Source organism: Cupressus sempervirens, chromosome 10 (genome assembly GCF_028749045.1).
Source record: "Cupressus sempervirens isolate cs-2001-9-10 chromosome 10, ASM2874904v1, whole genome shotgun sequence".
Taxonomy (NCBI): Eukaryota; Viridiplantae; Streptophyta; class Pinopsida; order Cupressales; family Cupressaceae; genus Cupressus; species Cupressus sempervirens.
Window position 1 is genome coordinate 420,131,412 of NC_143127.1, and position 124,527 is coordinate 420,255,938.

The window sequence follows — 124,527 nt, forward strand, 5'->3', positions numbered from 1 at the left end:
GCAACAAGTGCAACTCAAATCATAGCCTAAAGGACCTAAGTCATAGTCAAAGGCTACCAAGTTGCAGCTAGTGCAACTTGAGTCTAGATCTGAAGGACCCGAGCATGATGCAGAAGATCATGGCAAGGCAAGTGGAACAAGTTCTAAATCCAAAGTACCTATGTTAAAAAGATATTTTAGAAGGTACCATGCACCTAATCAGATCATTGGAGACAAGTTAAATGGTACAATGATAAGGAACAAACTAAAAGGTACATTTTTGGTTACTAAATTTGAACGTAGATCAGTGAAAGATGCTTTGGATAATGAAACTTGGATTGAAGTAATGAATGAAGAGATAGAAGAGATAGAAAGGAATAAAACTTGGACTCTTGTTCCTAGACCTAAGGATAAGAATGCAATTAGCACAAAGTTGGTTTTTAGAAATAAGTTTAATAAATATGGAGAAGTTCCAAGAAAAAAAGCAAGGTTAGTATGCAAAGGTTATTCTCAAGAAGAAGGTATTGATTATGGTGAAACTTTTGCTCTGTTGCAAGATTAGAAGCTGTTAGGACCTTGTTGATGCTACACATAAAGGATTTAAAGTTTATCAGATGGATGTGAAATCTGCATGCTTGAATGGAATTCTTGAAGAGAAATTCTACATAGAACAAGCTAAAGGCTTTTTAGATCCTAGCAAAAATTATATGATTTATAAACTACACAAAGAATTGTATGGTCTCAAGCAAGCTCCCAAAGCTTGGTATGAAAGACTTCATAATTATCTTATGAAGATTGGTTTTCAAAGGACAAATGATAATAGCATTCTATACATCAAAGAAGGACTAGAAAAGAAAATTGTATTGGCAGAGATCTTTATGGATGATACATTTTTTATTGGAAATGATGATTTATGAAAAGCTTTTTCAGAGGAAATGAGCAAGGAATTTGATCTATCCATGTTTAGAGAGATAAATTCTTTGTTGGGTTGCAGATTCAACAAAAGAAAGATGGTATCTACATTACTCAATCTAAGTATATCAAGGAGATACTAAAGAAATTTGAAATGGAGGATTCAAGACCAGTTGGAACACCTATGTCTACTAGGCATAATCTTTCCAAAAATAATGATTCCAAGGAGGTAGATTAGACCACATACAAATCAATAATTGGAAAATTACAATATGTAGTGCATAGAAGGCTTGATATTGCATTAGTAGTTGGTATGGTAGCAAGATTCTTAGTTAATCCTAAAGAAAATCATATGATGGAAATCAAGAGAGCTGTGAGGTATCTGAATAGTACTGAAGACTATGGATTATGGTACAATAAAGAAGGCAATTTGGATTTGTAAGCCTTTACAGATATTGATTTGGTAGGAAGTGTTGATGATAGGAAGGGCACGAATGGTGGAGCATTATTTCTTGGTAAAATACTAGTGTCTTGGACAAGTAAGAAGAAGAATTACATTTCTCAATCTACAGCAAAGGTGGAGTATGTTGCAATAGCAGTTAATTGTTCCAATGTTGTTTGGTTCAAACAACTATTGGCAGATATGAAGGTAGAGATCAAGGATCTAGTGGTTATCTTCTATGTTAACACCAATGCAATTGATATATCAAAGAATCATGTGATGCATACCAAAACCAAGAACATTGCAATAAAATATCATTGTTTGAGAGAATTAGTGCAAAACAAAGAGGTGAGACTAGAATATGTGAATACTAAAGAAAAAATTTGTAGACATATTCACTAAGACATTACCTAAGGATGCATTTATGTATCTAAAAGGTAAGTTAGGGGTCATTCCCCTATCTTAAGCTCACTAAATAAAGTTTAGTGATGTATCAACCAAAGCATGTTCAAGATCAGTCAAGTTGATGCAGTATTGAAAGGGCAGATTGCATGTGAATCTATACATGAGATACATTGGAATTCACTGAATACTTACTTTGGCATAAGATTTCAAAGAGGAAGAACTTAGTATAATATCAAAAGGACAAAGTTTGCTATTAGAAGAAGATGTTGAAGCCAAAGTTTGCTGACAGAGGGAGAAACTGAAGTCAAAGGGAGTTTACACTAATAGAGGGAGTTCTCATTGATGAGAATCAAAATGAAACTAAGGATATTATCCTTACTATTATTTTACTCTAAAAATTTCATAGTATTATGACATGTTGTGTTGCCATCAATGCAAAAGAGAGAGATTGTTTAAAATAATTGATCAATTATATATTGTCTTTGATGTTACACAAAATTTCATATCTTTACTAGTCAATGTATGTTGAGCTCACTCAAGTGATTAAGACGGTTTCCCATTTCTACTGAGCATTCTAATGTTTTCCAAGTTTAGAAGATAGTGTATGTCAAGTTCACTCATGCATTGAAGAGAATTTTACGGAAGATGAGTGTTAAGTGAGCTCACTTAATTAACGAAGGAAAGTTGGATGGAACTAGTGTTAGTCGAGCTCACTCGGTTACCAGAGGAAATTTTTGAAGATGCAATTTTAACCAATTTCACTTGGTTAACATAGGAAAATCATTTCTAAGTTAGTGCCTACCGAGTAGGGTTGGCTAAAGAAGGAATTTCTTATTTTGGCATATTGAGTTTAATAAATTTGTTTGTTAGTTCTAGCCAACTAAGGAGATGAATATTAATTATTCTAAGATGTATTCAAATGAATTGGAAATTTTTATTATATAAATATAACATTAAGTTGAGGATTGAAGAAGGAGTAAGTGGATAAAAGAATAAGAGATGCTTAGAGGAAGTAAATTAGAAGGATAAGCAAAATATCCTTGAGGAGCTGCAAAGATACATTCAAATAGGAAGGATCAAGTATTCGAGCCAAAGTTGAGATATGAAATCAGCACTATAGTTGCATCAAAAATTAGGTCATATCATTGTTACTCTCTAACCATTGTAACAGTGAACTAAACCTCTTAACAAACTTGTCTTAATAGCTATTTGTAAATCCTTTAATAAGGTGGCATTTCTAAATTGAAGTGTCTAAAGACTTCTAACAAGGGTAGTCCTAATAGGGTGATTAAATCCTCTAATAGGATCACACCTAACAATGTATTTTGTAACTTTTAATAGGATTGGATCCTAATATGGCTAACTTCAGAAGAGTGAAAATAGTAACTAGTTGCAATTGGTAGTTTTTCCCAAATTGGATTTCCATGTTAAATCTTGGTGTCACTTGTGTTCATGCTATGTCTTTCATATGTATGCAACTAAGTTAATTTTGGTCAATCATAGATAAATATCCTAAGTTCTTCATGTTCAATATTTACCAAGTAACAAATTTTTTTTTAGTGGTTACCAAGTTACAATATATTGTTAGTGTTAATCGAGTGCCTATGTGTTAATTGAGTAACAAAAGTTTCATCAAAGTTTATGTTTTGAAATCTAAGGGATCTAGGATTTATTTTTTTGGTAATCGATTCACCCCTCCCCTCTCAGTTACTCCTCTTATATTTCCAACAATATATTCAATCAAACTCAAGGTTACATGAGCATTTTTTCATCCTATATCACATCCACTATGTCGCTTCCAAATGTACAATTATTCAATAGTTCATAACTCATCATTAGGCCTTGAAACATTACCTTAATTCATTTTTATTGAAAACTTAAAATAATTCTTACAATTTTTAAAACTAATAAATATAATTAAGAAAACTCTATAATATTGTATCTTTATAATTTTTATTTTTATTTTTTGATGCATAATAAGAGTTTATTGAAAGATAAAATTGGGTTAACCTTGGTCCAAACCAATTACAAAGAGGTAAAATACATCCAATCGAAAAAAATGCAAAACAATAAGAAAGACCCATAAACTAAAACAAGGGCTAGGAACTATATCTTTCCTTTACCTCGAGACTACGACCAGAGAATCATCTCGAATGGCTCTTTTACCCCCCACCTCTCCTTTTTTCCCTTCATAACCTACCATCCATCCTCCACCTTTTTAGCTTTCTTCTACCATGCTGACTCCATCTGAGAAGGAAAAGCTCCTTCATTATCCTTTCTTAGTAATGTCTCTTGAGCAGCAGCCTTTTTATATTTCTTTTGTTTCTCCTATCTTTCTATTGTTTTCGTTCCTACATGAGCCCTTGCATGCCCATTCCTCCCTCTATTGATAGGTTTCTATTCAGTTTTGGAGGCTCCTACATGGCTGTTGTAAGTAACCTTTTCAGAGATTCTATAACAACTTGGGAAAAGCTCTTTTGAATCTCACCCCCTTCCACATTCTTCACAACCATATAGTGTTGTTCCTCGCTATCTTTCCACCAAGATGCTTCTCACTAAATTCTCACTTTTGAGAATTTTGAAGCCATATGTCCCACTTAGTGACATCTCCTACATCTAAATGGAATGCTTTCATAATCTAGGGGTTGATTCCAGCAACCCTTTGAAATTTTAACCCCAATATCTATCAGTAGCCCACTTAAAATATTCATTTCAATTAAAATCTGAGCATAGGTGGAATGTAAAAGGTTTGAGGATCCTTCATCAACCATTAAAAATTCACCTAATGTATTCCCAATAGCTTCCAAACATGAATTAAACCATAAGTGTAAAGGAAAATAGGGAAGCCTTACCCATATTGGGACTTTATCAAAACCTTTTGTATTCGGCCAGAAATTTGGGTGCCATGGTTTCAACATAAGGGCATTTTGGTCCTCCCAACACCAAAAATTCTCACATAGGACCATCTTTATATCTTGGGTGTTCTCAAACACTATAATAAAAAACCCCTTTGTGACTGGGTAAATATGAATTGTTCCTATTAACAGGGGTCCCTAGTTCTCTAAAATCCATTTGTGCAACTCACTCGGGCTTGGCCACAACCCACTGAACCTTCCTATTAATCCAAACTTAGAAAATATTGAAACGTTGTGCTCAACTTCCTCATCTCCATATTTGTCTAAAACTATAGACAAACCCCCTTCTTTTTGTTGCATAGGGGGCCTTCCATGGCAATCGTGATTTTCCACTCCAACAACTTGAAAACCACTCCTATCAGCATTAAAATCGGTCATGTTGTCACCCTTACTACCTTTGCCATTGAAAACTCTATTTTTTTTACTACTTCCACCATTAAAAACCCATGCCCATCTGTGCCCATCAATACATCTGTTGTTGTTTCTCATTTTTCTTTGACCATGGGCAATCTTTGAGCCCTGTGCAACCCATTTTCCACCATTCATTCCAAAATTTGTAACAAAAAGCCCAGGCCCTCCATTTTTTAAAGACCTATGTCCATCATTTTGAAGGAGCACCTATTTTATGGAGGTATTTGTATCCCAACCCTTCACAGAAATAAAACTAGCTCCTATCTTTGCCTGTGCAACAACCCCGCCCATAGAAGAAATGTTTCCCAACTCAATCCTTGCACTCATCCATTTCTCATTTCCCTGCATGCTCTCAGCACCACCATTAACCTAAACATTTCTATTTAAAACCAGAGGAGAGAGAACCTGTTGTTTGCGATCACCACCAAGTAGATTGCAGGGAGAAACCCTAGTCGTTGCCTCAGTCGAGAGTTCTATTCTTTTAGTATTTGGTAGAAAAATTCTAATATTTTATTTTTATTATAACTTTTAATTCTCCTTTTTCTTTAGGGAAGAGATCCAGTAATTGACAGTGGGTTCAATAACTTGATACTTTTATCATAGGTACCCTCCAATTACCACTCTTTAAACAACCCCAAAAAATGAAAAAACATGCATTAATAGTCTATCACACATGCATTAATAGTTGATCAGAAAGACTATTAGGACATTTAATCAAAACTATTGGTGTTTTAATTTTGAAATGACACTTTTTGACCACTTTGCACTACACAGTCCCTAGAAGAGATCTATGAATAATCAAAAGTAAAAAACCTTAGCTTTAAGCCCTTCATTCAACTAGAGAGATACACCAAAAAATCATCAAAATTTGGCTTATGATTTAAATGTTCTAGGTCTAATGAATGTTTTCCACTATAACTTACTATATGAAATGAAGATGTTTTCTCCTACTATATGAAATGAAGATATTTTCTCCTACTAGTGAAAAATATTGAAAGCTATGTACAATTATGGGAACTTTCCCTACTATAAATAAATTGTTTTAAACATATTTTTAAACCAAAAAAAAGTATTTTTTTGTCTTAAACAATAAATTATTATTTTACCTTTTAAACCTTAAACTTAAATTATTCTAATTGTATTAAATTAAAAAGAAAAGAAAAAAATTAAAAATTAAAAAAAAAAGAGTGGCACAACCCACCTATTTTGTCTACCACTTCTGAAACAAAGCAAATTTGATCCCCTCGGTCACTTCTCGCCATTTTGATAGTCACTGTGGTATCCAGCCGATTAGTGTGGTGACCTAACTTTTTGGGTATCTATTTATGTACCTCAAAGCTGTTAAAAAAAACCCAATTCAAGACTCTAAATATAACAATTTATTCCTAAGAAGATCTTACAAGACGCTAACATCTATAGGTACTTCAAACTTCTTTGTTTGTATCATGGAGATAAGATAGAGTTATGTTGTTATAATACCATGAAAAGTGTTTTTGTCTTCTCTATAAATTTTGCATGAACTCCAATTCATTTTTCAAAATCATGTCTCTCTTTCTCTATATACTCTTGGCCATTTGGGGCTTTATAAGGTGGAAAACCCTTCAAATTTCACCCTTTGGACATAATGATACATTATTTACCTTATTCTTGAGAATTTCAAGCCTATATTGTAGGTTGCCACAACTTATGGTATTCTGTGTGATTTTGAAAACTTGTTTGAAACACCTTACATATGCTTTAATTTTAATTTTGAACAAATGTACTTCTATGGTTTTCTCCTTATTATATAGGTCATAACTCATATGTTCTTTGTATCTGCTTCATATTGTTTGGCTAGCAACAAAAACAAACATGAGGGTCTTTGTATTTTCCAAAAATGTATTTTATCCTTTTTGTTCATCAAACACTTGATGAGGGTTTCATTTGTACTTTGTAGTATGTCATAAGTTAATTTCTCAAACTATTGTTGTAATGAGTTTATTTCATTGTTGAAATTAGTTTATTTTAAGGGAGGGGTTTTGGCTTGCTGAAAATCTTTCACCCCAATAGTAGACTAATCACCATAATTAGATATAATTTGAATACTAATAATATCAAGCTTGTATATTGATGAATTAATTGAGTCACTATCACTATCACCATTCAACTAAAAGATGACTTATCCATAATCATCAATTGCATATTCCAAATTATTCAAGGAAGTATCCTGACATACCTCATGATGAATCATTCCTAGATGTATCGGTATTGTCTTATGATTTACCTCAACAATGCTCCTAGCCATTTCAACATAAGAGACTCTTGACTCTCCACTCTTAGTATTTTTACTATCACTTATTCTTCAATTGTATGGGAACCTAATTCACTATGGTAGTGAAAAGAAGTAGACGTTGAGTCTAAGTAATCTATAGCAACTTGAATTTTTTCATGTTAAAGCTTTTCTACTCTAGAGACTATAACAATCTGATAGTCCAATACAATGATTCCCATGAAAGATACACTAACCATTACCATGTTGTCTTGGTCCAAACTAATTCATCTTCCCTTTATGCTTCAGTGGCTTCTAGCCAAATATGGGATGAGAGAAAAAGTCAAATAGTTATGGAGTTTTACTTTTACATTAGTTGACTACAATTCTTGAAATTGTAACTCTTTTTCACACATTCAACTCATTAGATCATCATATCCCAATGCGAATGACTGATATTTAAAACTTTTAATCAATTCTACTTCTTTTCACCACCATGGTGAATTAGGATACCATCCACTTGATGAAATAAGTGATAGTAGAAATAGAGGGAAATGGAATGCAAATTCCTACTGGGCATCTTTACACAACTCATGCCCAAATTGGATGGATGAAAAGTTGCAAGCAATTTCCAATGGTACAATTTTTTTCAAACAAAAGACCAACATCATACAATTGTCACAAGGGAAATTACACACAATAGAATCATATCTACCATACACCAAGAAATTACCAATGGTACATATTTTTCCAAATAAAAGACCAAGATTTTGTAATTGTAACAAGGAAAATTATATTGTAGAATCTTTTCTACCATACACCAAGTACTAATGCACAAGAATAAAAAAATTCTACTATTAATCATAATGGCTAGAAAATATCAATTTTAGGATGTTTTAACAATATCATAAAATATAACCACCCTAATTATGGGAGATGGGTAGAATTATGTATTAGAAGATTTGGTCTAAAAGTTAGTGACTACAAAGCTGGTCAAGGATGGCAAGACCTGTCCCTAGTTTCCCACAACCTCAAACCTTTAATGATTAATCTAAATGCTATGATTCTTAATAACAAGAGGGATGAAGTCATTTGGGGAGACAACTCAAATGGGTAATACTCTATTGCATCAGGTTACTTCTCGTTGTGGGATAGAATGGAGAAACCCATTTGGGCTAAGGCATGGATTCCTGGTGTTACCCAAAAAATTAACATATTCTTTTGGCTTCTTCTCCAAGATAAAGTTCTTACCTTGGATAACTTGGAAAAGAAAGGTCAAATTATCCCTAATAGGTGTAGCCTTTGCAAGCAAGATATGGAAACAGTTAACCACCTATTTATTCATTGTCCCTACTCGTCCGAGGTTTGGAATCTTTTGAATAGGGACTATTAGGTTAGTTGGTGTATCCCAGCAAACATCCAAGAGTTCTTTAGACAATGGAATAGTGTGCACATCATAATGAAGACTCAGATATTATGCTCCTAGTCTCTTCCACACTTCTATTAGGCAATATGGAAAGAGAGAAATAATCATATCTTCAGAGATAGGGAATCCCTTGTTTTTTTTATTACAGAGAAAATTGAAGTTTCAATGAAGAATAATTTTTCCATCAGAAAGGAAGGAGACATAGAAGAAGGAGGAAATAGCAAAAGAAAAAGGACAGGGATAGGAAAAGATAGGAGGCAAGGTGAATTTTTCCCCTTGAAGACTGGCATAAAGCCAACTTGGACAGGGTAGCCAAAGGGAATTTTGGTTCTGATGGCTATGGAGGAATTATCAAAAATAGTCATGGGGGTGGTGTTACAGCTTTTTCTTACTCTCTTGGGTATCAGTCAAACCATTTTGCTGAGGCTAGTGCAACTTATCACATTGTTAAATTGGCCTTAGCTTTTGGGATTGAGAACCTTTGGTTGGAGGGGGATTCTTTAAATATTATTAATTGTTTAAATGGTCAATCTTTGCCCTCTTGGACCATTGTGAATGTGATGGAATAGATTAAATCTAACCTAGGAAAATTTAATAAGGTCCACATTAGCCATGTGTATAGGGAGGAAAACTCAACTGTGGACTGGTTTGCAAACAAAGCGGTAGTCAAAAACATGGTGATGACATGGCATAATGGTGACAGCTTTTTGAGGGATGTGAAAGATTTAATTTTACTGGATCATATCTAGGGAAGTATGAAGACAATCCAGTATTAATTATGGAAAGATTTGTTAGATTGCACGTTAGATAAGGCATAAATGAAAATGATATGAAGGCTTTAACTATCCATCATATTGAGTATGTGTGGCAAATTTTATGGGTCAATTTGCCTTATATCATTATAACTACCATATGTAAAAAATAAAATTGGGGTTTGAAATTGGAAGGAAGCTTAAGTCTGTGAGAGAACAATGAGCAGATGCAAGATTTTCAAACCAGAGGACACAATGGTAGGGGAGAGAAGTAGGAAGGATCCGATGGGGGAGACGAAAAATTGGAGGAAAAACTCAAAGGTCTAGCATAAGTTGGAGAAGGGTGGTATTATGAGATTCATAGAAAAACTCCATAGATTTGATAAGGAGATCACCAAGATTATGGTGAAATCATGGAAGGATGCGAGTGTAAAAAATGACGGGGTCACTCATCAGGTTACCATGGAACTGATTGCCTAGGTCATGGAGATCCCCTTAGAGGGGATAAACTTTTTTAGAGACAAGAAAATGTTAGCTAACACAATCAAAGACTTTGTGAAGGACGAGGATGAAAGGAAGAAACTCATGAAGACTAAGACATAGTACCACATGGAGTAGATTAAAAAGCTTTGGAGGTATGTCTTAAGGGTTATTATCAAATGTATATCTCTGGATACTAGGTTTGATAGGATCATAACACATCACTTCATCCTGCTAAATTATTTTAGGAAATGCATAAAGATTTCCTTTCCTTTTTATCTTTTGATTTCAATGAGCAAGGGCATAGAGGGTTTTAAAAAGAAACCTACTATGAGGGTTTGCTCCTTCTAGTCTATGAGTATCTTAAGACTCAAACCAGGGGAAAATCCCTCAATGAAACTGGGGATGTATCTAAGGAAATTGAGAGCTAAGACTCTAAGGAAGTTCAAATCATAAATTTGGAAGATGAGGACAATACGCCCTCTATAGGCAAGAAGTCAAAGGAAGGGGAGAAAATTTCTCCCTCTGCCAGCATTGCTCCTAGTAGAAAGAGCCCTCAAGGCTTAACCCCCAATCCCCCCAAGTCTAAGGAACAAGAGGAGGAGGAGCATAATATTGAAGAAGAAGAAACACAATTAGAGGAAGAGATGAAAGGGGAGGATAGTGAGAAGGTTGAGGAGGATATGACAATTATGGTGGGGAACCCCAAGAAAAGGAAGGTTGAGGAGGCTTTGCTGTTGGAAGAAACAAATGACCAAACTCCTACAATTTCAAGCCCTGTCCCTTCTATTTCTTTGCCACAGGGGAAAATAGAATTATAGGTGGAAGATAGTGGGGAAATTCTTTTGAAAGATAGGAGGGGGTCATGGAGAAATTTCAACACTAAAACGGAAAAGATGGGGATTGTCAAGCAGACAATGAACCCCTAAGTGATGGAGGATAAAGAAGAAAAAGTCCATTTTGATGAACTTATCGACCCAGCTCTGGTTACAATTTCTGACAATGTGAGAGAATATGAGCTCAATCTACTCAATAATGCTAAAAATAGTATGATAGATAACTTTTGATGTATCAAGTGGTTGTTTCATGAGATAGAACAGCTCAAGGAGAAAAGGAGCCAAGAGGATGGCCATATGAGAAGCAGCGACAAGGGATACCATGCTGACCAGGAGGATCAAATCTCAAACGTTGAAAAAAGAGTTCTAAGGATGGAGACCTCTAATCAGAACCTAGCTAACAAGATGATTGCAACTTTGAGCACCCTGAATGAGAATATCAATAGTCTGGGTGAATCACTGGAGGATGCTAGATTTTCTAGGGAAAAAGAAGATAAGACCAATATGGACTTTGGGCAAGCTCAGGGAGAAATGAAAGAGACCAATGGATTAGCTAATGATCTGAACAGGACCAGGTGGGAGTGGACAACCGGAGGGCCAATAAAGTTGTAAAGACTCTGCAGGTTCTAGATAGGGAGAACTAATAGTTACAGTTTTCATTTTGTGTTTTGTCCTTATCTAGGGTTACTAGCTTTTGTTTCTTGTCCATGGGCCTATCTTTTGGTTTTGGCTTTTTATAAGTAGATGCATAGTAGCTAGACTTTACTTTTTATTTCTATTTTAGTTATTTTGTAAAAATTTTGGGTTTCAGGATCCCTATAAAACCTATTTTACTTAATCAAAAACAATATCCTAAAATATAATTAACATACTTTGGTTGAATTTCATGCAAAATCTTGGCAACATCAAACATATTTATATTGAAATGGGACTGATTTGGAATATAAATCATGGAAATGTAATGCACATATCAACAAATATAATAGCTTAATTGAATATGCAATCATTCATTTTTAACAATATGAAAATATATGCTTAACAACGTGTTAAGATTCCATACCTAAAATTTCAAATGATAGAAAATCAAATGCAACCAAAATTGAGATGAATATATCAAGTATGAAACATCTTTCTATGTTAAACAACTCTTAAAAATAGAGTAGTTGCTAAGGATGTAGGGAAATATATCACATATAGATTCAATACCCATGTAATTTAACTAATTTGTATATTACAAATTGGTAAGAAGATTATTTAGAAGAGGAAGACAATTTTGAATAGAACTAGGGATTCTAATTAGCTACAAGTCATTGAGGATAAACATTTAGGTAGCATAATTTATTGCTTGTACTTCTAGCAACATAGAATGTATGGAAACATAGATTCAACCAACAAAACTTAACTAATATATATTATAGAAACTGATAAGTATTAGAAACCAATAGGTAGATTACCAAGTATTAGAAAGTTGTAATATTACCTGGAAGAATAAGAGTTATTTCCGTTTTCAGTGGTCTATTTTTGTCACCTTTCTCCATCTCTTTTTTCTAGCAATTGTATTTTTTCAAAGATGTTCTTTCTTGGTCACTTTGAGACAATAAACATATGCTCTAATTTTGTACCCCTACACAAGCTATGTGGTCTCAGATACATAATTTTTTTAAACCCTTCAGATCAAAGTCTTTATCTAACACAATGTTCTCTTAGGGGATGGGACATGTTTCCTAGCTAAATTTGCTTAGTTGTGTAATGCTTTCAGATTAAAGATATTGTTTTATATTTGTAATGATATGAATTGAGTTTTTTTCACCAAGGTTTGTTGATATTAGCTTTTCTACTTGCATGAGATCTACTAAGGATCTTGAATTTTTTAGATGCAATTTCCAATCCAAACCAATAAAAAAGTGACCCTAGGGGTGACACATTTATAGACTCTTCTCTCATTGGAGAAATGCTCCATGTACCATAGGATGTGCCTCTAGCTTTTCCACCTTACTATCAATTTCCTAATGGGACCAAAGGCATTGTTGCTCTGGTTCCTCTCACACAATTCTTAGAGTCACCAATGGTGGTCCTCCTTCATTGATTGGCTGATGCAAAGGTTGGTCTTCTCCCCATGGAGATCAAATTGATTGGCCTCTTTCCCATGCTGAAAATCTCTCCTTAGCATTCTCTGATAGGCTTTGCAAAAGGGAAATGACAAATTTCATAATTAAATCTAACTACTTTACCTTGATACTAGAATGTTCAAAAGCTAATTGTAATCAATATGTAGAATGTTTAAGTAGTCAGTTGCAAGAGAACCAATAAAATTCTCTAATTATATGGATCCCATTGATGATAAAAAAAAATCTTCCAATAATGGTTGGGTTTTCCCTAACAATAGAGTCTTGTTGCGTACAGATTTTATAACTCACGCAACTTAGGTTCTTAGGTTATTGTGTTGTTTTGACATTGTTATGTGACTTCTTGTTTCATTTTGTGGTTTAGTTGATTTATATGGTTGCTTTATTTTTTTTTATATCATGGGCTCTTGTCTTTAGTTTGTAGGGTTTAGGCTCACAAGATTTTCCACTCTATCTGATAGTTGTGGATGATAGACTTGTAATATTTTTTTAATCAATATACATGCTCTATATTATTGAGTTTCAAATTAATTTTTGAAGAAATCTAGAAAAATAAAAATAAACAAGATCAAGTGTAATAGTTCAATTGACAATTGGTTGGCAAGTTTACTTATTTAAGCAGTAAGGGTCAGACTAAATATCTTGAACTCTTGTATGCTTTACTTTGGACTTCATAACTAGTGCTCTGGTATCTTTATTAACACTACAATAAAGGACTTAGAACATGTAATATGGTAATATTTACAACTTTCACAACTGAAAGTCCAATTATTAGCACTCTTTCTAGCCTGTGATGTTAAGATTACTCAATTTTGATCTCATTTTGGTTTTAACATATGAGTGATAATATACTTAAGTCATTACTTAATAGTACTTAATGCATGTCGATTAAGTATTGTATGCTAAGCATAACATGTCGAGCAAGATATATAGTATGTGTTGAGCACCAGTATGTGTCAAGCAGACAATTAGTGCCGAGTCACTCTAATGATGAGAAAGTTAATGCATGTCAATTGAACAGTGGATGTTGAGTCATTTAGAGGTCATATTATAGCATTGAATATATAGTAGATGTCAAGCATTAGAGGCTTCAAGTGTCAAGTAGATAAAATCCTATGTAAAACATTTTTGGGTCAACTTAAGGATTGTTTTACAATTATAGATAATAAGAATGAATCTATATTAGAGATCCCTATGCAATACATGTAACCAATCAGATTAAGGGATGGATTAACTAAAAAAATGGGTGAATCACAATCATTGTTTCCTACCTAACCTTAGGTCACCTAGGTCTTCTTAAGGAGGATAAACCCTAAATATTTTAATGAGTGAAGAGAGAAGTTTGCATGTGTAGACAGAGAATTTATGGTGACAAAGGGGTTGTGATTGAGATATGAATTACAAAATCAATTAGAGAGAATAGGGGAAAGCAGAGAGAGAATAGAAGTGATACATCTAATCAGAGAGTATCAAGTATACATCTAGAAAGAGGTGATCTAATATCTAGTAGAGAGGTGTTAATCAAAGGATCAAGGCTGAGACATTCTAACACATGAATTAGTAAAATCTCTTAACTGAGTAGTCCTAGTAGGTTTTTGGAGATCCTATAACAACATGCTTACTTCATTGTAACTTGAAGTCCTTTAACCAGGAACACTTCTAATAGGGTGTTGAAATCCCTTAACAAGGTAAGATCTAACAATCTTTGTAAGCCTTTAATAGGGTAGACCTTTCACAGGGTAGATCATAGTTTATGATCAAATATTGTAACCTTGATTGGATACACTTTACAACTGTAGTAGTGAAGATTTGTGGGTGTCATCCTCACCCCAGTTTTACCTTCTTACTAGAGGGTTTCTAGGTAACAAAATATCTTGTGTCATATGTGTGGGATGTTTATTTGTTTCCATGCTATGGATGAATATGTCTAATTTGGTATTTTAGTTTACATACAAATTGTGAGATAGATATGTGGTGAATGTTTTAATGGACAAATTTTTGATGTATTGATTCACCACACCCCCACCCCCCCCCCACCCTAGAGTTTACTTTCCCTATTTTATTTCCAACAATTGGTATCAGAGCCTTGTTCTCTAGAAAGGAAAGCTTTGTAGCTTTGAGGAAAGATCTTGAAGATGCAAGTCTACAAGTTGGGAAAAGTCATTTAGAACCAAAAAATAAAAATCTAGCTTGCCCTACATTAGCTGAATGAAGCAATAGATGAGTTGAAGCACTCATAAAGAGAATAAGAGATAGTTGTTGAGGAGAATGACACATATTACCAAGAGGAAGACACTATTGAATTGTTTGTAGATGGAAACTCAAGTGAATTTGATGCACTAGTTGTAAAACTGATGGAAAAGAATGGTGTCCTAACTAAAGAGGTTAGAAATCTTAAGATAGAACAAGAAGTCCAATCAGTATTGCTATGAGTGATCAAGTAGAAAAAGAAAGTTGAGGAAGACAAAGTCATGATTGAAGATGAAAAAATGATATAGACCAATATGCTAGAAGAGAAGACATTAGAGGTACAAAGGATTGCTAGCATGCAACTGGAAACAATGAATCAAGTGATGATTTCTAATCATGAATTAAATGGTAAGGACATTGAGATCACAATCCTGAAATTACATAATGAACAACTAGGAAATTATCTATGAAGCGAAAAAGAATTTGTTGAAAGTTTCAATAGACCAAGTGAAACCATCAAGTACTTTGAGAAATTGATGAGATCTCCTAGATTTAATAATGATACTGCTAGATTGGGACAAAGAAGCAACAAAGGTAAGAACTGCAAACCCACTTGTCATAATTGTGGAAAGTTGGGTCATACAACAAATTTTTGTGGGAGCAACAATGAAAATCAGAACCCCAAGTAGAAATTCATGGGTTACTATCATAAGAAGGACATCAAGCACATGAATGCAGGACCAAAACTACAAGCACACAAAGATTTGAAGTATATTGCCACAATTGTTAAAATTATGGACATAAAGCATATGAATGCAAATATGATGCCAAGTGGACATCTAACAAGTAAACAAAGGGACAACACAATGGAAAACCCTACAATTGGGATTAGAATACAAGGAACTGTCCAACAATGTCAGAGGCACCTAGTAATGAATTCAACAAAGGAAAATAGAAGGTTGATGCTGAGAAAGTCAAGGTGCAAATGAACAAGATATGGAAGAAAAAGGAATATTTTAGCACATCAAGTTTAGATGAGGTCACTTCATCCAATGGATCAGGTGATCACATCACCCCCAACTAGGCAATCAAAAGCTATGTGAAACTAATATTTCATTGATATATTTTATATTAGTTCCAAGAATCTATGTTCTAAAAATATTATATATACATGAATTAAGATGCAATGTGTTGGTTAGAACCTGGATGAAATCTATAAGTTTTGTTAGTTTTAATGTTGTTGTTGAGTCAAAATGAAATTTTAGTTGATGCTAAACTATTAAAGGTAATAGTATTGGCTAAGCTTGTTGTGGTTTCTAAGCATAAAATAAATCATGTGTAAGCCAAGTGAGTTGAAATTGCTATGATAGTCGAGCTTATAGTTGTGTAAGCACTAAGCATTTATTGCCAAGTTTTAAGGGTTATATGGTCAATTTTTGACTCATTTGCATTCATTCAAGATCAAAGAGTGCATGAAGAGAATAAGGAAAATTGAGGTGAAGGATTCAAGAATTTTTGAATTGGACTTAGCTACTACTCATCACCAGTCATCATATTCATAACATATTTATCATGTGTCGAGTTACATTGTCTAGATTATTGCAAACCCTAGTTACTTGATATGGTGTCTAGTTCTTCTAATATTTTTGGAAAGGAAGGAAAAGAGGTTTTGAATGTTAAATTAACAAGAAATGAAGTTTAAAAACCACCCTTTCAATTTATTCCCATGATTTCATATAAGGGAGATCCAACTAGTGTGTTATCAATGATACCACCATAGGTTTTAATGATAGAAGATGTAAGATGTTGCTACACTTGTAAGGTTGGAAGTATTAGAGACATGGGAATCATAGATTTGTATGGAAAACTATGTGTTGATGGAGTTTTGAAGGAGGAAAATAAAATTGTTGAGAGAAAAGGGTTAACCCGTGCCCTAGATTCTCCAAATGTATTCAAAACATAATGGATTAAGATAGTACTGATCAAAATACATAATCACTTTGTATGGTTGGAAAATGGCCCTACCAAGATCACAAAAAGGACCATTCAATGTGTAACAAGGTACCCTACCCTAGATAGACTCAAGACCATGTGAAGTGATGTTAAGGATGTAATTGAGAAGAATACAGGGATTGTATGGAACAAAAGAGGGATGACAATTGACACAATTTTAGATCCTCTAATTGCATTTGCAATGAGAATAATTGCTTGCAACTTCTTTCAATCTAGAAAATTGAACATTTTTTCTTATATGGTTGTGGATTTAGGATACAAGATAGTGAAGAAGGATCACTCTTATGACCTTGCTAAGTTACAACTCCAACAGTTATCAAAAAACATGGGATCCATAGGAAAGGCAAAGAGTGCACAATGCAAATTTGGTTCACTACTAGTTTGCATATTTTTCTATGTGCAGAATATATTTCCTTCATTTAGCAAGATTTCTTGGAAGACCAACAAGTCTATTGCAATTCAAATTAAAGAGTTCATAGAACAACTTGGGGACAACTTTGAGTCAGTCATGACAAGTTATTTTTAAGAAGTCTATGAAGTAGAGACTAAGGATACCAGTGTCACTAGTAGAGAAATATTATGATGATGTTTTTTTTCTAGTTGATGTTTATTATACTTATGTACAAGCAATTGTTCCTAGGGTCAGATGGCTCAGATCATTTCCCTATGAAATCAATGTGCATGGGACATCAGCAACTCCATCACAACACTATTATCAAAGGAAGTTGATAAGAGTACAACCTCATTTGGGAATGAGGAAGCCAAATCAAGAATTATAATAGATTTGAAGATAGCTTCTATGATGAGAAAGGAAAAAAAAAATTGTGAAGAAGCTAAAGGAATTATTTTGTGAGGGGGGGGGGGGGGGGGGGGGGAAGGAAGAAGATGATGATGATGATGAGGATGAGGATGAGGATATGAAGATGAACAACCTGCACAAGCCCCACTTGGACTAACACAAGGTCAAGGAGAGGACCAAGAAGAAGAGGAAGTGGAACATGATGGAGGTGTCGAGGGAGAAGAAGCCAATGAAACACCTAAACTTGTAGAAAAGAAGAAAAGAAAAGCTAAGGAGCCTACAGTGAGGAAACCAAAGAAGGTTGTGAAGCCAACACAAAAAAAGCTAGTAGTACCTATTACCAAAGCTAGCACAAGGGAAACTGCAAAGAAGAAATAAGACGATAAAAAATCCAAAGGCAAAAGAACTATTGCTACTGTAGAGCAAAGCCAACAATATCAACCAAAGAGGGGGAAATATATAGCTCTAGATGAATCAAATGAGGAGAGGACTAAATTAGATGACAATAATCAATTCCAAGTGATAAGCCACAATCCCTCTTCTGATTTAGACAACTTGTGAGATAATATCAAGAATAATGTAGATTTGTCAGGGTTCACACATGTTGAGTTTGACAAACTTGGAAAGGTAGAAATGAATAAGGTGGAGGAATTTGTATACAAAATGGTGTCCACATTTAAGAATACTCCTATTGAGCTTGCTAACTCTTTACCCAAAATTCTATATGACAGAGTTGAGCAAAGATGGCAATACAATTTAAGTACTAAAAGGAATATAAGGGAGACTACTCTAGCCAAAGTAATGCCAAATTTGGACAAATCATCTATGACTAAGGCCAACAAAAAATAAAAGGGGAGATTCACTCCCAAATACAAAGCTTTCAACATTTTACAGAATAATATTGAGGAAGTTGTCAAACAGAGCACTCAAATATGGAAATTTATCTATGGGTTGCAAATAAAAAATGCAATTGAGAAAGCACCTAAGGAGGTAAGTGAGGAAAAAAAATGAAAAAGAGGTAGTAGAGAGACCAAGGATGGATATGTCAAAGATGGACATGAAGGAGGCATAGAGAAGGAAGCAAATGCAAAGGCTACAACTGAAGAAGAGTAGTAGCAAGATTAGAATGTACCTGAGGTACATATGCCAAGTGTCAGCCCCCCTCATGTGGTCCTAGCAAGTCAACAAGAAACTATCAAGATAAAGGATGTTTCTAACAACACAATGTAGAACATCAATCCTTTGATAGAGGATGATTTGAAAAGGATACTAAAGGATTCAAATTTAGTTGTTGAACTATGCACTAATCCTGTATTAATTAGTATAATGAAATTGACAAAGTGTCAATAGGGGATAACCAAAACATCGACACATGTAGTGTACCCCTTACTTCTAAAGAGACAAGAGGTCTAGAAGCACAACAGGGTGTCATCACTGAAATACATGTTTCAATGCCCATTGTGGTATATCAAAGAAAGGACATGGTGACATCAAATGTTAGCACATTAGTGCCAAATGCTTCAATGCAAGCATTATTGACAATTGAGTAGGATGAGACACAAGTCTATATAGGTCAGGAAGGCAATCCCACACCTAACTCATAGATACAAGGTGAAGAAGACCAAATAGAGAAGGAGAAGGATAGGAATGAAGAGTTAGTTTTAACTATGAAACTAGAGGAAGAAATAGCAATTCAGATGTTGGTTAGCCTATCAATCTATGCATCTCCTATTCCTAGTAAAACACTTCATAGGCCAAGTGTAGATGCTACACCATTGTAGTCATCATGGCCTAGTCCTGATACATCTAAGGTTGGAGAAGGCACATCTTATGGAGATGTCAACTTAGATGAGGTGATCGAACTTCCAAAGTTTGATCTAGAAACTATCACCATATAGGACATAAGCATATTGCAAGAAGCTCTAGCAAGGAAAAGAACCAAGAGTTACTCAGAAGGGAGCACAAGCAAAGACAAGTGCTATATGACATCAAAGACATATTTCTTGATGCATTTAGCCTCCCAGCACCTAATAAAGACAAACCTATTATTGAACAACTAGTGAATATAGTGGATAAAATTAGTAATGCAAACCTGGACACAAACACTAAATTTTTAGAATGGTCTAAGAAGAGATTTCAAACAAAGGTTGATGAAAATATTTCTAGTGTCATTGCACTAAGACAGGTTGACTTATTAACCAAGATGGAAGATGTAAATAAGGTGTTAGAGAATATATTTTCTCTATACATAAAGCTTTGTGATGTGAAGTAATTCACACAAGAAGCATAGAGGGCTATTGACTAGCTATAGGGAGACTTAAAGACAATAGGTAATATTCTTAAGTTATCTCTTGGTCATATTCAAACTCATTTTCAAAGATTTTTATCTACTCAAGGTTAGCTAGCTGCATTACAAGCATAAGATGCAAATACTAGGGCTACCTTGATAAATATTCAAGCCATGTTGACCCCACACATGGAGGTGTTGCACAAGGAACTAGCCTTTGTAGAAACATTGATGAAGAGAGATTCCCATCTTTCTACTCATGAGGGCCTAGTAGACCTTGCTATCAAGCTAGATGTTCAAATTCAATCTCTAGAGGTAGTGTGTAACAATTAGGATGCAACACTCAAAATTATACTAGAGGTCCATCAAATATTTTTGGACAAGCACACTATTTGTGTACCACCATGACATAAGTGTCAAAAAAGGGGCATATTGTGTAATAAGGGGGATATTGAAGAAAAGAAGAGGTTACTCAAAGGGTGAGAATATGCAAAAATAGACTGAGCCAGCTATTGAAGCAAATTTATTTAATAGGAGTATCAAATTCAGATATAGCACAGAATAATCAACTCAAGGGGAGTTATGACATTTTGAGGTATGACTAATAAGTCATTAGTTTTGCAAAATTTTAATATTTTGAAATTTTGTATGTGAGTCAAGTAAAGATTATAGATTATCTAAGTTATTCTCAAGTTGAGGTTATATATGTATGGCAAAGTGTTTTTTCCACTCATGTCAAAGGGGATATTGTTGATCTCATTTTGGTTTTGACGTTTGAGTGACAATATACTTAAGTCATTACTTAATGGTACTTAGTGCATGTTGAGTGAGTAGTGTATGTTGAGCATAAGTTGTTAGATAATGCATGTCAAGCAAAATATATAGTATGGGTCGAGCACCAATATGTGTCAATTAGAAAGTTAGCACCGAGTCACTCTAGTGATGAGCAAGTTAATACATGTCGATTGATTCAGATGTTGACTGAATAGTGGATGTCGATTCATTCAAAGGCCATGTTATAGCATTGAAGATATAGTGGATGTTGAGCATCAGAGGCTTCAAGTGTTGAGTAAATAGTTTTGGACATAGTTGTTTGTAATGGCACAAACTCCTATGTAAACCATTTTTGGCCTAACTTAAGGATTTTTTGTGATTCTAGATGATAAGAATGAATCTATATTGAGAATCCCTATGCAGTACCTACAACTAATCAAATTAAGGGATGAATTAAGTGGAAAAATGGGTGAATCACAATCATTGATTCCTACCTAACCTTAGGTCACCTAGGTCTTCTTAAGGAGGATAAACCCTAAAGAGTTTAAGGAGTGAAGAGAGAACTTTGCATGCACAGACAAAGCATTGATGGTGACTAAGGAGTTTTGATTGAGTTATGAATTATGAAATCAATTAGAGAGAATAGAGGAAAGTAGAGAGAGGACAAAAGTGATACTTCTAATTAGAGAGGATCAAGTATACATCTAGAAAGAGGTGCTCTAATATCTAGTAGAGAGGTGGTAACTGAAGGATCAAGGCTAAGACATTCTAATAGGTGAATTAGTAAAATTTCTTAACTAAGTAGTCTTAGTAAGCTTTTGTAAATCCTTTAACAGGGTGTTTACTTCATTGTAAGTTGAATTCCTTTAACCAGGCACACTTCTAATAGGGTATTGAAATCCTTTAACAAGGTAACATCTAACAATATTTTTAAGCCTTTAACAGGGCAGACCTTTCATAGGGTATAATAGTTTATGATCAAACATTGTAAGCTTCATTGGATATACTTTACAACTGTAGTAGTGAAGATTTGTGGGTGTCATCCCCAACCTAGTTTTACCTTCTCATTAGAGGGTTTTTGGGTAACCAAATATCTTGTGTCATATTTGTCGATTTTTTATTTGTGTTTATGCTATGGATGAATATGCTTAGTTTGGTATTTCAATTGACATGCAAATTTTGAGATGGATGTGTGGTGAATGTTTTAATGGATAAAGTTTTGAATATTGATTTACCCCCCCCCCCCCCCCCCCCCCGAGTTTACTTTCCCTATTATATTTCCAACACTCAAGGTCAAATTGGGTGCCACTAAAGATAGAAAACCAAAGAGCAGACCAATCGCCTTAGAGTGGATCGATGGATTCAATCCAAAATGTTGTATGTTTGACTACTATAATCAATGGAGAGATAGTTGGTCAAAAAAATTTCTACTTAAATGGATCCTACTTTTCCTTTTTTCCTAATTAGCCCATAATAATAGTACTAACAATGGGTATGCACTGTCGTATGTGTTGGAATTATAATAGGAAAGGTAAACTTCTGAGGGGGGGTGAATCAGCAGTTTAAACTTGGACCCATAAAACTTTCACCACCACATCCATCTCATACATTCAATGTATAAACTAAAATAACTTGTAAAGCATGTACATCTAAAACATGTAAGAAAGTAAACATTCACACACAAATACAACACTAGATATGATTACCCAGAAACCCTCCAAGTGAGAAGGTAAAATTGGGGTGGGGATGAAACCCATAAATCTTCACTACTACAGTAATGAAGTGTATCCCATGAAAGTTACAATGTTTTAACCATGAAGCATGATCTACCATGTGAAAGGTCTACCCTATTAAAGGCTTACAAAGACTGTTAGGTCTCACCTTGTTAGAGGATTTCAACACCCTATTAGAAGTGTGCCTTGCTAAAGGACTTTAACTTACAACTAAGTAAGCACCCTGTTAAAGGATTTCAATATAGCCTATTAGGACTACTCTATTAAGAGATTTTGACTGAAATCACCTATTAAAATGTCTCAGCATTGATCTTGTGGTTAGCACTTGATTGCTTGATAACAGGTCACCTCTAAACTAATGTCTTCTTGATCTTTCTTGACCAGATATCTCTTTGTTGTATGTTATCTTCTTTCCTTTGTTCTGCTCTAACTAATTCTATAATGTAGTCTCACTTCATAACTCCTTAGCCACCATGAATGCTTTGTTTACGCATGCAAACTACTCTCTTTGCTCCTCCAACATTCATAGAAGACTTAGGGTTTGTCCTTTTTAAGAAGACTTTGGTGACTTAGGGTTAGGTATGAATCTATGGCTGAGATTCATCCATTTTTTTGCTTAATCCTTTCCATTTTCTAATTGGTTGCATGTAATTGCATTGGGAATCCAACTTAATATTTGTTCTTATCTCCAAAATATTGCAATTCATCCTTAAATCATCTCAAAAATGGTTTACATAGTTGTTTGTGCCATTACAAACAATTATGTCAAAACTACCTTACTTGACACCTAAGTCTTTAATGCTTAGCATACACTAACCTTTCTATTTTGATTCGACATATGTATCACTCGGCATCCACTATTTACTTGGTTCCTATGTCGCTTGACATACACTATCTTCTCGGTAATTGAGTGACTCAACACTCACTATGGACTTGGCATGCTCTATAATATACATGTTGTGCTCGATGTGTACTAGTAAATAACTTAAGTGTGCTGACACTCACTTGCCAAAACCAATATGAGATCAATAGTATGTATATTATTCTTTAGTAAACTTAGAAAGGGGAACAAGTATATTATCAAACATATTTTTCCCTACCCTAAATAGAAATAATGCCAATAGAACCTTGGAAAGATAGTTCTTCAGTTAATATGGAATTTGTTAATGAATTCATAAAACTATCTACTTTACCCTAGCAATGGCTAGGGAAAACAACCACAAGGCAAGCAAGAGTCCATTCAATTTTTGTATTGGCTAACATCTACTTTAAGAAAAATCCTTTATTAAAATACATATTTTCATATTCCCTCAAACAATCTGAGACAAATACAAATTTTATTGCCTAAGTATTCCCATCCAAAACTTAGATAGAAATTTGGTATTACCCACATATTTGGGTAATCTAGGACCTCATAAGACTGCAAGACCTCTACACAGTGGTCAATAATTTTATATACAAAGTAAGAAACCTTAAACAATAATCAGTAGGATTATCAAGCCAAGGCAAGATTGGATTTTTGTAATAGTATCTGATTATGAAAATTGAATAAAAATACCAGAGATGCAAATTGGTTTTTAGCTTCTTACAATAATACAATAGTTAAAATCAGCTCTCACCAATGTCTTAAATTCCAAATTTAGCATTGGGATCTTGCCTAGAATGATGATTTTTAAATTCACTAAACTTGTCGAGACCTAAGAAAAAATGTGTGAATTCTAGGATTTTTGCATAGAAAAATGGTATTTAATTCCCAATAGCAGACAGAAAGTAATGCCTTCCATCAACAATATGGTCATTCTATAGTAGAAAACTTCTAATTTGTTAGTTTCTATATGATACAAGAATCATTTCAAAAGCCAATAGTTCTCTCTAAAATAATGAGTAGAGGTTGTATCAAAACTAGAAAGGAAAAATTTTAGAGGAGTATTATTAATAAGTCAACTTATCCAGACATGTTGATTTCCCTACAAGTTGATCCTAGCTAGTTCCATTTCCATCCTAACCAATCTTTAGCTTCCCATTAGACTGGTAGTTATAGAAATCCTCTTCTGACCCATTTTTGACAACATTTGCTAGAGGAATGAAGTAATCCAATGAAATCCCAAGAACATTGAAAGACACATCATCAGTCATCCATGTTTCTTCCATTCAGGTTTTGGTGTGGTCCATTGCAATCTCTCCAAATTTGAAGAGGGTAACAATAGATTGACCTAAGTGAGCAATCATGACACCATCTGCTACTTTGTAATCATTAATGGTTGTTTCTATGGTAGTTTCCCAATAAACAGTGTGTATCCCAATAGCTTGAATTTGATTAAGTTGAGAGTCCTTGATATATACAAGAAGACATGTTTTTTGACTAAAATATCCAAAAAGCACATGCCTGATAATTTCTATAAGACTATCACTTCTATCTTGTAGAACTGATGGATCAATAGAAAGCTTCAAGGTAAAGCAATCTTCATCTCCAAATGATTTTTCTCCTATAGAAAGAGCATTTATGAACATGATTGTTGTCATTCTAGGATCTAAACCCTGAGAAGAGAGAATTGAAAGGGCATGAGAGAATGCATTGTTATTAACTAGATCACATGTAAGCAATTAAATGAAATTTGATGCAGCAACTAACTTGTGTCAGTCTATATTTATACATGTCCCTCTACCTTCCCCATTAGAAATATATCCTAACAATCCTATAACTATGCAACTCTGTGTTTAAACACTACCTCACCAAAATTTCATACTAATACCTTATGAACACTAGTGAAGGCAATAAATTTGCTCTTCAAAATGAGAATCTATATTGTACTTGCCTACTTATGGAACACCAAACTAAGACTATTTTTGACATGCTCCATAAAAAATTGTAAAAAATATTATATAACTTAGCCAACCTAATCATGCAAATAGTGATTTTCAAAATTATTTTAATAGACCATTATTTGGGTTTAAATGTACTCTGCATACAGACACATTAAAATGAGAAATCTATTGAACCATGACTTGTTATTGGGTCCACCTCAGTATAAGCTGTAATAAAACAAATAGCTTTTGAGAATTTCTACGTACGGGCCATGTCTGATAATGGTCAAAATAAAAGTAGAGTGAAAGATGTTGAATCAATTGAATGAAATACCTGAAGAGCATGACAAAGGGGCTCAGCAGGACCCTTCGTAGCATGTGAACCTAGCCATGGTGTATGATGCCAGACAATCTTTCCATTGCTTCCAACATGCACTTTAATTTCACCCAAAACTAACTCCATCGACCACATATCTGACATGATTTGCCACAAAACATAGCACCCATTTTCCATAGCCTTGATGCTTTGAGAAAATTTTACAACTATTTCAGATTCTATAGATACCATTTTGACTCATACTACCATATATGAACTCTTAATTGAGTTCAAAAATTTTATATAGCCCATTGCTACCATGTATTGCTACACAATGTACTATGGTGATGATGCTTCCTACCCAAATGTACCAATCAAAGTACATTAGTATAAAAGAACATTCATTTCTGCCTAAACATAGATCAATATATGTCAGAATCAACAACTAGTAACTATTAATTCTCTACAAGTTGACTTAAGAAAAATCCCCAGCTTAATCTGCACCTAATGTTTTCCCCTCTAACCTTATCAAACATTTTGCTGATCACACACTTTCTAGATTCTAGGTATCTAAACTTTTGATTTCATTAGTGATCACACGATCTATACTATGTTGAGAATGAATTCAGACTGCTTCCTTTTTTTATTGATAGGAATCCCATCTATTCAATGCAGACTTGTGTCTAACACTATTTATGTTTTTCTTGGTAATGTGAGGAGAATCTATAGGCATAAGTCCTTAATTGAACATTTATTTTGAATTTTCATCTCAATATGAAATAATATTTTCAATTGTCTAAAGAAATGATCATAAAGTATATGTGATGACAAGTTTGTGTTGATTCTCTAAAGTGTCATGAATGTAATTTTTTTTCTCTTTTGCAAGTGAGATTTCATTAAGCATTTATTGAATTTTTGTCATATTTTAAATATGATTGTTGTTGTTTTAGTGTTTTTATATGTTTTCTTTCCTCAATAAGCTAACTTGGTATGGTATTCATATTGATTTTGATAACTTGTTGGGTTTGAAATGATTATTGGATTAGGAACTAAAATTGTAGATTGGAAATATCTAGTTGATATTTTATTTGTTTTTGGAAAATAGATGATTGGGTTTGATCCACTATTGATATTGTTGAACACTTTCTATATAGTGATAAGCATCTAAACTATGATATATTTCTTGATTGCCACTTTCTTTTTTATTCTAATCATTACCTATTCTCAATGACCAAAATGTTAATATGTCTTATTGAGTTTTTTTTCCATGGTGATTTTAATATGAGAATAAGTTGTAGCTATAAGTTATTAGTTGAGCAGATGAAATAATAGTTGATGTTGTAAAGTTATTATTAAAATCTTGCTGAAAAATCTCTAGGGTTTCCAAAATCATGTTGTATATTGTATTTTGAATTAGTTTATACAGTTACTCAATTTTCTTTTAAATTGCTTTCTATGAGAAATAAATTATTTTTAGTTCATTTATTACTTTATTTTCATTGCTTTTTTGCATTCTTTTTTTTTTTTTTGGTTCATTGAGTTTGAAGAATCAATAAAGCTACATCTTTATCTAGTAAAATATGCCCCTTTAGGTTACAAAAATTCTTCTTAATACACAATTTGTTGTTGGTTCCATCTGAAAGCTTGCAGAGGAGAATTTAAAGCAGTTCCAAGAGAAGAATTTTCCAGCCTTTCTCATATCTTTCCCATTAAGCTAGAAAATAATTATTAACCCATGGATAGTTGTAAACTTGTAGGTTTGATTTTCAAGAATATTCTAGATGTGAAGGAGCCACATAGAAATGCTATATTTATACAGGGATGGATTCCCCTAAACGGGAGTGTTATAAGCCAGATCAAAGGCTACTTATTGTAAACCCTTTCTTTACCTATTTCAAAAGTGTGATCTACATCTCCATAGATTATTGTAAAAATTGTTGGTATTGAACTACCGCAAGGTCACTAGCCAAAGCTCATCAAAGCTCTATTTCTTAACATGGGTAACCCACAAATAGAATTGCCTCCTCATCTCAAGCAGGTTATTTTGGAAACTCTAGGTTATGTTTGTGAGGAGGTTGTTGCAAATGTTTTTATTGAGGATCAGGTGAATTCTATCATTATAGCTATTATTTAGGGAATGAATTCACCTTATGTTAATAGTGATATTAGGTATGTTGCTGCTACTACAACATTCTCCAATGGTTTTTACTTTTCTAAGACAAATATTGATAATGAAGTAGACAAGAATTATGTAATGGAGGTAGTAAGTGAAGTAACTTTATCTCATGAACGGAGCATTCAACAAGCACATTTGAATGCTTAATGCAAATATCTTCAACATATTATGATAAGATATCTTCATATATGCAACATATATTTTCCATTATAATAAATGTTGTCAGAACAGATGAAGAACCCATTTCTCTCTGAGAAATTGAGTTTTGGAGTTATATTTGTGATAAGGAAATTGATATCACACATAATATGGAAGGAATTTAAGTGGAGATTATAATTTTCACTATTTTTATTTCATCAAGAAGACACTTCCAACACTTGTGCCAATGTTATTAGAGACACTCTTGAAATACAAAGATGACCAAGATCAGGATGAAGGGGCTTGGAACCTATCCATGGATGGAGGAACTTGTCTAAGACTTGTTGCAAAAACTTTTGAATATTATATTGTTCCCCTTGTTATACAAAATAGCTAGCTCTAAAATCTGAAAATGCCAAAAACCAGTTGATTTTGAGATGTGAAAATGCCACGAAATAAAATATAGACAAAAGAAAAACTATTTTTCCACTTTTTTTTATAGGAAATCAGCTTCTTTGGAGCTTTGGATGGTGACTTCTCTTCTTGTTGATGCATTGGCTCTTACTAGAGAGGTAAGACATTAAGAAAATTAACCATGTCACACAACATGTTGTTGAATATATAAATCATTTAGGTGTGGGTCATTGGTACAAAAACAATAATATATGGCTAAATAAACTACTAGAAATTGTAGATATATGACTATTTTTATCACGTGACCATTAGTAGTTTATTGCCAGACATTTATCTCATGACCAAATTCATGACTAAACAATTTTAGTCATTTATTTGGTAGTTCATTTAATCATTTATTTGGTAGTTGATTTGGTGGTGTATTTGATAATTTATTTGGTAGTTTATTTGATAGTTCATTTAATCATTTATTGGGTATTTTTTGGTGGTTTATTTAGTAATAAATTTGGTAGTTTATTTAATTATTGATTTAGTAGTTTATTTAGAAGTTTATTTTTTAGTTTATTTGATTGTTTATTTAATCATTTATTTAGTTGCATGAGGGCACGATGGAATTGAACCACCATCCTCCTACTTATAAATTAGGTGCTCTTCCATTAAGCTAATAGCCTTTTAAAAAAATCATACTATATCTGCTAATAATTATTATTAAACATAGATTCAAATTTTGCCATATATAGTTCAAGAATTAGAAAATTCTAAGCGAATTATGACTATTAATACTTTAATCTCAATGATCATATATATAAACAAATCAAATCTTTGAAATTATAAAGAAATTATTGATGTGCGAACATTTGTCATATCAATATATTATATTAATAACATGCCTAATTTAAAAAAAAATTAAAAAAACACAAATCATTTTGTAAACATTTCTAAAAAATAAAAGCATAAATAATTTTGTATATATTTCTTACTAATTGAATTGTCTCACAAAGAAGGAAAGAAAAGGTAAACTAATTTGTTATTTCTTCATTCTATTTTTTCAAGTAAAAGCTAACCATAAAAAAATCAAAACACAAATCATTTTGTAAGAATTTCATTCCAATTGAAGTGTCTCACAAAGAAAGAAAGAAAGAGTAAACCATATTATTCAATATGTCATTTTAACTTAAGTAATTAATTTTTTCATTAAAAAATAAAAAGTTTACTTTTTCCTCAACTCACACATAAAAAATCACATTAAATTAGAATTTTATTATTTTGTACTATGCATTAAATCTAAACAAAATTATAATTAGCATATAAAAATTTACATAAAAGTTCAATTTCGCATCATCATTATAAGTGAATATGTTTCTTAATGTGTTCTTTGATTTCCAGTTTTGATTAAGTAATACAATAACTGATGGTAATATGTTTTCTCCAGGCTTCATGGTACATACATTTAAACTAGCTTAAAGAATGCAGTGAACTTCTTCAAAATGCTCAAAATACCTTGGAAGAAAATGTCGAATCTCTCTATGTCATTGAAGAAAATCATGAAATCTCAAAACTCTTGAGAAAAGATTGATACAAGTATGAGGATATCTTTTAATCATTATTTTGTAACTTATGTCAAACCTACTACTTGTTGGTAAGACAATTGCTTAGTTGATTTGAGTATTATCATTTGATTGATTGATGAAGAGGATTTGATCAAATGAGATAGCAAGATTGCCTAGAGGAAAGGTTGAGTTATGGTATGAAAAAGGAGTACAAAGATCAGTTGAGATAGTGATGATATAGTGTATTGTTTATCTACTTAAGGCTGTAAAGGTTGGATATACTAATTAAGTATAGAAGAACAAGTAAGAAGAATTGTGTCTGCCAAGCTTGATTGAGTGCATAGTAGGTACTGAGCAAAGTGAAGATTCAGTGTATGTTGAGTGAACATAGTGTAAGTTGAGTAAAGTTTAGTTGGTACTGAGTATCAGTAAACTTTACTATTTGCTAATTTAACTAGTCTTGACCGAGTGGAAGAATGGTATGGAAGCTTAGTGATAGCATATTGATGTTGAGTGCTAGTATTCATGTTAAATTGTGGATTTGATGAATCTGAGCTAACTATTTTGTTTTCTTGAATTAATTGGAGCATGTGGAAGATAACTATGATGAGCTAGTGGCACAGAATTCAAGGTAAACCATTTTGTGGAAAATTCAAGGAAGAATGAGGAAGAAGTTTCTACAGGAACTAAATAGAAAAGTGGGTACATTCATTGTATCCTACCTAACCCTAAAATGGATGATTATGGTTAAATAGAAAAAGATCTTAAATCTTTATTTATAGAGAGAGTTGGTCAGAAGCAAAGGTTTTCATGTGTGAGAACCTAAGGAAGACAAGGAGTCTAGGGTATTGCTTCATTCAATGGCCAGATAGAAGAAATTACAATTGGCATGCAAAGCAAGAAGGCTTAAGAGTATGAATGCTTGAAGGTTGAACAAGCTATTAGAGCTGAGGTTTGTGAAAGCCAAGTAGAATGGAGGATTGAAACAAAGATCTATAATCTCCAAGTGAGTTGTAATTTGTTATCAGATCAAGCCTTACTATTACTTTTTAATCATTGTATCAATTGAGAATAATTCCTCTAGATTAAGGTTGACCTAAAAATTATTAGTAAATCCTTTAACCAAGTGACATTCCAAGTGAATGATCTAAAGTCCTCTAACAAGGCTCACTCCTAATAGGGTGATTGAAATCCTCTAACCAAGTCACATTTAATAATATGTATTGTAACCTTTAACAGGGTTGGCCTTTCACAGGGCATCACTTTAGAAGAGTGAGAATTAGTAGCATGTTATGCATGGTTTTTCCCAAATTGGGTTTCCACGTAAAATCCTTATGTCAAATGTGTTATTGAATCTTTTATGTTTTATGTTTACATTTCTACAAAGTTGTTTTGACCTAGGATAGTAACCTACAAAGTTTAAGTGTTGTATGATCTAATGGATGCATGCATAATAAAGTTTTATGGATATGGGTCTACTAAGCATTGGTAAGTTTTATTTGTACATCTAGACCTTGGATAACTAATTCAACCCACACAACCCCCCCCCCCCCCCCACCAAAAAAGTTATTCTAAAGAATTCCAACAAAAACAATAGCATACCAAGTTTAGTTATATGCTAAGATGTAGCAGTTTGTCAATAGTTGCCCTATCAACTAGACAATTATTTCCACCCTTTGAAGACCTCTACAGCAGATTGGAAAAAAGTGATGCACATCATATTATATTCACAAACAACTTTTCCAAATGCATAGTGTTCATTAGTACTTTTAATCCCAACACATAATTTTCATTTCCTACCCAAAATATTCAAAGATAGTAGATTACAAAGAAGGCTACAAATCTCTAGCTAAAGGACATGGAGAGGCATCACCACATGCAAAATATTGGAAGATTTTATTTCCAAATGGAAGCAACATGTAATTCAAAATACTATACAAATTAATAATTATTTGTAAGGTTTCTCAATAGTTCTTCAAGATATTCTTTGATTTTGTTACAAGAAGTGTAATCTTAATTTTCTATGGGGGCCATTTTACTTCTATTTTTTTCCAAAAAAGTTCTAGTAGCACCCTCAATAATAAGATACATTCTATTTGACCATTAATATTAAGTGGTTATATTTTACCCCTATAAATTAAATTTGGCTGAACAGATATAATAGACCTTCATTTTAAATATAGAGGTATCAACATAGTCTTAGGCTCTCATATCAAGTAGATAAAAAAACTATGAGTGATATCAAACCTTACAACCTATTGATCATCATTTTCTTGACTTATTTATAACATCAAGCACTCTAAATCCAACTCTTAGTGAGCAGTGATCTTTTAAACATAGCACTTTCTAAAGTCTTCATGTTCTAAGATTACAACCATGAACTATTTCATTGTTAAAGATACTATAGAAAGGTTGTTACCTAATTTTTAATATTCCTAGTTGATGCCTGATTTTTTTCTAAAGACCAAGCTATACCTTAGTTGGAATCAATTTGTAGAATTTAAACAAGTGACAATAGCAATAGTGATCAATAACTGATAGATCGTCTAAATAGAAGCAACATCTAAATACAAGATAAAAATTTTGAAATTAGAGTATTTAAGTAAAAATAATTTATGAGAATGATATTTCAACACATCTCTAAGAGTTTTCAAATTTTAAACCACAACCATAAGAATATTACAAAGAAATCATACCTAAAATGATAGAGGAAATGATACATTTGATAGATATTGGAAATAGTTTAAACTTTAGAAGAAGCTTGACTATTGAGTTGATTTATAACAGATTTAAGTTGTGAGTTAAAAAGTGAAGTACCTTGTTGAACTTCCACAACACAATCTCAATTGTGAGACCTAGTGGCCTTCACTCTTGGAGCACACCCCAATGGACCTCTTGATTTTATTAGAAATCTTATTCTTCCCAACAAATATATTCATTGCATAAAAATTGTAACAACTACCATTTAATCAAAGATTTCAAACATACCCATTAAATCAATTATGAAAACATGTAAATAATAAGAAATGAGAAAATATAATTTTAGATGTTTCTGGTGTTTTTAGAAAATTTGGTCACACAACACATTTCAAATTTTGATTTGTTTATAATGTTTATATCATTAAGTTAAAAAAATAGGAAGGATCAAAGAAAAATCCAAATAGGAAGGGTCATTTTGAAAAATCTAAATATGATTTTTTAATTTTTCTATCCCAACCTATAGTCTAAACTCTAGTTTTTTTGTTGTTTCATCTGAGCTGCAATCTAAGTCTCATCCAATATAGTTCTTCATGTTACAAGCACAAGGAAGCTAGAAACTTGTGATGCTAGGAAGTGAAAGTTTCTTAAACTCACATGAGACTTTGTCTTTGATAAGGTGCAAGGTAAGGCATAGGGGATTGCAATTTTCATTCAGCGTCCAAGGAGGTTGAGAAGTGGAGGGTAGACCTTCAACATATTATTGATACAATTATTGGAGACAAAAGATCTTAGAATTATAAACTGTTAATGATTCAGAGATTCCATGATTGCATCTTCCAACACAAATAGTAAAGCATATCTACCAAGAATAGTGATTGATAAATTTAAGAATGAGTAGTGACTATTTGACTCTAAGGAAACCAACATATCAACTTTCAAAAGGTGTAGGTTAGTCTGATTTGTAAGTCTCTAATGTAAGCTCGTAGTCCAACCTCTAGATCTATGCACAAGTAGGATCAATATAATGGACATAAATATTATAGTAAATTCCATTCCTTCAAATTCATAGATATTTTAAGCTATTTTTTTATCCTATACTTGTGAAAAAGACATTATTATGAAGTGTTGGCAAAGAAAGTTTGATGTTACATATCTAGAATCTTTCTATGGTATTAGAGCTAAAAATCCTACTAGCTATAGGTTTATTTGATGAGTGAAAAAAGAGAATAGGTACCAACATGGGTAATAATCATGAGGAAGTAAAGGCTTTGTTTAGGAGATTTGAGAAGTTGCATCTCGGTATGACCAAGAAATTAAAGGAAGTGGTCCAATTGTTGAAGGGAATCCACTAAAATCCTAGTGGTAATAAGTCTAAAAATATATAAGTGAAGGAAGAAAAATTCTCAGTCAAGACATTTAGATCTATGTTTTTTACTAACATAGAAGTTGGTGAGGACCAATTAGGTTAAATTAATAAAATGAATTGCCTTCTTGTTGAATGTCATGCCCTAAGTAAAGCTATTAAAAATGACATGAGTTTTACCAGATAGTTTGGACTAAGATCAAAAGGAGTGCATAGGAGTAAAGGGTATGAGAGGAAGGATATTGAGTATTGTTTGGGGAAAATTACAATGCCCAACTTTGATGGAACAAGTAGCACCACAACCAGATCATGGTTAAAAAAACTTGACACTTACCACTCATTAAATCCAATGATGTAGTTAGAGGCCATCAAATTCACAACCTTATATTTGGAATGAATATCTCATGAATAATGTAACCATTGGCTAGCAACTTAGGGATGTGACTCAATTTTAACAACAGAGAAATTCTATCAATGATTGATTCAGAGATTTTATAAGATAGACCCAGATATACATTTTAGGAATGTAGACCAATTTAAGAAAAGAGCATGGTAGAAGACTTTGTAGCTGAGTTTGAAATATCATTGTAATGGAGTCTAATGTGACAAAAAAAAAGGTTGAGAGTGCTCTTTGTTAAAGGCTTAGTTGAGCTTTGAACTTGGCAAGATACAAATTCTATAGTAAGATGAAAACTCCACCTAGATAGACCAAAAATTATTTTTCAAATAATCTCAATACCCCCAAGGATGCCTATAGAAAAGAAAAGAAAATGGACATAACTAGGAAATAATTAAGGAGAAGGAAGTTGTATTTCACATGCAAGGAACCGTGGCAGCCAAGACATCATTTCTTGGAAATAGGATAGGTACATTATATTGAATTTATCTCTGATGAAGATCCTGAAGGTGATGAGGTTGGTTCTAAAAATGAAGTCAAAAATGTTGAAGAATCTACAAGAGGCACTCTTGTTGCCCTCATGTAATGTCCCCTCTCTTAGGTGGGGATTAAAAATAAATAACACTAATGAAATTGAAATAATAATTAGTATTAGTATTGTAATACAATAAAAAAAATCATGATTATAATCAAATGATAAAATTAATTTAAAATAAATATAATATAAAAGAATAAACCATGATATACTATAGTCTACAATATAAGAGAAAAACACTATCAAGCAAAGTTGTCAATTACCTCTACCGTTGAAAAGTAAAAGTCAGTACATATCATTTGTGACTTGTCCATCCCAAACTATATTCTAATAATATGTTTTTTTACAAGAACTAAAATTTTGAATACAAATTAATCAATGCATCTTACTATAAAGTATTGTATAATATCAAGTAAACCAATTGTCTACTCTTTTTATATAGATTATTGGAAGAGTGCAACTCATAATCCATTGATTATAAAAAGATAAATTTAATGACAATTATTATGACAATTATTATGACAACTAAAATTTCAAATATTTGAAATGAACTAACAATATTGTATCTAAGACTAACCTAACTCTTACAAATAATAGTAGGTGAAGATAGCTTGAGGAGAGGGTGAGATTGTATTTTAATTTAAAACAAAAACCAAAATTAATGTATCGCTAAATAAGATATATTTTTAATCAGCTTTGTCTTAACTCTGTAAACTGGAACAACTCTAAATTCAAATCACAATTTGAACCAATAAGACAAAACATAATTGTCACATATGGTTACAATAGCAAGTGGACTGAATTCTTGTTGGCCATGTTCCATTGATGATACACCTAGAAAAAAAGACACCCTAGTAGAATCCCAAATTTTATTTTTGCTAGTATAAAACCTCCCTATGTGCTCACTGACTTTACTTACTTTTGGACATGTAAAGCATGTTTCTAAGTACTAAAACCTCTTCTCTTTTTGGGCTACTCAAAGGAAATAGTTGGATGCGAAGAACTAGAGCTGGGCATAAATAACTGAGGGGTGTTAATTCATCCTATCACCATGTACTTTTTTTCGTTATTGTTCGTGTGAGAGGAGCTACAAATTTAGACATTGTAGTGTTAGTTTTCAGATTGCTTTGTTTAACTTCATAAATAATCTATAACCACACTCATGAGTTTATCTCTATTCAATCTATAAGGTGGAAATTCAATGAGGGGATCACCTTGTCATCAAAGTTGTAGAAAGCCCCTGCAATTTTGTTGGTACTCTAATACTTTCTCGAGTCAATCACTTAATTTGTATTTGTTCAAAACAACCATTCATAGATATCAAATGTATGTATTGAATATTCAAACTGCTTTATTCCCTCAAAAGAACAACACTTGGCCAATATTTAATATATGTAGTACATCATCAAAAAAAAAGATAAGAGGCAAAGAAACAACATGGGAATGTATGTTGAAAATAACCATTCATCATTTCAATGAATTAATTTTGATATTTGATTTTCTCATGACTTGATACTTGATTTCTTTATATCAGTTTCGGCTCAAAAGGCCATACAATTTTATTTTTTTCAATCAATTTCCAATGCTTGTGAAACTTGATGCAGTTAAATTCATATATGTTTCTAATACTTCAGCATAAAAATTTGTAAGTTTGGTGATACATTACTAGCTAAGTGTTGACTAACACTTATTAGTCCCACCTATTTATAGGCGAGACTATTGTTTTCACCTCAAATATGAGGATTTGTTTGCCTCAAAAATTTTGGTGTCCTCAAAAATATTTTACACAAATCCTAATGTCTGCTCGTGTCTGCGGGAAAATGAAGATTATTTTTTTCCTAAAAATGTGAAAAACTAAAATTCTCATTGGCCAACACAATTTCTCCCAGTTGAAAAAGGAATTTTCCATTTATAAAATTGAAGGAAAAAAATGTAGGAATCATCCGTGCATATAAATTAAAATTTTGAATGAAGCATGACAATAAATGATTTAATCAACTGCTACATTCATCAATTTCTATCTGGGCATTGGGGATCGTGTTGATGCAAATGTTAAACCAAAACTATAAAAATTATAAGAATTTTCCATTTATAAAATTGAAGGAAAAAAATGTAGGAATCATCCGTGCATATAAATTAAAATTTTGAATGAAGCACGACAATAAATGATTTAATCAACTGCTACATTCATCAATTTCTATCTGGGCATTGGGGATCGTGTTGATGCAAATGTTAAACCAAAACTATAAAAATTATAAAGTTTGTACTGCGCAATTATCATCATTTCTGGTACACAAACAATGATAAACACATTTGCTAAGATATGTAAAATATATATTTTATTTAATTTTTTAAGTAATTTTATATTATATTTTAATTTTCAATTAAATAATATTTTAGAATTAATTTAGAAATGAATTTTTAATTTATATAAAAATTATTAAATTTAAATAAAATAATAATAATTAAATGAAAATATTAAATAAATATATGTGTTTCAATTAGAAAATTAAATATATTTGTTTTATAATTTTTTATTTTAAATAATTATCAAAAAAAATTACTTTAATTATTTTCAAAAATTAATATTTTTAAATAATTTTAATAATTATTTTATGTTAAAATCATCAAATTTGAAGAAAGATAATAAAAATTAATTTAAATATTTTATTAAAATTGATTTCAATTTTCAAATGCAAGAATACTTTCTTTGCTTAGTATTTTAGTTTGAAATCTTTTCTTTCAATTAAATTATAAATTTGATAATAATATAGATAGTTATAATTACATTAATAATTATATTTTTATATTACACTTTTAAAAATTTAATATAATCTTCAACATATATTATAATTTAATAATTTTGATAATCTTCAATAATGAATATTAAAAATAAAAGAATATAATCTTCAATAAGTCCTATTAAAAATAAAAGAATAACAAGAGAGAGGGTGATTTTGTACCATGATATAAGATCATTCCAATATAAGATAGAGAAAAATCTAAAATATATACTTTAAACATATATGTATATATTCCATCTTCTATATGTACTTTTAATGTTAAATTTTAATAATAGAAGTAAGATAACATAATACTCAACCTTTATCTTTCATACTCCTATAATAAATCTCTTCATATTAAACAAATATTTGTAATAATATAAAGAACTTTATAATATTCTAAAGTTAATTCTTCCCTTTAGATTACTCTTTTATGATTGTATATATAAATATAAATATTAAATACCAACTAATATTGCTTTTAAGTATAATCACTTATGGCTGACACCACTAATCATTAAAATGACATGATTATGTACCTTATTTATTATGTTATTATAAACATACAAAATGGTCCATACCTTCCATTGGAATCCCTAAAATAAAACATATAGGAATGTTAATCGTACATCATGAAAATAGAACTCATTTGTTTCTTGGAAAGTGCATCTACATATTAGGTGTTAATATTCATAACTATAGTCCTATATAATCTGCCTACTCATAAGACTATTCTAATTTCCAGTGACCATAATATTTAATATTTCTTTCTTTGGTAACATCAATATTATGAAGTGCATTCATAGTCATCCCAAAGACTAATTCATATTCCACCATTGGTCATCAACTATCTTAGGAAACATGCATGGTTTGAGTGGTATCCTTCATTCTCGATAGGATAATAGAAATTTATTTGAATAAATTTTAAGCATACTCATGCATGTAGTGATAACATGTCAATACTTTATAGAGATCAAACATTATTCAGTTATCCAGATCTCAGAGAGATTCGTCCTGCTCTGATACCATGTTGATTTTCAGAGGAACATTGCAAATGTAATAGCACTACCATTGTTGTGGAATGTGTGTTTCAAATGTAACATCCTCTTAGATTTATTTTGAGAATAAGCAATGAACAAACATGTCCCATGAAGGGACATGTCTATTTGTTAATCAAATAATAAATATAATAAAATAATTAATCATTTATTATTATATTAGTATATTATTTCACATATGTAAATGTGTGCGTGCGTGCGTGCGTGCGTGCGTGCGTGCGTGCGTGCGTGCGTGCGTGCGTGCGTGCGTGCGTGTGTGTGTGTGTGTGTGTGTGTGTGTGTGTGTGTGTGTGTGTGTGTGTGTGTGTGTGTGTGTGTGTGTGTAACTCAATTATATAATCATACATATGTTCATCCGATAGAAGCTATCTAACATTAACAAATTACTCCTAGTATTTTATTATTCTAGGTATATCAATATTTACATGTTGCATATCAAAATTGACCAAGGTAGTTATTTTTTATATTAATTGTTACAACAGATTTCAATAGGTTTCTTATAGCTTAAGGACATCCATACAATTTTTAATCCCAACCATAATTTTATATATTATCATTTATCATCTATTTCTAGTGTGTGAGTAATTTTTGCCTACTATTTCAAGGTTTTTTGTTAATATTCTAGTGTGAGGTCAATATTGTGTATGAAACTTTCTAATAGAATTTGAATGGGGATGTTGGTGGACGTAGATGTTTGCAATACATTTATATTGATCATTGTAATATACTAACTTTTATGGAATAATTTGAATACAGGGATATTTATGACTACAAATTTAATTCAAAAGTCTATGCACTTCATGAATAGAAGCTCTACTACTAACTCTTACATTAGCAATTTTATTTTTTTTAAATAAAAACTATTTCATAAACCAACTTCAAAAATATAATCTTTAATAGAACCCCAATATCATGGATTGATTTCTTTGAAACTTTGATTGCATGTCTATTAAACTTCACTTACTAAATGACAATTGTCCATCTTGAGAATAGAGAGATGAATTGAACTAGTAGAAATGTTATTTACAAATAATAGGGGTGAATCAATTTACTTCATTTCATTCATTTAATTCAAGTTCTAAGAAAGATCTTTTGACACAAATGTCTATATATGTGTAGGTGGTCAGCAATACATGTACAGTTGCCTGGTTGGACAGATGATCAAGTTAAGAATATTTGGAATATGTGTTTGAAGAAAAGATTACTACAAATGAGTATCAATCCTATCATACACCACTTATGTTTAGATATTATTCTTGCACCCTAATTTTCTTCCTATTTGGCTTTCCTTGGTTGTAGGGTAAGTTCCCAAGAACAACTTCCCAATATAATATGGTAATCTCATGAGTTATAATATGATAATATCCCAATACAAACTTGATGAGACAACAACAAAGTTTTGGGCATAACAACATCTTGGAGATTCTCTAATCTACAATGCTCAAAATTTGGATTGCCATTTTTTCCAACAAAGATTTACCTTGACAGGTTGGAATAAAGATATGGATAGGACCCAATAGTAAGACTCTGTAATACACTTTACATCTCCAAGTTACCCTAATTACTCAATCATGGATCAAGTTTTCATTTCAATATTTCACAAGCTTCATGTTTAGCAAAGGACAACACAACCCTAATATATCATTTCTTTAGATGAGAATTATTAGAGGGGGATTGAAATGAGAATTGAATCCAAGACATGAAATGAGCTTACCTAAGGCATTTTGTAGAGATTTGTATAATACAAAAAAATAAAATGTAATGTGGTTGGGCATAAAGATTTCATTTGTAGGTTGAAAGTGTGACCTACCTCAAAGGGATTATGAGAGGAGTGTAGAGGAATAGCTTATACAACACCAATAGCAAAGTCATTGCCCTTCCCATTTCTCATGCTAACATACTAATAACATTTTCCTTCCCACAGATCATAACAAAATGCATGCTCCCACTTGCACTTGTCATCAGCCTGTGCTAGTCCTTATTGTTTCCCTTGTCCCTTCACATTGTGAGTTGGGATGCCAATTCCATGCTTTAGGTGAATGGATTCTTACATAAGACTTCTGGAGGAGGATTCACTTAAGGGCCCATGATTCAAAGCCATCTCTAAAAGCAAAAGTACTTTTTTCCTAAAAAATAATTTGTGAAACTATGTCGATGGACAGATGAAAAGTAAAATGGAAACTAGGAATCACACTAAGTGTGCAATAGGTGTCCTAACAAAGTTGGGAAGTTCTATTAAAAGATTTATTTCTTAATTATTCAATAAATTAGATTTCTTTATATACAAACATAATAATATAGAGGTTGTTATTATTAATTGGTATTTTAATTAGTGAATTAAGTTGTTTATATATAAAAAAATATTAAATGTGTTATAATTGAGGTTTTTTGCTATGCTAAATTGTGTTAAATTAGAAAAAGATAAATGTTGTGTTTCATATAATATAAAGTCAATAATATGATTATAGTTTATGTAATTTTAAGGATGCATTCACAACTATCATGAGTGGTTATTTATGGAGTATTTTGATGATTAAAAAGTGGTGATGCATGTTTATGGTTAAAAAGTTCAGATGTCAATAAAAACATGTCATATATAATGATTGAGTTAGTTAAAGGTATCATTTTAGGTTAGTAAATTAATGAATTTTACAATCATACTACCCAAGATTTATTTTATTACATCTTTCTCACACAAAAAATGGTAAGGAAAAAATTTTTATCCCCACTTGTAATGTAAATCAAAGATACCAATTTATATAGCCATTGAAGATCATTACATAAATAATTCTTAGCACAAAAAGATTTATTTTAATTATATATTTAAAACATATCATCTAGATGTCTCTTGATGTGTCAATTTTTCACAATTATATTTAGTTTTAACTGTAAATTTATAACAAGACCAATGATGCCTAATCCCTGAGGTATATTAGTTCTTCAATTTTTCATAGATATACATGCATATATAATGTATCTAATCATCCCACACATTCAAGTAATGTTGGTGGAAAAGAGAAACTATAAACCTACTAATAATGAAGGTCACAAAACATAATAGTTTTATGAATATTAATTCTAAAGTTCTCCATCTACACAAGGTTTGAGGATGATATGATAAAAAAAAATCTCTATCTTTGGTATTTATTTTTTACATTAGTTAGTAATACATGGCTCTCAATGTTATGACCTTTCAACGCTTTGTCCCTTGGAAGTAAGGTTAATAACCAATGCTCTTTGCGCACAATCCCATAAATAATCAACACTTTTTCACTCACCCAAACTTATTGTCATTGGAAGTTGATAAGGTTGGTCTCTATGTCAAATTTATAGATAGATCATATAAACTGAAGAAAAATAGCTTGGGTTATAAGATTTTTGTACAGATTTTTAGTACATAATGTTAATGTAAATAAGATAAATTATATGTTGAGATTATTAAATATTCAATGATAATTAATATTTTTGATATCCATAGATAGAATTCAACTTTTCTTTTGACTATATGGAGGGTTTTAATTATTTTCTTTAGGAGTTTACAGATAGATTTTGAGGAGTTTGAGTGCAGATTGGGGGATTTTGAGTGCATTACTAGTTCAATATTTGTTGAGAGTAAATTCAAGGAACTTAACTAATAATGATGTATTGATATGACAAAAAATTCATGAGTGAGTAATAAAAGTTATAAAAAAAGTTAAAGAATGTATTACTATGATAAAAAAAAGAAATCATCAATCATTCATTTTAGTCATTTTTTAGGTGACAAATTATTAGTGATCAATTGTTTATTCATTTATTTAGTCACTTATCGTTGTCAACCTTGTGATTTTACCTAATGACAAAATTAGTCATTTATTTAGTAACTTATACTTACAAATGGAAAAACATTACTAGAATTTGATCACTTTTAGTCACATAGTCATTTATTTGTCAAAATTCTACTAGTGGATGGAGTGGTTGTTTAAATATGACAATAAAGCTAATCAATAATTGACATTAGAACAAACCATATTTCCCATTGGCCTTGATGGAGTGTTTATTAGTTTTTTGTATTTAAGAATGGTAGAAGATATGATCTGATTTAATAAATGGGTTGAAACACAATATCTAGTGAGAATCAAGTCCCTGTGATATCAATGTTCAATTTCTAGAAAAAATTGCAAAAAACACTCGAAAGAGTTGTATGCAAACCAAAAGCCATCATATTATTCAAAAATGTTAGAATATATACAATGATGGAACATGAAAAGTCACCATAGCCATGAATTTGAAATGTTTATGTGGCTATAATAAAAAAAACAATATTCAACTAAAACTATTCAAAACTAAGTGTTTCTTTACCCCAATTTGTCGAGGTCATAACTTTTGACCTAGAGCTCAAAATTCAAAATTGTTTACACTGTTGGAAAAAAGAACTAAAAATCTAATTTCAGTCCCTAAAACAATGAGCCTTTGGCAACCCAATTTTAAGGACTGATGAAATTTTAAAGTTAAAATTTTGAGCAAAAGAACTCTAAAAAAGTCATTTAAAAAGACCTGGAAAAGGTTTTTTTTTAATATGAAAAAGTTCCAAAATTTTGATTAGTATGGATAATCTAGATCAAGATAGGTCAATCAGTTATGGACTTATTTTTTGGTTTTTTGTGGCTTCATTGTGTAATAAAATAAAATTAAATGTGTAATTTATGATTGGGAAGTTAATTTTAAGTTTGTGTAGGCTTCCTAAATGTTCAAGATTCCTTTTGCAAGGATGACAAAGCATTTTGTAGTATCAAATGTCATTATGAATAGACTAATCTAAATGAGAATGTTGGGAGGCATTGAGTAAAAGTCATGACAACATGTTTTGTTCCTTCAATTCACCAACACAATATTAACAAGAATTTCCAATCAAACAAAGTCAAGAATATCCAATCTAGGAGGCTTGTAGTAGCTTGTAGGTCTCTCTCTTGAATTAAGACCTATAATTAAGTTCCATATATGAATAACTAAAAGCTCAATTTTTAGTAGAGTTATCACTTGAGCATATTCAGTTTTATGCCATAATATGATGTGCTATAATTTTACTAAGAATGTTTGTAACCTATGTGGGAAGCTATGATTTGTATATAGATTTCAGAGAAAAATAATAGATTGTCTATGTCACATGCTATAATTTTACTTAGGATGTCTGCAGCCTATGTGACAAGTTATTTTTTCCCCTTCATTTCTAACTACACATATATATGTTATGTGTTCCAATTCCACTATTTTTATATTTGAGCATTATTTATAGCTATTAATTCATAATCTCTTTGTAATATAGTTTGTAGTTATTAATTCAGAACACCTTTGTAATAGGAATCCATAAAGGTTATGTGAAATAACTCTGCAGTTAGTTGGAATTGTTGAAGTATCTAGCTTGAGGACCAAGGGATTTGTTTATCTTGTGAAAGAGGACATTTCGAAGGGTTTTCAAGGGTTTTTTGAAAAGAAATTCATTTTCCCACTGAAGAGATTTGCAGAAGCAATTGAGATTGAAGACTAGATAGATTACGCATAGTTCAACTCAAGGAGGTTGTAATCAGACTTGAAACATGGGAGAGATGCTCAAGGTCCATGGAACTAAAGAACATGATGTTAGATCTTGTTGTAGGTGGTTAAATTGGCAAGATCAAAGATGGGGTATGGTTGATAGAAGTAGCTCATGTAAGGTTTACATTACATACAGATGAGATCGCTTCCTATGTCAACGATGCCAATCATTTTTCATGATGGGGTTCTGAAGCTCATTGTCATCATGAATTCTCCTATGGTGTCCCCAATCTTTAAAAGTGCACTCAAGTTGAGGGCATTAGACAAATCTCTTATAACTACAATTTCTAATCTTTTGGGCCTAGCGTTACTTATGTGTACAACATGTGTCATGTTTATGCTCCACACACATTGTATATCTACATGCCTCTAAGAGAATGATAGTAATATAATGGGAGAGGTCTGCAGTAAGTGACTGAAACATTAGGGTACACTTGAAATGGATGAAATAGCTGGAAAAAATAATGGTTGTGAAAGACTAAAATGAGAAATGTAATAGAAGTTCCTCCACATCACAAGTTGGAGCTTTTTTGTTGAGCTTTCCAGAAAGAAAGTAGAAAAGTCCACTAGAAAGTTCTAGAAGTATCCTACACAAGAAGTATCTAGAAAGTTTTTTTAGTTTCTGGTTGAGAAATTTTGTATTTTCTACAGAATAATGATTTTTTTCCTTGCTCTAACCAATAAGAATTCTACAAAATCATATTTTTAAATTACTGGAAATTAATATCAATAGATAAGTATAATGTTCTTATGCTAAAATATTTTAATATTTCATTCTGATTGGTTTTTTGACTGATCAAATAAAGATTTATGGGACTAGATGAAAGCATTACTATCATGCCACATGTAGGAACTAATAATGACTATGCTCATGATACTTACTTTTGTATGCAATGATCTCAAATAGTCTGATGCCAATTATATTTTACAACTCCAAATTCTTAACCAAAACCTTCAAGTTGGATGCTTATTCAATTTGAAATGTGAACTCTGCAATTTGTGGCTTAGTTGGCTGAACTTAACTCTCTCAATATATTTAGATTAGGGTGTGTTTTTTTGGATTATAGGAATCTAATTATTACTAATAATGGCAATAGCTATTTTATTTTTATGATTTCATTTGATTCAAGGTGACTTATTATTATGTGCAACATAACACGGGAAAACAAACATTATGAAATTCTAACAAACCTAGTTATACCTTTGCAAATATTGGGGGGATTCTTAAGTGGTTCTATTGTAGTTGTTGTAACTCTGAAATTTGTGGCTTAGTTGGCTAAACTTAACTCTCTCAATATATTTGGATTAGGGTGTGTTTTTTTGGATTATAGGAATCTAATTATTACTAATAATGGCAATAGCTATTTTATTTTTATGATTTCATTTGATTCAAGGTGACTTATTATCATGTGTAACATAACATGGGAAAAAAAACATTATGAAACTCTAACAAACCTAGTTATACCTTTACAAATCCTGGGGGGATCCTCAAGTGGTTCTATTGTAGTTGTTGTAGCTGAGCTTGCGGACTCTATTCTTGATGAGATTTTTAGAATAAATTATTATTTTTAGAAAATTTAAATTCACTATTCATTATTTCTAAGATACTTTTGCATTCTAAATCACCTCTTTTAATTGATAGAAAAAGTTTTAGATCTCTTCTTAGTAGATTTGAAATTTCTTTTAGTTGAATATTATGCATTTCTCAAATTCATACCATGACATTTTTGAGCCTCAAGCTATAACATTTAGTTTACATTTGTTATGTATTTTTTACATGAAAAGGACTTTGCTAAAAGGAAATGAGCATTGACAATTTTTTTCAAGAGAAGCCTCAGGTACATTACAATTGATGGTTCATGAAGTTCATATTGTATAATTGGACTTCAAATCTCTTCTTTTTGTTACTAGAACATATTATAGATATTTTTTCTTATATATTATATTACACAGGAATGTTATATAAATTTGAGTTACCTTGAAATTATGACTATTAAAATTTAACAATAAGGTACATTTCTTATAGATTTTACAATAATTAAAGTATTTACACAAAACAATTTATGCATTAGAGTTTGTTTCTCTACTTGAGAGAAGCATCATGATGATTACAAACTATGTCACAAAAATGTATTTTTAGTTTCATTGTCTTCTTTTGTTGATAGAATAAATTACAAATCTTTCGAATTCTACTAGAGATTCATGTTGATACTATACAATTAAACCAATAATTTTATTAGAAAAATTAGCCAAAAACCATTCTTTTTAGTTTTCTGTGATACCATCAAGTCACTAGAAGTTCATTTTAACATGATAGGAAGGTTCTTGTCAAGTTGAAAGATCATTTTTTAGTAGTGAGAGTTGTTCCAAAATTGAATAATACAACTTTTGAAAATTGGCAACAAATTAAAGTGGTCAAATGGTCAATGGTAATTGATTACGATGAAAAATATTATAGAATGTATAATATTGGTTATTATTTGGATAGTTCTCCAAAGATGTTAAGATTAAACATTGTTATGGAAATGTTTTTCTTATCTAGAATCAAATTTTGTAGTTTCAAATCTCTATAATAAACTCCCCTACTATGAAAAAAGTTAACTACAACAATAAGTTGTTGGAAGTACTTCCTTTCCACATCCTCCTTTAGCTTTCCTTTGACAACTTTTCTAAAGAGTTATCCTCTAACACATTCCATAAAAAAATAGATTTTGGTATTTATCTCTATGACTTAAAATAGTTGTACAATTTTGGGATGCTTGAACTATCTCATCATATAGATATTTGCTATGTCATGCTCACTTGAAAGATATTAGTGACACAATTCATGGATAATAGAAAGGGTTTGATATTATATGAAAAAAAAATCAATGATATTACTAATCAAAATAAATAAATAATAATTTATTATGTATTCTTTAAAGGGTGCTAGCTCAATGGTACAGAGCACCTGCTTTACAAGCAGGAGGATGGTGGTTCCTATTATGATCAAATACACTCCCAAATATGACTAAATATGCTACTAAACATACTACTAAATATGTGACCAAATATACTATTAAATATGCTACTACATATACCACTAAATATATGACTAAATCAACTATCAAATATATGGCTAAATATATGATTAAATATACTACTAAAAATGTGACTAAATCAATGATCAAATAAGTGACTAGAATCATTTAGTAGTGTTATAAATGACTATATATTAACTACTATTAGTCACTTGACTAAATTTAGTCACATATATACAATTTTTAGTAGTTTTTTTAATCACATATTGCTATTTTTGTACTAGTGGATGTGAAGATCATATATGTTAAAGGATGATGGAAGTATGTAGGATAATTTGTGGATAATGAGAAAGGAGATATGGTACATGATCATATGGATGGATGGAAGGAAAATGATAGTCAAAATCAAATATGGTAAAGGACAAATGAACCTAGATAGGATGATGGATAGTGGAAGGGGATATAGGATATGGAAGATATGTAATGTGGCATAGTATGGATGGAGTTTGCCCCCAAGTGTAGAGTGCAAGTGGAAGAGGACAAGTGAATCACTGGATATATGAATTAAAAAGATGATGGATACATGATAAGGAAATAGAGGGAGGACTCAAGTATCTAGTTATATGGATGGTATCTCTTGATATTTATTCTTTTCCTCTCTTTTTTTCAAGGAATTTTGGATATTTTCTCATAGATGTTGTAGGATGGTGAAAGAAGGATGAGATGGATTGGAAATGGAGGATGATGGCTTATGAAGAAGTTTGGATTAAGGGGGTGGAATGGTTGGGAATGAAACATGGGTGATGGAGGCTAGGTTGAAAGACTTGTGAATGAGAGGGGAGGGAGGTGGAAATATTGTCATTGGAACACACCTTGAAGGGTGATGGAAGGGAGGAGATTTTGGAGGATATGGAGGAGAAACTTTGAATTTTGGGATATAAGGACCCAAAACGGATGATGGTTTTAGAATAGCAAATTTTGGAACCCAAAATAGAGTTAGAATATAGAAGCTTTGAGGATTTATGGATGAAGGAAGCCTTTGGATTAGCCAAATCAGATGCCATTTTGTACTTTTCTTTGAGAATCATTACTTCATTGAGTAGCTTTGGAAGCCACATGATTTTTGAATTTTTTATTTTGAGCCTTTGTGGCCTTTGGATTTTTTCTTTCTTTTGGATCATATTTCTCTTTCCTTTAACATGTCTTTTAGAGGGGACATGTTGATCCTTGTATTTTTGTGGATTTTTGGCTTGATTCACTTTATCTTTGGCATCCAATCTACTTCCATTGGCCATGCTACTGGTGCATAAGGAAAAATGATATGGAAATATGGTGGACGAAATTATGGACAGTGAACATTAGAATTAATTCAAGAATGTGTCTTTATTGATCTTTATGATGGATTTGAGGTAATGGAGTGGGAAACATGGATATGGTGGATGGATGTATGTGAGGACCTAAAATTTATGGAAGGAGTGAAGGGGTTGGAGTTGGGACATAAGGACCCAAAATGGATGGAGGTGAGAAAGGAATTGGAATATGGATATAAAAGCCCAAAATGGATTTGGAATATAGATGTTGGGAACATTTAGGTTTTGATGGGTGAATTTTGGATTTGGAAGGAGTGGAAGGTATACCAACATCTTGAGATATTCTTTCTTCAATAAGATACTTATTATTTTCAACACAAGATGTAAGTAAGTCCATGTATATGGGGTTCATGAATGGATTGGATATGTGTGATGGGGTCTTGTTGAGAATTAGGATCATGAGAGGAATTATGAAGAATAATAGGAGCTTGAGATGGTTTGGGATCATGAAATGCAAATGAATGGGTATTTTGATCTTGACTTATAAGAGTATTATGTGGTGGAATGGAAGGAATGATTGTACCATATAATGAAGTGGAGAGAATGGAACCATGAGTTGGAGCGATTTGATCTTGAGATGGACAAGTATTAGCAGATGGGGTGGAAGGAGCATCTTTATAAATTGGAGGATCAATGGACATTAACTCTTGAGGTAGAATGGAATCACTAATGGACACGGTAGAGGAATGTCTTGACCTTGATTAGGAATGGGACCATGAGATGGATTAAGAGGGATAAATGGATCTTGAGGGATAAGGGAATTATGGGATGGAGGAAAGCTTGGATATAGAGGAGAAGAGGAATCCATAAAGATATTCTTTGGAACAAGGTCTTGACATGGTAGTGGATGTATGACTTTGGGTGATTCGATCACTTTATTTTTGGTTTTAGATTTAGACAACCTTTCTACCAATGATTGTGGGACAAAGACATACTTATTAAAATGTGGGGATGATGATGATTTTGGAGGATTAGGATTGTGTGGCAATTGAGGATTAGTTGTGGGATTGGGATAATGTTTTTGGACATTAAGATCAAAGTATGGGGAATTGCATGAAGGATTTTGGTTAGATAGGACATGGGGAATAGGGACTTGGGAAAATTAGGGAGGAGGAAATAGGTTTTGAAAGGTATATGTTTTCTTTTGACCCTCATTTGGTAAGCTAAGGAAATAATTTTTAAGTTTCTCAAATTCTTGGGCAATGACATTTATGTTTGAGGAATTGTGTGGACTATGAATGGAATCATATGCGATGCAATGCAAGGCAAGAGAATCCCTAAAGGAGATTTCCAAATCCCCAAAATACAACCACACAACAAAAACACAAAAACAAGCAACAATAATACAAGATCTGATACCAAATCACAACTCTTATTCATAAAATAACTAATTACATGCAACATGCTCAGTTGTAAGGCTTTTCAGGTTAGGGCCAAATACAAACAAAAATTACAATATTAGTTCTGCAAGATGCCACAAGATCCAACTTACAATCCCAATCTCAACTAGTCCAAAACCACAACTAGATAAGAACACAAAGAAGAATCCACACTTGTACCCTTAGGTCCACCAAGTAATCCTCTGGTTCTCAAGTTGCAGCTACTAGATCTTCAAATTCCACATCTAGCCTTCATCCTCTTCTCCAAGTTGGATGATAATACTTAAAGACTCCACAAAACCCCCTACTTATACCCAGCCAAGCCACAAGTCGGCCTAATTCATAATAAATTAAAATAAATCCCTCACATTAAATATATGTTGAGCCATAAGTCAGCTACAATGCAAATTAAATACCCAAAGTCATCTCATAGACAACTAAGCACCAACAGGAACCAAGACCAAGCCAAGCATCAGAAAGACCAAGTCGAGCATCAATAATTTTCCAAGAATTTTTTATCTCCCAATGCATGTTGAGCACTATAGTGTATGCCAAGCCCCTAGTGCATGTCGAGCACCACAACATATGTCAAGCTCTTAGTATCTTTCAAGCTCCCTTCAATGACCAAGCTAACTCAGGCAACATTGTTGGCAAGCTCCCATAGCAAATTGAGCTCCCAGTATCTATTGAGTGCCCTAAGATTTTCTAAATGTCTTCATTAACTGAGTCACTTGATTAACACAACAACCAAACCAACCCAATATCGGTCGAGTCACACTTCATTCTTTGACCGAGTTCCCAAACTCCAAAGCCAAACCATAACATCCTGCAGGATTGCAAGCCAACTAGTGATGCTCTTACATCAATATGTGGATGAAGAATAATGAAGTGGATTTCCCTTGTCAAATATAGAAGAAGTATATGACATGTGAGATGAATAAGGATTGGACATGCAATTTTGCGGATTGAATGGGTACATGGGTTGAGTTGGAGATCTAATTCCATATTGCCTTTCAAGATACTTTAAAATTTGGTTAATCCAATCATGATCCATGAAGCTTAGATGAAGAGTGATGAAAGGTTTGATGATGGATGAAATATGAACTTAGGACTAGGAGGAAGTTTGGACTTTGTTTTGGTTTCATTTGGATTTGATATTGGATGAAGGTTTGAGATAACCTTGATATAGATAAAGACCTTATGATATTGCAAACAAGTTGGATGTCAGGTTTGGATGATGACATCTTCTTCCACTTGGAGATGGATAAATGATCTGAAGTTGGAATAGGATACAAAATAGATGACTCAATACTTGGTGGTGGACAAATGATTCCAAGTGAGAGAGTACAACTATGCCAATGGTTGCTAAGGATGAAGGTCTAATGTCACACTTTAGATAAATCTTTCTACCGAAAGATTTGAATCTTGACAAAGGAGAAAGATAATTGATGAGTTTGATTTGAGTTAATCTTGACTATGATTGGATGTGGGTTAATCAATATAACTAGGATTAAAGAGCATGGATTATGATGGTGCTGCTAAGTCCAAAGTAGAATTTTTTTTATTTTTTTATTTTTATGAACACTTGAATTAGAATAAGATTTGAATCGATAAAGTTTGAAAGATAGATTTTGGATGAAAATGGAAAATGGATTGAATTAGGACTTGATTAGAAAGATATGAATTTTACAAGGGATTGGATAAGAATGATGATTGAAAGATTGGATTAAGGATGAATAATGAGGTTGGATGAGGAAATTGGATCTTGATGTAGACCATGAAAGATTAAGACCTTGATTGGATGATTAGGAAGATGAGAAACTAATTAGGATGATTAAGAGGGTGATTAAGATGAGAGAGGAATGATGATGAAGATGAAGAAATGGATAGATAGAAGAAGTGATGTGGAAATTATGTGAACAACTTGACTAATTGGACTTAAAGAAAGTTTTTTTTTTTTAATGTTTTGATTTTTTTGAATTTTAAGCTTTTATGGTGTTTTTGGATTTTTGAAACAATATTTTTTGGATTTTTTTAATATGAAATGTAAAGAAAACAAAGAAATATATACAAGAAAATTTACTAATGTTTGATTTGGATGGTGTGCCTCCTTTTGGTTGCAATTGGAGAAGGTTTTAAACACTCAAGTACATCAAACATACCAATGGTCCTATAAGTCTTCAACTAGGATATACAAGCTCAACTAGGGGTGTCCTCAATATACACAAGGTACATGAGGCCCAAATTCACAGATGAAAAAGAATAATGCCACATAGCCGGGAGGAGACAGTAACCCAAATATCCACCTTCACTTCCCAAAGGTATAAATTTTTTTGGGGCTTAGCCAAGAGTGACAAGATTCTACTTCCAAGAGAGGTGTCTTTAGACTCACCTCCCACTATTTATACTCTGGAAAAACATAGGATTTGAGGTTGTTCCTTGAGGTGATGAAATCCCCAAGAAGACCTTTAAAAAAAAAACAATACCACTTATTTCTTATGCACTCAAGATCACCCGAAGGTGTGAGAGGAGAGAATACATAAGTGGCCTTGGGGTTTAGAAGACAATTATTCATTCCAAATTGAAGCTTTATAGTTTTCTATCTATGCTTGAAGACACTCATGATTAGAATGCAATTTTATTTCCAACTTGACAACACACATGTGCTTGAAAATAAATTGTCAAATATTTGAAATAGGAGGAGATAAGAACAAGTTCCTTAAGTCATTCAAGATTGTGTGTGTTAATTTTAAGCACCAAATCCAAATGTTTTTTTTGCAATTTTATTTGTCCCTTATGCATTCAAGATTTGATGAAATTCATTTTAAGCCCAAATTGAAGTGTAATAGCATTGCTCTTTTAACCTTTATGCATTCAAAATTGTATCTAACTTCTATGCATTCATTCTAATGAAATGTTTGTCAATTTCTTTAAGGAATTCAAAAATGAATTCAAATTTTTTTAGCTTCAAGACATTCAAGAGTGTGTTTGATTTATAAAGTTAATTGAAACATTCATTCCAAGACAAGTGTTTAAGCAATCAAGTTCATTCCCAAAAATAATAAAAACTTTAAGAAAAAACTGCAAGACACATTATTAGTTGTTTCTAGAATGCTACAATCTACAATGTTGCAAAAAAACAACTTGATTAGTATCACAAAATGTACAAAATGAAAGTTTCATCATGACCAAGAGAAGTTACAATCAATAGACTAGAGTGATGTTTGAGGCAATGTGTCAATTTCCTGAAATTTGAATAAGTCTAAAATTTTCTAAAAACTAGAATGTTTATTTTAACTCCCATGAAGTTGAAACCACTCTCAAATATCCTACAATATATATACATAAAATGTATCTTAAAGTATAAGAAAGAAAGACTTAAATGTTACATTTTATGTAGAGTACTAATGTTGAAATTGGTCTGTCAGGACTTGAAATGTTATAAGAAAGACTAAAGATCGGGTAATATCTCTAATAGGTCACAAATGACAAAATGCAAAGATGCCAAAATATTAAAACACCAAACTACAGAGATGCCAAAATGTGGAGATGACAAAACATGAAGACGACATTTTAGAAGCACAGATCACATATTAGAACCAAAAGACAGTTAGATGAGACTATTAATATGCATAGGTGACAGTTTAGAAAGTGTAAACACCAAAATGCGAAGATGACGGTTCATCTATGTAGATGACACTGCATGTAAATACAGATAACAGTCTGCATGTTTTTCTAGAAAGATGTGAACTTTAACAGTTTTTAGGTGTAAAAAATGACATGGATCCCATCGGACGTGCCAAAATGTGTATGTGAAAAACCTACCTATTGGGAGCATGCTTAAACAAGGAAAACATTGGTTGTAAAAACACATTCTCATATATAGAATTAAGAACTAACAAACTTGAGTTTTACAAAGTAAATACAACCAAGAAATATAATCACGCACGACCTCGAAGCAACTCAACAAGGGTACCCAAATGAATCTTGTTGGTGTGCTTGAGATTGAGGAATGTGTATATGCTTTCCTTAAACACAACTATTGAATCCCCAAGTGATTAAAATTATATGTAATGTATATGAACCTATGCTAAATGAGTGAAGAATACCTTAAGAGATGACTATGAAAGTAACCATTCTTGAGAACATTCAAAGGATGTGAGATGGATGCAAGATAATCAAACTAACAGTGCAAATCTATAATTAATATGCAAGAGAAATCAAAGAAACAATGCAACAACTACCAAATGGTTAGTTATAAGCATAAATCTCTAGCACTAAACTAGCATGATAACAAAGAAAATGAGGAGATGAGAAATGCTTGAGATAAGGGCTGTATTAATCGGCTTGAGGGAGACCTTAAGGAGGTAACATCTATGTGACATCCACATAGGTGACACAAGGGAGACACATGAGCTAAAGGACAATCCATGCAGAAGTCAAAAAGAGCCTTTAAGATTGATTGGCTCAATGTGTGCTCACACATGTGTGAGCAACCTTAGCGAAAGGAGTGGGGGACAAAGGTGTAAGATTACCTTTTGGAGAAGTTGATGAAAGAGGGGCTCCTTAGGATTGAGTTGCTCACACATGTATGAAAAACACTTAGGGGATAAAAAGGAATTAAAAGGGGATTTAGGCTAAATAAATGGGATTAACTAGTGGATAGGCTTAGAAGGATGATCTAGTGATGGGTGGTAGGATAGGCTTTAGGTAGGATTTAGGAGTAGACAAAAGGATTTAATTTATTAGTGGGTTTAAGAAATTTAATCATGTGGAGGGATTTAAATAAATTGAATTTATTTAAAAGGGGATTTATGGAACACTTTGTATTAAATAAATTTAACACATTAGGGGATGTATTTGAATTAAATTCGAATACTTTAGGGAAGGTGAACATATTTAATTAAATAAGTAGAAGAATGTGACAATAATAATTAATGAATAAATATTCAATAATAGTGTCACATGAAATATTAAATAAATTAATATAGTGTGGGATGATTTTGAGCTTCTAGAGTTGTCACCCACAATGGATAAGCCTATTTACACATCACATTCACATGCTAGGGTATTGTGGGAACACTTCACGATAATTTTTAGCTTACATATAATGTTTTGACATCAAGGTGAAGGTATATCAAAAATTCAATTTTGACAAATACCATAGGATATGCAAAATGTAGAGCCATATCAAGAAGACTGGCAACTCTTGATGAATCACATAGAGAAACATGTTATATTGAATGAAAATTAAGAATTTGACAAAGCAGCACACATTTTTTCTACTAATGATTCAGTCAAAGTACAAAATAGAAGAATGTTGAAATTGCTAAACTGTCTAGTTGAAATAAGTATCGTGGCCAACACAAGCAAGACATTAGACAATGTAACTAATGATGAATAATTAGAAATATAGGGATTGATTTGCAAAGGTCAACACATCATGCTTACAACAAACATATGGATTGTAATGCCTACCCCTAGTTTGCTTTTCATGTTGTATTGTCAGATTCTTTTAGGCTAGTTTTATGATTGTGGTACTTGGTTACCAGATTTGATTAGATGTTATTTCATATTCAATTGATATATATGATAAGGTACTTAGTTATTTCATGTGTTCATGATTATTTCAATGATGACATATGTATGTTCATATAGTTATTTCAATTTTTTTAATGATGATAGTTAGATGGATGATTTATATGTAGTTTCTATGGTTACTTACCCCAAACTTGCATGTGTGTGGTGTACTGGTATGTTTTACTTTATGTCTGATGTTTCTGATGTGGTTGAGGGAGGGAGTCCTAGTCACCTACTAGTCAGGATCTACACGATGCACCACTTCCTACCATTGCCTATTTAGTTTAGAATTATATGTGTATGTACATGCTTAGATTTTATGCAGATTGCAGGTACCAGGCATTGACTTCCCTAAATTGCCAAGATGAGTGTGCCCTATCACAATATCTCAATGGTAAAAGAGGGGAGATAATTCTTGAGTCTGAATCCTAACGCTAAGCCAATTGTCCTAGAAAGTAAGATAAGTATTTGAGTTAGTTTTACCCTTCTAAATTCGTCAGGTGACGTGAATTCATGATTTTGACCCTTGAGTTTGTTTTAGTATTATGTACTTTATACTAGGTTTTTGTATTTAGTCTTGTGGGTTTGTTGTGATTTTCAGCTATAATTAAATCAAATTAAAAGATAATTTAGTAAAAAATATATAAAGAAAAATAATTATTTAATTATATTAAATTAATTGAGAATTTATTAAAATAAAATAATTAAATTTAAAAAATTTTATTAAAGTTTTAATATTGGCATAATCATATTTATTTAATTTAATAATAATATATTTAGGAGTATAAACGCTAAATATTATTATTAGTTAAATTAATAAATATTTTATAAAAATCATCTCGTGATTTAATAAAGGAGAGAAAGGAATTGATATAATAAAGTTTATTTTAATTAAATTGCTTAAAGGTTGCACATGAAAATTAAAATATAATAAATTAATTAAGAAAAAGGTTTCGCGTGATTGCAAAATTGAAGCCCAAATTAGAAAAGCTCTGTATTAGGAAATTAGAGCTCATTTCTCCACACACATGTTTGGAGGAGCCAATTTCCAAGAAGAGGGTTTCGAAACAAAGGAAATTTGCTTGTGAGTTTCCTATGTTCGATCATTAACATCAGATCCAGGTAGGATCTTGTTGAAGTTTTGTGCAGTAATTCTTCTTTTGAAATCTCTATCTTCTTCATGTTTGTGGATTTGTATTCATATTTTAGTTTGGGTTGAAACCCTTGTTTGTGAATTTATTGTTTTTCATTTAAAAAATGACTATAAACAAATTTGAGACTGGAAACCTTGTTTGATGAATTTGGGGATCTGTAATTTGATTGCTTGGTTTCAAGATGGGGTCTGAGAAAGAATACCAAAAATAGAATTATTAAATTTGATTATTTCTATTCCGTTTCCCTATCAAATCTATGGTGAAATTTTGTTTTATATATATATATATATATAACTACCACAGTAAATAAATTATTGTGGCAATATTTATATTTAAAATGGTAATTTTATTTTGGTTTTTACTGTTCTTCCTTTGAAAAAGAATATATTATAAAATATAAAATATGATAATATTGGAAGGGGGCTTTTATGTTGGTTGTTCATTTTTTTTAAATATATAATATATTTTTTGGTGGGCGGGGGCCAACCCCCCACCCACCTTTTCCTCCATCCTCCATCGTTGGTTGCAATGGCAGCCAAGGCTGTCGTATAGTCCTTGACTACCGCAACAACCAGTCGTACACAGGCCTAGGGCCGTGAATGGCTACCCCACTTTGGGGTTTGTAAAATTTGCATTTTTAATATAGTTTTATTAAATATTTTACTAAATGTGATTTTTAAAATTGTTTTTATTTTATGTTAAATTTTAATAATTATTGAATGATTTTGTTAATAATTAGTATATGTCATAAATATTATTAGTAATAATAATAATAGTATTTTGTTGATAGATTTGTAATTATGTTATTAATGATTTAACATAAATTATTAATAAGTAAATAATTATGATCATTAATAAATTTTTTGATTATTGTTTGTTTTTTTAATAATATTTAAATGGAAGATTGTTATTAATAAAATGTATTTGAAAAGTAATTTTGAGAATTTCAATTGGGAAAATGAATATTTTAGTAAACTTGGGTTTTACTTGATGGTTTAATTTTTATACAAAAATAATTTCTATTATTAGAGGAAATTGATTACATCTTTTGATAATTTGAAAACCTTAGTAGTTTTGATATTTTGGTAATGAAAACATGAACCCTAGATTGTAATTGAAAACCCTATCAACTATAATACTTAAAAACAAAAATGAAAACTTGAAAACCTATAGTAAACAAGGGACACGTAGTGTCATAGTTCCTGCCATATGTGTGATAGTTGTATTGTTGTGGAGGAGGGAAGGAAGGGGTTGGGATTAGGTAATAGTCAATTAATTGTAAATTGAACATGAGAAAATTACTACTAATTTATAAATTGATGGACAAATGTTAACAATTAATAAATGTAAGTGGCCCATGCAGAACTAATCATCACGAATTACTCAAAATTTATGGATTAGCACTTTTTGCATCAAAGTGATAGTCATAAATGAAATACTTAGTAATCATTACATGTAGTTTAAAAAACACATAATACATCAGTAGTTTAATTAAGAAAACTTGAGCAGTCATAATAGCAACTGTAAGCAGATAAACAATTAAACATTTATGTTCTAGAAATAAAAGGCTACGAAACCCTACAATTTTATGGGCCGACAATCAATCTATAATAACCGTGCTTGGGGTTGCGCCTAGATATGCACCTCGATCCTTTATTGGGTCTTTGTCTCGCTCAATTTTTGTACTTGATAATAGCAGCCAAAAAAGAAAATAATCATGATAAGCCATAGTTGGGCAAAGGAAAATATCTGATACATATTTGAAGTCCCTTGTGCCTGTGTATCTTGGTCGCTCCTTACAACATGAGGCTATTCAACAGTGTGTTTGAACTGATGGTGTGAAATTCTAATTAGGATTGCCAAAGCTTATATTCAAGCAGTGGGTTTACTTGTGTGCCAATGTTTGATCTAATATCTATGTAGCCTAAATATTTAACTCTATATGAGATATTGAGACTTGTAAGCCAAAAGTCCATTCCAACATAGATTGTAAAGTGCAGGTGAGATCTAAATTGTGATCAGCAATTGGAATTTTGGAAGTTCAAATAGTTTCATGTTGAAACATTCATTTCAAAACCGTTGATAGTCAAGTCCCAAATTCTGGGGGGAAAATTCAGTTAGACTTGATCAGGGGTACCATTTGACAAAATTCTTGAATCTTGAAGTTAATGGATCTGCTTAAATCACATTCATAAAACTTCTTTAAAACTAAGATCCATTTACAACTTAAACTATTCATCCATAATTTGAGATTTACCTAGTTGTTTGTTGGAATCCACATACAATTAGAATTTAAGATTTTCTAGTTGCCTAACCGGTTGATCAATTCAACAGACGATTGCTTTCAAATTTGAGAATTTACCTTACTAAATTCAACAGAAGATTACTTATGCATTTGAGATTTTCATAGACCTTTATTGAATTCAATAAACGATTGATGTCTCTATTTTGAGGTTTCTATGAATAATTTAGCTCCGTTAGAAACAGTTTCTTTAGTCAAAGAATTTTAGGCAATCTTGTTTTTAAAAGAAAAGCCCTGGCAACGGAGGATTTTTGTACCTAGATTTTGCGTGGAGGTCTTTGTTTTAAGCACCCAGTGAATTTAGCTCAGTTGAAGAAGTTTCTTTCATCAAATAATTTTAGGTAATCTTGGTTTCCAAAGAAAAGCCTTAGTTACAGTAGATTTTCGTGCTTAGATTTTGAGGCGGGGGTCCTTTTTTAAAGCTCCTAGTGGAGAATTTAACTATGTTTGAAGCAGTTTCTTTTTTCATAGGAATTTGAAGCAATTCTATTATTTTTTAAAGAAACACCCTAGCTTATAAAGGATTTCGATGCCTAGATTTTTTGTGGGAATGTCTCTAGTTTAATGTTCTAATTAAGAATTTGGCTCTGTTTGAAGCATTTTCTTTCTCTAAAGTAATTAATTCAGTTGAGGTAGTTTGAAGAAAATCCCTAGCTGCAAAGAATTTTTAGGCGTAAATTTTGCATGGGGGTCTCTATTAAGCTTCTGGTTAAGGATTCATCTCCGTCTAGAGCAGTGTCTTTCTTCAAAGGAATCTGATGCAATTTTGTTTTTCGAGAAAAGCCCTAGCTATAGAGGATATAAGCTCAAATTTTGCAGAAATATATCTAAATTAGCTTGTGCTTAACCATTGAACTTCGTTTGAAGCAAATTCCTTCTTCAAGGGAAATAATTTGTTTGATGCAATTTTGATTTCCAAGAGAGAATCTTAGTTACAGAGGAGTTTTATGCTTAAATTCACACAAAGAAGAACCTTAAAGTTACGAATTCTATTGACAAAGTACTTGTTGCAGGTTTCAAGTGAAATGCACCAAAACACTAAACGGAAATAGCTCCAGATCAATGTCAAACGCAGAAGGAAAACATGATGTTTTTAATTTAATATATCATATCCAGATGAATGCCACCAACTACAAGTGTTTAATCAATTCCCACAAGCATTAATGAATGCTTAATCACTTCCCACCGACTAAAGACAAATGAAAAGATTTCAGTGGCCCAGATATGCATCCAGTATATATGTCAAAGATATATATGTCAGGGATATTTATTATTTGTTCATAACTATCAATATGCCTTTTATTTTACTCCTAATTTTCTTTTTGGGAAACTAATTTATTCCTTGCCTAAATTGACCATAGCCAATGAAACATGAAATAAACAAAAATTTCTACATTTGAAAAATAGTTTTTAAAAAAGAAACTTTAAAATAGATTATAGAAGTGGTAAAATATTTTAATTTCATTGGTCAGATTGAAAAACTAAAAGCCCCTGCATGAATGCATTAGTATTCCTGCCATAGGTAGGAACTTTGGTGTTTTCAAAACCTAATGAGTTATGAAAGTTACATTATTTTGTATTTTATGTGATGTGTGGTTTACTAGTGTTGGGATCAAGTTTGACTTAGTTGTAATGCCCTGCCAAGGGATCCAAAGAATTAACCTAGAATTTCAATAAGTTTGGTAACATTTTGTTTTTTTTTTTTTTTTATCACGTGAAAGTAAATACCACATATAACTTGTACATAATAACGAAAGCAATAGCAATGTCCATCTAAAAGTAAACATAACATACATAACCGATTTCATTCTTTAAGAATCTCTTAACATTGAGTTACATCTAAACTAACTAACATACATGAATCCATCTAGTACAACATCCACACGAATAATAATGATAAGTCCAATGTTCATACATTACATTTCCAAATGCTCAATCATCCACTATACATGTCACAGGGTATGAAGGCTTAAAAGAATATACATATGTGAAATAAGGTACATCATCCTATTCCAATCCATGATACATCAAAGTAGAGATAATCACATGATACATCATCATAGAAGACATATACATCCATCATAAAGATCAAACAAAGTAAACTAAGTGCACGGTTCCTCCCAACTGTTAATAGCATCATTAGACCATCGTGAGCCCTAGCCATCCCTCCGTGCGTAACATCCCAAATCACTGAAGAGATCATCGGTATTAACATAGTAGGAATGTCACTCCTAACATATACAACATCATATGTAGAAAGTAATCTAACATGAAAATATAAGCATAAGATAACATCATCTAACATATGCTAATCATCAATGAAAGGATACATATCCACCATCACGAAGGATGCATCAGCCACGATGTTTCAATGAATCTCAAATGATAAGAGTGGAAAATACACTACCACCCGATTGCGTGGAACCTAAGTGGTCCACTCCCACCGTACTAAGGAGATAATCTCAAGTCCCAAAAAGGCTATCAAAATCACATAGCATAAATCTCTATAAGTCTAGGAATCCTAAAAGCATACTAACTCAAAGGTTCCAACACACACAAAACTGACATCTAATTCCCAGAGGCACACAATGACATGTAGGAAACCTACTCTGCAAGCGAAAAAGTGTCATCGCAATTATCACGTAAAAGTTACCCTGGTAGTTAGCTAAACTCCATGGGTCCATACTGATCTCATGCGGCCACTAGTATCCTCTCATACTGACAAGGCATACTACGGAATGCAAGGTCGCAACCATGCGTTCTCACTACTCCCATCCTAGCCTATACAAGTGCTCAAGGCATAGGCGAGAACATCAAAACAATTATCTTTTTAGGTTCATTTAATCCCCATTTAGTGTGTAAATGTTATCACTTATTAACCAAACTTACAATGAGTTACCCTGGCAGCCACTTAGGGCCCCGGCCCCCATTGCAAGCCACTTCCCGACACTACAAGTAGATTACCTACCCTAAGCTCATGGAATCATAAATTTCAAAATCACAAAAGATAATCCATAATAAAATCATCAAATTTGCATAAAAGCATCAAATATCCATAATAAAAATCATCAAACCTCCAAGATAAGAATCATCAAATCTCCATGAGCATCCGAAAAGCATCCATAGAAAATCATGACCACAACAGTTCTCTATTGGCAACTGAAGGCATCACTGATAATCATAAGTATCCATTGGTTCTCAATAACCAATATATATCTCAAAATAAATCACAATATCCATTAGTTCCTAGCAAGCAACCAAGAATATCTCAAAATCATACTGATCGAAGACTCCAAAATGGTTGAGTCAAACATGTCACAACATGACATCATCAAAGAAATAAATCCACATTTCAGTCTCATCATGGTGACTAGAAAATAATCCAAGGATAACTGATTGATGACTCAAAAATGATTAGCTCAAGTGTCTCATACGCATACATCTCAGCTTCACACATGAAAACTGATGAACAATAACAATCAGTAAATACAAACATTTCATAGAGCACATGATCACATAACCATAGTTGGGCTTATAAAGATCGAGACCAAATAAGATCAACATGCCATCATATCTCATAACCCCCAAGCCTCTAGTAACAACCTAGGACTGGTCAACACTAGTCAACCCAAAACTCAAAACAAGAAGCATATAGAATACACGATGCAAACACATATTTTGGTTTTGCTATCTTACATAGTTGAATCAAGTGTAGAGGTTTTCAGTTTTCTATTTGCACGTATATTTTCAAGTGTCTTAAGTTTCATCATTTGACCTACAAGTCAACCCATTTGTTCCCTGATAGCATTATCCTTCCATTAATTAAAAATAATACTTTAAGAATAACTTAGAAATAAATATTCATTAAACTGATTATCATTGACTTTTAATTGTTCTCTTGATTTAACTATGATCTATATTCTAATTGATTAACTCTTCTTTAAGGTTACTTCAACTTTTCGAGATAATCAAAGATCATTATTCGTTCATAAAAGAACCAATTATCAATCTTCGAATAAGAAGATTATAACTTAATTAAAATGATCAATCTAATCCACTAATTAACTTAGGTGCACAATTCCATGATCCATTAACATTTTAATGGTTAAAACTCAATTAAGTATCTCTAACACTTAAGCTTCTTAATTATAATCATTATTAAATTTTCACTAATAACCGTTAAAATATCTAAGTCATTATTCAAGTTATTAGAATAAGACTTATCAACTTTGATATCAATATTTTACAACCTCGTTAAAAGAATCATATCAATTAAATCTTCATTACATAACTTAATTATTAATTAAATCCAATTAACTCTAGTTAATTGATTTAATTAATAATTTCACAATCAAACCATCAACCCAATGATTATTAGTTGACTAATAATTAAAAGTCGACCATACACAAATATTCATGTTCATAGTTCAATAATAACAACTTGCTAATATTTAATGACAAGCTATATTGAAAATCTTATTAATAGATCACATTCATCATTCTTTATGAATACTAATGTTTCCTTAATTAATTCGTTTTAATGATATTCATTTCAAGATAAATCTCAATCGCATAATATAATTATATTGACAACTCAATGAATGTGAATTGATTAAAAATAATCATACTTCAAATCTAAAACTAATATCTTTTACCAAATTATAATCATCAAAAAATCTCCTCTAGATTAACTCTAATCGAATTTATTGATAATTATTTAACCATTATTTATTAATAGTTTGTTAGACCCAACAAACATTAATAAATAATAAACTCATCAAATTATTATTTTCATAAATCTCATTAGTTAATATTTGACTAACTCTTAACACCATAAGGTATTCAAACGTATTAACATAACAATTCAATCTTAATCCAATATCATTTAGAGTTTCTAAATTTTAAATCAACATAATATTAATTATCATTTTATAATTATTTAATCAATATTAAAATCAACCATTAGACTCCATTTTCTAATTGTTCTAATAATATTTTGTCTATATAAAGATCCCTATCACAAACCAATAAGACTCATTGTAAATTTTAACATGAATAATCTCCAAATTCTTAACATTATCATCTTCATTAAACAACTTCAAAATTGTTTAATATATATTAAATAGTATTCAATATACATTATAAAAAGTCCACTATATAAACTATATTAAAATCTCTTTTCTTTTAGTTTTCTCTCATTTAAAAATCCATTTACTTAGATTGACTAATAATTAATTACACTTCTTCGACTATTAACTAATCTTAATTAAATTTGATTTAATTAGATTAGATAATAAACCATATAAAACTAATGCATTTTAATAAGATTCTACTAAGAAAAAATTATAATAATATCTTTAATTCATTCCATGCTTTGATATATTATTTTTGTGAAGTTTAAGCATAAAGAACTCTTAGTTATGGGAAATGGAGAAATATCTGTTCTTGAATAAAATAGTCCCAGTACGACGGTCATATCTCCCTAATGAACCGTTGGATCGGGCTGAAATTAAAATATGTTGGAGAGGGCCAAGTTGCGCCAATTTTGACTACAGCGATCGAATAAATTTGATCACGATAAAAAGTTATGAATGACTGAGTTCGGGTCTATCCAAGGGGCAGCGATAGGACAATCTATGATAAATTAAAAATTTTCTCTTAAAATAATTGTTCTCTAAATTTAACCATAAAAAGGTTTGTTCATATGCATCTAAAAATATGATTGATAGAAAGATTACATCCAATCATTCAAATTTTCACCATAAAATTTTTATTTTAATTTCAAATCTTGTCTATCTAATTTCACAATATAAATTCGAACCCAAACTCGATTAAGATCTAATTATTTCTCCTTAATTGGATCTAGGATTTTCTATTGTTTTCTTTTCAACCAAATAGCATATCTAGATTCATATTTCAATTATAGATTTAATCACAGAGAGTATTCAGATACATATAACAAACATGACGAAGACAGAAAGAAAAATAGTGCAAATAGAATATGTGATTATCACGAGTGCACCTAAACACTGATGTTAATTCGCCATGCCTCAGAAGTCTATAGAAAATCCCTTCCTTCTCCATCATTGCAATTCCTCCAAGATCCAAGCCAATCGAGAATCTCCAAACAACTAGAAGTGCTAGATGAAGTATAGAAGTATGTAGAAAATATATGAGCATATGAACTTCTCCCATGCATGTAAGCTTTGAAGCTTCCATTTTAAGCTTGTAGCTTGTAGCTTCCATTTAGCTTCCATTAAGCTTCTATGAATGCTTGAATATAAAGAGCTCTCAAGAAACCTTTGGAATGCTTCTTGAAACAGTTGAAAGGTGTCACCAACTAAGCATGGGTCTTTTCCAACCTTTTTGATGAGTCATAGAGTTGTAGACACCTTGTGTTTAATTGATGCACTAACCCCCGTGTTGTTGACACATGTTAATTCTCATGCAAGCTTATAACTCCAATTTACTTTTTAAATAATTTTTATTTAAATTTGATAACTTTCATTTTAATTTTTATAACTTTTATTATTATTATTTTATTTTATAATTATTATTAATTTTAATTTTTAGTTTTCTTTTATTTAATTCCTTTTCCCCAATAATTCACATTTAATTAATTACAACCAAAATATCAAAAATCATGATATTTTATTAAGTTTCTCAAATAAATAATTTATTAATTAAATCTATTTATTAAGACTTAATTAATGAAAAATTCACCATAGACCTCCAAGATAAAATATGAAAATCCATCATAGAACAAATCATACAAAATAAATCTAAAGGGTTAAAAATCATGAAATATGTCATCTGACACATTCGGTGGGTATTCAACTTTGATACTTGTCCTAACTCACTAGGACAAATGGTTTTTAGATTTGGGATTTGGACTTGAGAATTTATCTCCCTTTTCTTATCATTAAGATAATGTGATAGGGTACGCTCATCCTGGCAATTCAGGAAAGTCGATACCCGGTACTTGCAACTTGCATAAAAACCATGCATGTACAAGCACAATATATACTAAACTAAACAGGCAATGGCAGAAAGTGGTGCATCGTATAGATCCCGACTAGCAGGTGACTACAACTCCCTTCCTTAACCACATCAGACACACCATACAAAAGAAAACACACAAAGCAAACACGCACACCATACACATGCAAGTATGGGGTAAGTATCCATAAGAAAACACATATGATAATAAATCATTTTACTAATCATCATTAATAACTGCAAACACTGAAAATAATCATCATACATGCATGAAATGTAGAGTCTAAGTAATCTCATTATATATCAACTGAATCCATAGCACAATATCTGATAATCTCATAATAATGTTACTAACCATCGACATGAAACTAGCTCTAAAAGAGTTCAGCAATGATAATAAAATGCGAACCAGGGGTAGGTACTACATCCACCCCCCTTGGGATTAGGCTTACTCCTGGAAGCCTACAAGAATGAAAAGCTAAAATACTCACTATGCGGGTCCCATTGAACCCTTTTCCTCCCTACAGGAGAATATGATTCCACTGAGAATTTTACAACACACTTAGAGCAATATGATTCTGGTTTAATAGTAAACCAAAAATCATATCGATCCAACATCATTCTTTTAACAACTACTAAAATATATCTCTTAATACATTCTAAACAAGAGCAACTTAATGCTTGCAAAGATAAACAAAGGTATACTACCTTGAAACTTAGATAAAAGATACATGTTTTGCAACTAGAATAAGTTTTCAATTTTTAGTTTTGCCTTCATTTAAGTTTTCAGTAGAATTTTTAATTTTGAAAGCTAAGTGTTGAAGTATGAAAAATATGCAAGTAATAGTTTTAAGTTTTGTTTCAGTTCACCTAGTTTTCAAGTTTTCAGTTTGAAAGAGATACACATGATAGTTCAAAGTTTTCATTTTGTTTAACTAGTTAACAACTAGTGACATTCCAATATACCCAAAGCTCTCAATGTTAAAACTCGGGCTTTGATACCAAATGTAATGCCCCGCCAAGGGATCCAAAGAATTAACCTAGAATTTCAATAAGTTTGGTAACATTTTTTTTATTTATTTTTTATAACATGAAAGTAAATAGCAAATATAACTTGTACATAATAACGAAAGCAATAACAATGTCCATCTAAAATTAAACATAGCATACATAACCGATTTCATTTTTTAAGAATCCCTTAACGTTGAGTTACATCTAAACTAACTAACATACATGAATCCATCTAGTACAACATCCACATGAATAATAATGATAAATCCAATGTTCATACATTACATTTCCAAATGCTCAATCATCCACTGTACATGTCACAGGGTATGAAGGCTTAAAAGAATATACATATGTGAAATAAGGTACATCATCCTATTCCAATCTATGATACATCAAAGTAGAGATAATCACATGATACATCATCATAGAAGACATATACATCCATCATAAAGATCAAACAAAATAAACTAAGTGCACGGTTCCTCCCAACCGTTAATAGCATCATTAGACCATCGTGGGCCCTAGCCATCCCTCCGTGCGTAACATCCCATATCACCGAAGAGATCATCTATAGTTCCTACCCTTGTTCACATCTTTTCTAGACTTATTGTTGCTATTATTATCAAACTATGTAGACTAGTTTTATGTTGATGGTTTAGTGGTGTTGTTTTGACACTATCAGATATTATGATAGGGATTTAGTTGATATATGATGAGGTCATTTAGACTTTACATTTCATGTATGATGATGATCATTACATTGTTTTTAGTCATTAATGATGATTAGTTAGATGGTTTATTATCTCATGTGTTTTATTATGGTTACTTACCCCATACTTGCATGTGTATGGTGTGCGTGTTTTCTTATTGTATGGCGTTTCTGATGTGGTTAAGGAAGGGAGTCGTAGTCACCTGCTTAGTCGAGATCTACACGATGCACCACTTCCTGTCATTGTCTGTTTAGCTTAGCATTATATATTGTATGTACATGCATAGTTTTTCTACAGGTTGCAAGTACCGGGTATCGACTTTCCTGAATTGTCAAAATGAGCGTACCCTATTATACTATCTCAATGATAAGAGAAGAGAGATAAATTCTCAAGTCCAAATCTCAAACCTAAAAACCATTTGTCCTAGTGAGTTAGGACAAGTATCAAAGTTGAATACCCATCGAATGTGTCGGATGACATATTTCGTGATTTTTAACCCTTTAGATTTATTTTGTATGATGTGTTCTATGATGGGTTTTCATATTTTATCTTGAAAGTCTATGGTGAATTTTCCATTAATTAAGTCTTAATAAATAGATTTAATTAATAAATTATTTATTTGAAAAAATTAATAAAATATCATGATCTTTGATATTTTGATTGTAATTAATTAAATGTGAATTATTGGAAAAAAGAAATTTTAAAAAAAAAAACTAAAAATTAAAATTAATAATAATTATAAAATAATAATAAAGTAATAAATAAAATAATAATAATAAAAGTTATAAAAAATTAAAATAAAAGTTATAAAATTTAAATAGAAATTATTTAAAAAGTAAATTGGAGTTATAAGTTTGCATAAGAATTAACATATGTCAACAACACGGAGGTTAGTGCATCAATTAAGCACAAGGTGTCTACAACTCTATGACTTATCAAAAAGGTTGGAAAAGACCCATGCTTAGTTGGTGACACCTTTTAGCGGTTTCAAGAAGCATTCCAAAAGTTTCTTGGGAGCTCTTTGTATTCAGGCATTCATAGAAGCTTAGAGAGGGTGGAGAGCAATTGGAGCATTGGAGGACTCAAGAACTCTGAAGAAGGGAGCTTGCTCTACGGATTTTTTGAGGAAGAGCGAATTAGCATCAGAAATTCGGGTAGATTCTTGTGATTTTACTTATGCTATTTTCGCACCATGCATTTTTGTCTTCATCATGTCTGTTATATGTGTCTGAATCTTCTCTATGATTGAATCTGTAATTTGAAATTGGAATCTAGATATGCTATTTGGTTGAGAAGAAAACAATAGAAAAATCTTAGATCCAATTAAGGAGAAATAATTAGATATGAATCGGGTTTGGGTTCGAATTTATATTAAATTAGAAAGACAAGATTTGGAATTAAAATAGAAATTTTATTGTGAAAATTCAAATGATTAGATGTAATCTTTCTATCAATTATATTTTTAGATGCGTATGAATAAACCCTTTTATGGTTAAATTTAGAGAACAATTATTTTAAGAGGAAATTCTTAATTCATCACAAACTGCCCTGTCACTACCCCTTGGATAGACCCGAATTCAGTCATTCATAACTTTTGTCGTGATCAAATTTATTCGATCGCTCCAGTCAAAATTAGCGTGACTTGGCCCTCTCCAACATATTTCAATTTTAGCCCGATCCAACGGTTCATTAGGGAGATATGGCCGTCATACTGAGACTATTTTATTTAAGGACAGATATTTCTCCATTTCCCATAACCAAGAGTTCTTTATGCTAAACTTCACAAAAAAAATAATATACCAAAGCATGGAATGGATTAAAGATATTGTTGCAATCTTCCCTTATTAGAATCTTATTAATATGCATTAGTTTTATATGGTTTATTATCTAATCTAATTAAATCAAATTTAATTAAGATTAGTTAATAGTAGAAGAAGTGTAATTAAATATTAGTCAATCTAAGTAAATGAATTTTTAAATGAGAGAAAATTAAAAGAAAAAAAAAATTAATAGTGCAATTTTTATAATGTATATTGAATACTATTTAATATATATTAAACAATTTTAGAGTTGTTTAATGAAGATGATAATATTAAAAATTTGGAAATTATTCATGTTAAAATCTACAATGAGTCTTATTGGTTTGTGATAGGGATCTTTTTCAAACAACATTTATATAGACAAAATATCATTAGTACAATCAGCAAATGGAGTCTAATAGTTTTGAGGAGAAACAAATACATGGGTTAGAAAAAACGTGAAATTTCTCCACTTAATATAATTTGGGAATACGTAAACTCAGACTTTTAAATTCAAATTTGAAAACTTAGCAAAATCAAAACATGTGTTTGCATCGTGTATTCTATATACTTCTTATTTTGAGTTTTGGGTTAACTAGTGTTGACCAGTCCTAGGTTGTTACCAGAGGCTCGAGGGTTATGAGATGTGTTGGCATGTTGATCTTATTTGGTCTCGATCTTTATAAGCCCAACCATGGTAATGTGATTGTATGCTCTATGAAATGTTTGTATTTACTGTTTGTATTTATTCATCAGTCTTCATGTGTGAAGCTGAGATGTATGTGTATGAGACACTTGAGCTAATTATTTTTGAGTTATCGATCAGTTATCCTTGATTATTTTCTAGTCGCCATGATGGGACTGAGATGTGGATTTATTCTTGATGATGTCATGTTGTGACATGTTTGACTCAACCATTTTTGGAGCCTTTGATTAATATGATTGAAATATATATTTTGGTTATTGAGAATCATTGGATACTTTGATTATCAGTGATACTTCAGTTGCCAATAAAGAGCTGTTGTGTTCATGATTTTCTATGGATGTTTGCTCATGGAGATTTGATATTTTTATGCATATTTGATGATTTTATAGATTATCTTTTGTGATTTTGAGATTTATGAGTCCATGAGCATTAGGGTAGGATATCTGCATGTAGTGACAGGAAGTGGCTTGCAATGGGGGTCGGGGCCCTAAGAGGCTGCCAAGGTAACTCATTGTAAGTTGGATTAATAAGTGATAACATTCACATCTAATACTAACAAAATGAACCTAAAAAGTGTTTTGTTCTCGCCCATGCCTTGAGTGCTTGTACAGGCTAGGATAGGAGTAGTGAGACGCATGGTTGCGACCTTGCATTCCATAATATGCCTCGTCAGTATGAGAGGATACTAGTGGCCGCATGAAATCAGTATGGACCCATGGAGTTTAGCTAACTACCAGGATAACTTGTATGTGATAATTGCGATGACACTTTCCCGCTTGCATAGTAGGTTCCTACATGTCATTGTGTGCCTCTGGGAAGTAGATGTCAGTTTTGTGATTGGAACCTTTGAGTTAGTATACTTTTAGGATTCCTGAACTTATGAAGATTTTTGCTATATGATTTTGATAGCCTGTTTGGGACTTGAGATTATCTCCTTAGTACGGTGGGAGTGGACCACTTTGGTACCACACGGTCGGGTGGTAGTGTATTTTTCATTCTTATCATTTGAGATTCATTGAGACATCGTGGCTGATGCGTCCTTCGTGATGGTGGATATGTATCCTTTCATTGATAATTAGCATATGTTAGATGATGTTATCTTATGCTTATATTTGCATGTTAGATTACTTTCTACATATGATGTTGTATATGTTAGGAGTGACATTCCTACTATGTTAATACCGATGATCTCTTTGGTGATTTGGGATGTTACGCATGGAGGGATGGCTAGGGCCCACGATGGTCTAATGATGCTATTAACGATTGGGAGGAACCGTGCACTTAGTTTATTTTGTTTGATCTTTATGTATATGTCTTCTATGATGATGTATCATGTGATTGTCTTTGATGTATCATTGATTAGAATAGGATGATGTACCTTATTTCACATATGTATATTCTTTTAAGCCTTCATACCCTGTGACATGTACAGTGGATGATTGAGCATTTGGAAATGTAATATATGAACATTGGACCTATTATTATTATTTCATGTGGTTGTTGTACTAGATGGATTCATGTATGAAATTCAATATTAAGGGATCTTAAAGAATGTAATCTGTTATGTATGTTATGTTTACTTTTTAGATGGACATTGCTATTGCTTCCATTATTGTGAATAAGTTATGTATGGTATTTACTTTCATGTAAAAAAAAATGTTACCAAACTTAGTGAAATTCTAGGTTAATTCTTTGGATCTCTTGGCGGGGCATTACATCATTGGTATTAACATAGTAGGAATGTCACTCCTAACATATACAACATCATATGTAGAAAGTAATCTAACATGCAAATATAAGCATAAGATAACATCATCTAACATATGCTAATCATCAATGAAAGGATACATATCTACCATCACGAAGGACGCATCAACCACGATGTCTCAATGAATCTCAAATGATAAGAGTGGAAAATACACTACCACCCGACCGCGTGGAACCTAAGTGGTCCACTCCCACCGTGCTAAGGAGATAATCTCAAATCCCAAAAAGGCTATCAAAATCACATAGCATAAATCTCTATAAGTCCAGGAATCTTAAAAGCATACTAACTCAAAGGTTCCAACACACAAAATCGACATCTAATTCCCAGAGGCACACAATGACATGTAGGAAACCTACTCTGCAAGCGGAAAAGTGTCATCGCAATTATCACGTACAAGTTACCGTGGCAGTTAGCTAAACTCCACGAGTCCATACTGATCTCATGCGGCCACTAGTATCCTCTCATACTGATGAGGCAAACTACGGAATGCAAGGTCGCAACCATGCGTTCTCACTACTCTCATCCTAGCCTATACAACCGCTCAATGCATGGGCAAGAACATCAAAACAATTATCTTTTTAGGTTCATTTAATCCTCATTTAGTGTGTAAATGTTATCACTTATTAACCAAACTTACAATGAGTTACCCTGGCAGCCACTTAGGGCCCCGGCCCCCATTGCAAGCCACTTCCCGACACTACAAGTAGATTACCTACCCTAAGCTCATGGAATCATAAATTTCAAAATCACAAAAGATAATCCATAATAAAATCATCAAATATGCATAAAAGCATCAAATATCCATAATAAAAATCATCAAACCTCCAAGATAAGAATCATCAAATCTCCATTAGCATCCGAAAAGCATCCATAGAAAATCATGACCACAACAGTTCTCTATTGGAAACTGAAGGCATGACTGATAATCATAAGTATCCATTGGTTCTCAATAACCAATATATATCTCAAAATAAATCACAATATCCATTGGTTCCCAGCAAGCAACCAAGAATATCTCAAAATCATACTGATCGAAGACTCCAAAATGGTTGAGTCAAACATGTCACAACATGACATCATCAAAGAAATAAATCCACATTTCAGTCCCATCATGGCGACTAGAAAATAATCCAAGGATAACTGATCAATGACTCAAAAATGATTAGCTCAAGTTTCTCATACGCATACATCTCAGCTTCACACATGAAGACTGATGAACAATAACAATTAGTAAATACAAACATTTCATAGAGCACACGATCACATAATCATGGTTGGGCTTATAAAGATCGAGACCAAATAAGATCAACATGTCATCATATCTCATAACCCCCGAGCCTCTAGTAACAACCTAGGACTGGTCAACACTAGTCAACCCAAAACTCAAAACAAAGAGCATATAGAAAACACGATGCAAACACATGTTTTGATTTTGCTATCTTACATAGTTGAATCAAGTGTAGAGGTTTCTAGTTTTCTATTTGCAAGTATATTTTCAAGTGTCTTAAGTTTCATCATTTGACCTACAAGTCAACCCATTTGTTCCCCGATAGCATTATCCTTCCACTAATTAAAAATAATACTTTAAGAATAACTTAAAGATAAATATTCACTAAACTGATTATCATTGACCTTTAATTGTTCTCTTGATTTAAATATGATCTATATTCTAATTGATTAACTCTTCTTTAAGGTTACTTCAACTTTTCGAGATAATCAAAGATCATTATTCGTTCATAAAAGAACCAATTATCAATCTTCGAATAAGAAGATTATAACTTAATTAAAATGATCAATCTAATCCACTAATTAACTTAGGTGCACAATTCTATGATCCATTAACATTTTAATGGTTAAGACTCAATTAAGTATCTCTAACACTTAAGTCTCTTAATTATAATCATTATTAAATTGTCACTAATAACCGTTAAAATATCTAAGTCATTATTCAAGTTATTAGAATAAGACTTATCAACTTTGATATCAATATTTTACAACCTCGTTAAAAGAATCATATCAATTAAATCTTCATTACATAACTTAATTATTAATTAAATCCAATTAACTCTAGTTAATTGATTTAATTAATAATTTCACAATCAAACCATCAACCCAATGATTATTAGTTGACTAATAACTAAAAGTCAGCCATACACAAATGTTCATGTTCATAGTTCAATAATAACAACTTACTAATATTTAATGACAAGCTATATTGAAAATCTTATTAATAGATCACATTCATCATTCTTTATGAATACTAATATTTCCTTAATTAATTCGTATTAATGATAGTCATTTCAAGATAAATTTCAATCGCATAATATAATTATATTGACAACTCAATGAATGTGAATTGATTAAAAATCAATCATACTTCAAATCTAAAACTAATATCTTTTACCAAACTTTAATCATCAAATAATCTCCTCTAGATTAACTCTAATCGAATTTATTGATAATTATTTAAACCATTATTTATTAATAGTTTGTTAGACCCAACAAACATTAATAAATCATAAACTCATCAAACTATTATTTTCATAAATTCCATTAGTTAATATTTGACTAACTCTTAACACCATAAGGTATTCAAATGTATTAACATAACAATTCAATCTTAATCCAATATCATTTAGAGTTTCTAAATTTTAAATCAACATAATATAAATTATCATCTTACAATTATTTAATCAATATTAAAATCAACCATTAGACTCCATTTTCTAATTGTTCTAATAATATTTTGTCTATATAAAGATCCCTATCACAAACCAATAAGACTCATTGTAGATTTTAACATGAATAATTTTCAAATTCTTAACATTATCATCTTCATTAAACAACTCTAAAATTGTTTAATATATATTAAATAGTATTCAATATACATTATAAAAAGTTCACTATATAAACTATATTAAAATATCTGTTCTTTTAGTTTTCTCTCATTTAAAAATCCATTTATTTAGATTGACTAATAATTAATTACACTTCTTCAACTATTAACTAATGCATATTAATAAGATTCTACTAAGAAAAAATTGCAATAATATCTTTAATTCATTCCATGCTTTGATATATTATTTTTGTGAAGTTTAAGCATAAACAACTCTTGGTTATGGAAAATGGAGAAATATCTGTTCTTGAATAAAACAGTCCCAGTACAACGGTCATATCTCCTTAATGAACTGTTGGATCGGGCTGAAATTAAAATATGTTGGAGAAGGCCAAGTTGCGCCAATACTGACTGGAGCGATCGAATAAATTCGATCACGATAAAAAGTTATGAATGACTGAGTTCGGGTCTATCCAAGGGGCAGCGATAGGACAATTTGTGATGAATTAAAAAATTTCTCTTAAAATAATTGTTCTCTAAATTTAACCATAAAAGGGTTTGTTCATATGCATCTAAAAATATAATTGATAGAAAGATTACATCCAATCATTCGAATTCTCACCATAAGATGTAGTGCCTACCCCTAAGTCGCATTTCTATCATCCTTGCCAACTCTTTTAGGCCAATTTATGTTTGATGATTAGTATTATTATTCTAGAGATTATCAGATGTTGTTTTACACTCAGTTTATTATATGATGAGATTACTTGGTACTCTATATTTCATGCATGTATGATGATTATTCAATGTTTTCAGTTATCAATGATGATTAGTTAGATGGTTTATTATCACACGTGCTTTCTTATGGATACTTACCACATACTGCATGTGTATGGTGTGTGTGTTTGTTTTTATTTATGTATGGTGTTTCTGATGTGGTTAAGGAAGGGAGTCATAGTCACTTGCTAGTCGGGATCTATACGATGCACCACTTCCTGCCATTATTTGTTTAGCTTAGAATATTGTGTTTGTACATGCGTGGATTTTATGCAGGTTGCAGGTACCGGGTATCAACTTCCCTGAATTGCCAATATGAGCGTACCTATCGCATTGTCTCAATGGTAAGAGAGGGGAGATAAACTCTTAAGTCCAATTTCTAAACCCTTTAGCCAATTGTCCTAATTGATAATTAGGACAAGTATCTGAGTTAAGTACCCTCCGAATGCATCAAATGATGTAATTTCAGGATTATAACTTTTTTATTTTGATTTAGTATGTGTTTTTCTATGTAGGGTTTTCGTATGTTGTTATATGAGTCCTTGATGTATTTTCTATTAATTAAGTCTAATTAAAAAGATTAATTAATGATTTAATTTAATAGAGAATTAATATGATATCTTTAATATTTAATTAATTGAGAAATTAATTAAATAAAAGAACTAAATTTGGAGATTAAAGTTCAAAGATAAATTTAGAACAGGATAATATTTATTTAATTTAATAATAATATATTGGAGTCCATTTTTAAATAAATGCTAAATATTATTGTTAATTAAATTAATTAAATATGTTATCAATTAAGTTTCTAAAATTAATTTAAAAAGTTGAAAGACATTAAATTATTAAAGGATTTTAGATCGCATGATCTAAGCATGAGTTTAAATTTGAGTAATAAATTAAAAGATTAAATTATAGAAATTAATAATGTTATTTTAATTTCATAAAGTGCATATGAGATTAAAGTAATAAATTAATTTAAAATAGAAGTCAAGTAGAATTTTAAATAAAGTTATTTAATAAATCAACTTAATGTGCATAAAAGATGAATGCAAATTAAAAGAAAAGATAAGAAAGGGTAATTGGAGTTAACTCAGTTGTGCAAAGAGTCTTCTCGGGTGAACGCACAATTAAGTGCCCCAGTTTGAGGAGAAAATTTGCTTATCACAATGTTGGGGGTTCATTCTTCGGAGACACGAATTGGGACACGTTTTTGGACGGAAATTTTTGGGAGACTACTTTTGGAAGCGAATTTTAGAAGGTTGATACTAAGAAAGTTTTCCAGAAGAAGGTTACTGACAGGAGCGAATTCTTTTACAATTCCTGGAGATTGCATGATAACATCAGGATCGGGTAGGGTCTTGTGTTTTTTATTATCGAATAAATATGCAATTTTCCTTTCCTATCTTCTTCGTGTCTGGGGTTTGTAAATCTGAAATTCTCTGCGAGGAATATTTAAACATTACGATATTGGAATTTATCAGATGCTTGTTTATAAACTTCTATATACATGAGATTTAAATGGAAAGGGTTGAATCTAATACCGAAATTTTAGATTAGAAGTTTGGATGGTTGACTATATTTCTATACCAATATAAAAAAAGAGGCAATTCTTTAATATATTTATATGTTTATATATTAAAGAGGAATTGAGTTAGTATATTTATAAATCTATATATATATTTATATATTTAAACAAAATTAAATTTCAAATAAATAAAAAAGGGAAATTGTTAAAAAAACAAATTCATGGTTGTTGTTTTTTTTAAATAATATATAAAACAAAAAATATGATTAAGTGGGAGGGAGGGAATTACCCCGTGCCCACCCCCACTGTCGGCGGAGCCGACAGTACCTACGTCGCAGGTACTGCGACGACAGGTACAGAGTACTTGCCACCGCAGGCCCTGCGACCGCAGGACTGCAACAGACCACATGGGTCTTGCAAGCCGACGAGCTTTAAACGTGTATTTTTAAATGTTTTTTTTTAATTTTAGTTTTTATATAATTTTTATTATTTCTAAAAATAAATTTTATTATTATTTAAAAATTTTAATTAATAAATTTTTAATATATTTTAATTAATAATATTTTAATCTTTATTAATATTTAATAATTAAATAATAATGCATTTAGCATAGTTTTTGTAAATATTAATTTATTAATAATTTTGGTTAAATATTAATAAATTAACAATTAATAAATAGATTAAAATAAGTAATTAGAACAAGTAATTATTGATTAATTTAATTAAAATTAGTTTAATTAAATTTAATTAATAATGAATATTATTTGATTAAATTGTAGATTCGGATTATTGACTTAATGGAAGTTATTATAGAAATGGGTTAATCGTAAGGGGTAGTTGTGAAAACTTAGTTACCTGAATTCGACATTAAATGGAAACATAAACCTTACCTTAACTCAATAATAATATACTTTCAAATCCAATCTCTGAAACTTTGATGTTTTCTATGTGTTCTCTGTGTTTTGGGGTTGGTTTAGTGTTGACCAGTTTAGGTTGTTACCAGAGGCTCGAGGTTGTAAATGTGATGTCAGGATGATTTGGTCTCGATCTTTCTTAACCCGACCATGGTAATGTGATGAAGTGCTCTATGACATGATTGTGTTTACTATTTGTTATTGCTTTCCAGTTTCCTTGTGTGAAGCTGAGATGTATGTATTTGAGATACCTAACTTAACCATTTTCGAGTCTCGATCAGTTATATTTGATAACCATTTTTGAGTCTCGATTAGTTATACTTGGATTGCTTTTTGGTCGCTTGAGAGGACTGAAGTGTTTGTTATGTTCTTGATGATGTCATGTTTTGACTTGACCATTTTGGAGTCTTCGATCAGTATTGTAATTTACTATTGGGATACTTTCTGGTTGCTCATTGGAGAACCATTGGATTTTGTGATTTATCATTGATGCCTTCAGTTTCTGATAGAGAACTGTCGTGATCATATGATTATTATTGGATGCTTATCGGTTGCTCATGAAGAATGATGTAATTTTGTGGCTTATCTTTTATGATGTTTTTCAGTTGCTTGTATAGGACTGAGGTGATTTTATTATGATTCTTGATTTGTGATTTCATAAGCCTAGGGTAGGTTATCTATGTGTAGTGTCGGGAAGTGGCTTGCAATGGGGATCGGGGCCCTAAGAGGCTGCCTGGAGTAACCCATTGTAAGTTGTTTTAATAAGTGAAAACATTTACACTAAATGAGAGAAAATGAACCTAACAAGATAATTGTATGTTCTCTCCCATGCCTTGAGTGCTAGTACAGACTAGGATGGGGTAGAGAGAACGCTTGGTTACGACTTTGCATTCCATAGTATGCCTCGTCAATAAGAGAGGATACTAGTGGCCGCAGGGATCAGTAGGGACCCGAGATTCCTAAGGGATTGCTCAGGTAACTTCTACGTGACTTTTGCGATGACACTTTCCCGCTTGCATATTAGGTTTCCTACATGTCTTGTGGTACCTCTGGGTTTAGATGTCGATCTTTTTAGGAACCCTTGAGTTAGCATACTTATAGGATTTCTTGGACTTAGAAAGTATATATGATTATAGGTTTTGTTATCCTATTTGGGACTTGAGACTATCTCCTCAGCGCGGTGGGAGTGGACCATTTAGGTTCCACGCGGTCGGGTGGTAGTGCTTTTTACTCTTACCATTGAGATTCGTTCCGTGGTCACCGTGGCTAGTGTTTTTGTGATTGGCATTTACCTTCATTATGTTCTTGGATTATTATGATGGATGGTTAGATTTTATGATAGATGTTTTATCATTATGGATGTATGGATGTATCATGTATAGTGAATAGTTTCATATATTTTTATTGTACTTTGTATCATGGATTTGAGGATGTTGTATCTTTATCTTTACATATGTATATTCTTTTAAGCCTTTCATACCCTGTGACTTGTACAGTGGATGATTGAGCATTCCGAATTAATCTGCCAAGAGGCATTCAGAACAAATGTATTATATGGACATGGGACTTCTGATTATTCTTTCATATGTATGTGATAGTTGTTAGACTTAGAATTAATTAAATTTAAATGTGACTCAACGTCTTGGGATCCTTAAGAAATGTAACTTGCAAAGTATGGTTATCGATGATTACATGTTATTGCTTCCGCTACTATGTGTTTGATGTGTATGTTATACATTCTTACTTTAAAATAAAATAAAATGTTTAGCAAACTTAGTGAAACTTTAGGTTAATTCTTTTGGGTCCCTTGGCAGGGCGTTACATCTGGTATCAGAGCCCGAGTTTCTACATTGGGAGCTCTGGGTATATTGGAACGCCACTAGTGTTAACTAGTTGAACAAAAATGCAAACCTTAAACTGAAACTTGAAACTAGTTGAACTGAAACATTACGTAAACTATTAGTTACATTTTTTTTTTACTTCAACACTTAGACTTCAAAACTGAAATTATACTTAAACTAAAATTATAGATAAACTGAAAATTGAAACTATCCTGTTTGCAAAACATGTGTCTTTTATCTATGTGTTTCAATAGTATGTTTCATGGTTATTTTAGCAGCTTGTGTCTTGGATATTATTGTAGGATGGTATCTGGGACGAGATCTTCTGTTAGAGGCCATAGCCTTGGCCGTGGCAGAGGTCGTGGACGAGGCAGAGGTATTAGTGTTCATGAGTCTATCCACGAGAGCCCCATTCAGGAAGAGAATAGGGAAGAGCATGTCAGTGAGCATCAAGAAGAGAACCATAGAGAGGAGCATGTTGACTCGGAGGAGGTTGACATGAGGCAAATGATGCGAACCATCATTGATCGCCTACCTCATGTTCATAATCAGGATAGAGCACATCAGGTAGGACATGAGCATAGACCTAGGTCTAGGAGCCCTCTGAGGGATCGACATAGATCCATTGTATCTTCACAGATGAAGGACCTTCAGAGGTCCAAGGTCAAGCCCTTTAATGGGCAGGGTTCTGGATATGTAGCTGAGCAATGGCTTATTGCCCTTGACGGGATTTTTTCTATGCAGGACTTTGACAGTAATGTCAAAGCGAGGTTTGCTATCACCAACCTAGAGTTCTGTGGGGCCACTTGGTGGACAATCGAGGAAAAGAAGTTGGGCATTAACATGGGTAGTGTCACTTGGGAGATTTTCTTGGAGAGTTTTCATGAGCGATTCCTACCAGAGGAATGGAAGCAGCATAGAGCAGATGAGTTCCATAACCTGAGACAGTTCACTATGACCATTGTAGAGTATGAGCGCAAGTTCTATGAGCTCATGCCTTTTTCAGGATTCAGTGACAACCCAGCATAGTTGGCACAACATTTCATTAGAGGTTTGAACAACCATTTAATTGGGGGTGTTAAGGTGTTTGAACCTAAAACCCTCAAGGATGCGGTACATCGAGTCGTCCTTGTAGAGCAGAGTGTGAACCTAGGACATGGGGGTTTTGTAGGAGTACCTTCAGCATCAGGATCGAAGGGTGGTCAGGGAGCAGGTGGCAATAGGAAACCTCCTTCTAGGGGTAATCAGCGGCAGGAAGGTACTTATCCTCCAGCACAGAGTGGTGGCGGTGGTTCCAATACTAGGAACTATCATAACGCTCAGTGCAACAAGCACATCCAGTATGACCAACCATCTCAGAGTGTTCAGTCTTATCCTAGTGGGGGTAGTTTCCAGTAGTCTAGTGCACCTAGAGTTCAGAGGAGCTTCAATGGAGAGTCTTTCTCATGTGGACAACGCGGACACAAGTCATCTCGTTGCCCTCAAGGGAAACCACAATTCTCAGGCCAGAGACCCACAGCTTCAGAACCTATAGTTGGTGGCATGGATAGAGCCCAGAGAGTGTACTTAGTGGAGTCTTATCCTCCTATAGGGGGAAAGGGTCCAATGGGACCCGCACAGTGAGTCCTTAGCTTTTCTTTTGTTGTAGTCTTCCAGAAGTAAGCCTAAGTCTAGGGGGGGTGGATGTAGTGCCTGCCCCTAAGTCGCATTTCTATCATCCTTGCCAACTCTTTTAGGCCAATTTATGTTTGATGATTAGTATTATTATTCTAGAGATTATCAGATATTGTTTTACACTCAGTTTATTATATGATGAGATTACTTGGTACTCTATATTTCATGCATGTATGATGATTATTCAATGTTTTCAGTTATCGATGATGATTAGTTAGATGGTTTATTATCACACGTGCTTTCTTATGGATACTTACCCCATACTGCATGTGTATGGTGTGCGTGTTTGTTTTTATTTATGTATGGTGTTTCTGATGTGGTTAAGGAAGGGAGTCGTAGTCACCTGCTAGTCGGGATCTACACGATGCACCACTTCCTGCCATTGTCTATTTAGCTTAGAATATTGTGTTTGTACATGCGTGGATTTTATGCAGGTTGCAGGTACCGGGTATCGACTTCCCTGAATTGCCAGGATGAGCGTACCCTATCGCATTGTCTCAATGGTAAGAGAGGGGAGATAAACTCTTAAGTCCAATTCCTAAACCCTTTAGCCAATTGTCCTAATTGATAATTAGGACAAGTATCTGAGTTAAGTACCCTCTGAATGCATCAAATGATGTAATTTCAGGATTATAACCTTTTTGTTTTGATTTAATATGTGTTTTTCTATGTAGGGTTTTCGTATGTTGTTATATGAGTCCTTGATGTATTTTCTATTAATTAAGTCTAATTAAAAAGATTAATTAATGATTTAATTTAATAGAGAATTAATATGACATCTTTAATATTTAATTTATTGAGAAATTAATTAAATAAGAGAACTAAATTTGGAGATTAAAGTTCAAAGATAAATTTAGAACAGGATAATATTTATTTAATTTAATAATAATATATTGGAGTCCATTTTTAAATAAATGCTAAATATTATTGTTAATTAAATTAATTAAATATGTTATCAATTAAGTTTCTAAAATTAATTTAAAAAGTTGAAAGACATTAAATTATTAAAGGATTTTAGATCGCATGATCTAAGCATGAGTTTAAATTTGAATAATAAATTAAAAGATTAAATTATAGAAATTAATAATGTTATTTTAATTTCATAAAGTGCATATGAGATTAAAGTAATAAATTAATTTAAAATAGAAGTCAAGTAGAATTTTAAATAAAGTTATTTAATAAATCAACTTAATGTGCATAAAAGATGAATGCAAATTAAAAGAAAAGATAAGAAAGGGTAATTGGAGTTAACTCAGTTCTGCAAAGAGTCTTCTCGGGTGAACGCACAATTAAGTGCCTCAGTTTGAGGAGAAAATTTGCTTATCACAACGTTGGGGGTTCATTCTTGGGAGACACAAATTGGGACACGTTTTTGGACGGAAATTTTTGGGAGACTACTTTTGGAAGTGAATTTCAGAAGGCTGATACCAAGAAAGTTTTTCAGAAGAAGGTTACTGACAGGAGCGAATTCTTTTACAATTCCTGGAGATTGCATGATAGCATCAGGATCAGGTAGGGTCTTGTGTTTTTGATTATCGAATAAATACGCAATTTTCCTTTCCTGTCTTCTTCGTGTCTGGGGTTTGTAAATCTGAAATTCTCTGTGAGGAATATTTAAACATTACGATATTGGAATTTATCAGATGCTTGTTTATAAACTTCTATATACATGAGATTTAAATGGGAAGGGTTGAATCTAATACCAAAATTCTAGATTAGAAGTTTGGATGGTTGACTATATTTTTATACCAATATAAAAAAAGAGGCAATTCTTTAATATATTTATATGTTTATATATTAAAGAGGAATTGAGTTAGTATATTTATAAATCTATATATTTATATATATATATATATATTTAAACAAAATTAAATTTCAAATAAATAAAAAAATGAATATGTTAAAAAAAACAAATTCATGATTGTTGTTTTTTTTTTTTAAATAATATATAAAACAAAAAAATATGATTAAGTGGGGGGGGGAGGGAATTACCCTGTGCCCACCCCCACTATCAGCGAAGCTGACAGTACCTGCGTTGCAGGTACTGCGACGATAGGTACAGAGTACCTGCCGCCGCAGGCCCTACGACCGCAGGACTGCGGCAGACCACATGGGTCTTGCAAGCCGACGGGCTTTAAACGTGTATTTTTAAATGTTTTTTTTTAATTTCAGTTTTTATATAATTTTTATTATTTATAAAAATAAATTTTATTATTATTTAAAATTTTTAATTAATAATATTTTAATCTTTATTAATATTTAATAATTAAATAATAATGCATTTAGCATAGTTTTTGTAAATATTAATTTACTAATAATTTTGGTTAAATATTAATAAATTAACAATTAATAAATAGATTAAAATAAGTAATTAGAACAAGTAATTATTGATTAATTTAATTAAAATTAGTTTAATTAAAGTTAATTAATAATGAATATTATTTGATTAAATTGTAGATTCGGATTATTGACTTAATGGAAGTTATTATAGAAATGGGTTAATCGTAAGGGGTAGTTGTGAAAACTTAGTTACCTGAATTCGACATTAAATGGAAACATAAACCTTAACTCAATAATAATATACTTTCAAATCCAATCTCTGAGACTTTGATGTTTTCTATGTGTTCTCTGTGTTTTGGGGTTGGTTTAGCATTGACCAATTTAGGTTGTTACCAGAGGCTCGGGGTTGTGAATGTGATGTCATGATGATTTGGTCTCGATCTTTCTTAACCTGACCATGGTAATGTGATGAAGTGCTCTATGACATGATTGTGTTTACTATTTTTTATTGCTTTCCAGTTTCCTTGTGTGAAGCTGAGATGTATGTATTTGAGATACCTGACTTAACCATTTTTGAGTCTCGATCAGTTATATTTGATAACCATTTTTGAGTCTCGATCAGTTATACTTGGATTGCTTTTCGGTCGCTTGAGAGGACTGAAGTGTTTGTTATGTTCTTGATGATGTCATGTTTTGACTTGACCATTTTGGAGTCTTCGATCAGTATTGTAATTTACTATTGGGATACTTTCTGGTTGCTCATTGGAGAACCATTGGATTTTGTGATTTATCATTGATGTCTTCAGTTGCTGATAGAGAACTGTTGTGATCATATGATTATTATTGGATGCTTATCGGTTGCTCATGAAGAAATGATGTAATTTTGTGGCTTATCTTTTATGATGTTTTTCAGTTGCTTGTATAGGACTGAGGTGATTTTATTATGATTCTTGATTTGCGATTTCATGAGCCTAGGGTAGGTTATCTATGTGTAGTGTCGGGAAGTGGCTTGCAATGGGGATCGGAGCCCTAAGAGGCTGCCTGGAGTAACCCATTGTAAGTTGTTTTAATAAGTGAAAACATTTACACTAAATGAGAGAAAATGAACGTAACAAGATAATTGTATGTTTTCTCTCATGCCTTGAGTGCTAGTACAGACTAGGATGGGGTAGAGAGAATGCTTGGTTACGACCTTGCATTCCATAGTATGCCTCGTCAGTAAGAGAGGATACTAGTGGCCGCAGGGATCAGTAGGGACCCGAGATTCCTAAGGGATTGCTCGGGTAACTTCTACGTGACTTTTGCGATGACACTTTCCCGCTTGCATATTAGGTTTCCTACGTGTCTTGTGGTACCTCTGGGTTTAGATGTCGATCTTTTTAGGAACCCTTGAGTTAGCATACTTATAGGATTTCCTGGACTTAGAAAGTATATATGATTATAGGTTTTGTTATCCTATTTGGGACTTGAGACTATCTCCTCAGCGCGGTGGGAGTGGACCATTTAGGTTCCACGCGGTCGAGTGGTAGTGCTTTTTACTCTTACCATTGAGATCCATTTCGTGGTCATTGTGGCTGGAGTTTTCGTGATTCGCATTTACCTTCATTATGTTCTTGGATTATTATGATGGATGGTTAGATTTTATGATAGATGTTTTATCATTATGGATGTATGGATGTATCATGTATAGTGAATAGTTTCATATATTTTTACTGCACTTTGTATCATGGATTTGAGGATGTTGTATCTTTATCTTTATATATATATATATTCTTTTAAGCCTTTCATACCCTGTGACTTGTACAGTGGATGATTGAGCATTCCGAATTAATTTGCCAAGAGGCATTCGGAACAAATGTATTATATGGACATGGGACTTCTGATTATTCTTTCATATGTATGTGATAGTTGTTAGACTTAGAATTAATTAAATTTAAACATGACTCAACATCTTGGGATCCTTAAGAAATGTAACTTGCAAAGTATGGTTATCGATGATTACATGTTATTGCTTCCGCTACTATGTGTTTGATGTGTATGTTATACATTCTTACTTTAAAATAATAATAAAATGTTTAGAAAACTTAGTGAAACTTTAGGTTAATTCTTTTGGGTCCCTTGGCGGGGCGTTACATAAAATTTCTATTTTAATTTCAAATCTTATCTATCTAATTTCACAATATAAATTCGAACCCAAACCCGATTAAGATCTAATTATTTCTCCTTAATTGGATATAAGATTTTATATTGTTTTCTTCTCAACCAAATAGCATATCTAGATTCCTATTTCAATTATAGATTTAATCACAAAGAGTATTCAGATACATATAACAAACATGACGAAGACAGAAAGAGAAATAGTGCAAATAGAATATGTGATTATCACGAGTGCACCTGGACACTGATGCTAATTCGCTATGCCTCAAAAGTTCATAGAAAATTCCTTCCTTCTCCATCATTGCAATTCCTCGAAGATCCAAGCCAACCGAGAATCTCCAAGCGACTAGAAGTGCTAGATGAAGCATCGAAACATGTAGAAAATATATGAGCATATGAACTTCTTCCATGCATGTAAGCTTTGAAGCTTCCATTTTAAGCTTGTAGCTTGTAGCTTCCATTCAGCTTCCATTAAACTTCTACGAATGCCTGAATATAAAGAGCTCTCAAGAAACTTTTGGAATGTTTCTTGAAACAGCTGGAAGGTGTCACCAACTAAGCATGGGTCTTTTCCAACCTTTTTGATGAGTCATAGAGTTGTAGACACCTTATGCTTAATTGATGCACTAACCCCCGTGTTGTTGACACATGTTAATTCCCATGCAAGCTTATAATTCCAATTTACTTTTTAAATAATTTGTATTTAAATTTTATAACTTTCATTTTAATTTTTATAACTTTTATTATTTTATTTTATTTTATAGTTATTATTAATTTTAATTTCTAGTTTTCTTTTATTTAATTCCTTTTCCCCAATAATTCACATTTAATTAATTACAATCAAAATATCAAAGATCATGATATTTTATTAAGTTTTTCAAATAAATAATTTATTAATTAGATCTATCTATTAAGACTTAATTAATGGAAAATTCACCATAGACCTCCAAGATAAAATATGAAAACCCATCATAGAACAAATTATACAAAATAAATCTAAAGGGTTAAAAATCACGAAATATGTCATCCAACACATTCAATGGGTATTCAACTTTGATACTTGTCCTAACTCACTAGGACAAATGGTTTTTAGGTTTGGGATTTGGACATGAGAATTTATCTCCCTTCTCTTATCATTGAGATAATGTGATAGGGTACGCTCATCCTGGCAATTCAGGAAAGTCGATACTCGATACCTGCAACCTGCATAAAAACCATGCATGTACAAGCACAATATATACTAAACTAAACAGGCAATGGCAGGAAGTGGTGCATCGTGTAGATCCCGACTAGCAGGTGACTACGACTCCCTTCCTTAACCACATCAAACACACCATACAAAAGCAAACATGCACACAATACACATGCAAGTATGGGGTAAGTATCCATAAGAAAACACATATGATAATAAATCATTTTACTAATCATCATTAATAATTGCAAACACTGAAAATAATCATCATACATACATGAAATGTAGAGTCTAAGTAATCTCATCATATATCAACTGAATCCATAGCACAATATCTGATAATCTCATAATAATGTTACTAACCATCAACATGAAACTAGCTCTAAAAGAGTTCAGCAATAATAACAAAATGCGAACCAGGGGCAGGCACTACATTAGTACTTTGACCAATTAGGATGTAGTACCAGAGGCTTGGAGGTTTATGTTCTATAATGATGTTATGGTTAGTATTTGGTCACAATCTTCTATACCCGACCATTGTGATATAGTCATGTATTTCTATGATGAGTTCTAATGCTTTCCAGTTGCTTGTACATGATTAAGGTCATTATTGTGATTTTCTTGGTGTAACCTTTGAGTTTCGATCAGTTATCTTTTTATGATTTCTAGTTGCTTGTATAGGACTAAGGTGATTATTGTGATTGGTTTTAGGTGTTTTCTAGTTGCTTGTAAAGGACTGAGGTGAATATTGTATTTTATCTATAGGTGCTTTCTAGTTGTTTGTAAAGGACTGAGATGAAAATTGTGATTTAATGAGTTGTACTTCTTAGGAGCCTAGGTAGGAAATATGTGTGTACATTGGGAAGTGGCTTGCAATGGAGACTAGAGCCCTAAGAGGTTGCCTAAGTAACCTATTGTAAGTTATTTTAATAAGTGATAACATTTCATTACATGGGTTTACAATGAACAAATAAGAGTAAGTTTTTTTCCTCATCCATGCCTCGAGTGCAAGTACAGGCTAGGATGAGAGTAGAGAGGATGCTTGGTTGTGACCTTGCTTTGTCAGTATGCCTTATTTGTACAAAAGGATATTGGTGTTGCATAGAGACACTAAGGGGCCAAAGTCCAAAGAAGTTACCAGGATAACCTTAGAGTTGGCTCATGCGATGACACTTACCCACTTACATAGTAGATTTCCTATGTGTCTTTGTTGCCTCTGGGATTAGATGATACTTGTGTATTGGTACCCTTTGAGATAGTTTTCTAGTAGATATTTCCTTGACCTAGATATTGTTTATGACTTGTGGATTGATTTGCGTATGGACTTGAGACTATCTCCTCAACATGGTGGGAGTGGGCCATTTAGGTTCCATGAGGTCAGGTGGTAGTGTTTTTTACTTACACCATTGAGATCTGACAACTAGATGTTGTTGCTTTATGTGCTTGTGTAGTTGTACCTTTTTTTTTTATCTTGTATTTTTGTTGGATGGTTATACTTTGTTATATTGTACTTGATTGATCAAAGATCTTATAAGATGATGTATTTTATTTATGATGTATATTCTTTGAGCTTTTCATACCCTGTGACTTGTACACTAGATGATTATGCATATTAGTTACATGCCAAGTGATGTCTTATGTAATTGTATATTATTTAATTGGATTTGTACTTGTGATTTTTCGATGATGTGGATTTTAGTTTTATGTTACATTTAATATTAATAAACATATATATGTGATCAAACATCATGGAACCCATAAGAGATTTAATCTATTTATGATGATTGTATGTATGTGAGTTATTGCTTCTGCTATCTTATCTCTTGTTGTTATTACCTTTTCAAAAAAATTTGTTTGACAAACTTAGTAGAAACTTTAGGTTAATTTATTTTGGGTTCCTTGGTGGGCCATTACATCTAGTATTGAAGTCAAGGTTTCTACCTTGGGAGCTCTAGGTATATTGGAATGCCACTAGTTGTCAACCAATTAACTAAAACAAAACTTAAATAATTTTATGTATCTATTGCAACTTAAACACTTGAAAACTTCAAACATGATTTCTTGAAACATAGAAAAAGGCAAAACTTGAAAAACTCTTGAGTTGGATTTCAGACATATTTTCTTACGATTGTGCTTTAAAGTGGTATGCCTTTGTTGATTTTGTGAGCATTTTTGTTGTTCTTGTGAGGGTTTTTTCAGTGGAATCTTATTCTCCTACAGGGGAAAAGGGTCTAATGGGACTCACATAGTGAATAGTAGAGTTTTATCTTTCTTGCAGGCTTCCAGGAGTAAGCCTAAGTTTAGGGGGTGGATGTAATACCTACCCCTAGTTTGCTTTTCATGTTGTATAGCTAGATTCTTTTAGGCTAGTTTTATGATCATGTTTTATGACTGTGGTACTTGGTTACTAGATTTGATTAGATGTTATTTCATATTCAGTTGATATATGTGATGAGATAAATAATTACTACATGTGTTCATGATTATTTTGATGATGATATATGTATGTTCATATAGTGATTTCAATTATTTCATGATGATAGTTAGATGGATGATTTATATGTAGTTTATATGGTTACTTACCCCATACTTGCATGTGTATTGTGTACTTATATGTTTTCCTTTATGTTTGACATTTCTGATGTGGTTAAGGGAGGGAGTCGTAGTCACCTGCTAGTCAAAATCTATATGATGCACTAGTTCCTGCCATTATCTATTTAGTTTAGAATTATATGTGTATGTACATGCTCAGATTTTATGCAGATTGCAAGTACCAGGCATCAACTTCCCTGAATTGCCAGAATGAGTGTACCCTATCACAATATCTCAATGGTAAAAGAGGGGAGATAATTCTTGAGTCCAAATCCTAACTCTAAGCTAATTGTCCTAGAAAGTAGGACAAGTATTTAAGTTAGTTTTACCCTTGGAAATTCATCAAGTTACGTGAATTTGTGATTTTGACACTTGAGTTTGTTTTAGTATTCTGTACTTTATACTAGGTTTTTGCATTTAGTCGGGTCTGTTGTGATTTTCAGTTTTAATTAGATCAAATTAAAAGATAATTTAATGATTTAATTTGATGAATGTTTTATAAAGAAAAATCATTATTTAATTATATTTAATTAATTGAGAAATTAATTAAATTAAATCATTAAATTTAAAATATTTAATTAAAGTTCTAATTTTGTCATAATCATATTTATTTTATTTAATAATAATATATTTAGGAGTTTCAATTTTATAATAAACTCTAAATATTATTTTAATTTTTTTATCAATAAACGACTGAAGCCTTCAATTATATTATGATAATAATAAAATTAAATACATCAGAGTATCTTCATTCAAATGGGCACTGGTAGGAAAGAATGGAGAAGAAAACCTCTAGTCTAGCCCGGGACCATAGTCCTATTTTATTACAAATTTAAAAGGGGCATACCCCAGTTGAAAATCACAGATCTATTAATAATAAATACAAAAGGATATTGATCCTTTCTTGCTATTGTTATTATTCCCATTTAACTCAATGAACAATTGAGTATATCTCTGAAGCTTTAGTGATTTCATATGATCCTTTCCTAATCCATTTTGATTGAGAGGTTTTCCTTTTCTAAACCTGCTACTCAATTTACAACTTGATATAGATATTAGTTTTAATAATAAAACCATAGTAAAACAATAGCATCTTCTAGGATGAAATTTGAAACACTTCAGCCAACTCAGAGGGGTTGAGCTGAAGGGAACTACTAAGAAAAGCTAAACCTCGATTTAGAAATTAGATCACAACAAATCAATTGTATAGCTAATGTTAACTATAACATTGATTTTTCATATTGAGTTAGGTTAATTTTCTTTAAGAGTCCCTAATATGCAGTTTAAATGTATACATAGCAATTCCTGACTATACTAAATTAAACTACCAATATAGCTAATCAAACTAACGGAGAGTAGGTAATAATAGCAGCTTTGGTAATGAAGTTCAAATACCTTTTTTATGATACAAAGTGAAAAACTAGTGCTCCAATCACCATTAATTAGCCTTTGATATTTAATTGGATCCTAAAAATAATAATCAAAATACCATATTCCTAAACAAATTCGCTACCTTAAGCTATAGACTTAATTAAATTGATAAAAATTTGTCTCGATTTGATTTTGTTCATTGATTGCTACAAAAAATTCTGCGAATGCCTTTGATATTTCTATACTTTATACAAAAAATTCTGTGAATGCCATTAAAGGAAGCTCAAAACGAGAATACCATATACTAAAATGAAAGAAATGAAATTTGAACCGAAAACAAGAATGCCAAGAAAAGATTAAGGACAAATAAACCTTAGAAAATATAAACTTTTATTTCATAAAACTAGTAATTACAGAGCCACTATACAGTATGAGAAATTCAACTAGTTGGCCTCTAGAATGGCTATTAGTTGAGGAAAACTGCCACCCAAAAAGCACTAAATAGCTAAACTAGTGCTCTCCATAACATCCTTCCCTAACTAAGCTGTCCATACAAGATATATAACAAAACCTTGCTGGCAACGAACTGAACAAGAAAATCTTAAACCAAACTATCAGAGAAACAGAAGTAAAGCACCCTATCATATACCGTCATTGAAAGAAAATGGGGAGAAAAAATAGGGGACACCCCCTAGCCAACTAGCCAGGCCTAGATGTCTATTTCCAATAAACCATTATGATCTTAGATATGTCATTTGGCTTCTCAAGCTAGAAATTGGGAGGAAATTCAAAAGCATTTTTCTCCCTACTATTTTTCTCCATGTTGGGGGTGCAGGACTTCAAGGCCTCAAGGTTGTCCAAAACCACTCTTGGATGGATGTAAGCATTAAAAATGTCTAAGTAGTTTTTCAGCTAGTCTGTACTTTCATCTTCCACAATTCCTCCCCACCGAAGGAGGAATTGGATACTTTTCTCCATTTTCGGCCACTCCTTGTAAAAGGCCAAATTCTCTCGAATGACAAGGGACAGACACCGAGTTCCTACAGCCAAGTCAGGGCTGCCAGGTGGGAGTGCCATGTATTTTTCTAGGAGGGGAACCCTAAATTTCTCATTGATACTCTTAATAGCTTCTTCTAACCCCATATGCCAAACTAGGTCGAAAATATTGCAGCAGAGCCTAAACATAGCCCATTTCTCCACCCTAGCTCTGGCTAAACAACCAATGAATGCCCCAATTATATCATTGTTGGTCCACCAAGTGAACTCGTAGTTGAATGTGCTTTCACCGATGGCCCAACTAACTATGATTCTAGTCATATCATTGACCAACTTCAAGACCCTACTCTATCTCTCCGATTTAATGTTACCTTGGAAAGCCATCGTCCATACCTTTGAGGTATGAAAGAGACAGATATTTGAATCCATCAAAAAGGTTAAAACACTTTGTAGATTGAGGTGGAAAAGACAGATGAAGATATAAAGGGAAAAAATCATTTGAGGAAAGACCTAGAAGAACCTGGAAACAAAGACGTCATCATAAAATGACACTAGCTAGAACAGAGGCACGATGGAAGCCAGAGTAAATCTAATGATGGAAATCGGGGAGATCTCCATTGAAATTATCATGAAATGATGACAAGTACCAATTTGATGGAAAGGTTAAACCAAACCATCAAATTGGAGTAAGGATAAAACACTTAATAAATATATAAAAGAGGCTAAAAAATAACTATAATATGTACCTAAATGCTAAATCTCCACACCCCCCCAGAATATGAACCTAGCTATAATATGTACTTAAAAGCCTACGTACCTTATGATAGTTTATAAGATACCAATGGTTACCTAGGTTGAGTAATACAATCATAAACAAGAAAAATTAAGTCAAAGTAAGAACTAGGAGAAAGAAAATAATAATATTAGATAAATATGGGGAGTATTAGATAACATATTATAAATTATACACTTGAGAGAGGGTAAAAAATTTACCAATACTAAGCACCTAAGGAAGATATTAGATGATGGAAAATAGAACTTCACCAATGGCACCCTTGTTAGCCAGCTAGACTGCTTTTGCATTTCCTATCTCTAAATTCCAAGAAAGTTTTACCATTAGCCCCCTCATTCGCCAATAGATCAGCCTTCTTGCTACCTTTCCAAAAGATATGATGTATCTGAGTATCTTCAAGCTTATCTAGAATATTAAGAACCTCTTCTAATTTTGAGTTCAGAACCTAGTTAGGTGTTGCTCGCCTTCTTATAGCATTTAAAACAATTTGGGAGTCTCCTTCAATGACAATTTTGGATAGATCTAGATCTTGACAGAGTTTGAGCCCTTCTTGAAGAGCTTCCAGCTCTACTAAGTTATTAATAGTAGGTTTAATAGATTTGGCCCTTTTAGCTATCCAATTACTTGAATCATTAGTAATGATGTAGCAGATGCTTGCTAAGCCCGAGTTGCCTCCGGAGGCATTGTCGAAATTTAACTTGGACCATCCGATAGGAGAAGGAGACCATCTACAATTTTCCCTAGCCTCCTTATTCCTCTTTTTGTAAATGAGCGGGGGATTAATGAGATTAGACCAGTTTTTCTTAATGAGGCCATCCCAGCAAGAGAAAGATCCTTCTTCTTTCTAGGATTTCCTAATGTGGGAGTTTAGTGTCTTGACTATGCTTGCTTCTATCTTTTTAACAATCTCTTATGGTTGGATAGCTTGGTCTCGAAACAATCTTCTATTTCTTTCTTTCCATACCTCCCATATGAGGATAGATGGACTATTATTCCAAATGTTATTATAAATACCTTTGTAGATATTAGTAGGCCAACCTTTAAGAAGGTCCACTAGAGAGTTTGGCAAAGGGGCATGTCACCCCAACATATGTCTGAGCCAATCCCAGCAATGTTGGGTGTAAAGGCAACTGAGTAAGATGTGATTAGTATCTTCACTGTTTTGAATACATAACACATATCTAGAAGGACCTTCATACCCTAGTTTGTGGAATCTATCAACCGTAAGGATCCTGTTTTGGTATGCCAACCATAAAAAGAACCCAACCTTAGGTAGACAGGACGGGTCCCAACACAGATTGAGTGGGAGGTCCACTTCATCCCAGTTTTGGGAGTTAATAAGTACTTTATATCCATTTTTCACACTATACTTTCCATCTTTGGATGCTGCCCAAACTAGTTTGTCATTCCTTTCTACTTGTTTGATTTCTCTACTTTTGAAATTCTTTCCATATTTCTCTTTTGCCAAAGGATCCAAATCTATATTTTCCACAGATTTCCATACCCAGCTAGTAGTTCCATTTGTAGAGATCTTGGTTTTATAGTTGCTAACCTTGCAGCCCCATAATGAGATTAACTTCTCTTTTAGCTCTGTAGGAATCTCCAAGTTGTTTATAGGAGGGATTCCATCCCATGAGTCCTCCCAAAATAAGGCTTTGTCTCCTTTACCAGTATCCCATGTGAGATATCTACTAATTAGGGGTCTGCATTGGCAATAAAATTCTAGCTCTCTGATCCTTTAGGGAGAGTCTTCATCCTTAAGATGGAAAAGGTGTCCATCGCATTAAGATACTTATAATATATAATTTTATCCTATTTGCTACTGTTATCCATGAAGAGACACCATATAAGTTTTGCCCCAAATGCTTCATTTTGCCAAAGTAAATTTTTAATGCCAAGGCCTCTAAATTCCTTGGGTTTCCAAATACTGTCCCACCTTATGAGTGCTAGATTATTGAAGTCCTCATTGTTATTCCAAAGAAAGCTTCTAAGAGTTGTTTCCATCTTCTTATTGATATACTTAGATAGTGGCAGATATGATAAATAATAACTAGGGATGGCAAATAGGACAAATTTAATCTTAGTAATTTTGCCTACTTTTGTGAGCCATTTATCCTTCCAACCACCTATCTTAGTCTCCAATTTGTCCAAAATGTTTTTCCATACCTTCCTAGATTTTCTTGCTTTTCCAAATCTATTCCCAAATACTTGCAAGGAAATTCACCCTTCTTGTAGCCCATGATATGACAGATCTGCTTTTCTAATTTTGGGCTAGTGTTAATGAAGAAGATTTTGGATTTCCCTGCATTTACTTTTTGATTGAGGCTACCATATATAATTTAATGATAGATCTAATGTTTCGAGCCTCCTCTGGTGTGCTTTCACTTGGCAGAATAGTGTCATCTGCAAATTGTTGATGAGTTATATTATGGATATTATCTATTACAGTAATACCCTTGATAACCCCTTTATTGTAAGCATTGGTGATTGCTCTCCCGAAGGCTTCTACCATAATGATAAATAGGAATGGGGAGAGGCGGTCTCCCTATCTAATCCCTCTAGAGGTTTTGAAAAAGCCTTCTAGGGTATCATTTACAAGGATGAAGAACTCGATGGTAGAGATACATTGATAAATGAGGTTGATCCATTGGCAAGAAAAACCAAAAGCTTCAAGGGTCTTACATAGGAATCTCCAATCCACCACGTCATATACCTTTTGGATGTCTAACTTCATGAACATGCTTTCCCTTTTATTCTTATATGTTGAATGGATTGTTTCTTGAATAATAAGAATATCATCTAGGATTAACCTACCTAGAGCAAACCCAGTTTGTTCTTCAGAAATAATTTTTGGAAGAAATTGTTTTAATTCTATTTGCTAAAATTTTAGCTAAAATTTTATATATAATATTAAATAATATGATAGGTCTAAAATCCCTAGGACCTTCTAGGTCCTCTTTCTTGGGAATCAGAGTAAGAAAGGTGTGATTTATTTCAGATAGTAGCAAGCTGCTATTTCTAGAAGCTTCAATAGCTTTCCAGAGGTCTCCACCCAGGATATCCCAACATTTTTGATAGAAGAATGTGTAGAAACCATTAGGACCTGTTGATTTTTCCAAGTTCATGTTAAAAACTACTACTCTGACTTCTTCCAGGGTGATGGGTTTGTTTAAAAGTTTGTTGTCTTCAGAAAATAATACTTTCGGAATGCCTTCCAACATTTTGGATTGAGCTATTTTGTTGGAGTGGTCAATATTTAATATGTTTTTAAGATCTCTGATATTTTGCCTGGATCTTCAATAGAAGTACCCATATGATCTTTAATTTTAACTATTTTGCCTTTAGCTCTATTAAGGAGAGTAGAGTTGTGGAAGAACTCAGTATTCTGATCCCCTTCATCTAGCCATTTTTCTCTTGACTTTTGTCTCCAGAAAACCTCCTCTTTAGCTAATATATTTTCTTATTTAGCAAGTAGTTCTTTTTCCAACAGAACATTTAAGAATATTTTCCTTGTTCCATTTAAGAATATTTTCTTTCAGCATTTTCATATTTGAGACAAAGATGTACATTTTAGATCCTTTGAAGCTACCTAAGTTCCACCAATCTTTAATGTGTTTCAGAAAGTTTTAGTCTGAAAACTACATTTTTTCACACTTGAATGGGTTTCTAGCTAGTTTGGAAGGTTCTAAAAGAAACAATCTATGTAGAAAGTGGTCGGATCCAGCTATTAGCAGGATTGAGCATTGGATGTTAGCATTAATTCGACTTAATTCACCTTTGAGGAGAAACTTGTCCAACTTTTCAGCAATATACGTAAAGTCCTTCCTTCTATTGTTCCAAGTATAATTTCCATTATTAAGCGAGATATCAATTAGATTGTTGGTATCACACCAAAGTTTGAAGTCTTTAGATGCTTGAGAGGCTCTTTGAATACTACCTACTTTCTCATCGATGTTTGAAATCGTATTAAAGTCTCCTCCTAGAAGGATAAGATCATTCTTATGATTACTAGTGAATAAAATAATTTCTTCCCATAATCATTTCTTGTCTATATTATAGGTTGGACTATATACGTTCACCAGAATAAACTGAAGGTTAGATTTAGTACTTTTAACTCTACTACCTAACCAATTATTATTAGAGTTTAAAATTTCTAAAGTGACCATCCTAGGGTTCCATAAACCTCTGGAAGCCCCTTTAGATTCATGAAAGAGAGAATTCCAGCTCCCTATTTTCTTTTCTAACTTAGTTCCTTCTTCCTTATTTAACTTAGTTTCCTGAATTAGAATGGTTTCAAATTCAAATAGTTTTAAATTTTGTTTTAGTATTCTTTTAAATGCCCCTAGCATTCCAAGTAGTGATTTTCACAGTTCCTTGGCAAGGATCTTCCCCTTCCCTGAGCTAAATAAATGACTAATCTTTTGTTGTTCTCTGGCCTGACCATTTTCTTCTTTGAGTTCCTTGAGGAATTTTCTACCTCTTTTAGATTTCACCTTACTGTAGTTTGGGGATTTTAGTCCTTCCTGATTCATTTGGATACCCAACTGTTCTATATTATTTTATGCACATAAAGAAATTTCAGATTGATTATCTTCTTTCCCATCATTTACTTCACTTTCCATTTCCTGCATTAACTGCTCTACTATTTTTAGGTGGTCATTTGTGGCTTTGTTCTTTGTAGGTGTATACCTCCTGAGCTCAATTTCCTCAAAATCCTTATCTTGCATAATCTCTGGAAGTACCTCAATTGGTTGCAGAATTTCTTCATTTCTATCTTCACCTTCAATTTTTAATAAGTCTCTTTTTAGATCTTCGTAGGTATAATTATCTCCTCCTAATTTTAGAACTTTCTAAATCAAACTTGCCTTTTGGGCTTCACTACTCCTATCAATGTTCTTAAAGCTGAAGACTTCAATTAATTCCTCTGTTAACGCTTCTAGATTGGCTTCTTCTTCTTTGTCTAGATACAAATTCTCCTGCTCTTCCTCCCTAACTTAATCTCTATGTAAGAAATTTTGGAAATCTTATGTTAACCATCTTTTTATTTTAGATTGATCATTGCTATTCTCCTTCGAATTGCTATCAAAGTGAGCTACTAAATCTGATTTGGCTAGTGGAGTTTGCCAAAATTTGGATTGCCCTTTGATTGGTTCTTCTTTTGTAGTTGTTGAATCTTCCCCATTTTTTAATGTATTGTTCTGGGGAGATTCCATATCTTGGTCTAATTTCATCATCATCCCTTTTTTTGGTTCTGCCCCACCAAATAGAAGGATGTTTTATGTTTCTTCTATACTTCTAATTTCCCAACCCAACAACTTCTTAGAGGGTTGTTTCTCTAGTTTCTTTAGTGTTTCCACCTCTTTAATTGAAGTATTACTTTTCATATTCTTCTTAACTTCCTTTGATTTCCTAACTTTCCTATTGATAACTATTGATCCATATGATTTTGAGATAATCATATCTTTATGGCAATTTCTATCATCTATGTTGAAATCTTTGTCACTCTGTTTCTCACTAATCCTCTACTGATTTAGAAGGGAATTTTCACCTTTGCTTTCCTCAATACTTGCTTTTCCTTTATCGGGTCCTGGTGCTGTACAAATTCATTTTTTTTGCATGTTGACTGCTAGTTGTTTTATTTCCTTGTTTTTCCTCTAACACTTTCTTTTGTATATCTTTGAGAGCTGGGGGTAGACTCTACCTAAGATCTGATAATGAAGATGCCCTTGTAGGTATTTTAGTGCTTGTTATCCCTTGTTCTTGGATCTTATCCATGATTTTTATGATATCCTAGTAAGACTGGATTGAATCCTTCTTTTGCATAGATTCCTTTAACTACCATTTTTGGTTTCTAAAGTTCATAATTGGGAATGTGCTTTTGAGATCTGTAGTTAGTTGTAATGTTTTGAAAGTAATTTTATTATCATTATCTAATCTAATGATCTCTACTATTTTTCCTTCATATTTGTGTAGTTTTAATTTATAAATTGTTCTTTTGGTTTTGATTTCAACCTTATCAGTTTCCAGATTATAAGCTTTGCATTTGATTAGTAGTTTGATATTATTACAAAATTGAAAGGAGGAATCCAAGCCTATCAATTCACCTAGAGACGATCCTATTTCCTTAATAATATTTATGTGAAGGAGTTCTGGAGGAAGGGATTGGATACTAAACCAAGTTGGGATAACAAAGTCTACCATCCCTTCCTTGCAATCTAGAGACCAATCAAAAAATCTTAGTGTGTAACCTCTAAAAAAGCAATAAGAGACATAGAGAAAGTCCTTTTTAACGAATTCATCACTACAATGTATATATATTAATCTATTGGGGTGGTGAAAAATACTTACCTGATACTTGCAATAATCTTCTAACCATTTTTTGAGGTCAAGCAGTTCACATTTTGGACCGTTCCAATATGCAAAAATACCCACTCTTTGACATTCTTACCATCACTCTTCACATTTTTAGGGTTTGGAGAAAGTGCAACAGGTGGAGGTCTAGATGCTATATAAATGGCCCCTAAAGGGCTAGCATTAGGGGATCTACGATGGGGAGGGACATAGGAGCCAGGTGAGCCACTGGGGATGTCAAAATTGACGGATCTTTCCTCCTAGAATGGATTTTACTAAAATGATTCAGAGTTTTAATAAGATAAAGCTCTATGTGTTGCAAAGGTGAATAATACTTTTTGTTTCTTGAATATTTGGTCAGATTAAAAACTCTAATTTGGTTATCCAGGTTAGTTGTAGAAAATATAATGGGGCAAGGGAGTAAAGACCTGAGGTAAGAATTATCAATTAGATTGAGATTTGATCTCTGATGGGTTTGTGTCTATGGATACTAAAAATGGGGCATCAATTGCTTACTACCCACCCCATTCTTGATCTGAGCAGGTTCGACTCCTTTTCTGGCAAGAGAAACTAGAGATGCCTTTGAATAATTTTGACTCACTTAAATTTATTTGAGGTGCTCATGATCATTCTGCTCACTGAGGACCTCAAAATGATTTGAGGTCTCTACCGAATATTTGTTGGGCAATTTGGGTTTTGGAGGCGGAACATTGCTTGTAGTACTCCATGGTTGAATCTTCTTCCTAAGGGAGCATCAGAGATTTTGAGAAGGGTTTATCTTTGTGCATGCTTTGGAGGAGGGAACTATCTTAGGGTTTCTTGATTTGATCTACTTATAATTACTTTGATGATTTCCTTTTGTCGCTTGTTTAAAAAAAATCGCTGGATTTATGCCTGCATTTTTTGCATTTTCACTCGACATTTTCATTTTTTATTTATTTATTTTTTAATATTATTTAGTATAGTTGTAAACTCTATCCCGGGAAAAATGGTTGGATGAAGGAGACAGGAACACAAAATTCTTTCATAAGTCAACTATTTATAATAGAGCTCAGAATAAAATTACCAGCCTTATCAATTATAGGGGTGAATGTACAGACAATCCTACAAAAATAGTAGATATTTTAGTTGAACATTTTCAAAAACTGCTAAATAACTATGAAGGTTCTAACAAAAAGGCTCAATCGAAGATGCTTAGTTATATACCTAAACTGATCACCGCTGAAGACAATAACTCTCTAAATAAACCTATCACGTTGGAAGAGGTATGTTTGGCTATTTTTGGTATGAATCTTGATAAATCTCCAGGTCTTGATGGATTTTAGGCGTACTTCTTCCAAAAATGCTAGGACATTGTAGGAGAAGATTTATGGAAAGCTATCGAAGGATCAAGAAAGGAAGGTGCTTTGTTAGCTGAGATCAATTACACCTTTTTGACTTTGATCCCTAAAAAGGAAGAACTGGAACATTCGGGGGACTTCCACCCTATTGCATTATGTAATACGATTAATAAAATCTATTCCAAAATTTTAGCTAAGAGACTCAAAGGACTTTTACCTAAAGTGATCTCTGAAGAGAAAACAAGTTTTGTCTTGGGAAGATCTATATTGGATGGTATTTTAACAATCCAAGAAACTATTCACACAGCCTCCAAAGATAAAGTCCTTTGTATGTTTATGAAACTTGATATTCAAAAGGCTTATGATATGGTGGATTGGAGATTCCTGTGCAAGGTCCTAGAAGTGTTTGGATTTTCCAAACAATGGATCAACCTGATTTTCAAATTTATCTCAACACTCAAAATTTCAATCCTAATTAATGGTATGCCTGAAGGATTTTTTAATATATCAAGAGGCATTAGACAAGGAGATCCGTTATCCCCATCCCTCTTTATTATCATGGCAGAGGCATTTGGTAGAGCGGTCTCTGAAGCTTATCAACAAAAGGAAATCTTTGGTATCTCAGTGACTAGGAATTTCCCCAACATCACGCACCAACAATATGCAGATGATACGATCTTTCCTGGCAAGAGTTCAATACAAGAAGCTTTAGGATTTAAGAATATCATTGAGTCATATATGGATGCCTCTGGGCAAAAAGTCAATAAAGATAAATTAGAGATTTTCTTCATGCATACAAAGCAAAGTATGGAAGACCAGATCTGTGAAATTATGTAGTATAGGAAAGCAAAATTCCAGTGTAAATATTTGGGTATCTCCTTGGAAAAGGACCTGAGATTTAAAAAGATATGGATAGATACACTAGGGAAGATGGATGGATGAATAAGTAGTTGGAAAGATAAATGGTTGTCAAAGGCTGAGAAAATTACTTAAGATTAGAGCAGTCCTATCAGCTATCCGTATTTTCCCTTTGGCCTGTCTCCCACTATCTAAATGTATATCTTCAAAATTTGAATCCAAACTCAGAAACTTCTTATGGAATGCCAAAAATGATAAAAAGAAGCAAGCACTCATCAAGTGGGATGAGTTATGTAAACCAAAGGAGTTAGGAGGTTTAGGAATCAAGAAACCACAATGGCAGAATGAAGCTTTGGGGGCTAAACTTATTTGGCGGTTATATACGGAACACAGTCATAAATAGGCTAAGATCTTCTATAATAAATATCTTGATCCGTCTGATCCTTTGTCAATTTTCAGGATGGATAAACTTCCCAAAGGTTCCGAAAGTTGGAATTTCATGGTCAATTGCAGAGGGTTGATTAGGAAATTCTTAACATGGGATGTAGGGTGAGGGGATAGAGCATTGTTCTAGGAAGACTCTTGGGATGGGCTCCCCCCAATCTCGTCAACCCCATGTCATGATAGACTCAAAAGGATCTTAATATCAGTATGGGGTGATAAAGTAACATATTACAAAGTTAAAGATGGCTCTGATGGAATCCAAAAATGGAGATGCGTCAGGTGGAAGGTTTAGGTTTGGATCCTGAATTAGTGAAGGCTTTCAAGAAGATTATTTCAGAAAGATGTATCAAACAGTCAGAGAGAACGAATTCCCTGATTTGGGCAGGATCTAAAGATGGTCAATACAGTGTGAAGAAAGGATACAAGGTATTGGTGAATTCTCAAAGTTGGAAGAAAGTGGAGATGCCACTCAAACTATGTTGGGATACTGCATGCCTGCCTAAAGCTGGGTTTTACTTTATGGTTATCCATACAGAATAGAGTTTTGACAGTAGACAGACTATCTAGATTTGGATTCATAGGCCCCTCTTGGTGTACTCTATGTAAAAATAGCAATGAAGACGCAAAACATTTATTCTACAATTGTACATTTGCACAATCTTGTTGGGAGTGGCTCAAATCTAGGTTTTCATGGTCATCTCCTTCATCGAAGTCTTTCCAAGATTTTATTCTTTCATGGATTACTCACTTGGAGTATGGGATTTACTCTAAATTGTGGAATATCAGTCCCACAATCATTGTGTGGGAATTATGGAAGGAAAGAAATAGACAGGTTTTTCAAGACAAGGCTTTAAGTATTGAAAGATTTCTGTTAAAATTAGAAGGTGTGGTTGTGAAGGTTTTAAACTCACATCTTTGAAAATCCATCAAAGAAGAAGGTTTCTTTTCCTGTTGGGATGGGTTAATGAAAAAGAATTGGCCAAATATAATTAACCCTCCTTGCATTTATAAAAAAAAGAATAAAGAGGCTCGGGCTAATTGCAAATGGAAGCCCCTACCAAGTGGTTGGTACAAATTAAATTTTGATGGTGCGGCAAGGGGCAATCTTGGAGTAGCAAGCATTGGATGCATAATAAATGACGATTGTGGCAAATGGATAGGCAAATTAGCATCTCCCCTACCTTCCTCCACCAACAATTTGGTGGAATTGGAAGCTGTAGATAAAGGATTATAGTTATGCATCTCTTTAGGAGTTTCCAAAGTCATCATTGAAGGAGATTCACAGATAATTCTGAATGCCTTAAGGAAACAAGAAACACCGAATTGGACTTTGAATGCCAAACTTAAGGATGTGTTGATTCATCTAGATAAATTGGAAGAGTACCAAATTTGTCATATTTTCTGAGAAGGCAATAGGATAGCAGATAGTTTAGCTAATATGGGAGCAGATGGTGAATCTTTATTAGTATTTAACAAGCATTAAGGTGCATGGATTTGTAAATGTTTAAATTGCTTATAGAAATCATAGCCTAACTAACATGAAGAAATAGTTGTATTTAAGATATAAACACATGCCATATTTAAGATATAAATATATGTGAGGTAGCCTCCTAGAGGTTAATCAAGAATTGATTTGGAAACTCATTCTTTATTAGTTTAAGAATTGAGCATAATAGTTGTCTGACTCGGTCCTATGTTTTTTCCTTCGTGGTTAAGGAGCCAGTTTTAAAAATATGAAATGCCTTTTGGGTTGCTTAGATCATATCGGTTTATTAATTAATTTTTTTCATATATCTCATGACTCATTTCAGTATGTAAGGATTTTCAGTACAGAGTCATCACTTGGGATGATGTTTTAATTAATATCCAGAAGGTAGTATGATTTTACTCAGTTTTCCAATCTGATTATTATGTCTCTGCCTTGACAGCTTCAACGAAAATCTTGTGAACTAATATTGATGATCTTCTCATTACTTTATTCTACATTTATCTTCCCTTTTGATAGGTGAAATATCTTCAAAGTTTTGAATGTCAAGGATATAGATTAGATTGCGAAAGATTATTAGCCAGTTTGGAAATTAGATGCCTCCACATGAGTGTTAGGATTATAATTTTGATGGATGCCCTTAGACAGAGTATCAAATGTCCTATCTCAATGCCTAAAGGGCAGAGTGTTGTTAAAATCTCTAGAGGGTCCATCCCTAGAGACGGCGGATTGTAACAATAGATTTGAAATCAATGCCTAAAACTTAAAGAGAACCCTTTTTCATTCTTATGAGGATTTTAATGCTTTCTATGGGCTAAATAGAGTATAATAATGAAGGAGTTTTGCAGTAGTTTCTCATACTAGTATTAGTCATAATTGGTAAGGATTTCTTACAGAGAAATCTGGGCCTTAGTATTTATGTTAATTACATATTTGTTGGATCTCATTCTTCTATCTTGATTGATGGGGTTAGGGCAAAAGGTTGGGGATTGAGGATATTTAATGGTCTGAGGCAGTAGATTAGCAGATGAGTGTAAGTGTTCCCTCATAGGAAAATACCGAGCTTTAGACTAGAGAAAGCTCAGGATGGTTTTTTGACTTTAATGCCAAGAGTCTTCTACAGATATGTTTTAATTTGTTCTAAGTTTAGTTGGTTTTATGATGATGATAACACATATGCATAGTGCTTATGGCATCCTCCTATTTACTCCATTTTGATCTGTCTATTTTTTATGTGGTCTATTGGACCTTTGCTGGCTAAACTTCTGGCTATTTTGGTTTGTTATTTTGTTTTGCATAAATTATCTTAGTATTATCCTAGATTTCATAAATGGATTAATTGAAAAGATTATGCTAGAAGTTTAAGTAGGCTTTTTAGGATATTCCTCTATCATCATATTTGTTTAGATTTAATTTCTCTAAATTTCATATATATGGTTAAAAATTTTCCCTTATTTATTGATTTCTTTATATGGTTAAGGCTTTTAAAGGATGGGTTAATTTACTAATTCAATCAAGACTTGGGTCAAATTTGAATTTTTTTTTAGATCTTTTCCGGTAAGAGCTTTTTATGAGTTAACTCTGATATAATATACTAGCTGAGATATCAGGTTTAACAACCTATTTTCATAATGCATGGGTAAATGTTTCTCTCTCTATATGGGAATAGTTTTTTTGTGGTGATAAAGTCTTGCAGGAAATTATACTCTGATATCGACACCAGAAGATGAGAGACATTTGTAATATACCAAGGGTATGCCCCTACATTAATTGTAATTTTAATTAAGATGATTGTAGTTATTACCACATTGGGGAATGCCCCTTTTAAATTTTGTAATAATATAGGACTTTGTCCCGGGCAAGACTGGAGGTTTTCTTCTCCATTCTTTCCTACCAATGCCCGTGTGAATGGAGATAACTATTGTAATCTTTCTTTATTTAATAAAATTATCAAGGCCTTGACCGTTTACCGATTTTTTCTAAAAAAACTTGTAAACTCTAAATATTATTATTAGTTAAATTAATAAATATTTTATTAAAAACGTCTTGTGATTTAATAAAAGAGAGAAAGGAATTGATTTAATAAAGTTTATTTTAATTAAATTGAAGAAAGATTGCACATGAAAATTAAAATATAATAAATTAATTAAGGAAAAGGTTTTGCGTGATTGAAAAATCGAAGCCCTAATTGGAGAAAGCTCTTTATTAGGAAATTATAGCTCATTTCTCCATACACAAGTTTGGAGGAGCCAATTTCTGAGAAGAGGGTTTCAAAAGAAAGGAAATTTGTTTGCGAGTTATGTGCATTCAATTGTTAGCATTAGATCTAGGTAGGATCTTCTTGAAGTTTTGCATAGTAATCCTTCTTTTGAAATCTTTGTCTTCTCTGTGTTTGTGGATCTGTATTCATATTTTAATTTGGGTTGAAACCCTTGTTTGTGAATTTATTGTTTTTCGTTTTAAAAATGACTATAAACAAATTTGAGATTGGAAACCTTGTTTGATGAATTTGAGGATTTGTGTTTGATTGGTTAGATTAGGGATGGAGTTTGAGAAAGAATACCAAAAGTAGAATTATTAAATTTGATTGTTTTTATTTCGTTGCCCTATCAAATCTATGGTGAAAATTTGATAAAAAAATTATATTCCTTCAAATGTTGTGTCCATTTTTCTTTCAAATGCCATGGACTTGTTACAGTCGGTCCAATTGTTGGAAATTATGGTGACAGAAGTTGTTCTTCCCCAATTTTGGAACGAAAATAAACTCATAATTGCCATGCAGTAGTATGATTTATGGTCTGGCAATGCATTAGTGGGTGGTCTCTTTCAAAGATCTCATTTACTACGGCGACATGAACACATGGTCATGTTCGTTGCTATTTAGAAAACTTTTGAAAAACATAATCCTCGCATTATGAAATCTGCCCTACAAACCATTGCAAGGGCTCTCAGTTACCAGTTGGAAGAAAAAGTTAAGCGCACTAGTTATGTTATCTTGGATATGTTGAGCTTGTCCAACATTGATTATCATATTCATGAAAGGCCTCCCTCAAGTGTATTGCAAGATTTATGCCTTGATTTGCATGATTATTTGGTGATCACTAACTAGGTGCATTGGCATGGTACATCAACCGAGACTTGGGGGGAGGCTTCTGGTGGGGAGATGGCCACAGACCCAGGTTGTGAACAAAGGGATATCGATGTTGTTGGTCAGTCCCTTCCTGCTTCAAACTTTGAGAGAAAATCAGGGTGGGCAAATTCTCCCATTATTCCTTCCTCTGTTGAATGGAGATGTACATCAAAGGAATTGGGCTATGCATAAGAGGAGGCATGCGTAACTTTGGAGGAAATGGAGGAGTAAGGTTGGAAAACAAAAAAAATTGAATTTTTGATGCATGATTAAACTATGCTCAAATCTGATGTATTTGCATTTTATTTTCTCAAAATTGTATTTCGAATGAGCAACTTTTCATTGATATAAAAAGTTGTAATATTGATGATTTATATTTTGCACGAGGAGGCTGAGTTTTCTTCCTTATTCTTTCCCGACTGAGCTTTTTTGAATCAATTTTTTATAATAAAATAAAATTATATTCAGCGGCTTGTCCACTTTTGCCAAAAATAATAATAAATAAATTATTGTGGTAATATCTATATTAAAAATGGTAATTGTATTTTAGTTTTTATTGTTCTTCTTTTGAAAAAGAGTAAATTATAAAATACAAAATATGATATTATTGGAAGGGGGCTTTTATGTTGGTTGTCTTTTTTAAATATATAATATAATTTTTGGTGGACAGGGGCCACTACCCCCCTTCTCCTCCATCCTCCACCATGGGCTGTGATGGCAACCAAGGCTGCTATGCAGTCCTTAACTGCCACGGCATCTGAGGCTACCAAGGCAGCCAACTGCACGCAGGCTTAGAGCCGAGCGAGGCTACCCCACTTTGGGGTTTGTAAAAATTATTTTTTAATATTTAAAAAAATTAGAGATTTTAATAAATGTGATTTTAAAATAGTGTTTTGTTTATGTTAAATTTTAATAATTATTAAATAATTTTGTTAATAAATAGTTTATGTTATAAATATTATTAGTACTAATAGTATCTTGTTAATAGATTCACAATTATGTTATTAATGATTTAATATAAATTATTAATAAGTAAATAATTACAATCATTAATAATAAAAAAATTATTATTGTTACTTTTTTTTAATAATATTTAAATGGAATATTGTTATTAATTAAATATATTTGAGATTAATTTTGAGAATTACAATTGGGAAAATGAATATTTTAGTAAACTCGGGTTTTACTTGACGATTTAATTTTTATACAAAAATAATTTCTATTATTAGGGGAAATTGATTACATCTTTTGATAATTTGAAAACCTTAGTAGTTTTGATGCTTTGGTAATGAAAATGTGAACCCTAGATTGTAATAAAAAGCCCTATCAACTGTAATACTTGAAAACGAAAATGAAAACTTGAAAACCTATAGTGGAAATTGAACTTTAGTGTTTTCAAAACCTAATGAGTTATGAAAGTTACATTGTTTAGTACTTTATGTGATGTGTGGTTTATTGGTGTTGGGTTCGGGTTTGACTTAGTACTTTTATCAAGACGTAATACCAGAGGTTTGGGGGTTTATGTTCTATGATGATGTTATGCTTAGTATTTGGTCACGATCTTCTATACTCGACCATTGTGATATAGTCATGTATTTTTGTGATGTCTTTTGATGCTTTCCAGTTGCTTGTACAATATTGAGGTGATTATTGTGATTTTCCTAGTGTAACCTTTGAGTTTTGATCAAATGTCTTTTGATGCTTTCCAGTTGCTTATATAGGATAGAGGTGATTATTGTGATTGGTTTCAGGTGCTTTCTAGTTGCTTGTAAAGGACTAAGGTGAATACTATGTTTTATCTGTAGGTGATTTCCAGTTGCTTGTAAAAGATTGAGGTGAAAAGTGTGATTTTATGAGTTGTACTTTATATGAGCCTAGGGTAGTAAATATGTGTGTATGTTGGGAAGTGGCTTGCAATGGAGGTTGGAGCCCTAAGTGGTTGCTTGGGTAACACATTAAGTTGTTTTAATAAGTGATAGCATTTTATTAAATGGGTTTAAAATGGACTAATAAGAGTCAGTATTTTTCCTTGCCCATGCCTTGAGTGTTAGTATAGGCTAGGAAGGGAGTAGAGAGGATGCTTGGTTGTGACCTTGCTTTGTCAGAATGCCTTGTTTGTATGAAAGGATATTTGCGCCGCACAGAGACACTGGGGGGCTAGAGTCCAAAGAGGCTACCAGAATAACCTTAGAGGTTGCTCATGAGATGAAACTTACCCACTTATATAGTAGATTTCATATGTTTCTTTGTTGCCTCTGGGATTAGATGATACTTGTATCTTGGAACCCTTTGAGATAGTTTGCTACCAAGTGTTTCCTTGACCTAGATGTTGGTTACGACTTGTGGATTGATTTCTGTATGGGACTTGAGACTATCTCCTCGGCATGGTGAGAGTGGACCATTTAGGTTCGACGAGGTTGGATTGTAGTGCTTTTTTTACTTATATCATTGAGACCCGACAATCAAATGTCATTGTTGGATGTGCTTGTGCAGTTGTACCTTTCTTTCTGATCTTGTATTTCTATTGGATGGTTATACTTTGTTATACTATACTTGATTGATCAGAGATCTTATGAGATGATGTATTTTATTTATGATGTATATTCTTTGAGTTTTTCATACCTTGTGACTTGTACACTAGATGATTATTCATATTGGTTATGCCAGTGATGTCTTTTGTAATTGTATATTATTTAATTAGGTTTGTACTTGTGATTTTCCATGATGTAGATTTTGGTTTTGTGTTATATTTAATATTAATAAACTTATATATGTGATTCAATGTCATGGAACCCTTAAGAGATGTAATATGTTTATGATGATTGTATGCATGTGAGTTATTGCTTCTGCTATACTATCTCTTGTTGTTATTACCTTTTCAAAAAAAAATGTTTAACAAACTTCATAGAAAGTTTAGGTTAATTTCTTGAGGCGTTACATGGACACAAGCAGTCCTTGTAAATGGAGCTCTTGGCAAAGTAATGGACATTGTCTATAGTCCTAGATCCAAGCCCCCAAATCTTCCAATATATGGTGTAGCAAGGATTGAAAGTTACAATGGGCCATCATAGGACCAAAGTGACCCCAAAATTGTACAATAGTTCTTGTAGGGTAGTCAAAGACAAATACCACTCACAATGGCATGGGCTATAGCCACACACAAACCTCAAGGACTAACATTAAAGAAAGCAATGATAAACATTGGTAAATAGAGACACAATCTCACATTAACAAACATGTCTAGAGTTAGGTCATTACATGACCTTCACATTCAACCAAAATTCTCCTTTGAATGATACTATAAATTTTAGAACAACCCATATGCAATTATAAGGAAGAAAGAAGAGGCTCAATTGCAACAACTCTTTCTATAAAGGTACAAAATATTTTATCATATTTTTCTCCATTACATAGCTTACAATTTTCCTCCCAAAGTTTATTAGACAAAACTTCTTCTCTTGTGTAACAAATTTCAAAGACATGATGTACACTACTCAACAAAATTTCACTTGCATTGCAAAAGCATTTTCATCATTTTGACAATGTACGAATAAAATTTATTTTAATAATAAATACAATTTTTAGTTGTATGTTCTTTTAGATCAACTACATTCAAAATAGTTTTTCATAGTAAAAGTAGTTATAAATACCTAAAATGTTTTTTCAATTATAGACATAAATAATCTATCAGCATAAACTTCGCACCTATCCAATTATTACGGGCCTGGAGTTGCTCGTGTGACACCAATTATATTGTGTGGAATTTATAAGTGGCTACCTTACAAAATAGTATCCCAGATCACACCTATCCCACATAAATGCTTGCGGAAGCTAAATGATACCAATCTCCCAAGAATGCATAGACTTAAATAATACTTAGTACATATATATGTGTTAAGAGTATCCTACCATGAAAATACACAATATGAAATGCAATGTGAAAATAACATAGATCAAGAATGTATGGTAGGTGATATCCCCTTGAATCTCTTTATCACAAGTTACCAAAATACAAGTACAAAGTAGATCTGATGTTGTATTAAAATAAACATCGCCCTAGTATGAAAGAGTTAATCTATCTTGGCCTTACACTTATTACAAAGAAGTGAGCACCTAGGCTCATACAAACTAGACAAGAATTAAGATGTCTGCTTCAGAATGTGCCACAATGATCCTTCACGCCCATCTTCAATTATGTTGTTGGCTTGTGCTTGTTACCTCAAAGCACAATCTGCTACCAAAGCTTGATCACCAAGATGATACCTCCAAATGTATCGAAGTCAAGTTCCCAACTTAGGTGCACCGAGGAGCAACAACACTACAACCAAGTTTTCTATAGAAAGAGCTTACCTCTTCCAAAGTCAAACTTCTACACTACACTTCGTTACTCTCCAAACTCACACTGCTTGAACTCCAAACTTCTCTTGATCTCAAAATGATCTCCCATCCAAACTAATGCCAAGGAAATGAGCCAAGGCCTCCTTTTATAGATGCACCTCGGGTAATTCCTAGTCCTATTTGTTGTGTAAAATAGGTCCAGACCCATTGTACATCGCCTCCTTAATTAATGCAATGACTAGTCACATTAATCATGTGCTCCAATAGTTAACTTGGTTGGCTCATCATAACATCCTATGCAACACCACTACATGACACAAGTTGGTTGCCTAGTGCAACATCCAAGGAAGACTTAAGACCCCCAACCCTGGGTCCTATTTTACTTAGCTTAGATATCAACAATGTTGTGTCAGCCTAATCCAACACTTCACCAAATAAATGAGACCATGTCACCTAGTCTTGACAAAACACCCTATCGGCCTAATTTGAAATCACCCAGCCTTTGTTAGCCTCAAAACACCTTCTCAAGCTACCAAGTCAAATCACCTTGCCAAACTACCTTCACAATTTCATAAACACATCGCCAAAATGATGCCAAATCCTAATGCAAGTTCTAGTTAATAAATTTGTAACTTATTTTAACTAATATTGAAATATGTTAATATGAAATAAATTCATCAAATTTGATTGGTTAAAATTGTATATTTTGATCATTAGATAAGAACTAAAACAACAAGTGCCACATAGAGGCTTAGTACTTGCCTTTAATAGTATTAGTTTTAATTTTATATGTAAATTTAGTTATAATTTTATTAAATATTTATTATATGTACGAGATATATTAATGTTTACTTTTATAATTTTTAATAATTATAGTCAATGTTTTTCAAACATGAAATGATGTAGTTGTGGATAAATGGTTCAAATTAAGAAGCTATCTGTGTAACCAACATTTTTTTTTGGATTGGTAAATAGCCTAAGCCTTATATTATATTAGATTAAAATATAAGATTACAAAATTCTTCATTCTAATGGGCACTGGTAGGAAAGAATGGAGTAAGAAAACCTCCAGTCTAGCCCAGGACTTGAGTCCTTTGTTATACATGAAATAAAAGGGGTATACCCCAGTAAGATAATGCATCGAAGAGTCCTTGTACAATTTAGCATAAAAGTATTACAACAAGTTCTTTTTGAGGAAATAATCCAAGAGCACCTGGAAAAATGCTACCTTAGGGTAGGAGGAGGAGACCTGCTCAAAAAGTGAAAAAATAACAATATAGGCTAAACACTACACAATGTTAATCGTTAATCAAATAAAATGGTAGAGGCTAGGACTTGATTAGATTAGACTTAATGTGAAGATGCTTCCTAAAAGCTCAATTTAATAAGTGATAAGATTTAGAAACCAGTGGGTGAGAGCAAACTAAAGTAAAAGGAATCCTCTCTCAGAGTTTAAGTATTAATCTGTTAATAATTAGAATTGAAGTTAATGTGTCATTTATGCTCTATAGTTTAGAGTAATATTTTATTAAATGTTTATATTTCTAGTAGCTATTTTTTTATAGTGTTTTTAGAGATACCATAAAATCTTCTAAAATCTTTAAATATTTACTAAATGGATCTATGTGACAGTATCAGTTTCATCCTTGTCATTTGTAGTTTAATGATTCTTAATTGTAATTAATTAGCCCACAAAGGATGAGGAAAGGGCATGAATCAAACTTTAAATAAATTAGATTTAAAGACTAAGAACAGGTCGATAGACAGAACCGGCTAAGATCCATACCCAATCTTGATGAATTCGAAACTAGACTATCTAAATACGATTCATATATTAATATGAATAGAATTTACATAAAAGCTTGTCATACTATGTCAAGTATTATGAGGGCCCTAGACTATGTTTAATCTATTGGCTGCCTTAGTAAAATGCAACACATCAACATCTACCCTAATATTTAACTTCAAAGATACATTGAGCTGCCTATGGAAAATGTAGCAGTACCAAACCTAAAATACCTTAAACTATAAACAGTAATACCAACCCATAACTATAAAGGGTTAGAAGAAAACACCATAGCCAAGAAAACAAGAGATCATCTCGAGATCCAGACCATGCTTCTTGATTCTACTTCATAAAGACCATAATGATTTATGTGGCAACTTGGAGATTTTTCGCCCTAGAGCCAGGTGGGAATTCGTAGGCATTCCTCATTCTACTAGATTTTTCATAGTTGGAGAGGCAAAACTCCATCACTTCCAAGTCAAAGAGATCCACATCTAGGTGGACATAGGCATCAAAGGCATGCAGATAATTTGTGAGCCAATATCTTGCTAGGTCCTCTTTAATGCCTTTGCATCGCAGTAAGAATTACATGCTAGCCTCCATCATCGACCATTTTTGGAAGAAGATAATGTTGTCTTTGATTACCAAGTAGGGGCGTTTAGGGCTTTTGGTGAGTTCAGGGCTGCCTAATTGGTGCTCCATGTAAGCTTTAGGCAGCAGGATTTTGAGTTTTCTGTCAATGTTAAAAACTACTTCCTCTAAACCTATCAGCCAACTCGAGTTAAATAGGTAATAACTTAGTCTAATAATGTCCCATTTCTCTACTCCAGCCTTAGCTAGACATCATATCCATAATCCCAAAATGTCGTTGTTAGTGTGCCACAAGTAGTCATAGTTAAAGAGGCCTTCCCCGAGAACCCTACTGACTGCTACTCTACTCATGTTGCCTATGGGGTAAAGTAGCCAATTCCATCTTTCTAGTTTAATTGAACCACAAAAGGCCATGGTTTGGTTTTCAAAGGTATTATACAAGCAATGTTGGTATCCATAGTGGGGGGTGACACAAAGCCAAATTCAGGTGAAAAGTAGTGATAACGATGGGAGGTGACGCTCTAGAATAATGGGAGGCGATGCAATCTTCATTCACTTGAATGATTATTCTCCTCTTGAGATCATAATTAAAGTGATGCTTTTATTCGTGATATCCCTAAGAGGCAGATTTTAAGTTTGCGGAGAAACGTGAGCCAATATTTGCGACATTTTGGAAAATCATGAATCCAAGTGTCGAAGGGGATGAAAATAGTCGATAAAACTTTGCATAATAGTCTTTAGCTAGTTTTGATTATATGTTGATATGTTTTCTCCATCTATACCTTGGTTTGCTAAATTGTTTGCTTCAGTATTGCCTTCTTTATATACGAGAAAATCTAACTTCTTCAAATTATTCCATTAGTTTTAAGGTTACATCTAGTCTAGAGTTTAATATCCAATTTGGTGTCTTCCCTTTCCTAAGTGCATTTAGGAAAATTTGTGAGTCTCCTTCGATTATAATTTTTTTGATTCTTAGATTGATACAAATATTCAGTCCTTCTTCTATTGCTTCAAGTTATGCCATGTTATTAAAGGTTACACCTAGTGGCTTTGCTCTTTTTGCAATCCAATTCCCCATTTCTTCCTTGACTATGCATCCTATTCTCGCCTTTCCACAATTGCCTCTAGAGGCCCTATCAAAATTCAATTTCTTCCAACCTTTCAGTGGTGGTTCCCATTTGCATTCTTTTCTGGCTACACTATTATTCCTCTTATATGTGAGGGGTGGGTTGATTAGATGTTTCTAGTGTTTTTTTTAATTTCAACATCCCACTCTGTGAATGATCCTTCTTCTTTCAAATTTTTCCTTGGATTGCTATTTATTACCTCCACAATGTTAGCCTTGATCTTGTTACAGAGTGATGGTATATTAAGTTATACATCTTGAAAGATATGTTTGTTTCTCTCTTTCCATATCTTCCAAACTAGAATTGTTGGATTAATATTCCAAAGTTTAGCATAAACTTTCTTGTTTGCTTTTTTTGGCCATTCTGTCAAGTGATCTATCTGATTTTCCGGTAGAGGGGCATTCCAATTTAGATTTGAATTTGAACCATATCTAGCATTCCTTTGCAAATTTGCATTGATATAAAAGATGCTCTATTGTTTCAGATTCTTCTTTACAGAGGGTACATCTTGACGGGCCTTCAAATCCCATTTTTCTAACTCTATCCGCTGTTAGGATTCTTTTTTGGATGACTGCCCATAAGAAGATTCCTACTTTTAGAAGCCCTATTGGATCCCAACAAAGGTTCATCCAGATGTTTATAGCTTCCCATCTCTGTAAATTAGTAATTTGTTTATATCCTTCTTTTACTTTATACCTTCCATCTTTCGATGCTACCTAGATAAGTCTATCCTCCCTATTTTTAACTTTGATTGGTCGATCTTTAAGTATATTTTATAGGATTTCTTGATTTGCCTGATTAAGACCTCAATTGACTAAGGATTTCCATACCCAAGAGATTTCTTCATTGGTTTGGATTTTTTGGATAAAATCTTCAACTTTAGATCCCCAGATTGTCTATAAGTGTATTTTGGCATTACGAGTTACATCAGAGTGTTCAAGGGGGGATACGCATTCCAAGAGTCTTCCCAGAATAACACTTTATCTCCTTTCTCGATATCCCATGTCGTATGTTTGGTTATGAGGCGATGACACTTCATTAAGAAGTTCCATACTGCCAAACCTCTAAGAGGGTTCCTGATTCTAAAAAATGAAGTGTTGTCTGATGCATTAAGATATTTATTAGATAGAATTCTGGCCCATTTGTTGTCTCTTTCTTGATACACGTTGCATGCTTGTTTTGCTCCTAGGGCTTAATTCTACCAATCTAGGTTTTTAATTCCTAGTCCTCCTGCTTCTTTAGGCCTACATATTTTTTCCCATCTGACCAATGTTGCCCTCTTTTTGTCTTTTAGGTCATTTGAAAATAAATCTCTTAATTTCCTTTCAATTTTTTGATTTGTGTTCTTAGGTAGTTGTAAACACAAGAGTTGGTAAGTAGGTATAGCCAATAATACAACTTTGAATTTTGTTGCTCTCTCGACCTTAGTTAGCCATTTCACTTTCCAAGCTTCTATTTGGTTGTCTATTTTTTTCCAAAGTTTGTTCCTATCCTTGGTTATTTTTATTTCCTTTTTCTAGATATATTCCTAGATATTTAAATGGAAAGGTGCCCTTTTTAAATCCTAGTTTGTTGCATATATAGTCTTCTCTATCTATGGTTGTGTTTAAGAAAAAGATTCAAATTTTTCTACGTTGATTTTTTGACTAAAGACCTTCATATAATTGTTCATAATAGATTCAAACTATTTCGTTTGTTTCTTAGTACTTGTTCTAGCTAAAATTGCATCATCAACAAATCGTTGGTGTGTAGTATTTTCCACATTTTTAGTGACCTTTACTTCTTTGATTTTATTTTGGAGTTGAGTTGGTTTAATTTCTCTTTCGAAGGATTTGGCCATAATGATGAAGAGAAAAGGGGAAATCGGGTCTCCTTGTCGGAGCCCCCTAGATATACTAACGAATCCTTCTGGGGTTCCATTAATGAGGAGTGAGATTTTTGGGGTGGAAATGCATTGAAAAATGATGTTTATCCATTGATTTGAAAAACTGAAAGCTTCGAGTGTTTTACATAGGAATCTCCAATCTGCTTTATCATAAGCTTTTTGTATATCTAATTTTAATAACATGCATGCTTCGTTATTTTTGTTTGTTGAATGAATCGTTTCTTGAATGATAGAGATGACATCTAGAATTGATCTCCCAGGTACAAATCTTGTTTGTTCTTCTGATATTAATTTTGGGAGGATATTTTTGAGATGGCTAGCTAAGGCTTTTGAAAAAACTTTATAGATAGTGTTGCATAGTGCAATAGGTTTGAAGTCTCTTAGTTCTTTAGTCCTATTTTTCTTGGGTATGAGTGTTAGGAAGGTGTGATTGATTTCTGCTAAAAGGGTTCCTCCGTTCCTAGAAGCTTCCAATGCTTTCCATAAGTCTACAACTATTATTTCCTAGTATTTTTGGAAGAAAAATGCTTGAAATCCATCAAGCCCTAGTGATTTGTCTGGGTTATTATTAAAGAGAGTCTTTTTGATTTCTTGCAATGTGAATGGTTTATTGAGGACTTTGTTATCGTTAGATGAAATCACCTTAGGTATTGTTTTCAACATTTCTTCTTATTCTATTCTATTAGAAGTATCATAATTATTAAGGATATATTTAAAATACTCCACAAAAACATTTACTATTTTATTTGGATTATTTGTTGATTCTCCTTACATATTTTTTTATTTTTGTTATGTCATTACGAGCTCTATGATGAAGAGTGCTATTGTGAAAGAATTTTGTGTTGCGATCTCCTTCTGCCAGCCATTTCTCTCTAGATTTTTGCTTCCAGTGCACCTCTTCTCTAGCTAAAATTTCTTCTTGTTTTAGTAGATATTCTTTTTCTAGTTGGTAGGTTTCATTATTCATTCCTTTTTTAATAACTTTTTTGTTTAATTTTTCTAATTTCTTGTCTATCTCTAACTTTTCTTTAAATATGTTTTTGAATTGTGCTTTATTCCATTTTAGTATCTTGTCAACTAGAACATTTTAGAGCCTTGAAATTGTTCTTTTTGCCACTAGTTTTTTATATTATTCATAAAGTTTTTTTCCATGAACCACATCTTTTTGCATTTGAATGGGTTCCTACTGGGTTTAGCGTGTTCCTTGATTTCAATTTTAACTGGATAGTGATATGATCTTGCCATTGGTAGAATTTCTGCACTAATTTCTCTGTCCAACTTACTTATTTCTCCTTTAAAGGAAAACCTATCTAATCTTTCTGCTATATAGCTAAAATCTTTTCTTCTATTATTCCATGTGTACACTCCATTTTTTGTAGGAATGTCTATGAGAGTGTTCCTTTTTGTCCATTCTCTAAAATCTTTTGTAGCTCTAGATATTGTCCTTGTCCCATTATATTTTGCATCTCTATTTAATATAGCATTAAAGTCTCCACCAATAATAATGTTCTCATTTTGTAGTGTGTTGAGAAAGATGTTGATCTCGCTTCAAACTGCTAGTTAATCTGTTGTTTGTGTGGGCTTACAGATGTTTATTACTATCATTTGGAGGTTGGTTTTTGTGCTGGAAACTTTGCTTCCCATCTAAATAGAATAAGAGCTTATGCCTTCTATATTGACTTTTTGGTTATTCCAGATTATTCCCAATCCTCCCAAGGCTCCTTGTGATGGTTTAAACTCTGATTTCTAGGCTCTTAGTTTCTATCCTAACTTTAAGCCTTCTTCTTCGTTTAATTTTGTTTCTTGAATTAATAGAATCTCTATGTCAAATAATCTTAGATTACGCTTCAGTAATTATTTCTTGCTAGGGGCATTTAGATCCCTACCATTCCATGTAGTGATTTTCATTGGTCCTTCTAAAGGTTCTTCCCTTTCCCACCTTGTAGAATTTCTATGATCTTAGTTCCTTTGGTTGTCCTGCTGCCTCCCTTAATTCTTTTAATGATTTTTGTCCTCGTTTCTGTTTTAGTTTTTCATAGTTGGGTGTCTTTAACCCTTCCTGATTCATGGACATACCCAAATTTTTCAAATTTAGTTGATTGTTTACTCTAACTGCAATTTTTGATTCTTTTATTACTTGGTTATCCTCTGCTAAAATTTCTTTAATTAGTTGGTTATTTATTTGATAATCTTTTGCTTCTAAATTTTGCCCTTCTTCCTCCATTTTTTTCATTCTCCGTTCCATGCTCCCAGTTGGAGTTTTCCACCATAGTTCCACATTCTTCCATATTGGATGTTCTTTTCTTTGTTTTTCCTGTTCTTCTTCTTGCGTGCTTATTTTCTTATTGATCTGTTCTATCTCTAAGGATGTTTTTCCTATATCTATCTCCCTTCTATTTTCTTCTCTATCTTGATCAAACATGTCCTTTCCATTGCTTGGTGTTTGCCAGAATTTATAACTCTTCTTTCTTGCTTTTTTCCTAATAGTTACATTACTCCATTGGGCTGATTATGTTGTGGGATATTTGGACTCTGTTCATTTTTTTCCACTATTTGATCTTGTTCTTGATTCACTTCTTGCTCTAATTCTATTTCTCTATAAATCTTTGTTTCTATTTGATTATTGTAGTTCTTCCCTTCTTGTTCCGCTGTTATCTCTTCTTCTAATGATTTGAATTGTATATTACCTCTGTTTTCTAGTTCCTTCTCTATGTGCTTCAAGATCTTCTTGCCTTTGTGTTCTGTATGATTAGCTTTTGCTATGATACATTGGTCTTCCAGATCATTCAATATCTCATGGGAAAACATCTTTAATTTTTTAACATTAGTCTCCATCTCTTCTATCGTGTCCTTCTCTGTTCTACAACCGTTACAATTTTTGTATTTTTCTATATGATGTTGATATTTTGTGTTTGTCATCCATCCATATTCTGCCTCTTCTTTTCTTTCCAAATTTTCCTTTTGAGTCTCTTGGACTATCTCTATTTTCTCCATGGCTTGATTTCTTTTCTTTTCTGATGTTCTTCTTACCTTGTTTTCCTCTTCTTTTTTTAATCCTTTTTCCTACTTGTCCTTTGTATTTTCTTTAGGTTGTTCTTGATGTTTATGTTGTTAAAGTCTATTCCTGTAATTTTATTTACTTCTCCTATGTATTCAATAAAAAATAATTTGTATATTGATTTGTTTGTTATAATTTTCCTATTTATGGATTTGCTTTCTTCTATTTTTACTAAGAATCTTATCTTACTGGTTTTAGATTTACTAACTTCAAATCCTATTAGAGTTCCTAGAGATTGTCCTGTTCTTTTAATAATATGGATATCATTTAATTCAGATGGTATGTTTGCACATTCCATCCATTTAACTACCTGTTTTTGTTTATTATAGCTTTCATTGAAGTTGGGCTACCATATTGTAAAAATTATATGATGCCATTTGTAAAAATAATTTGATAATTCTAATAGTTCATTTCTAAATTCTATATCTTAACATTGCAGAAACCAGTATTGATTTGCATAAGGAATTATGTTACTTGCCTTTGCTCCCCAAATTTTAGCTAGGTTCCGTTCTAGATTGTTTCTAAATTTTTTCGGACCATTCCAATATTCATGAATGCCTTTCTCAACGCATTCTTGCCATTTTGCTTCACTGTATATGTTGCTGATGATTATAGTATCGTTGTTGTCTATTTCAGCTAAATTGCTTAGAATAGGGTTTGTTCCTTCGCTTAGTTTATTTGACACCTATTGCTTCTTCCGATGTGGAGGAATGTATACTGATGATGAGGATGTCTTAAATCCCTTCTGAGTAAGTTTTTATGGATGGTATTTCAGTATAGAAGCATACGTTTCATGTCTTTCCACTGGAGCTCGTGTTTGAGACAGAGAAGGGCCTAGGGGTATGTTGTTGGGCTTAGAAATCAAGGTGGGCCGATATGCTTGCTTTGCCTCGACTCAAATTTCTGATCTTCTCCACTAGTATATTTGGTTTTTTTGAAGAAGACATCATGATTCTTCAATCGCTGGTCCATACCTTCATTCCTAATATTTGGATTTGTGATCTGATTTTTACCTTCTTGTCTATCCTTCTTCCTGTTTTGAATGATCTTCCATCCATTCTCATTTTTGTTGTTCTGATTTTTATGAATGACTGTGTTTCGTTCTTTGTGAAGTCAGATTAGGGTTTCAAAGCCTTTCAACTTTCCTGATGGTTTCCAAAATTGTTGTTCATCCTGAATCGTAGAGAGGACTACAAATTGATTTTTAACTTGGAGAGGGATGCCCCCCATTGTTTAATGTTTATTCGCATAGTAGTTTGGAGAGAGGCTTTTGTCTAGGCATGATCATTTTTCTTGCTTTCTTTGGGAATTTCGTCATTTTTGTCATTTTTGTAGAGCAGAGAAGTCAATTATAGTACTATGTGTATAACCAACATATTAACTCACATAAGTTTTACACATTATGGATTTCTAATAGTAGTTATCTTTTAGTTTAAAAGTAAATAATCATTATAACCTTAAATATAACAATTGAACAAATAATATTTGTGGACTAAAATGCAAAAAAAAATATGTATTCAATTTAGTTTTATGATATTTTATGTTTAAAATTTTAGAATATAATATTAAAATTTAAACAAAGAAAATGGAAAGAACTATTTAATAAATTAATTTTATATCAGTATTGGATGAATGAAAATAATATATTTATCAATTCGAATATTAAACAAATAAGTATTTTTGGTATTAAAGTTTCTATTAAAAAATAAATAAATTCTATTCGTTCAAATACAATTTTAATCACTAATAAATAAAAATTGATGAAATAACACTCATCTAATGTCAAATTATTGATTAAATCAAAATTAATGCACTTTAAACAAACTTATAACAAATGTGCTCAAAATTTGGATAATAGAAATCAATTCAAATATTTTATTAAAAACCATATCTCACACACTCACAAATTCTCATATAAGAGTCCAATTCATTCATCCAATTAAAAGTTAGAAAATTAATATTTATATGAAAAATCAAATGAAACAAGGGCTCTGTTGGAGCTAGAGTCCCTACCTCTTGATTTGATAATGAAATAGTAAGTGATTGATTTGAAGTTAGCAGTTATGAAAAAATGAAATAAATGAGTATTAAATTTTTAAAGAAAATAAAGAATGTAAAAAATTATATTTAAATATTATAAATTAAAAGATAAAAGTTCTTTTAACAGTAATATTTAGCTTAATATCAAAATTTATTAAATAACATTAAATATTTTATTTTAATTTTGATCTATTTATTTTATTTTCATATATAGTAGTTTTAAGAAAAAATAAAATTAATTAAGTTCAAATTATTAGAAAAAAATTACTTATAAATAATTACGTATGTTGAAAAAAAAAGTGGTCACAATTTAATGCAAAAAATTATTATATAAAATTTATGAATAAAATCACTTTAAATAAATTTTTATAAAAATTAAGAATATTATATTTTGTACTAGTTTATTCTATTAAAACAATTTATCAATTTTTTAGGTTCATGGTATATATAATTTGGTTTGTTAAGGTAAAATAAAGATGTAGAATACAAATAGATGAGTATAGTAAGTTAATAACAAAGTTTTAAAAGAAAGATGAAAGAATATGACCATTATATGACATAACACTTTTAGAATCTTACTTTCAATTTTTGTTCTTAAATATGAAATATTTGTTTACAATCTTATTACTTTCATACAATTTCGCTTGTTGCATTTGCTCATTGTACTATAATAGATCGTATTAAAAGAAGATACAATTTTTTTTTTTTGAATTGTTGATTGATTGGTCATGCTAGGTAAAGTTTGTAATTGCATTTTGGTACAATGGTGCATTTATGTTGAATACATCAGTCCAATCTGATAAAGACAAACCTTTTATGTAGGGGAAAGTAACTCAGTAGCAGTGCAGGTCACTACAATCGTACATGGAAAGTAGATTTGAACTCCAAATTTGTAGAATAAATGCTAACACTGAGCTTGGTTTAGAGGATGAATATGAGCATGCCTGAGGTGTAACATAAGGTGGAAGTCAAAGTGTTCAATATATAGTAATACTCCGCAAAAGAACTCTACATATAAGGACAAGAAGCTCAATACCGGAAAAGCCAAGAGGCTAGAGCGAGGTTCTGAGTGGAAATCGTAGGCTACCGAGTTTATCAGCACAGTACAGACATTGCAACTCCTATAGAAAATAATTAACATTAAAGGGTATGAGGGAGAGGTAAAAGCTCAACTTTTAATCCCAAAATGAAACACACATATAGGCACAAAATGTTGGGCTGTACAAATCAAATACTCAAACCAAAACATTGCCCACAGTCCAGGCATAGACAATGAAAACTAAATCCTCAAACCAAAACAAAGACATAGACAATCAAAGCTCTATAGAGGAAACCCTCTCATAGTCATCAAAAGACAACTATTTAAGGTAAATGAGTCCACCGATAGGTACAGGGTCTTGAGTTCTGTACAAATATGTGACAACAATGGGAATTTTGTTTGGAAGACAAACTACTAGCAGCAACATAGTTGCAAATAAATCCAAATTACATTCCTAAAAAGAATAACCAGAACAAGAACAATTAGTACAACATATAACCCAGATGGCCAAATGATGACTTCAATATGAAAATTATAAATATAACCAATTAATTTGGAGCCTGTCAGTCTGGCAAGATTTCAAAAATAATCAAACAAAAATGGAAACAGATTTAAAAAGTTGTTTAAAAATATCATAGCTGAACACTCATGCGGTGACAGATACACAATGTGTATACGTACAACTTGTCTTTCTCCAGCGGTGCGTAGGCAACAGTTCTGCAATTTTCTTAAAAGCCCACAACTACGGATCACATGACACCCTTTTTGTTGCAATTTATGTTGACAGTATTGGACTTTTGTGCGTTCAAAACACGGGGAAGAGCAATGTGCGTTGTGGATGGAGACTAGGCTCCAGCAAAGGAAATGATGGCGACGCGATAGATAAGAAACAAACTACTGATTATGAGTGCTTCCATGAGTCGGCATGGGACTCTCATTATTCGTGCCTTCCATCGTCATCTTCCTCTCCGACGACCACCAATGAAACTTAGGGTAAATCTAAAACTCAAAAAATCCTAAATATTTTTCCACTCCAATAGCAAGCAACAAGTCTTTACAACTGTAGCCAAGAATTTCAACATCCAAGCTGCAACTTCACAATAGCCAGACATATACCAAAGAAATTATTAGTCGACATTCTAATTTCTAGAAAGAAAAAGGAAAAAAAAAATAATGCACCTCCAAGGGAAAGACGAACATATTTAGATTTTTCTCAGAGGGTGAAATCTCAACGAATTCCATCTACCAAACATCAAATTTTGAGCACCCACAAAACGAATTACCAACAAAACCTCTCAAATTATGCAGACCAAATATCTTAGACCAAATCTTCTTACCAAAACTGGGAAAAGAAGTGTATAAAGTGAAACCCAAGAACTTTGCTTTTTGACTACCTCTCTGCCATGGTAGCAATAGAGAGTGGTCTGGGTTAGAACCACGGTTCTGCCATTGACCTAATGTGGAACTGAACAAATCCCCACTAGTGCCATTGGGCTTTGAAATAACGATGGAGAGACCTGCATCAGTTAACAAAGGATTTGAAGGGCCCTTGTATCTCCTGCACCATGGTCCAAAACTAAACTACAAATCCAAGACATTATCTCTCGGAAAGACATCATGCGTTGAACAAGGACACAAAAACACCTTTCCATTACAGTTAAGGAGTCGCAGATGCCAAAAATAACCAAACCCCAATATAATATATTTGAGGTTCTACTCTCTACACCTAAAAATCTTCCCTGAACCAGCAAATTTTGAAGTCGACGCT

At 32.4% G+C, this 124,527-nt stretch overlaps 1 pseudogene; it reads right to left on the reverse strand.

Moving 5' to 3' along the window:
- Nucleotides 1-24,729: 24,729 nt before the first annotated feature.
- Nucleotides 24,730-77,885, reverse strand: LOC149534493 (uncharacterized; annotated as a pseudogene).
- Nucleotides 77,886-124,527: the final 46,642 nt, after the last annotated feature.